At 33.5% G+C, this 121657-nt stretch overlaps 4 protein-coding genes and 1 long non-coding RNA gene across 8 annotated transcripts; 1 reads left to right on the forward strand and 4 right to left on the reverse strand.

Moving 5' to 3' along the window:
* Positions 1-6242: 6242 nt before the first annotated feature.
* Adi1 (acireductone dioxygenase 1) lies at positions 6243-9209 on the reverse strand. The gene is made up of 4 exons (XM_090103462.1): positions 8938-9209; positions 8096-8262; positions 7167-7299; positions 6243-6708 (listed from the first exon to the last, which is right to left on the reverse strand). Exons 1-4 carry the CDS (start codon positions 9061-9063, stop codon positions 6577-6579), a joined length of 558 nt encoding a protein of 185 aa, XP_089959588.1. The 5' UTR covers positions 9064-9209; the 3' UTR covers positions 6243-6576.
* A 1033-nt stretch (positions 9210-10242) lies between these two features.
* On the reverse strand, positions 10243-12592 carry LOC149908060 (uncharacterized). The gene is made up of 3 exons (XR_016456824.1): positions 12365-12592; positions 11614-11803; positions 10243-11207 (listed from the first exon to the last, which is right to left on the reverse strand). It is a non-coding gene; the product is annotated as an uncharacterized LOC149908060 (long non-coding RNA).
* Positions 12593-15537: 2945 nt separating this feature from the next.
* LOC149908061 (uncharacterized) lies at positions 15538-81565 on the reverse strand. Of its 2 annotated transcripts, none has more exons than XM_090103188.1 (5): positions 81367-81565; positions 42036-42095; positions 33425-33515; positions 18444-19132; positions 15538-17864 (listed from the first exon to the last, which is right to left on the reverse strand). In XM_090103188.1, the coding sequence occupies exons 3-5, from the start codon at positions 33480-33482 to the stop codon at positions 17754-17756; spliced, it is 858 nt and encodes a 285-aa protein (XP_089959314.1). In that variant the 5' UTR covers positions 33483-33515; positions 42036-42095; positions 81367-81565; the 3' UTR covers positions 15538-17753. The 2 variants fall into 2 exon arrangements, with proteins under 2 accessions (XP_089959314.1, XP_089959312.1); XM_090103186.1 differs by lacking the exon at positions 81367-81565 and adding an exon at positions 57749-57944.
* A 3470-nt stretch (positions 81566-85035) lies between these two features.
* LOC149908062 (calaxin-like) lies at positions 85036-90129 on the forward strand. Of its 2 annotated transcripts, none has more exons than XM_090103189.1 (5): positions 85036-85238; positions 86994-87096; positions 88102-88364; positions 88812-88934; positions 89345-90129. In XM_090103189.1, exons 1-5 carry the CDS (start codon positions 85036-85038, stop codon positions 89448-89450), a joined length of 798 nt encoding a protein of 265 aa, XP_089959315.1. In that variant the 3' UTR covers positions 89451-90129. The 2 variants fall into 2 exon arrangements, with proteins under 2 accessions (XP_089959315.1, XP_089959316.1); XM_090103190.1 differs by lacking the exon at positions 85036-85238 and adding an exon at positions 85809-85920.
* Positions 90130-91779: 1650 nt separating this feature from the next.
* LOC149908063 (epidermal retinol dehydrogenase 2-like) lies at positions 91780-108930 on the reverse strand. Of its 2 annotated transcripts, none has more exons than XM_090103192.1 (7): positions 108851-108930; positions 97290-97425; positions 96650-96801; positions 93732-93909; positions 93130-93315; positions 92534-92716; positions 91780-91965 (listed from the first exon to the last, which is right to left on the reverse strand). In XM_090103192.1, coding segments are annotated over exons 1-7 (918 nt in total). In that variant the 5' UTR covers positions 108853-108930; the 3' UTR covers positions 91780-91884. The 2 variants fall into 2 exon arrangements, with proteins under 2 accessions (XP_089959318.1, XP_089959317.1); XM_090103191.1 differs by lacking the exon at positions 108851-108930 and adding an exon at positions 98080-98153.
* Positions 108931-121657: the final 12727 nt, after the last annotated feature.

The following is a 121657-nucleotide window of genomic DNA, read 5'->3' on the forward strand; positions in this document are numbered from 1 at the left end:
AGTAGTGACGGAGAGTGAATAGATGAGTGAACGATTTTATGGAGTGTTATGAGTTCTAGCCTCTGTCGACGCTTTTCCAACGAGACAAGATTAAATTTCTCACGAAGACTTTCGTAGCTAGATCCACTTCGACCGATGTGGTAACGAAGAGAAACCAGCCTTAAGCAACGCTTCTGAAGTCGTTCAATGCGTTTGATGTGAATTGTATAGTGCGGTGACCATATGACACAGTTAAATTCTAGGATTGAACGAATCAGGGTTTCAAATAAATGTAAAAGACTAGATGGTGTTTTAAAACCCTTCGTGATCCTTGAGATAAACCCAAGGAGACGAGAGCTTCTATTGATAATATCATCGAAATGACTTCTAAAAGACAATTTATCGTCAAAGTAAACACCGAGATCTTTAATGACGGAAACACGAGGAAGAACCTGACTGTTGAAACTGTAATTAAAATTTAATTTGTTAAACTTTCGCGTAAAGCTTATAACAGCACATTTATTAACGTTCAGGGTCATTTGGTTAAGTTCACACCATTTCGCTATAGAATCTAGGTCATTTTGTAGTATATAAGCATCTTGAATATTGGCCACAGTGGAGAATACCTTTAAGTCGTCAGCATACATAAGAGATGGGCATTTTAAGTTGTCGATGAGGTCATTGATAAATACGATAAAGAGTAAGGGTCCGAGATGGGACCCTTGCGGGACGCCAGAAGGTATTAGAACAGGTGAGGATAATGAGCCATTAAGAGCAACAAGCTGACTACGGTTGGACAGGTAGGAAGTAATCCATCGGAGTAAATTACCATGTATTCCCCAAGCACTTAGTTTATTACAAAGTATAATGTGGTTTACTCTATCGAAAGCCTTGGAAAAATCGGTATAGATGGCGTCCACTTGTTGTCTTTTTTCAAAAGCAGAGCATAAATATGAGTGGTAAGTCAGGAGATTTGTAGTTGTCGAGCGTTGTCTTATAAATCCGTGTTGATTCGGAGAAATCAAGGGAAGGAGATGAAAATACAGTGTATCGTAGACTACTGCTTCAAATAATTTAGCCAGGCAAGATAGTATGCTAATCGGTCGGTAATTCTCACAGCTCGATTTGTCACCAGACTTCAAAATGGGTATTATGTGAGCCGTTTTCCATACCCTAGGAAATGTACCAGTCTTCAGGGATTGATTAAACATGATCGTTAATGGAATCGCCAATTCCTTGCAACAATTTTTTATAAAGAGGGGTGGTATTCCATCTGGTCCTGCTCCCTTACGCACATCAAGATTTCGAATTGTTGTAATAATCTTCTGCTTACTGACTGCGATGTTGTTGAGTACAGAGTTGCTTAAAGATGCAGAGAATGTATTATCGGTAAATGATGAAGTGGAGGATTGCGCGCCTTGATAAACAGAATTAAAATAATTAGAAAACAACTCACATATCCCCCTACCATCAGAACATGCTAGATCACCATACTTCATCGTCTTAGGAATTGAGGACTTGGAAGATTTCTTATCATTAACGTACCGCCAAAAACATTTAATATTATCCTGCAAGGCACTTTCAGTTGAGGAGATAAAGTTATTATAAGATTTAGAAATAAGCAATTTACTGCGACGACGTAATAGAGAGTATGTATCGTAATCACGTGGATTTTTAAACTTTTTAAATTTTTTGTGAAACTTTAATTTTTCACGAACACATCGTTTCAATGCAGGCGTAAACCATAAGGGAAATTCATCGGTTCTTTTGGATGTTAAAGGGCATGTATCGTGAATGATTTTATTAATTATGCCGTAAAATATATCGACGTTGACGTCAATATCGTTGGAACAAAGCACGTTGTTCCATTCAATTTGAGAAACTTCATACCGAGCACGCGAGAAATTACACTTATTAAAATTGGGACGCTTAGGTTGTTTGAAGCGGGGTGATGGGCAGTGATTAACTGTATAATTTACAGTAACTGACAATGCGGGATGGTGGCGGTCAACTCGGCTTATGGGGTCTGCATCATTTACTGAAACACTAGTTATTGTTGATAAGACTAAGTCAAGATAACGATTATTAATGTTCTTAATATGATTAAATTGGTAAAAATTGCAAAGATTAATAGATTCTAAGAGAAGGTTAGCTTTTTGATCCCGTGGATTAGAAGGTAATAGTGAGAAATTATCGGAGCTTTTCAGCCAATCAATATTAGTAGTATTAAAGTCACCAAGGCATATAAATTCGTCAGTATTATCAGATTGAAGAACTATATTATGAATAGATTGATAAAAACTTTTGATATAGGGTAAAGTTAAATCTGGTGGTAAGTAACATAAACATAAATGTATACGCCTATTATTTGATTGGGATGGGATAATCGTCACCCAAAGATCTTCAATCACACTTTCCCATTGATACTTACGAACTACATTAAGCCTTTTATTTATAGCAATTAAAATTCCTCCACCCTCTTTCTTTGTAATATTCGTTGTGTATCTATCTCTTCGATAAATGATATAGCGATCATCGAACAATTCGTTGTCATTTATAGAGTCGTTTAAATTTGTTTCGGTTAAACAGATGATGTCGTAGTCGTTACTTAGGATATTAAGATAAATGTCCTTAGTTTTAGATCTTATCCTATTTACATTTTGATAAAATACGTCCATAAAATAGAAAAAATAAAATGACAACATGTACATAAGTCCGTGTGAGTTAGATTAAAACTAAAGTGCACTGAGAGTGTCAATGTTTTTTATTAAAATAGCGTTAGATGACTCATTTCGACGTACGTAAATCTTTCCAAAGCGAACCCAAACAAATTTAAAAGATTTTATTTTCGCTGTCCGTCTAGTTTCGTAGTAAAGGTATTTCATTTCAGGTGATAAATGCTCTGCAACATAAATTTTGGCAGGTGAACCTTCTATACCCAGGTGGGATGAGTTTATGTGGTCATTAGGGTGATTTTTGTTGTGACGGTGAATAGCAGAAATGATTTCATCTCGCTGACGCGAAGATCCAAGCGTAACTAGAATATTACGAGGTCGTGGAGAAGATTGCGTCCTAGTAACACGACGGCAGGCGCGAATTGATGGGTCATCGCATTGTATTTTACACACCTCACAGAGTTTTTTGAATAGGGCAACAGTGTTCTCGTCTTTTCGCTCGGGTACAGAGTGAATCTCAAGATTACAAGATCTGGAAATGTTATCTATGGTCTCTATTTTCGAGTTTAATTTTATGACGGATTCCCGTAAACGCGCGTTCTCAGTCTGGACCTCTTTTAAAGTTTTAGAGACAGACGTCAGTTTAGACTTTAATTCTCTTTGCTCGTCAGCCAGGAAATCGGTTGTTTGTGTGAATTCTGATCGAAGTTTATCTAAGGCTGTGTTTATTTCTGACTTTATGGCGATTAATACTTTTTCAGAAATTGTCTCGACTATATTCTGCAGTTTTATATCGAGCAGTTGACCGAATTCACTGTATGGAATAGAATGCGGGTCAAGATGTTGAGGTTTGGCTAATGTTTCATCGTCGCAGGACATTACTGAAATGTCATGGGTTGAATCCCGGACGCGGCGTACTGGTGTATTATCGTTTCGGCGAGGGCGCGCTGCGATATTCTCGCAACCAGGGCATTTCCAATACTTTTTAAGTTCCGAAACCTTTTCACGATAATACACAGAAGAAATATTCACGCATTGATAATGATATGTACCCTTACAAGCCACGCATATAATAAGTTCATGGCGGTCAATTAGTTGTGGACATGCTAAACACTGCATTATAAATTGTATTTAGTAATCAGCATAGACTCATTAAAACAAAATAGTATTGAAATGAGTCACTTGATTATTTCCAAAGAAGCCCGATTTATAATACCTAGTGTTAGGTAACTGTTAAGAATGGATGATCCGCGACCACATATTCAGTTACAATTTTAATATCTAGAAGGTAATTAAATGAAAATATAAAAAAAATCGGTAGGTACGTAGATATACCTATGTCCAGAGGTTTATTTTTTTCTAAAAAACAATAATCATGTAAAACGATTTCACATTAATCGATTCTAAAATCATTACAATCCAAAATGTACTTTTTACATTGACGGACTGAAACCAATTTAACATTGTCCGCGTCAAGGTGACTTCCACCAAGCGTTACATCAGGTACAATAAATTGAGTTAACAATAATGGATGCACAGGAATTTTGTAAAGGCTATAGGTACCTACTTAAAGTTGTATTCACAGACATGTATTGAAAAATGAAAACTAGCTGCGCTCCGCGGTTTCACCCGCGTGGCTCCTCTCCTGTTGGTCTTAGCGTGATGATCTAAAGCATATAAGTAGCCTTCCTCGTTAAATGGGCTATCTAACACCGAAAGAATTTTTCAAATCAAAACAGTAGTTCCTGAGATTAGCGCGTTCAAACAAACAAACAAACTCTTCAGCTTTATAATATTAGTTTAGATACGAAACATTTCGGATAAGAACGATGATTGGAAGTTGTGCATGCAATAATTGTAAAATATTTAGTGTATCGATAATCGAACCGTTATATAGGTATTTTATGAAGAAAATCTAGAGCCTACATTCGCTGAAAAAGTATAAGAATAAGTATATTATTAATTCTTGGTTTCATGGGTTCAAAAACAGTAAAAAAATATGCAAATTTTATTATTTCTTTCTTTCAAATTAAGGGGTCCTATAAAGGTATTTTTTTAAATAGGATTAAAAAAAACAGAGGCATCTTTCTTTATTTCATAATAATATCTGCTAAAACTTCGGCCCCTCTCATTGGAGTTCTTTACCATGTTCAATTTTAAAAATTAACGATGTTCCGGATAGATTTAAATGAATCATAACAGAAATCGATTTACTTACCTGTAATAATTGTAAGCTATGGCCACGTACCACAATAAGAAAATAATCATCTTTTCTCTTCTTTATGAGGTCAAACGTAAAAGCTGAGTTTCTGAAACACCATGTAGGTAATCTTATTACTCCTGTAGAAAATCCATGAGCAAAAATGGGTTTGCAAATTTAAATGTTTAGTTTTGCATTATACTCTGTCTCGTCTTATTCTTTGTGTATTTTATATGACTGGATTGGATTGGATGGAAAATATGATAGAAAATTATTCAGTTCAAATAAAAAGTACCTTTTTAAATATTTAATGAGGCCATATCGTGAATGTGGATAAAGGTGCATTTTCTCATTTTTGAAGCTAATTTATAAGAATTGAATCGGTTTATTAATAGAATAATTAATTATTTTGTGTCACACAGTCATGTTTGAAGTTGTATGAAGTGACATGATTGATTATCAAAATCAATAATTATGTCATCGAAAAATAAAAAAAAAAATTAGCAGGCATGTATAAATAGGTATGCTAGAAGATTTGCTCTAACTGCAATCAGGTACTTTTTTTCTTCTTTGTGTATAATTATGTTTTATATCAAAAGGAATTTAAGTTAGATTTATTATTTTAAAATCTGTAATGTTCCTTGATGAATTTTTTATACTATCAAAGTTAAAACAGAATTTAAACGTGTTTAAAACTAGACTGTAGGTGTTAAGTTGCAATATTGTAGATAAGATTATATTTACGAAAAATACACTTACCCCTGTAAAATGTATAGTTATAAATTAATATACTTAATGTTGTGTATTTCTAACATTGATCAGTTTCTAGAAGGCCATGAGACCATGGATAACAAATAATATTTATAAAAAGATGTAAAACATAAATTAGTGCATATATTTATATATTTTTACTAATTACTTTATCATACGAATGTTGTTTTTTAAGCGAATTTAAAATTATTTTCTTTTGTGACCCTTTTGGGATATCTTGTAACACTTATAGTTTGATTAGTTTGGCTGCTCAACTAGGTATATTCTACTGATATAGTTACACTCAAACAACTCAAACTATTGAATGAATGTTTTCCTAAACCAAATTGTTAATTCAATGTTCTAAGTATAAAATACTAGCTTTCCGCCCGCTTTGACTAAAAAATAATAAATTATATAAGTACTAAAACCTCCCTCTTGAATCACTCTATCTATTAAAAAAAACCGCATAAAATCCGTTGCGTAGTTTTAAAGATTTAAGCTTACATAGGGACAGAGAAAGCGACTTTGTTTTATACTATGTAGTGATAAATACTTACGTGTGTACTTGAAATATAAGTAAGGTAAACAGATGAAATAAAAATATAATTATAACTAAACATGTATATTGAATAACATAATCTCAAAAATTTACATGTTTCTCTATAATATGTAAAATGTAAATGGCTAGTAACATTTGTATATATTAATTAATATTATCACATTACTTATAATTACTATAGCAACTGTAGCTACAAAAATAAGCAATACTCTATTGATTAATTAATTCTTTTCACAATTTTATGTGTTTAATCTTTGCCTGATAGTAAAAGAATAGAATTATACTACTTAACAATAATTAAAAATCTATTTGGTCCTTAATATTTAGTTTACATTTTTTCAGTAAGAATTCATTATGATAGCCTTAAACCAACATATAACTAACATTGATATATAAAAATTCATAACATTTTAGTATGCAGCAACAAATCCTTTTTGTAACTTCTCAACATATTCCTTACGGCACTCCATGTCGTCAGCTGGTCGGTTATACGGCAGCCATATTGGTTCGCCGACGAAGAAGCGTTTGGCGCGAATAAAATTCTGAAAAAAATATTCGATTTTATTGTGAGTGAAAATAAAGAAATGCAAGTAATTCCTAATTCTTTAAACCATGTAGGGTTTTCTTCTCTAGGTAATTTATATCAAATACTAGTAGCTCTTCGCGGTTTCTACCGCGTGGCTCCGCTCCTGTTGGTCTTAGCGTAATTGCGTAATAAGCCTTCCTCAATAAATGGGCTATCTAACACCAAAAGATTTTTTCAAATCGGACCAGTTGTTCCTGAGATTAGGGCGTTGAAACAAACTCTTCAGCTTTATAATATTAGTATAGATTATGCCAAATTCTTCTTGTACAAAAATAAAAAAGAAGATTTAAGTATTTGGAATGGAAATGAACAATTTTATCGCAAGTATAAAGAGCAATGCATGCAAGCTACAATATGGATAAAAAAAAATGTTGTTATAACAACTTTCCCAAAAATTATCTTCTCATTACTTACATTAGAATCAAGAGTGAATCTATGATAGATGCCGCTGGGTATGATGATCAGGTCTCCGGGGAACACGGCAATGCGAATCCACTGGTCTTCTTTGTCTCGAACATCAAAGTATCCGGAACCTTCCACTACCAGCCTGAAACGTGTTTAGTAGAAATTTAAGTTTTAAAAAGATCATAAAAAAAATTTTGAATCGTAAACAAATTCATTGAAGCATAAGGCAAATAGTTAACTTTTTATTATTTTGTTTTCTTATTTTTTTTGTGCATTATGGAACAAATTTTTGATGTTTCAAAAATTTGTGCAACTTTAAAAATAGTTTGGAAGTGCACGCCTCATAATTTTTTTTTAATAATTATTTTTGTTTATTTAATAACAATTAAACCACATCGAATCAGACCCTGAAAAATGAAAGGGTTCTATTCCTGAGCATACTCAAGCGTAAGAGAAAAAAAAAAGACTCGATTAGTAAAGTATTTCGGTCGCTATCGTGTTAACAAGAAAATCCTCCGCACATACAGACACACGGACGTCCAAGACAGAACTTTTTTAAACTGTTTTTTAACTAGTTTAAATAACAAAAATGACATCAAAAATATCATGAATGTTAAAAATAGTGTTTTTTCTTAATATGTGTGTGTATGTATTATCTTACAAGTGCAATGTATGATACATAAAGACATTTTAAGTTTGAAAAATCAGATGTTTTGCGCGAAGTGACAGTAGTACCCACCTCAACGCTTCGCTTATGAGGCGTGCAATAGTACAGTTAAAATACAGTAGGCAATATAGCCAATTTATTAATAGTTTGGGTCTTTAATCACAGTTCCAATAGGTGAAAACCGCATAATCATCAAACAACCACATGCTGATTCCTTTAAGCTTGGGCGAGTGCTTATTATTTACAAAATGTAATAAATTATTATAGTTACCGTATTTCCTCATCAGTATGCAAGTGTTCTGTGTAGAATGATTTCAGTTTTTCCTCGTAGTTGGCCAAGCATTTCTCTGAACAAGTAATTTCATCTTCATATGTGTATCCTCTCTCCTTTTTCAACTTATCCAAAACTCCATCTGTTGCAAATGTCTCTACATTGAGCTGAAATGTTATTATATGACATTAGACTTTACACTACATAAAAAAGTTGTAAACCCTATAAATTGTTTATTGAATAAATAAATAAAATATGTGTATGGGACTGCGGCGGTAAAACTATTGCATGCTATGCCTTCAAGCCACACCTCCGCGCCCGTCGGAGTGGGGAGCGTGAGGTTTTTCGTTACTAAATTTCTGGATTCGGTCCCCGCGCTCAAGGCCCGCGATAGAAGCTTTGCAATAGCTTAAAATGCAAGTGTGTTAATTTTTGTATCTAAAGATAGTTTAAAGACGTGAGAGTGTCGCGGTCGGATCTGGCCGTTCAGTGCTCAATGGGTTAATGGGAATTTTCATAGATTTACCAGAAATTTGCAAATATAATTTTCTTTTTCTAATACTAACTACTGTAGGTATAAACTATGCTATAATATAAAGAATTATAATCATATTACAAATAAAACCTATACCTATCAAGTTATACTAGATGATATTTAATTAGCAAGGTCCTTCCTAATAGTCAATACCCATACTAATAAATATATACATTCACATTTAGATTTCTGATAATAATTATTATTGTCTTTATGAATTCTTAGATATTCTTGACCCTTGAAGTCAATTGTACTGATAGATAAAGACTGGGATTAACAAAACGTGTGATAAGAGCAATTAACTTACTTTAAAGTATTCGACACCGGTTTTCTTAAATAAATCATCCAATTCGATGTACTCTGGAGGATTTCTATGGTGTTCCAGACGCTGGTCACTTTCGCAGTCATCGTCCATATACCATACCTTCACCATTTTCAAAAGCGTACAATTATTAACGAAGATTGAAAGATAGTTGGAGTTGTTTAATTATTATATTATTTCGTACTTCGCATTTCGCAACAAATCAAAGTGAGTTTTATTTACAAAAATACTTGACAGCTTGACACTTGACAGCTATAAATTAATGACTTTATCCCCGAGCTTTATCCTGTGACTTTAACGAATTATTGACACTTGTGGCTTCTCGAGAGCAAACCACAGAGTACGTTTTGTAGCAACTTGGTAGCAACCTTAGGTATAGATAGTATACACTCAACACAGACATTACGCTTTTGTATGTATTTACTTCGTTTGGAGGCCCGGATTCAGAAAACGGATCAGGAGGGAAAACGTATCAGGGAAACTGATGTATGTGGCCGGCCGTAAGATAATATTGTGATATTACCTATGTCGGTGAATACGATTATAGGATTTTTATTCTGTGGCACAAGCGTGGGTAAATAATATTTTGTTCTGTTGAAATAAGTTCCTACAGACCGTTCACAGTTATTTTACCTCTGACAGATGACGTTTTATCATTTCTATGTTGGTTCATATGTTGGTTTTTTTATATATTAACTAGTAATATACTTCTTCCACTACTCTGAATCATTTTCGGCATGATTGCAGAGGAGATAATCACACACAATATAAAAAAACCAACAGAGAAATGATAAAACGACATCTGTCAGAGGTAAAATAACTGTGAACGGTCTGTAGTTACAGACAAGGTTACAGACTACAGAATTATATAAAACTAAAGGTTCATACAACTCATGGAGTGTATACAACATTGAGGATGAAACTTGTACATGTCCAGTAAATGTAATTGCAAGAATAGGTACTCCAGGCATTGTTAAATAAAGCAATATGCCTATCACAGTGGGAATTACTTAGTCATTAGTGACATGTAATTAAAATACCTATAATCCCTTCATTCTATGGCTTCCAGCACCTGTGACTTCAAAAATCAGTCTCATGCACGTCTCATGCATTTCTATGCCTATAGGTTTCTACCTAAATAACAAGGCACTGTTATAATGTCATAACTCATAATTATTAGTATGAAAACCTATACAATATATAACTTTACTATGCATTAACGTCATTCAATGTCACACAACGCTTAAGTGATGCAAGACATCATCAGCTTTGTTATCGATAGTTAACAAATAAGAAATATATATTTGTTGATTTTAATACAGTGGTAGGCTCATCTCTCTATAAGAAATAAAAATATATTACGTACTTCAATATTTATTTTATTTATCTATTTAGGGCCGATTTTTCAATGCTTGGATAAAATTTATTCGTCGAATAATATATAAAACTACCATTTTAAAAACGTATTCTAATTGCCCGTATTTGACAGTTTACGTGACATTTTAATATTATCGTGTAATACTTTATTGGACGGATAAGTTTTATCCAAGCATTGAAAAATCGGCCCTTATACAAATAATAAAACAGTGTCTGTATATTGTAGCATTTCCTGCTGAAAGTATAAATTTAAAGATCTGGAATGTTCTGCGAGCCCCGTTTACACTATAACATAGGAAAGACAACAGAGCCTCACAAACTTTCGCATTTATAATAATATTAAATGTTTGGACTTTTGCTTTAATTGCGGCCAGAGATTCGATTGTGTATCCGGGTTCTGCATTAATAGACTGATACCATTCCTTGATAGTACGTACGTGAGCCAAACATGTATCGAACTTTTGCCTTACAAATTGATGCCTTTGGCGAATAGAAATGGAATGTTACAACAAAACTTCTTCAGTCTGCAGAATATTTAACACTCGTAGTTTCTTTACCAGATTTCAATTTTAGTTTGAATCTGCCTATCTAATCTTGAGTTCAGATTTTAATATTTTCTAGATATTCAGATTTTCTAGTACACATGCTTGATCCCCACTGATAAATCTCTTATCCTCTAAATTTTTAACCAGATCTATTAGTTTTTTAATCTTATTACGGTACCGTATAGTTTTACATAGTAATTGTTTTATTTTTAACCGTTGTTCTCTTATCACGCGATTCTTTTGCAGAATTACATCACGAAGTTTTCTTTTTCTTGGAGAGTCTGTTAATGCAGGTTCAAGTTCAGATGCTCTCGACTGCTGGTCGTCTGCGGACTAAATATTTAATTATTTCCCATTAATTATATTAAATTTTTATATCTTAGCATAACATATACATTAATTTAAAACTAACAAATGCTTAAGAAATATAACAGGCCGTTGATTGCAATGTTTTTTTTTACGCTGCAATAGGGAAGCGCTTGGCCACGATCTCGCCTGATGGTAAGTTGAGATGTGGATAAGATGATAATGTATCTTTGATTCTTTGACTTTAGATTCCGATGTCTGTGGCTGATTATTGTGGACTAAAATAGTTGATATTGTATTTATTTGTTACAAATGTTCATTCACAAACTAATTTAATTCTAAAAGTCAGCAAAGAATAAACAATGTTGATGCATGATGATTAGCAAACCACAGATATCATTATAATATAAAATTAATATGACTTATAGCTTACGGCATTGAACAATTTCCATACGTCAACTGTAGGTATAGCTGTTTTTATTAATGTACGTCTTTTTGTTGTGACATTGAAATCATCTTCTTTGAAATGTTTTGAACATATCCTACTATAGCCTGTAGGGAACCAATTTCTTTTCCCAGTCGCGGATATCCATTTGTCCTTAATGTCAGGACATTGTGGAAATCTACAAAGAATATAGTTCATAATATAAATACATTAAATAGTTTTGTCAACCTAAACGAAGAATGTCCTTTACATTATGGCATTATTGTATATTTAATTATTGTGATTCTGTATCGACAGTAGAATTCTCCAAAAATGTCAGTTATATAACTTTTTTAACTAAGTACATCGAAGATTTCAAATTAATATATATTTCAATTTTTCCATCAGTCGTCATAGGACTTATATTGAAATAAATAAATATCAAGTTAACTATGTACTAATTAATTATAAATTATATTTTAACATCGTATTACGCAAAAAAAAATTAACACATCACATCACTAGCTTACGACTACTTATTATTTACTCTTTATCGCAGTACATTGCTTCTTGTAATTGTCATTTGATAACATCTGGCAGGTACTCAGGGCAGGTATAACAACCGACCTATCAGATGTTGTCTGTTGACAATTGACATTTGACAATAGTAAACGGTCGACTGTGTTATTCGTATTACTTATATTTAAATATTGTTTAATTTTAAGGAAAAACGGCAATATTTATAAACAAAAATACTTACCGGTGAAATGTTATTCCTTTATTAGTATAATTACAATTTATGGAATCATTTCCGCACTGCGAAATGCTGCAACACACCATGTTTACAGTTTACTCACGCACGTGTCAGGAACAACTGAACAGCGACGAACGCACTGGTGGCAAGTGGGTGGCATGGAAGTCACCTGAGGGGCGACAATGTCACGCGCACTTACGACTTCTATACTAGCTCTCGTTAGAGAGTAGTATATTCTTTGTATACTAGCTAAGCCCCTGCGATGAAATTATGACGTAAGCACTGTTGAAGCGATAGCGATAAGCGATATTTGATATTTAACCGACTTCAAAAATAAAGGAGGAGGTTGTCAATTCAGCCGGTATATTTTGTTTGTTTTTTAATTTAATAATTAGTAATTTCGAGATTGAAACTCGTATAGCTAAGTACATTAATGGTGTCCTTTTTTGTACCTAAGATATTAATTTACAAGAAGAAATAATCCGAATGTATACACACACCACAAGGTTTAAATACGATTTTATCAGTATATTTGTAGGTATTTGTTTTTCTAAATAACTGCTAGTAATGGACGTAGAACGCTATATTTTAATGTACTTACCAATTGTTTAAGCTCGATATTTGTAGGTACTTATATTCAATAATTATTTTTATCCATTACTTATTTACAATAAAATTTATATTATGTAAACTGAATTATTTTTAAAACGAAAAATTAAACCAAATTCGTAAAAAAAAAGCAAAGATAAATTAAAATAATTATTTTTAATTCCTTTTTGTTAATTGAGGATGATAAAAGAAAACAATTATCTGGCTAGTGCTTGACAAAGCGATGAAGTCACGATTATCGATAAAAATATACCTTTTATGTATTTACTATTTATACATATACAAATCATTATGAAGAGAAAACATCATCATACAATTATTTAACCAAGAAACTGTTTTATATTACCGTATACACCTAAATTAAAACAAGAATTTTAGGTTTGAATTTTTTTAGAATGAAAAAATGAACATAGTTGAGTTGACTATCTGTAGCTAACATTTTGATTAAAAATATTTCAGTATCGGTAATTTGAACTCGTGCTTTCATATGATCTACAGAAAATAAAAATTAGCCTTGTTTTAATTTGTCATCACGTCAGGGATTTATATGTACATATATTTATTGAAAGGCTCGCTCACACATCGAAAATATTACCTACACATACAAACTTTTTTCTATAAACGCATTACCTGCTGAATTAAATGTATCTTTGTTTTTAAAAATATGTGGATGTGTCACCCGCTACTATTGATCCCCCTCAATACCCTTAAGATTCTCGTAAACACGCTTGCTTGTGTGCGTGAGCCATTTCGAATGTTTTGTATGAAGTTTCCTTACTGTATATATCTGTATATTGTGCTTCTAGTGCCTTGTTATATATAGATTTCTATGGTCTCATGATACTGATAACTACTTTGAATAGTATCAGACTTCTGAATATTTCTTTTATTTTATAGTATCTGACTGTATCTTATATTTCTCTACAATTAACTTCTTATTAATAATTTCAAGAAAATAGTAAAGCTTTACTTACCAAAAGAAAATAAAACACACAACTGAATGCCAGTAAAAATAAATTTAATTTATTAATATCTATTAGAATACACATTTAATCTAAATTACATACAATAGAATGGGTTTTTTCTACAACAAATAAAACATATTTAAGCTCATGGTATTGAAATAAAATTATTATTTGCTTTTCTAGATTACAATTAGGTACTAATAATTATAGCCTTATTTGAAGAAATTACAGAAATTTAAGTTCTTACATTGAATCTTAGTAATTATCAAGATAAAGTCAAGTTTACGGTTTAATTAATAAGGTAAGTAATCATGTACCATTGAAGATATCAATTATCACTAATCATATGAACTACTAGCTTCCGCCCACTTCTTCGCCCGTGTGGTGTTTTGATAAAAGGTAGCCTATGTTCTTTCTCAGGGTCTAAAGATTGTCTGTGCCAAATTTCATCAAAATCGGCTGAGAGGTTAAGGCGGGAAAGCGTAACAGACAGAGTTACTTTCGCATTTATAATATTAGTAGGGATGATGTAGTTTTATGGAATTCTTATAAATAGTTTCTTTTGATATGATTAGAATACAAACAGAAAACCTAAGTAGTTCTCTTTCTACAACCAAAAAGTACTACTCACAACCCGAATTTTCTTAAAGAATCTCATCAATGTTGCAAGTAAAATACCAACTAGGTACAAATAAAAATCATGTTCTTAAAAAAGCAAATTGAACACTTTAATGTTTTAGACATTATCGAATAATAGTGAGATATCTTTTTATTTCTACATTTTAGTAGATTATTACAAATTGTAGTTTAACAAAGACAATAGAACACTCGTCTATATTTTTTATCTATGAATGTAATAAAGTTGCAAGAGTGTAGTGTTTTACAATAAAGCCAGTGTGCAATAAACATTAATTTTAAGTGCACTAAAAATGAGAACAAATTTCCACACAAAACAATTATAGTGAAGTAAACAATAAAATTCATATAAATATAAAATGAACAATATAAATGCAACAAAGAAAGTCGTGGACGGAAAGCAAAATCACAATAAACTCATAAAATACCAATTATAAATATTTTTAAACAATTTCTTATTTTGTTAATAGACTTTACGCAGTGCATTCAAAGTTAAGTTTAAATTTGTAAATATAAATTTTGAATAGTCATAAAATGAAGAATATTATAGTATATACTAGCGACCCGCCCCGGCTTCGCACGGGTGCAATGCTGATACTAAATACACTACAGAAAAACTGTGAACGTAGTATATAAAAACATAGCGGCCCGCTCCGGCTTCGCACGGGTATACAATAGATAATACTTAGTACATTATTTTGATAAAACTCGTAGGGTTCAGCCTGCGTTTGCAATGTAAGCGAAAAAAATGTAATTTTTTACGACCTCACATTAGAAACCTCAAAAATAACAGTACTTCTCCACTATTTAATGGATTATACATATAAACCTTCCTCTTGAATCACTCTATCTATTAAAAAAAACCGCATCAAAATCCGTTGCGTAGTTTCAAATATTTAAGCGTACAAAGGGACATAGGGACATAGGGACAGGGAAAGCGACTTTGCTTTATACTATGTAGTGATGTGGCAGCCTGCTAGCTTAGTCAGACGTTCAATTTATAGCCTAGCCTCTTTATTAAACGGTGCCGTTCAAGTAACGACCGAGAAATTACACTGTCATATTCGACACGAAAATTCCTAGTATTTATACAATTAAACATGTAATATTAAAAATATAAGAAAATATCTGGATTGAAGTACAACATATAAAGAGCATTGGGGTATTTGCAAATATATTGTTATTTCGAAAATTGTGAATACCGAAATAACTTCAGAGGAACGTTTGATTGTATGTATTGTATTGGTACAGCATGAAAATATAGTTGTTTGATATGTTACAACAATCATAAACTATGTGTTAATTTTACAATATTAGAGTTACCCCAAAGCACCTTAAAATGAACAGAAATAAAATTATAGCGTTTTTTTTATTTTTCTTATGGAAATGGATTTTTTTCTATTGTAAGTACTATTGCAAAATAGTATAATTTAGTATATTGTTTCAGTGTGAGCCTTCTTTTTGCGCTTAAAAAGAACACACTATAACAAAAAATTGCCGAAGCAGGTTTCAAATTTTTGAGATGTAGTTACTATACAAAAAAATTGGTTGTTTGTAAAGAAGGTTTACGATCGAGATGTTTACGTGATAACGTCTTATTGGTGGCAGCGCTCGAGATGAGACGGGAGATCGGTCCGTCTCTCTCTCGTTATACCTGCGATCGCGCTCGTGAGGTTTTGGTGTGACACAAGTTTCTGAACATGTCACCCGACTAAAACGATTTTAAAAACGTTATCACGTTAAAAATAAATGGCAAGTGAAAAAATAAGGATATGGACATACATATTTTTGTAAATAAACTAATAAGTCATATACATACTCTTATAAAATCGCAAGAATTATCAAATATATTAATAAACAAATTAAAAGTTATATATTTTGGTAAGTTATACAAATTTAAGTAAGTTGAATTAAATTATAATATATTACAGCTAATAGTATTATGAAGCTAAAATATAATTTTACGAACAAAAACTAATTTGAATACTGAGATCATTAGCGTCTATTTCTACATTATGCAAATTAATACATACCGATATTTATTTGGCGTTTAGGAGCCTTTAGAATATAATATATATAGGTCTTACATTTATGTATTTTGTTTTTAAATCATGCATGACCTTGTGTATGACAATTTTAATTTTTTACAGGCGTTTATCTTCTTTTTGGCGGGAATTGAAGTGTGATTTTTGTTTATGTTGCCAGCTATCTACGATTAACAGTTGCAATGAAAAAGTATTTTGTTTAATAAAATAATGCTGTAGGTTTAACATTTATCACAAAATTAAGTACTAAATAATTACTAATTATTTACAATCGCCGTAAAATTAAATAAATAAACTGTTAAGTCAGATTAACAATAATTAAAATTATAGTTATTTCTTAAACCTCATACACCCATTGGCAAATAGGGCCATCGAATATTATATTAAAAAATTCCGACTTATTAGAAACCCACAATTTTTATTTTTTTTACATACAATTTATGTATTTATACCACACTGCTAAAATATATAAAAGCAAAGAAAGCAAAAATTTTTATAAGTTACCATTTTATCTATTCTGTGAAAGTCAACGAAAGAATTCATTTCAATGGATTTTGATGAATCGCCAATAAATTTATTTTAGTAATGAGAATATTATTTAAGCGACATTAAATGCTATTTAAGAATTTTGCTTAATTCCAGTATACCTTACCATCTTTATTCAATAAAGATCGATAAAGGTTACTTTTTAAATATTCACTTAATTGTTATATCAATTACGTTATTGAAAAATTTACCATCACACTATCTTTTTCTAATAAGTGCGTTGTACATAGGTCAGGAAGAGATAAATATAGATTCAAATAAAAATTAGCAGTTGGGGCTTATTCAGGTACTTTACTATGAACGATTTTGGCAATTTCCCATTAAAATTCACTTTGGATTACAGACGACATACATGCGCTTCTTTTACAACGCAATACGCCGCCATTGCAGAAAAAATGTAGGAAAAAGAGCGCGAACTTTCTAGTCCTAAATACAGTCACAATAAGACAACAATTGTAAAAGCTACAATAATTAATGTACTAAATTATTTACACAACACAAAATAACTGAATAACTTTGAAGATAAGTTTTATCTTAATCTTAAGGCTAAATTGTCACAAATGTCACATTACACATAGTGTCTGAGTTTGTTTCTTATAACTTGGTGTGTTTCACTGTGTCAGTCCAATAGTTCTGTATGGTCATGGCTTCTAGAGAATTCAGGAACGAGTCGTTGTCCAGGCTGTACATTTCCTCTGAATTGTCCTGGAAAAAAAAATTAAGTGGTAAATGTTCTGGTTATTAAAGCTTAAAGATATTTAAAAAAAAAGGGGCATTTGGTATTTATTTAACATTAATAAAATTCCCAGATGAATGGGAATTAGCTAACAGTTTAAAATTGATATTGTTTTCATTTAAGTTAAAAGATTCAAATTAGATTTCTTTAAAAATGATTCTTCAAATATAGATATTAATAAACAAATATAGTGCTGCATAGTATATTATCTAAAGGACTATCTTCTTCTGCCTTCAAACTATTTATTGAGTACACAACTCAAGTGCAGTGCATTCAACCAATAAATCACCAATCCATCTATCACGCTATCAATATATTAATCCATACTAATATTATAAATGCGAAAGTAACTCTGTCTGTCTGTTACTCAATCACGCCTTAACTACTGAACCAATTTGCATGAAATTTGGTATAGAGATATTTTGATACCCGAGAAAGGACATAGGATAGGTTTTATCCTGGAAATCCTACGGGAACGGGTTTTTCCTTGAAAACGCGGGCGAAGCCGCGGGCGGAAAGCTAGTTGGTTTATAAACAAAGTTACTTACTCTTATAGTGCTATCATCTAGATATCCACTCGAGTCAGGGTTAGAACATTTATCGTTCAACGTCTGAGGTTTGTTCAGATACCGTCTCCTGTATAGAATGAACGCAGTGCTCCCAGCCAATGCCGCTAAGACCAGAGCGGCAAACGATATGCCAGCTATCACTCCCGTATCCATCCCACCTTCACCGGGATCTATAACCCTTCTAGAAGATTCTATATTCGGCGGTATCCTCGTCTGTAAGAACGCCGTTTCCAAGGACAACGGCTTTTCAGTCACTATCCGACTATCCAACAATCCCTCTAAAGCAATACCATCTTTTATGTAGTCTGGTCTCGTCAAATTCCGCTTTTTGGAAGGAAATGTCGCGTTCTGCGCTTCTGTCACGTTCGTGAATGTTCCTGCAGTTGCGTTTACACTGGGATTGATTTCAAACGTTGTGTTGTCTGTGATGTTCACTGGAGTCCACTGTATTTGGACGGCGTCTGTTGTCGAAGACACATTTGGCGCGACAGAACTCTTCGGTATCTCCTTTTGAGTGACGTTCTCTGGCGGTTTTGTAGTAGTTACTAGTGGTGTTTTCGTGAAATACATAGCTCTAGGCTGTCTTTCAGCATAACGTTCAGTTTCGAGGCTCGATACTTGCTCTATTTCTTCTGACTGAGGCGCAGCAAGGGTTCTTCCGGTGCCCGCTGAAATGATAAGATAGACATAATTAGTCATTAAGCATCAACCTCTTTAAAGTCCCAAGGTAAGATAACATAACTAGCAGTAGATGAGTTGTATTTACTGAACATTTTAACGACATTAATGATCAATTCCATTTATAACGTTAAATTTACCTACAAGAATGTAATTTAAGCTGAGTACCGCCCTTAAAGTGCCTTTGAAAACCCTCCCACACATTTTATAGGGTCAGGGATTACAGTATTTGAATATTCAGAACGTCATAACGACAATATATTAGAAATACAAGTCAAAATGTCACGGTTAAAGTTGAAAAGGGTATCATATATTTTATGAAAATGTCCTTGCAAGCCTTTCGAGACAACGGTTCATTGAACAAGTTTTTGCAGTTTCTCTATAGCTGAATAGACTTTTTATACTATTAAGTCATTGAGTAAGCAAAAATATTACAAAGACGTGGCGAGGTTTTTTTAACAACGTAGGTAACGTTGAAAAAAAACAAACAACTAAAAAACTGCGCATTCCAAATATCCATGTTTCCAATAGATATAATATGTACCCAGCGACATCATAAGTACGGCGTGCAAAACAAAACTAGCTTAAATTATTTGCATACCACGGTCAATGTACTTTGTATAGGAATTTCATATTCATACCAATATAACATTCAGCTGATGATTCAGCAATTACTTACATTAGTTTCGCAGGAGGCTAGCGAATAAAAATTCACGAAGCGTGCCAAATTGGCGCTCATGCGGGTAGTTCAATGTTTATCGTGTATATCGTTTAATTGTATCTAATCCATACTAATATTATAAATGCGAAAGTAACTCTGTCTGTCTGTCTGTTACTTAATCACGCCTTAACTACTGAACCAATTTGCATGAAATTCGGTATACAGATATTTTGATACCCGAGAAAGGACATAGGATAGGTTTTATCCCGGAAATCCTACAGGAACGGGTTTTTCTTTGAAAACGCGGGCGAAGATCGGGCGGAAAGCTAATATGAAAATAAATTATTATGCGAAAATCGTATGCAGTTATATGAAAACTACAAACGAATACAAATAGACAAATAAATATACTTCATATTATAATATTAAGTAAATATTACATACAATGTACTTATAGAAACGTGTAGGTAGATAAATAAATGAAATCTGACTAAAATACTAAATGTCAGATTTTTCAAAAATTTCCAAAAAAATGGAAAATTGGTTTCACCAGTTCTTCATCGTGCCCGACCATTCGAAAATTATATCATTATACAACAAAAAACTTTGCTAGCGCGATTCAATTCTTCTCAATAGCGTGTAGTAGCGACATCTATTTTCACTGACCGAAGCTACTTGATACTCGACATAGCATTTTTCTCTGAGATGATTTTTATTTTTCTTTAAATAAAAGTGTTCTTAAATGTATATCCAGGTGCGCGTTCGCGAGTTGTATATCGCGATGCAGCGTTGCCCTTACATCCACGAGATGAAGGAGCGGCTGCTTGGCGCGCCAACAGACGGGGTTGAACGCGAACGCGACCAGAGAGAGCAGAGCGAGTCGCCGCCGCCGCCCATAGACCCGCAGGTCGGCACCATCGTCAAAGTGAAGATCATCCATCGTCATTCACTGTTTATTCTATTTTTTAATTTCAAAGTTCTGTGCTATCTGTGTCATGAATTTAATCACAGAATTTAATACATGGTTCAAAGCGAAAAGGAATAATTTAAAAATAAAATTTTATGCATTAATCAATCGATAATAAAAAAAAAACAAAGTGTGATTTTATTTAAAAAAAAATGTTGTGTGGTTTTATGAAACCACGGTAAAAGTGAAACTGTTCGAACGGTTCCGAACACTGCTTTGTGTAGCGCATGTCGCGTGGCGGTCGGCTGCCGAGTAGGTATACCTACTCGGCAGCCGCGATACACGCGACATGCGCTACACAGACCAAAAAGTTTGAGACGATGTAATAAAAGTTTCACTTTAAAAATATTTTGGTAGGTGTATTGCTTAATTTTTGCCTGCTATAATTGTCCAACATCTATACTTCTATAATCTATACTAATATTATAAAGAGGAAAGGTTTGTAAGTATGTATGTATGTATGTATGTATGGTTTTCACGCATAAACTACTGGACCGATTTCAAAAATTCTTTCACCATTAGAAAGCTGCATCTTTACTGAGCAACATAGGCTATATTGCATTTACAAAAAAATTAGAGATCCTTACCAAAAATGCAATAATGTAACCCAAGGTGTAAAAAATTCCTTAATAAAAATTCTGTCATCGCGTGCGCTGCGGAATCTATTGAAGATAGAACAAAAAAATGTTCTACGCACAGACATAGATAGACTACGCAAGTACCGCGATCTGTATGAAAACCAAGCGTGTCATATTTTTTGTACTGACCTTGACGCGTTATGACGTCACGAGCGCTTTTTAGTGATGGTAATTTCATTTTACGCTAAATCGATTAGGACGCCACTCGCGCGGTGATTCTAGTATCGTCCTATCCCATCGAAGTAAATCGAAAGAAATCAGATCAAACTAGATCTATGTCTAAGAGGTAATTAAATAAATGAATGGTAATCGATTACTAAATCGATTCAAGACAGAAAAATGATAATTACCATAGACAGAGGAATGATAAAATAAATTTATAAACCTTTTAATATTCTAACAAGTAAACTAATGTGTTTTAGCTTTTTCTTACATATGCCCATTGAGTTACCGTGTACTACGTACTAGAGAGGCCATCGAAAGAAAGTAATGAAACTGTCAATCAATCAATCTTTATGTCCCGTTGCATCAATCCATTTTTCTTTTATGTTCGGGTTACTTGGAAAACTGAAAAAACAAACATAGTCTAAGCAATAAGGAGTTTTCTTAAAAAACTCCCAAGATGACACTTTAACTAATGGCGTCCATGTCATAATATTTATTTTTAGTACCTTTGTATTAAAATACAGGGTGTCTCATAAGTACCCAACGATTTCAAAAGCGTGTCTAGACTAGCCGGCGCAACTGATGGGAGCGGTGAGTGCGGCATTAGCTAGCGCGTTCCAAGGATTTTTAGTTGCCGCCATGTCGTTCACGGGAGAGCAACGCGGTTTTTGCGTTCGCGCCTATTTTCAAAACAATAAATCGACGGCGCCTGTATCGTCTCAATTATCGATTGAGGCATATTGATGAAACGCCCAGCAACTCTACCATACTCTCATGGATCCGGAGTTTCAACACTACCGGAAACACAACAGGAAGCAAGAAATCTGGGCGCCCAAGAAGTGTAAGAACGGATGAAAACATTGAGTTGGTGGCAAGTTCGGTGCGACGTCAACCTCAAATAAGCATTAGGTGGCCATGCTACGCAACTTTTTCGAGCCAGAGCTTCAAGAATGTGAGCATTATAATGTCAGGACATGGTTCCAACAGGATGGAGCCAAATCCTATACAACTAACCACTCAACTGAAGCCCTACACCAATTGTTTCCCGAAAAAGTCATTTCAAGAAGGGGTGACATTGAATGGCTCCCCAGAAGCCCGGATTTGACGCCACCCGATTTTTTTATGGGGGTATCTTAAGTCAAATGTGTATGAAAATTCTTCGCAAACTTTGAACGACTTGAAGACCAACATCGGAGAAAAAATTGCGTCCGTAGATAGACCTCTTCTTCAGAAAGTTTTCAGAAACTTTCACCAAAGACTCGAAGAATGTCGGCATCGTAATGGACGCCATCTCAACGATGTAATCTTCAAAAAATAAAAATTCCTTTTGTTTTCTATTAAATTTGTCAGTATTATATTTTAAAACCAATAATTAGTTAAATTTTTTGCATCATGAAATCGTTGGGTACTTATGAGACACCCTGTACTTAAAAGTTCTAGGTCAAGTCGTATTAAATGACAAAAAAAATCTATGCCTTTTTTTCTGAAAAATTGCTCCTTCAAATTATCATTTTTCTGTTCGATTATAAAATCGATTAGAATCGAGAACTGTTGCATCAAATGAACATCACTAACCACAAAATTGGACAGAAAAATGAGAACAGAAAAATGAGAAGACGCTATTCATTGCTTGTTATCATACGACTCGATCTTTACCGTGCCAAGTAAAAGCCGCAATGTATTCCGAATCATTTCGTATGATTTGGTATCCGTGTTTGTCACGATCGTTTTCCACAGATATTCTTTATTTGATTTTAAAATAAATAGTGCATATTCTGATTAGAAAATTACTTACCGGTGGAAGGAAACATCTCTGCTAACTCGGCCACTCACAGCTGTGGAGTTTCTACAGTTTATAACGGCGTAATTCGGCATTTTACTTTATTCAGCTTCACGTCTTTCCTTGGCGAACTGCAAGCGCGGACTGAGTGTAGGCCAGCGTCAAGTAAGTTTCATAATCTTAGTTTGGACACGGGAAGTACATACACTCGCTTAGTCTATCTTGATACATGTCTGTGGTTCTACGATATTATAGAAGGGATCAATATCTATAAGAAAGTCCGCGATACCATATTATGTCCATCTTCAGTAGTTATGTTACTACAACAACTTTTTTACGTTTTCAAAGTAAATAGAAGTGCCGACAGTAATCAAACCATGTTATCCGGATACACATATATTAATCCTTATCCCATTAAATGATGTTTTATTATAGACTGTTTCAATACCAGCAAAATACTTTTTAAATGAAAAAAATTGGATATTCCATTCAAAAGATATAACGAATTTTTAAAGTGTCAATCTACAGAAAATAGTAGGTATACTGTTCAATACAATGAGCAGGCGTAGTGCGGGACGGGGTAAAGGTGATTTTCATGTGATTAGAAATTAAACCTATAGTCCGACCTATAGTAGACTTTTCACTGTCACGATATCATTACCTATGCGGGTGAAACCGCAGGGTATTGCTAGTCTTCTTATATATAAAAATGAATCGCAAAATGTGTTGGTAAGCGCATAACTCGAGAACGGCTGAACCGATTTCGATAATTCTTTTTTTATTATATTCCTTGAAGTACGAGGATGGTTCTTATGTTGAAAAAACGTAAATATGTACCACGGGCGAAGCCGGGGCGGACCGCTAGTTCATAATAACTATACCCGCGTGAGAAATATTTATATTTGGTCAAATGTTACGCATTAATGGCTATACAACTTCCTGTATTCGTCTAAAGTTGCTTCTTAGAATTACTTTTATCTTCGAATATAATAGAGTTAAATATAATAGATAGCTAGACTCAGTATTTTTTTGCTATCAACGTTTGCATGGCATAAACTTTTGGTACGCACGAAATGATGAATTATTGAAATTGACAGATTGGCACAGGGATCAGTGACCCCGTCTATTGTGTCGTAGGCACGAATTATTATCGGAAATATATTGTGATTTAATAAAGCCTTCCTGTATTTTGTTTATTTATGAAGAGTCGATGGATTATGAAATTTCTGGTAATATAATTTATAGTAAACTAGGTCCCACCAGATGGTATCAAGTATATATACAGTATCTAAATTTTATCACTTATTCTTCTAGTCCCAGCGGAAACGAATACAATCAAAAATCATTAAAAGCGGTTCATCCGTTCTTGAATGAATAATGTAACTAACACCACTTTCTCATATATTATGTAGACTAGATTTCCGCCCGCGGCTTCGCCCGCGTTTGCAAAGGAAAACCCGCATAGTTCCCGTTCCCGTGGGATTTCCGGGATAAAACCTATCCTATGTGTTAATCCAAGTTACCCTCTATAAGTGTGCTAAATTTCATTGTAATCGGTTCAGTAGTTTTTACGTGAAAGAGTAACAAACATCCATACATCCATACATCCTTACAAACTTTCGCCTTTATAATAGTATTAAGATTGTAGAAGATAATATGGTTACCAACATTTACTTAGATTGTTATATCATAAAATACAATAGCTATTCGGTTACGTATATCCTTCAATTACGTTGACATAGTAGTTCATTTTTTAGGCTTTCAACGAAGGATGATATTGAGACAACCTTGTTGACTTCCCGTACCACAATGCTGATACGAATTGTCAATGCGATGCGTTCACTTTAATGCTATTGTTTTAAAACTAGGTCTTTGATAATGTTTTCTTTAGGAATGCGGGAAAATGGGACAATACTCTATAGCCATTCAATCTGTTTGTTTGTTTTATAATAGCGCTAACAATGACATGAAAAATACCCTTGAAAGTTGTATAACCGATGTTGTGTTGGGTCGATTATACCTAATACCTAGCTGTGCCTCGCTGTTTTACCCGCATTGCTCCGCTCCTGTTGGTCTTAGCGTGATGATATACCTATAGCAGTATAGCCTTCCTCGATAAATGGGCTATCAAACACTGAAATAATTTTTCAAATCGGACCAGAAGTTCTTTAGATTAGCGCGTTCAAACAAACAAACAAACTCTTCAGCTTTATAATATTAGTATAGATATTATATTATAAGGATAGATATATGTATAGGTAAGTATATAGATTTGGAATGCATCTTAAAAATAATGTCTGCAGCCTCTATTTACATACTGAATGCTGAATATGTAAAATATATATTGAATACAAATGGTTGTGAACCCGTTATAATTACGTGACTTCGTCGCCTGCTTTTGGTTATTTTACTAAATTCTTGCTAATACAAACGCTTTCCAAAAATTAAATTTTGTAGGAAATTTATGATAAATGAATTAATGATGTTATAGTTATGTTATTATGTTATGTTATAGATGTAGAATATTCTTAATACGCTGAAAAGATGAGGATTTAATGCAATTTCACTTATAACATTGAACTATACATACAAATTGATGTTAAAAAAAGAAAATAAATTCAACAGACTTTTATATAAAATCTTGAAATATCAACTTTAAAATCATTTCGAGACTAATATCAGTAAATTTTTAATGTCTCAAAAGCTAAAATCTAGAAATCCCCTTTCATCATCAATCGAAGTTCGAACTTCATTACCGTAACCCCACAAAGACAGAAAATCCCTTGAGCATCACGAAAGATTCTTTGACCGAACGTTCCCGAGCTAGCAATTTATCTCTTTCCCTGGCTTCCTTTGATCACTGCCTATCAAATTGTATCGGGAGATATGATCCTTCTTCACAATGGGCAGCGTTGGCCCAACAAATGAACGTCGATGTTTGCCGCCATTACGGCGATTATGAATAAACATCTACAATGACCTTAAAATGACGTTCATAGACATTTAGGCCCTCTACAGTCTACACTATCGTAACTGCCTCTACTCGCCCAACGCTACCCATTGTTTAGAAGGCCCATTATAGGCAATCCATTTGACATTACATTTACGATGGCTTACATGATCACAGAAGCTGCCATCAATATAATACATAAACCAACGGCTAATCGAGTATGTTATTGATAATTTATATTATTGCCTACGAAGAATAATGGCCAGTATAAGCAAACAAAATGAATCCTTATCCATGAAAACATGCTTGGTTCCCAGTTGAATAGTTTGCCTCAGGTTACTACACATTCTATATAAAGAGCTAGTACAAATAGCCATTATACCCATAACCTCGTTATACAAGTTCCATGAAAGGCACAACATAATGAGATCAGTTTTGCCGCTCAAATAGCCCAGAGGTTATCGAGTGTACAACAATGGCCAATTTATGGTGCCCATTCATTGTTCTATCCGCCAGAGGAACCATTATGTTGACGAGGGATATATAAGTATTCTGCCCAATATCTATAGCATTGTTGTTATTTAAGGACAATCTAAGACCTTGGTTGAGAGGTATTGTGCTGAGTCATTGAAATCAAGTAGGTTTTTGTGGATAAGTGGCAAATGAATGAGTATGTATATTTGTGATGCTATTATTATTTTGTTAATGCGATATAGTCAATTTTGCGAAAACCACAAGGTTATACATTATACAAGCATCAGATTTTATGGAGACCAATCTTCATTTGACAAAATCGTTTCACATTTTGTCAAAACAAAAAACCAATAAAAATCTAACCTTAACCTTAACTTAAGACTCATTAATATTTATTACAATGTTTGCCACGATGAGAAAAAGACAAACATCTTGACTTTCAAAGGTTCCTTTTAGTATTTGCTTTAGTAAAGTCAACCGAAGAATATCAGAGAACACTGGCATATTTGACATTCATGATCCACTTTCATACTGTTTATTTAAGTCTGACCCCGAAGACAGGACGAAATATAACTCACATACATCAGACAAACTTTGCTGTCAGCACATACCCTTAAAGTCTCTTCCGAATACAGTTTTAAAGTCTTCGGAAATCGGCAGAAAATTATAAAACCGAACCACTTTCGAACTCTGTTAACTTAAGTCTTCACCACGATACATTAAATTGCTCAAAACTGCACTTCAATCAATTCCAACTTGTTCACTTTAGACTTATCTTTAGTTGTAACATTGTGGTATATAAAACGTCTTACAAGACACTGTACTTAAGCTGGTGAGAGTTCTCGACTGAAGCCAGTTACTGAGAAACCTTTGGACTTTCCAGTGAAGGTGACATCGAATAAGGGTTTATACTTTATACAGTTCATACTGTGATTTATATAACTGACAGTCTGTAGTCCTATCACCTTGGCTATGTTATTTCGTAGCAAATTAGGAATATTAGCTGCTTATGGGCTTTAAATATTACGATGTAAATTATGAATTTAATTTGCAAGCTTCTGCGTTAACTCCACTATCTTAATCAACTGACGTCATCTTATTTATTAGGGACAAGAGTTTTAGTCATAAAACATTGTGTATCCATACTAATATTATAAATGCGAAAGTAACTCTGTCTGTCTGTCTGTTACTCAATCTGTAAATCAATAGTTACTGAACCAATTTTCATGAAATTTGGTATGGAGATATTTTGATACCCGAGAAAGGACATAGGCTACTTTTTATCCCGGGAAAATGACGCAATCCCGGAAAACCCACGGGAACGGGAACTATGCGGGTTTTTCTATGACTGCGCGGGCGAAGACGCGGGCGGAAACCTAGTTTCCTATATTTTCACAAATTTTTGGAAAGCGATATGTCATAATATTTGGCAATTTTCCAGGTTTAACTTCAAACTCAAGTTTTTTTATGCTTAATTTACAATGTTAGATGCCAAATTACTACTTAAATTATTAATTTTAATATAACAAGAAAAAAGAATATAAATGCAGATAAAATTACAGGTCAGCGATCTCCAATTTAGGTACTTTTACACAGATAAACTGAACTTTAACAAAACCCCACGAAAATTATGTTTCGTATACAAAAGGCAGGCTCGTTAAGTCAAGGCTAAGATTGTTTGATGTAAAAATAGACGTTGATGGAAAATGTAGTTTATGACGTGTAATTAAGAAAATTGTGCAAACTTTATACGCTTATAAAATAAATATAATGAAAAGTAATATTCTACACAGTAAGAAAATTTAAACGCTTTCAAGTAATATAAAACGAAATAGAAAACAGAATTTTAATATTTCGCATAACAGTATTATGGCGTATTTATGGAATTTTATTTAAAAAGTCTCGAATAAATTGAGCTTCTGTTTATTCATTAATGCCTAAGAAATGTAATGAGAAGTGACCTATTCCGTTAGACGGAGCATATTGTTTTTGTCTAGTGGTATTTCGTTTCGTTTTTTCTAGAAAAAAGTGTCCTAATATTGTTGGGGAATTGGGCTTTATACTGTGACGCTACACACAAATTAACACTGACCAAATTTATTTTTACAATAAACCCTCCAGTCATAAACACACATCCTTGACCCATTTACTTCAGAAAAGTTAATACAAGAACGACGCGTTTCAACAAAGGCTTTATATTCTCGTGGTTTACGAAACCGTGTAGTATCATGACATACGGTATGAGTCAAGCGCGAGGTGCACATCACGATGTTTAGTTTGCGTCATTAGATGATCTCTAAAGGTGAGGCAAAAGGTGACGCTGAACTTTTGGAAAAATAATGGTTTACTAGATTTCAGAATGTGTTGTATTGTGGTGTGGCTATAAATTAGTGATACTTTAGTTTCGTTAAATTAACCAAGGGACCACCGCGGCCGCTGCAGTCGTCTTAGATAATAATATTAGATCGCGTGCAGATTGCAATAGTTAATTGAGTGGGTACTACATTATATTCATATGATTCATTATAAGATATTGGAATATATTGTTTAAAAATCAATAATAATCGTGTCTTCGAGAAATCTTAAGGTTATAAAATAATTACTTGTTAGATTAGATTTTTTTAGTTGCGGTTGATGATAAATATAATTGCGGATACACGATTGTGTTCCGTGCATTTTTCTATTTATAGACTTTGTTTTATAATTAAGATGAATGAATACTCCGATAAATTTATTTCCTACATTACAATTAGTTTTCCTTTACCTCGGAGAAGAAGAGATATCTTCTAGGCTGTCTTTAGGTTGCTGTTATTACATTGTCCCTCTTATTTTTTATGCATTTAGGTGTTAAATAGTGTGATTCAATAAATAAATAGACGATTAACAAATAAACAATTTCAACGCACAAATCCAGCCATTCCATGCTATTTAAAATTGAAAAGGACCCTTAAAACTTTTTCCGCTCCCATTTACCGATAACGCACAGCGGGTTAAACCTACCGTGACTGAGTAAAAAGTTAAAAACTTAAAACGGGAAATACTGCACTTCAAAATATAAAATGTTCACGATTTCATTTCAATTTATTCAATCGAAAAGCAAAATTAGACCTTTTTATTATATTGTTAAGTAAGTACTGTTGCACTAACAAAACACTATGAGTCTTTTCTTAGAAATTGTTTTCTTTTTAATCAATTCAAGGAAGATGTCTTTAATAATAAAACGTTGATACTACTATAACTAGGTACATTTTTATATTTGAATTGAAATTAAGAAAGTGGCATTGAAACGTAAAGGATTTAATTTCTACGAGTTGAAGGTTTCTAATATCTATATCAAGAAGATAGACTATAAGATAGTTAGAAGCTAAGTGCAGCTTTGTGAATGCTTGTATGCTATGGAAATTTGAGAAAGTGAACAGAGTTTGATAAAATATAATTATGATAAACAAAATGCAAAACGTAAGCATATGGGAAAGTATTCAAATTTAATTAAAACAAATGAATATATGCGGAGTCGAATTCTATCTCATTCCACAAAGTAAACAAAATTACATTTCAGAACCTATAGGAAAAGGCTGGTACCACACCACTAAACCAACACTAACGGAAATACATTGAAATATTTGAAAATAGACATCTTACCTCCTTCTTTCTTAAAATTCTCTGATACTAAATTAACTTCACATCAACTATTCGTTAAAGAATACCGCCTTCTCAACCACGATATCCTAACATTACTCTTTTCTTTCACATATCACTGATACTGAATCTCCAATAAAAACGCACTAATTACTGAAATACTACAATACTTCCGTGCGTAAACTTGGAATGTATAGCACATATTATACAAGGCAAGGAACTAGCATGCTCCAATTTTAACGCATATAAAATGCATTGCGGAATCAAGATATGAACATAATAAAGTTGTATAACCTATTTCTTGTTATCAATGCATAGGCTTGGACACACTTCAGGGTTTCAGCGCTATAGAAGTAAGTAAGTAAGTAAGCAAGCAAATAAGTAATGTATATGGATCAAGTATCAGAGTATTTCGTGGGTGTGTATTTGCATATGCTTTAGGGCTTCCCTCCGTGTGTGGGTAGATGTAATAATATTTGAGACTATTCATGACATAATACTTTGATATTCTTTTATACTTTGCTGGAGCTAATGTGCCGCAATTGTTTTGATACCGAACAAACATCACATAGGAACTGTATGTTTATGTCCATGCGAATCAATAAAATACTATTGAATTAAACTAATAAAAAAAAAAAAGACGTGTGGCACTCGGGGACTGCCGCGGTAAAGCTATTGCATAGCATGCCTTCAAGCCACACCTCCGAGCCCGTCGGAGTGGGGAGCGTGAGGTTTTTTCGTTACGGAATTTCTCGATTCGTTCCCCGCGCTCAAGGCCCGCGATAGAAGCTATGCAATAGCTTAAAATATCCCGCTAATATAATACTAGCTTATGCTTTAAAATGTCTAGGTACATATGAATCTAAATGTTTTAAAATACATACAGTTCCAATCAGCTGATTAGCATAAAACTAACATACGTTAATTTTCACAAACTTTCACGCTTATAATATTAGCGGAATTAAACATAATATTAATTTGCATAATAGATAATAACGGTAATAATATTCGACAACAATATTAAGTAATCCTAAAATCATAATATGCTAATTATTTAAATTCATACAAATTAAAACATTAGACCAAATATTATATTATATCGAAGGAAACGAAGCGTATAATATGAAATTATAACACCATTTGTTATTGTTATGGAAAGATTACGCTGATTACGCATTTTACGAAATAAATGAAAATACAATTTGAATAAAAAAAAGTTTCTATACATATTTCACCACACTTTAGTAAGTTTTAAGTGTCGTTCTATGTATTTTTTACTTTTATTAAGTACTAGCTTTCCGCCCGCGGCTTCGCCCGCTTTATCTAAAGCCTAATAAGTTATATACTAAAACCTTCCTCTTGAATCACTCTATCTATTAAAAAAAACCGCATCAAAATCCGTTGCGTAGTTTTAAAGATTTAAGCATACATAGGGACATAGGGACAGAAAAAGCGACTTTGTTTTATACTATGTAGTGATATTAATAAATAACTTTCGTGTTATGCCAATTTCGCCCCTAGGAGTCATTAGGAACTTAAAGACTTGAGAACAAATCAGATGTTTACTTTTTGTCCTACATTCGTAATCTATTTGTAATATATTACATTATTAAACTACACAATATTCATCGCCGCATGATACATCATTCTTACGCACCTTATAAAAAAGGGGGTTTCTCTGAAGGGTTCCCATTCTAATTTTGTAGTACATACTTCAAGGCTATAAACGAAGGGGGTTTTAGTCTAATATAACAGGATACAAAGACAATGAAGGTTGACCATTATTAGGGATGTCCTCAAGATCTACCTGTCACGAAGGTCATACATAACGACGTTACAAGGAAAACGTCGTGACACACGCAATTTATACACAAGAGTAAATTTAAACAATGTGCTATGCAAAGTACATGAATGAGCAATGATAAGTACCTTAAACATGCACTCGACCAAGTAGACCTTAATTTACAAATTACTAGCTTTCCGCCCGCGGCTTCGCCCACGTTGTATGTAAAACCGACATGTATGAAACCGACCCTTTTACACTCGATTTTGACCCACTTTAAATGGACAAATTTAATTATATATCGCTCTATTTTTATTTTTTTTACTACAAAATTGATTATTTTATTATGATCAAGTTTCAAGTTTTAACATACTGTAAACTGTTAAAGGTCGACTTGCCATAACAACGTGCATCGTTAGCAAGCCCTCGTAAATATGAAACCCACGAAACGTCTCAGTTTGTGCTTCAAACTGAATTCCACACAAATATCTTGTTAGCTACTTGCATATTGGTTATATTGTATGTGTGTAACGCGATCCAGATTAAATCTTAATATCTTAATACCTACTACATATTATAAAGGCGAAAGTTTGTATGGATGTATGGATGTATGGATGTTTGTTACTCTTTCACGTAAAAACTACTGAACCGATTACAATGAAATTTAGCACACATATAGAGGGTAACTTGGATTAACACATAAGATAGGTTTTATCCCGGAAATCCCACGGGAACGGGAACTATGCGGGTTTTCCTTTGAAAATGCGGGCGAAGCCGCGGGCGGAAATCTAGTATTTATATAATCTGGTGTAGTAAAATCATTATGAGTTTGTTATTTTTCTAAAACTGTAATGTAGAAATTCTCCTGATAAAATACATACGTTCTAATTCACACTTGCTCCTAAAATCCCGTCCGGAATTCAGAATGCACGTCACATACATTTTGTCAGATGGATCTAAAATTAGTATCTGAAAATTTTTGACGTGTATAGGGAACACTGAAATTATATATGCATTTATGTGCTTTCTGAATTCAGAGAGGCGATCCGAATGTTTGCTGCCGGCCTATAACTTTAAGCCTTTTTTGTAAGTACATCATGATTCACGAAATGGTCGAACTTTCTCGTACCTGTCGGTATTATTTTCCATACCGACTTTATACTATTTAATTATTTATCATACCATTAACAGCACCCAAACCATGATTGCTTCAACAGATACCTACCAACAATGACCAGCAGCGTCGTCACCCAGAACCAGTGCATCCACCAGTGCAACGTCATGACGGTAGCGTGGTTGGCTCGGATTTTACCAACCTGAAACAAACATTTAAATACTTTAAACAATTGTATTTTAATGCTTTAAAACCAAATATGAACATGACCTGAAACATTTACTCCAAAATCGAAAATAATAACACCAGATATCAATTTCGTAGCTAATGTCTTAGCATTTTCTTCTTAATTCTTAATTAACTAAACTAAATGTTGAGATTGACTTGACTTGTATCCTGTACCTAAAATCCATACTAATATAAATGCGAAAGTAACTCTGTCTGTCTGTCTGTTACTCAATCACGCCTTAACTACTGAACCAATTTGTATGAAATTTGGTATAGAGATATTTTGATACACGAGAAAGGACATAGGATAGGTTTTATCCCGGAAATCCTACGGGAACGGGTTTTTCTTGGAAAACGCGGGCGAAGCCGCGGGCGGAAAGCTAGTTGAAAATAAAAGTATCATCTTTATTTGTTTGTTTTTGTAGAGATTTTAAGATTTAATTCTAATCGAATAGTTATCATTGAAAACATACATAGTATTATCTAACCTTTCTAACTCTATAATTGTATTATTTACAAACAAACGCTTATTGCTAGTGATATAGTCTAAAACATTACTACGCATTACCTCAAAGACAAAACAAAAAGTGCTCACCAACTAATTGCGTTAACAATACAAATGTGATTATATGAAATTATCATCAGTTCCCAGACAGCACAGATCAATGATAATTCGCTAATTACATTACGGAGTAATTAATGTAATGCATTTAGCCTTGTGCGGAAGAAAACTTAGCAATGACCTTTCATACGATTACTAATTATATTATTATTTTGCATGAGAATGTTGGAAAAACAAGCAAATTGAGGGAAAATCGTATGAGTAATGACATCTTGGGATAATGATAATTGATAACAAATGTAATTTGTCTGGGAGAGATGGAATATATGTATTTCGCTTCAATCTATATCGAGAAATATCCTTGAAGGTCGATTTGATATACGTAATTGGTTTTTTTGGCATTAAAATTCTTTATAAAATATCCTTAAAGTTCGTTTAAAACACTAAGTTTTAAAACAATATATTTTACACACAAAACCCAAAAATTGAATAGTTTCAGAAACAAGAACGCCTCTATTCATTTGGATACAATGCTTCTACACAAAAATTCGTAGCATTGTAACTGCAAACGTGGATTGAAAATAATCCTGTCTATGTGAGGAACGGGGATTAAAAGATAACACAGAAATCTCTGGAAATATTTCAACAGAACAATAATAGAATTTTCATAACCTTTTTATTGTGGGGTAGAATAGATTCTGTTCTACAGTTTTAGTGAAAAGTTTAGAAAATTGCGTCTATATAATAACACTAGCTTTCCGCCCGCGGCTTCGCCCGCGTTTTCAAAGAAAAACCCGTTCTCGTAGGATTTCCGGGATAAAACCTATCATATGTCCTTTCTCGGGTATCAAAATATCTCTATACCAAATTGCATGCAAATTGGTTCAGTAGTTAAGGCGTGATTGAGTAACAGACAGATAGACAGAGTTACTTTCGCATTTATAATATTAAGTATTGATTTATCGTAATTATTATGATAATGAATTGTATCTTGCTAGTAATACCATGTTAAAACACATCTTTAAACCCACTTTTCCCCCAACTGAATGTGCCCTTTGAGCTTCTTTATGATCTTCAACGTATACGCGATCACAATAATTAAAGTCTAATATGTTTCCATACGTACCTCCACCGGGATCTTCATGAGATAATTATAGTACACTAGGTTTCCGCCCGCGGCTTCGCCCGCGCAGTCAAAGAAAAACCTGCATAGTTCCCGTTCCCGTGGGATTTCCGGGATTACGTCATTTTCCCGAGATGAAAAGTAGCCTATGTCCTTTCTCGGGTATCAAAATATCTCCATACCAAATTTCATACAAATTGGTTCAGTAGTTTAGGCGTGATTGAGTAACAGACAGACAGACAGAGTTACTTTCGCATTTATAATATTAGTATGGATTAATCCTGTATAAAGAGCAGGTTCGCAAATAAATTTGTCTCCAATAAACGCTCAGGTAACATTTCAGAGTTGAATTATATTGACTTACCCGAGTTCACATAGTTTGTAAGTTAGTTACAGACATAACGAAGTCTGGAATTAGTATCAAATTGAGTTAGTCTGAACTTTGTTTTACAATTCTAAGTTCCTTTTAAAATATAAATACCTAGAGGTGTTTTGTTCAGTATCATGTTATTTAGATTAGATTTTAGTATGTTTTATAGATCTTCTAACTCTTCCTTGATGCTACGTTTGCAATAAAATTTTCGATGCATCACTGCGTAAATAAAAACTGACTCTGGAATACATGAAACGTATTTCAATATTCATGTTTGTCATATTTCAACATGAGTACGAAGACAAAGTGGAAATATTAGCTTTACATGTTTACACTATTGTATAGAGAATTCATAAAATGGAGACAATCTAAATAAATATGTTCATAAATTATTCTGATATCTGCTACCTAAAGAAATAATGCTGAAAGCTTCTTATTGAAAAATATATTATTATGCCTTTGACAAACTGATTTTCCGTTTGTATATTGGAAAAGGGCTTTACCGTAGTTGGGTTAATCTTGTTATTTATGAGCTTCTATAAGGTTGAGAATTATATATAAAACTTTACAATATGTATACAATTACTCAAATGTGAATACATAGTTTTCATTTATGATTCTGAAACTGATGCGATTGGCGATTATACCACAATAATTTATGTAACAGAGCCTAAAACTAAACTAATACAATGTTGTGACGCTATTATTTATGTTCGATGTTCTGATAAATGCTATTATAATATTGATTCAATTAATTTATTATTGACAAAGCTACTACCTACTAATAGATGTAACAATTAATTCTATTACAATTATTGGTACATTGTTTGCATGTTGCACTTATTTTATAACTGAATTTTACATGTAAATGTACCTACAGCCTACAGGCTACGAGGGAATCGATATTATGGGATCAAACTATTTATAGAATAAACTGACTATCTATTACCAAAAATCCAAAGATAAATACGAGAGAAATACATTTCATAGGTGTACAGCTAATCGATTATTATAGAAGCAAACTATCAATTACCGAACAGCTAGATTTAAACATTATAGATGTACAGATAATAATAAATCGGTTAACAAACTATCGAATAAACTGACTAATCATTACCAAACAACTTGCTGGGATGGACATATAGATAGATGTGCAAATAATCGATTTTAGAAGAAAACTATCGAATAAACCGTCTATTACCAAACAAGCAGAGCTCACTGACAGTGCACATCGAATCGTTTGCCATTCTCGCGTAACGCCACGGGACATTATACGCTCGTTTGTTACAACCAATTGCTTGTGTTCCAGACTGGCTTCAAGTTGGGCTCAAATGGCGGAAAATTACTCGACAAATACGATTTGTAGGATGCTATGGATACGTATGGTAGATTTTAAGTTCATTCACATATGCCTGATCTGTATTGGCTAGGCTGCTAGGATATTAATACCTACGTGAATCAAACGTTACACGCACCCAAGCATGTGACTCATACTTGCATAGATGGTATACTCTTTTCTTTCTGGTTATGGTCGAATATCGACCAATAGTAGGTATAGTGTTAATCAGGCACACACATTGGGTTTTTACCCTAATATCACATTCTTATATTCATGCAACATTAGCTGCTTTTCTACGGGTTTTTACTAATGTACCCAAATTACAGTAAATTACCTTCCCTAAAGTTCAAATATTTTGGGCAAACAGCTATACCTAAGGGTCAATTCATTGTGCCTATTGATCAATTCACAAACCACATCAAAGGATGATAGACTGCAATTACTTATCCTAGGAAATACTGTTTCATCTTCCAGCTATTCTGAAGCATAAATTAGCCAAGCCTTAGTAGTCTTAGCGTTTCTTAGTATGAGGACATTACACGCTTATGGCTGCGTTGATTTCGGTGTAAATAGCGGAAAATTACCCCAGACGCTACTAATGCGTTCCCCACTTATTTCTTTACAGGATATGAACGAGAATTTACTAGTTGAGACTCGCGTCTTCGCTCCTACAAAATGTGGACTTATTTGACGTAAATTATCTGAAGAAGAGATGAAGATCCATCATATAAAATACTCAATTATAAAAGCATTTAAAAAATAAATGTATACTTATTAAAATATTACGTTTTGGATTAATTATTTTTCTTTTGATTACAAAGCATTTTGTACTATATTAATTTTACGTGTTGCTGTTACATTATACAGAGTAATGATTGCTCAGTATGTACATTTTCTACAAATTTTCATGTGAAGGACACTCAGCATTGCCTTTTTGCGACATATTTGTTAAAGTACGGTTTTATTTGGTTTCCACAATTGCTTTTTGCGTAATTTTAATAGCTTCTTATAAAAAATACACTCAAAATATAATTTAATAGCTTCTGATTTAAATAAAAACAATACTTATACAATTTTAATAACCAACCCTGAACTAATTATTACGAAATCGTCCCAATAATAAACATTTAATTTAAACCAAAACAACATTCAATGATCCGATAAAATCGAGATACTCACGTATATGTATCGAGATAAACTCTTATGCAAACAAGAAAGCAGTACAATTAATGAATATCGATACACAGCGCATGTGCATCATAATTACATAAACTAAACGGTATCAATCAGTGAAAGTAATATGGAAATCGCGCCACTTTTGTACTTTCCCTCTTATGTTTTAGAAAACAGTAAGACACTGGACGTGGAAACATCACAGCCGTGTCCGATTAAACCGACCAAAACTGCACTTAAATGTACAAGAGATGATGAACAAAATGTTGTACGTAATTGTTAAGCCCATGTTGCTTTAAACGCGCCTCTAAAAGAAACTGAATGTCCAAAAGCGCTTCTAAAAAGAGACGCAGCACAGGTTACTAAGTAGTAACAACGTTAGTTGATGGTTGAAACGAGTACCTAAGTACGAACGAGTAAGTAGTAAGACAGATATGATGATCAAAAATTTGTACGCAATTGTTAAAACAATGTTACTTTAAAAGCGCTTCTGAAAGGAGTTAAAGGATAGATTACTAAATAGTTAATACCTAAGTTGAACGTTCGAAAATGCTTCTTAAAGTTTCTAAGTACACATACTGCCCTGTAAGACGGTAAAACTTTTAAAACGAACAACTTCTGGACAACAATTACGTTTAAGAGCATTTAGAGCATTTACTACTAACCTAACAAATGTCTTTAAGTATTTATTCTTAGCTACATAATACGCAAATAAAAACATCAAATTTGATAATTAATAGTAACTCCGCAGTTAAAAATTTAGATATAATTAGTATAATATGTAAATTTATACACGAACATAAGTCAATTTCAAACATGTTTACTAACGATCATCATCACGCATTCATATAACTTTTTTAATTTCACACTCCTTTGGCATAAAAATATTAATCATTTTTATAAAAATTTACATCTTTAAAATCTCCATCATCTCTTACGCTACAATTGTTACGGTTAGACGCTCACGGTCGCCAAAATGCTCGTTACCAAATGAGAATACACGTTTATTATCATTAAATGCGCGCAAAAACAGCGAACAATATTGCCGGTGCAACCATTCACTTTTTGCCGGCCATTTATTTTCTTTGATTTGCTTTTAGGATATTTATTTATTTATACGTAATGCTCGCAAACCTAATAATGAAACTCCGTCGTCTTATCCGTATATAGCGATTTCTTCCAGACAACCAGACGTTCAGATAGAAATTAGTTAAAGGAGAGTTTAGTACCCTCAAATTAAAGCCAAAGTATTCAAATTCGTTTTATTCATAAAATACGTTGGATAGGAAAAGGGCTGGATAAGGGTAAATGGGAATAAAAAAGAATATGGGAGAATTACAAGTTTCTTTATGTTCTTAACTGTTCTGGATCTTGTTAATTAGTTTGTTGTAAAATTATTAAGCCCTTTGGGTAAAGTCAATTAATTTGGGTCTCTGTATAATTATAATATTGGAAACGACTAATAACTAAGGGGCTGTCCTATACCTAACAATTCTATTTCCTTTCCGAAGCTTACTTATTTAGGCAAAATATTACTTTTACAGAAGATATAGCAGTGATATCTTAGCTCCTTCATTTCTACATCATAAAAAGCGTAACATATCAAGTGCGACGTTAATAAATTCAAAGATAAACAATGTTTATCCGGCAAAGCGACAAATCTCGATCCGTATAATGGAAAGTTCACCGACCCCACACAAAGAAGACGTCGAAATAGGCGCGTCTTTTGCAGCACTCCCCTATATTGCAAACACATTTCCATTTTCCGTATATTCTGACAGCGGAACCTTCATCCCGCACTCCGTAGCTGATATTCGAGGATTGCCATGAGCATAATATAGTACGTACATAGACATTTTTGGGTAAATATTTGGTTCTATACGACTGCGTATATAGGTAGCCATTTTAACACCCTTATATTAGCTGCCAGAATTATTCTAAGGCTGCCAATATTTTTGTATGTAACCGACTTCTTTAGGCTCGATTTTGACTCACTTAAAATGGCCAGATTTAATTCAAACTTTGTAAACTTATCAAGGATCGATGACAACAACAATTTCATCAGTGTATGGTAGTAAAGTGTGTTTTTTAGTTTTTGAAACTATATTTATTTAGGTAATTGTTTTTATAGTACTTCAGAAAACTACTAATGGCTTCATATAATTAACTCTTAGTTTTACTTCATTCCAAATTATACTTTGTGCTCGTTAATTAAAATTTAATTTGGCCCGTCGACAAACGGTTCAGCGTTAACACGGTTTTACAATTTACACTTTATCTCAGTTCCTTCTCAATTAATCCTGTTTCCACATAAATAGTTGTCTTTTGTTTCCATTTCCTTCTCTCGGTAAGGTTTAGTAAATATGTAACTGTGGTATCGTTTTATCTATAAATATCCGTAATACTTAAATAATAATACGTAATACGTAAACTCTAGAACAATTCTTGAGTATAACATTATAATAAAATTAATAAACACTAAAAAACTTGTAAAGGAAATCAGTCATACAATGGAAAGCGCTACTAGGGCATCATTTATCGTATGGCCGTTAGCAAAAAATCTACAGTCCGATTTTCATCTAATGAATCCAACTCCATCACCATATTTAATCAAAATCGTCTATACGAACTAAGCCATGAAGCAAGGTAAAAAGGTATTCCTACTAAATGAGTTTTCAATCCTCTACAAGTGCTGTAATACATAATTGATGTTCGCCCGTCTAACAAATTGAAATAACTTTTGCACGCCTCATAAGCGAAGCGTTGAGGTGGGTACTACTGTCACTTCGCGCAAAACATCTGATTTTTCAAACTTAAAATGTCTTTATGTATCATACATTGCACTTGTAAGATAATACATACACACACATATTAAGAAAAAACACTATTTTTAACGTTCATGATATTTTTGATGTCATTTTTGTTATTTAAACTAGTTAAAAAACAGTTTAAAAAAGTTCTGTCTTGGACGTCCGTGTGTCTGTATGTGCGGATCCTTTTTCTTGTTAACACGATAGCGACCGAAATACTTTACTAATCGAGTCTTTTTTTTTCTCTTACGCTTGAGTATGCTCAGGAATAGAACCCTTTCATTTTTCAGGGTCTGATTCGATGTGGTTTAATTGTTATTAAATAAACAAAAATAATAATTAATAAATATTTATTAAAAAAAAATTATGAGGCGTGCACTTTTGGATTTTCCAAATTATTGCACGCCTCATAAGCGAAGCGTTGAGGTGGGTACTACTGTCACTTCGCGCAAAACATCTGATTTTTCAAACTTAAAATGTCTTTATGTATCATACATTGCACTTGTAAGATAATACATACACACACATATTAAGAAAAAACACTATTTTTAACGTTCATGATATTTTTGATGTCATTTTTGTTATTTAAACTAGTTAGAAAACAGTTTAAAAAAGTTCTGTCTTGGACGTCCGTGTGTCTGTATGTGCGGATCCTTTTTCTTGTTAACACGATAGCGACCGAAATACTTTACTAATCGAGTCTTTTTTTTTCTCTTACGCTTGAGTATGCTCAGGAATAGAACCCTTTCATTTTTCAGGGTCTGATTCGATGTGGTTTAATTGTTATTAAATAAACAAAAATAATAATTAATAAATATTTATTAAAAAAAATTATGAGGCGTGCACTTTTGGATTTTCCAAACTATTTAATTTTATGGGCTTAAAGTAGAATGAAGAAAATTCATTGTCTCTCGTACAATGTGAGTATAATTGAAAAACGGCCACTCTCATAAATGGAAAATTTTAATTCCATACTACTTTAGTTGTAACGCAAGATTTATATGAGAAAAGATGAAATTATTAGAGATGAAATAGTAGATATTGTCTTTTAGAACAACCTATGAGTATTTAAACAAGTTCATCACGATTATTAAAATGTATTAATAACACTTACCTAATATAGGCCGATTGATATCACTCGTGGTTCATAAGGTGACTGAATACATCTGTCTACCTGTAACAAAAATAAAACATTATTAATATATTGTAACTCGTCCAGGATTAAAAGCAATATAAATAAGTTAATAATATATTACAGTAAGAGTTTGGGCTTTTTCTTTATCCATTTCCTAATAAACTGCTTGAATCACCTATTGGTTGAAATTCAACAACGATAGAAGTATTGTACATCACGATTCGTACACGTACGGCACGACACATAAGACTGAAGTATATAGTGATCTCCCCATACAGAGACTACATTACATTTTTGCCGTTAACATCCCCTATTTCTAAAATAGGTAAGTACTTTAAATCAAAACACATCTGTCTAAACCGAACATTAATAACTCTAGCAATTACAGGCTAGAAAGAAACTTCGTAACATCAATTAGTGCTGGCACCAAATCGATTTTGCCCCAATATTTGATTGAATACTTCATTAGTTATCCAGGTCCTGACCTTCGGGCTAGAAAGGCTTTACAAAAACATAACAATTTACGTCAACCTTACCTAATCCAATGCGACTTATAGATTGCTAACGAAATTGCAAAATTGAGTTAAATTATGATTATAAGGTAACCCGAGAGCTTAAGAAATTTGGGTCAGTTATAATGTGAATAATGCTGCTAACGTTGAGGATAAAATCAAAGTTAAACTTAAGTACCTACAGTCTCACAATAAAGATCAAACGGATTGAAATACAAAGGCTCATAATAGTGCTATAGCTTATGATGCTTTACCTAAACCACGAAGTCGTGATTTATTAGAGGAAATAACGATTTCCACAAGCCTTGAAGAACTTCAAAGAACTGCCTTTCTTTTTTACATGGATTGCGCTGAAAAGATACTTAAACATAAATCGGGGGTAATAAAAAATAGTATTTATAAAAAAGATTGTGCTAAAATGTTTAAAGTTACAGTTAAATATAGCAGAGATACTGCAAACCCGATGCTAACAAAAATAAAATACACCGTAACAACTGGAATAGAATTAGTAACCATTTGACTCTGTATTATAAACAAATAAAATATTATCTCATACATTACACTCCAAGATCAAAGAGAAATGTTTCATGTTCGGAAGTCTTACCATGTTAATACGAGCAAAGAAATTGTTTATCTTACGATGCATATTATTTATCTCTCGTTGACTTGTTGAGTCATCTAAAATATACACAACTCCACAAAGATTATGCCATGCGTGATTAATACCTGTACATCTGACTCATAAGTTACCAAGTACCTATATGTCAAGTTAAAGTATTTGTACCTATGCGGATCACGTCAATATAAAGGTCGTAGTCTTTATAAGATAATTGGTTTAATTGCTAATAATTCATGCCTCATTAGAAATGAATAATATTAATTGGCCTGTTGCGAAGTTTTGAACTACTCGTGTTGAGAGTAGCACTGCAGTTAACGAAGTTATAAATTATATCTACACTTATATCAGTTGATGGAGGAAATGTTTAAGATGATGTATTGCACATTTGTTTCATTGACAAATTAATAAATACTGATCTTTATAGGACATCAGCTTGCAATGCTCTTTTTTATTTGTCTCCATCGAAGATCAAACCCAGAACCCTTGAATTTTACGTAAAACCAAGTTAGTAAACGGTCTCACGCCCAAAACTCAATAGATACTACAAAACAATATTTAACTTCCATTAAAAATTACACGGGTAATTTATTTATAGGCATGATCAAACAAAAAGGTGAACGAAATACACTTTGGAATACGAATTCAGCAAATTTTCCATTCGAGGGCAGATAAATTCGTAAAGGGCCACAGCTCCCGACTTAGCGAACTTATTCAAGTTTAAAAATACTTTTATGGGCGCTTCTTCTTACTTATCGGAGCAACGAACGATTGAATTAAAAGTACGAAGATAGATATTTGCGGAGTTTATTTATTTCTTGTGTTTGGAGAACAATTATTGAATTACGTGTTTGTTTTTAAGGCGCTTTTTGGGATTGTAGGAATTATTTTAATTGCTTTATATCTATCTTTTCATCAATTGATTGCAGACTATTTTTAAATCTTATTAACTAGAAAAAGTAGTCCAGCACTATCCAGCTTCTTTTCAGCTAAGAAATTGTAGCATAGTGGTTAAAAATATCGATTAAAACGACATATAATATGGTCTGGAAATTGCTAAAATTTTCAAGATATTTATTTAATTAAATGTTAGAGGTGTTGTTATTATTTCAGTAATATTATTGGCTACATAATCCCTTCGGGCAGAACACGTGTAATATTGTAATTAGTTAGCTCACGAGTAATTTAACCTTCGAATGGGATTATTCCTATAAATGTATTAAAACTATTAAAATGATGAATACTGTTCAGAAAATTTAGTCCAATAGTGAAAACAATTCTAATGATTAACGACACCTTATAAGTCATTATCCGTCCAGCGGTTTGGGCTGCAGGGCGTACAAAAAATATATATTCACTCGAAAAACATAACCCTCCTTCTTTCGCAGTCAGGTAAAAAGACAACTGTATTTGTGATATTTAATAAAGTGAAGTAGGTATGTGCGATAGTCTGGTATGTTCAAAACGTGATATCAATACTATAAATCACCACGCAGTTGTTTGAAACTACGATCGTGGTCACATGCAGATAGTAAATAATGTCTACTTAACTACATATTATATAACATCACATTGATAAGTATACTAAACTTGCTGTTCGCAGCAGCTTCACCAAAGTAGATGATGGGGACGGGATGAATAAATATAGCCGTTGTTCAATATGGATTGAGCATTTTAAGTAAGATAATAATAATTAAAATCGACCGAGCAGTTTTTGCTTTCAACCGCAACAAACAAACAAAAAATCAATCCTTCATTTCATATGATGAGCTTAAATAAAAAATATTAAGGCAAGAACATAATATCGTTCTAACTACCGATCTGAAGACGTATCTGTAATTCGATAAGTCGATTATAATTGTATTAAATAAATTGTCTGTATTGTACAATTTGCAGTGGCTTAGCACACAGCTCTTGCGACATTAGTATCGTATTGAATTCCACTGTGTGTTTGTTCAGCAAATAATGGTCTAGAATATGTGTTTTGTGCCTTCAAAGAGCCTTGAGAATTGAACGTACTTGGTATTAAACCGCTACTAATGTAAATAATATCACTGCTAACGTTGTATTTATTTTAACTACATGGTTTTCGACATAACTGGTTCAATTTACCTTGCTGAAAACACCTGCTTTAGATAAATTCTTAGTATCAGGTCATTTAAGTATATGCTTTATTGAGCTAAGTTTGCGCATAACGTATTCAAAATGTTCAACTAGTTCAAATCCCTATACCATCTCTGAAAGTACTAGGATGTCATATAATCCAGGAGTGTACCATCCACATAAGCTGTATAATCATCTGTAACCGATACCTCTCGTTGTCGTGTGGTCTGAATACTATTACTGGATTCGCTCGACAGCGTTACTACAATACTGGCAACAGTACCTCCAAATAATTCAAAATTGAACTCTATTCCAACTGCATACGGTACTTTGGGCGTGTCACGTTTGTGGCCGTCATTAAGGTGCGGTGTGCATGACATATTAAGGCCGCGTATTGTATGTCGTATAATGACGAGATTAGAAAATTGGATGAAGTTTTGAAACAAGACGAAACAGAATACAAATGCTTAGGCTGGTTGAAGGTTCTTTGTTCCATTATAACAATTATATGACATACTAGAGGTCCACCCCGGCTTCGCCCGTGGTACATATTATTATTTCGCAATAAAAGGTAGCCTATGTCCTTTCTCGGGTATCAAAATATCTCCATACCAAATTTCATGCAAATTGGTTCAGTAATTTAGGCGTGATTGAGTAACAGACAGACAGACAGTTACTTTCGCATTTATAATATTAGTATGGATATACAGAAAATAGATAGTTATTTTATGTTTATGCACCGAATCCATGTTTAATTGAATTGTTTACAAATAATATACCGTAGATTTGAAAATAGACAAATAGACTAGTCATTCCACTAAAGGGATAGTCATGTATTTTTCCTACCCAAAGAATATGACTCAAAACAAATTTTCCGTCAATGTCAACTTTCCTGTTGGAAATAACAACACAATGATAAGTAACACGGACAAACTGAACCAAATAAATACACAACCAGTTAAGTTCGCACTGTACGAATCGATGGCAATTAAAAACCAACACCCACACAACAATTATTATAGCAAACATGCTTATGGCAATAACTATAATTAGACGCTAAACATACCTTACAATAGCGATGATAGCGTAAACAAAGATCAGAATAGCAATGCTGACTAACCAGTTAAACAGTGGTTACAATAAAATCCACAAAAGGAAGCGGGCGATGACTCTGCTGAAACGGTGTTAGCTTCACTAATATGGACACAGATGTTTAAGCAAGTAGCTAGCATGCATAGCGCTTAGAATTATGAATAGCAACCTTTCTTTTTACCGCATTTACATTTGTACAGTTTTAGATTGTGTTTATGATAAGATGACGTAACACGCTTTTATGAGTTTATAAAATCAACTATGCAAATTCTTTCTGTTCAAAATGTATCCGATTTTAGTTCGGGTTTTTTAAACAAAGTATTTTTTTAAGTTACTATGAAACTAAACTATTATTTTCACATAAGTATTTGATATGTCTAGTTGATAATATCATAGGAAGACATGGACGAAGGGAAGAGAGGCCTTTGCCCAGCAGTGGGACAGCCATGGCTGAATAATAAAGTTGATAATAACCAAAGTATTATGCCCTATATTATGACCTGAAGATATTTCTAGTGTTTTGCCTACTGGTGATGGGACGAAACACTACATAACCAATTTATTTATAAATATTTAGGTTTTTTAATTGAGGACAAAACGACCTCAAGCGCTATCTATGCAAATTAAATAAGCTTCAAGCCATAAACAACAATATAAAATCTAATTACAAACGTACAGCTAGAAACAATTTACAGAACCAACTGTAACCTATGTATATCTAACCTGGCGAGGAAAAACACGGCTCACCAGTAAAACAGTTTCAGAGATATTATTAATGTTCACCTTGCAGTTATTATCATTAACACCATCCGTAGTTAGGATTCATAGATTATGTTAGTTTTTATTCAAACGGAATTTCTAGTAGTGATGAGTTAATGCACAAGTTTCTAGTTATAATTTATTGGAAACAGTTAATATGTATTTTCATTTGAATATGGGAAGGGATATAAGCGATCATTGAAGAAATGGATTTCATAATAAATTCCTTCATGCGCATTCATTGGGGCTAGTAGGTGCGTTGACTGGTCCGTGACTTAAAATGCCTTTAAAATTATCCATTTTAAAGAAGTAATTAACATTTTAAATTCAGTCAAACAAAATAAATAATAATAATGTTACATAGTCAATAAAATATTGGGCGAAGTCTACGAGACACGCTCATTTAAACTTAATAGATTCAACGGAGGTAAAGTGAATTTGCATTGTTGTCTAGCTCTTAAGGAACGCTTATAAATAGAATAAAAACGATAGCGACATAGAAATAGACGAAATAAGAGGGCAGAATACTATGATCGATAAAATAATCACATTGGCTCCTAAATTGTCTGCTAGACTTCCATTAATAGTCTCGAAACGTATTGTGTTATTGCTATGAATTTCTAGACCAAATAACGCTCATGCGTTATTATGATAAGATTATATAAATCTTTATAGATTTGAAGCTATGCAAAACACTATTCAGAACATCTCACGTTATAAGGAAATGTGGATGGCATAAATCTACGGCCAGAAGTATTAACAAAAGTTTGGCACTGATACAGGATGTTACATTTCCAATGTTTGCAGATGATACGATATTGATGGCATTCGTATTGCACGACCACAAATGTTGTCACAACTTAGACTACAAATCGGCTAGATTTCACTCAAGTTATTCTTCTTTTAATTTGCCAGTCTTATCATTATTTCGATCACATTGCGCATGATAAGATATCAAATTTCAAACAACTAAAATTGTTGTTACAACTTCTATAGTTACAGCCATATTCCTCTTTCAAAAGTAATTCCTCCTTTCCTTTTCCAGTCTTTACAGTATTTCGTCCAAATTGCGTATCATCAGAGTATCAAATTCACAGCGTTGTATAAATTGGTTGGTCCGATTTCAATATTGAAACAAGCCAAGGCCGTGACTTTTACTTGTGGTACAATAGCCGACATTGATCCAAGGAAGTGCTGGCAGACAACTGGCTCAGATATTAGCCTTGAAAAGACGCAATGTTGGGTAAATCAATATTTCAACTGTAACACATTACCTCGTGTTTATTTAGGAATTATTTTAAGACCATATTTGCGGATATAATCTGATAATTGCTGTTATATTTGGCGAATTATGAGCGTTGTGGGTATTGGTCAAAAACGTGTTTGCGATTAAATGCTACAGAATACATTGATATTTAAAATTATCGAATGTGTGTTGTGATATTACTATATTTGGATTATTTTTATGATCTTTCGTTTATCACGATGTCTATTATTATAATTAATTATTAACATACGCAAGTTAACTGTCTAGTGCAAACATGTTTCTTAAATATATTTCGATCATGTTTTTTAGGTCATAAATCATAATCTATATTTGATTTCCATCAAAGATATTTACAAAAACAAAATTGAATTTGATAATATCCAAATATAACCTATCATCGATCATGGTTTTGTACCGTATAAAAAAAGTCAAACCCACCATTTCCCAAGATAACTTTATACCTCATATTAAATTTCTCCCAGTGTAAAGTTCACAGTGTCGTCATGAACAGCAGAGCGTGATCTAACGGGTTCTCAGTCAGTGACTTTTGGGAGCGAAGCAGTGACATTGTCAGCCATTACGTTTGGCGTGTCGCTATTCTTTTGTTTACGCACTTCTGACACGGACACGGATAGACTGTTATTTACGGGAAATTTAGAAAATAAAGCGCTTTGGGATTTCAAGGTAGGTCAAAATTCATATTCATATCGCATTATTTCCCCTATAAACGGTGTGAATATTTGTTTTTTTGTCTACACAAAATAGTATTCCGGAGCAATCTGGCTGGTCAACTATATAACTAACTTTGAACGTAAATTGAAATCGAACTGTTCAATTTATTAGAATGGCCCTTTGAGTATGGCACGAATACATATTTTTTACGAATGTAAATGTTTCAGTGATAAAATAAAATCGCATGTTAATGGCGGGATGTTCCAGAGAAGGTATTTCTCTTTTATGTTTGTCAAAAACAGAGAAGGTAATGTGTGTAGGTAAAAATATTACGTGATATAAAAGGCTATTAAACAAAATTGAATACCCTAATGTTTTGCACGCAATCTCATAACAAAATTATGATATTACAATGGCGGCGAATATTCGCGATTATTTCCAAACTTGAAAACTATCACCGAGATTTCAAGTTGATTTAAATATATAAATGATATAGCTTAATACAACTATAACTTGATTTCTGAAAATTATCTACCGAAATTGGAAGAATATCGCCTGAATGCCAGAAAATAAGGTCTATAACCTCCCAAAAAGGGATCTATAACGAACCATTGATAAAAAATGTGTGGAAAGTGATTAATGCTTTCAGAACATCACGCTAATGGCTCGTCTCATATTCAGCGGTTCAACGCACCCGACACTGTACTATGAGATACAATTAGCAAGATATACTGCAAAAGTTTGTCTTTCACCATGGCCGCCTTGTCGAATTTACGGGTTCAACGACGCTCTGTTATGGCCTTGTTCCTGTCATCAGTGACATTCTAGAATTATTTGAAAATGGAAGGTAAAATTTATATTTTCATGGTATGACGTCATTACTATGAGATACAATTAGCAAGATATACTGCGAAAGTTTGTCTTTCACAATGGCCGCCTTGTCAAATTTACAGGTTCAACGACGCTGTGTTATGGCCTTGTTCCTGTCATCAGTGACATTCTAGAATAATTCGAAAATGGAAGCACAAAATGTTTATTTTCATGACGTCACTTTTCAATAGATAAAGACAGAGGAGCTACATAAATTCCTAAGGGATTTGAAGAATTATTGGATCACTAAGGTCTACTTTCAAACGATTCAATTTGCAGAAAATTATCTCATAATTGCCTGTTTGTTTTTGATCGGTAAATCCAATTTTAATACAAAAGAAAATATTTTTTACAATTTCTTTTAATTCGTTAAATTTTCTTATTCCCTTGGCCCTGGTTAACCTAAAATTCCCATTCTATTTTTCTTTCTACCAAATTTCATTTACCCAATACCGCTATAAAACTAGAGTTAAGTAGGCAAACAGACACCTAATTACAAACTGTTGCCCCAGGTGGGTTGAAAGGCTCGTGGACGTTATAAAATGCTAATTAAGCTTTTCGATCGACCTACTTTTCAACAATACCGCATTATCCCAAAGTATTTAATATTAATAGATTAAAAGTTGAAGTTTATTATGAACAAAATATTCACGGACGGTCTTGAAATTAATTTAGGTATTGCCTTTTTAATTTCAGAATTTTGTGCGAAATTAAATAGACTATAGAATTCAAATCATGTATTCATTTTCGAATACATCTTCGTTACCTAGCATCATTTTATCACTATTGAAAAGTTTACTGTTTTATTTAAAAAAAAATGTTGTGTGGTTTTATGAAACCACGGTAAAAGTGAAACTTAGGCACAAAATTATCGTATTTGTACGATAATTATTATCGTACGGTTCGACCGTCACGCGACATGCGCTACACAGACCAAAAAGTTTGAGACGATGTAATAAAAGTTTCACTTTAAAAATTTGCATTGCACTAAATACGATTATTACAGTGTAAAATAAAGTTTTATACACAATCATAAACAATAAAACCCATTTTGCTAAACCGATAAAGCGATAAACTATTTATCGAATAAACACCAACCGTTCTAATACCACTTTGGAAACATTAAAGAAACACCACAATATTTTTCTACTCCTCCCTAGAGATTACCACGCACGTGTGAAAGTCAAAACGTTTTACACGTTGAATAGAATGTTCCAGAAAGAGGAAAAAGCATATAAAAAATTCCTTTGAGTTAAAACTCGGTAACGATGTTAGGACGGTAGGTGGGTTCTTTGACACTCGAGTAATGAGTACTTTTTTGTTCCACTCCAACTTTTCAATTTTTACAGGAGGCCGGCAAATGTGTCAACAAGCAATGATGGAAAGCTGAGACTAATTTCGGAAGAAACGTTGTGTATTTTATGGACGCGTGTAGAAGTAGGTCAGGTAGTCTAAAAAAAGTAAGGTAAAGTAGGTGAACCAATTTAGCGTTGGCTAAATTACTAAACTATAGGTACATGACGATGATATGAGAAAAGTCAATTTACCTACCATTCCAAAATTACATAATTGTGTGATACTATTTGACTCGGAAACAAATATTTATCTTTTTACCAACAATTAAAAAAAAGCTTTTTACAAAAATCTAATAAGAAGTTATTCAAGTAGCAGACGGTCCGTTAGTTACACTCATATCTAGACACGCGGCAGCGTGTCAAGCCGAGTTCAAGCGAAGAGAACTGGCGAGCAGCAGCCGTGTGTATATTTACACGAACCATTTCGAGCCACTTTTCACCCCCTTATAACTCGAAAACTATTTAAGTTAAATAAACCAAATTTGGTACATATCAAGAGGACCTCAAGATAAACAAGAAACTTAAATTTCATAAATACAGATTAAACAGTTGCGTAGATATTAATATCCAAAAATCGCAATTTTTAAGACTGACTGACTTATAGATATATACAAAACCTAACCCACTTCCAGATGACCTAGAAAGTTCAAATTTTGTAATCAACTAGGTTATAGTGAGTGTACAAAGGAAAAAATCAGAAAATACTGAATTTATCTGTATTTAATTTTTTTTTCAATGACATTAATTTTGTTTGTATGGAAAAATGGAAAAGTTTATAAAAATAGAAAATATTATATTCACCTTACTAGTCTTAAAAAATAGATCAAAACTAATCAGTGGCCGAAAAAAATTTTGAAATCCATCAATAAATGACTGAGATATAGATTATTGAACTTTGAAGTTTACATATTTTAGCACGAAACATCTGTAGATTCGATGCGCCTCTGACATCACACTCACTCGCGCTAGTATCGCTAGGGCGGATTACCTACTTCGATTGCATGATTTCTTTATTCAAAACTGTTATTAAACGTAAAATAAAAGAAAATTGTAATAAAAATATTGCTCATACAGTTTAAAATAATATATAATTTTACATATTCACATTTATTTATTCTTTATTTATGAGTGTTTAGTTTAGTTTTAATTTCAGTGTAATGGAAGAAGGCTTCGTCGAAGGTCGAAATGATTTAATTTGCGTAATATTCATCTTTAGGCGCGTTTAGAGTAAAATTTCAAGATCGCGTCATGACAATACCGTAACGTCATGGAGTAAGGCGACGATTCTTCTACAACGACCTTTGCATCTTGGTAATAGTGTGTGTACAAATTCACGCTGGATGTTTAGAAAATCATGTAATCTTTTAAACAGAAAACGAGTTTAAAAAATTGCAGATAATGACGGGGCAATGTGCGCTGACATTCATAACATACAAGAAAATATAGAAAATAATACTAAACAAACCATACAGAGAAACCGCAAGAAAAAAAAAATCGTATATAAAAAGTATTATATTCATAAAGTAAATCAAATTTGCAGAGTAATTTTCTGTACAAAAAGTAATGATATCCCACCAAAAACATAAATGTAAAAATTGGAGCCGAGTTCAATCGTTGACTTAATTTGCCAAAAAAAGAAATGAGATCTAAATGTGTGCCAAGTTCTGCAGACAGTCCAGAAATTTATTTACAAAGATGTATTAAGTTCTTAGGTTGACTGAAAACTCAATTGTTTTATTTTCCCTTAGAGAACAATGTTTATTCCAAAATATAACTTTTTTAATTTGAATAATATAATTATTTTCACAAAGCAAACAACTAATGACCTATTGAACCCCATAATTTGATGAGGCTAGTTTTACATACCTACTGTTTATATTTTGTGAGGTTCTAAAAACTAGCCTCATCAAATTATGGGGTTCAATAGGTCATTAGTTGTTTGCTTTGTGAAAATAATTATATTATTCAAATTAAAAAAGTTATATTTTGGAATAAACATTGTTCTCTAAGGGAAAATAAAACAATTGAGTTTTCAGTCAACCTAAGAACTTAATACATCTTTGTAAATAAGTTTCTGGACTGTCTGCAGAACTTGGCACACATTTAGATCTCATTTCTTTTTTTGGCAAATTAAGTCAACGATTGAACTCGGCTCCAATTTTTACATTTATGTTTTTGGTGGGATTAATATTAAGTTCAATTAGTTTTATTTTATTCGCAATATTTCCATAAGCACCAATTGGCCCAAATCAGGAAGGATGTTTGATTTACATTTAATAAGGATGAAGTCAAGTGTAAAGGGGAATAATACACATATGTAGATCACTAGGCAAGTGACGAGTCATATCTACTGATGAGATCAGAGCAAAATCTATCTAGAAACATGGTAAGACCGGGAATGTTACTGAACCCGTTATTTATAGCAATTTTATGCCTGTGCTGATTGGTAGCTATAACTTTGTGAAGGAATCTTGAAGCGTGTCTTACAATACATAATACTTCTGCAATCAATTAGTTGATGCTTCGAGTGTTTGTGTCTAAAAATAGCCGACCATAACGGCGAGCCATGAACTACTTTATTATATTTTTAAATGCACCGATCGCTATCTCCTTGCTTTATTTACTTGGAATCAGATGAATTTTGATGTCCGTAGTGCGAAGAATATATCCTCTCGATAGAGCTTACATGTAACTTATCCACATCTTTTCCAACATCAGCATTCAAGATTAAATCGATCTCATACAAACCCAACTCAAACCAGGTTACGAGATCCAGCATAACAAAGCCGCACTAATTGGAGTCGCGTTCAAAGTTCCAGGCTTCAATATTCAATAACGACCGGAACGTGAGAAGACTTACGTTTTCAGTCCCCTGATTATGGGGTTTTTTACTTTGGGTAGTTTCTTAATTACTGACACGATTAACAAGTCAAAGTATATTAGAATACTAGCTGTGTTCCGCAGTTTCACTCGCATTGCTCCGCTCATGTTGGTCTTAGCGTGATGATATATAGCCTATAACCTTCCTCGATAAATGGGCTATCTAACACTGAAAGAATTTTTCAAATCGGACCAGTAGTTCCTTAGATTAGCGCGTACAAACAAACAAACAAATAAACTCTTCAGCTTCATAATATTTGTATCGATTAGTACCTACTCTGACCACTACCCAACTTGGTATCTTAATAAAATTTTGACAGAAATGTTCTGAAATTACTTCATCATCTGTTTCATTATTCATTGACACACTTAGTTTAATCTCCTAAACAACACTCATTATGCTATTATTTTTCATTTAAATGAACACTTACGTAAACTGTAACACAATTATACGATATGGAGTTACATCAGTGGTATGAATGAATGCAAATTTCAGCTTAACAAGGTTTTCCATTGAATGGTTAAGAAAATTAGTAGACACATCATATGATAACTATTTATACAGCATCTCTATATTTTACGTGTTTTCAGTTTTTCTTTCACAAAATCAAATGAAGGACGGGAAGGTTAAGGCTCAGGATAATGGTTAAGGATAAGGATTATGGTCGTAGATTGTCTAGGTTTAACACAATAGCCATAACAATACATGATTCCGTAAGGTCTCTAATAATTTCTTCCTGAGTTTGATCCTTTAAAAAATCGACTTGTGCAGCCGTGTATAGTTCAAATTACGAGTATAATTGAGCTGTACGCTTTGCATTCAAATAAATATAAATGACAGACGAATTAAGAGTATGTACATGTTTTAAGGAAACCATACCTTTAAAAGACAAGTACATGACAAAGCCAAGTTCATGACAATGACTTTTAAAATACATATCTCATTATGCTCCTGTGATAAAAAATATATTCAAGGCGGTTTGATTGCTTATTGATTAGTTGTTTTTGTTATGGTTCTGTTGTCATTCTTGAATTAATGAGCTTCAATATTAATTAAGTGCGATGATACGAATAGTGGTCGATTTTTTGTATACTTCTAGTTTTTACTACCTATCATTTTACACCTACAGGAAATCCAGTACCTACAATAAACTATTGAATAATAAAGCATGTAATTTCAAGCATTTTCAAGCAAGAAATTAAGGAGTATCTCAGCAAATACATTAGGCAAGAAGATTTAGATGATGCATGGTGATCACAAGATCGTATTAAAAAGTACAAAATTCTCGGTACTACACATCTTCATCTCCGCAGAGCATTCCGAGAGGTTAATTGCCTATTGTTTGACTTTTTACTCCTCCCGCGGAATACCTACGTATTGGAAGAATCTTGTTCTAGTCAATCAAGTAGTAAGCCTGTTTTATGCCTTGGAATCCGGAGCTTTGATGTTGAATCAATAGTCCTGGGCTTACTTTACCTCAGTAGAAGGTCGAACACATCAGATTGCTATCAATTTTTAGATGAGAATGGTAATTTGGAACTTAATTTCTATAAAGACAATTATTTCTACAAGTTTAAGCATTTCAATGAGGTTATCAGTTAAAATATAAATGTTTTATCATGAAATAAAACATTCCGACTTTTTAATACCCAAAATCCTTTGAATTTTACGAAATTCGGTGGGGAAAGGTTTCCACTGTTAGGTTTGTGAATATAGTCCCAGATTATTACAAAACCGTCGGTATTATGTAAATGTAACCTATCGAGATTAGTCTCCTTCAAAGGCATTCGTTATTTTTCACTAACAAAAACTACACACGTGCTAATGATCTTCAGTGTCATGAATCATCGAAGAAAGTCGCTTCTTGTACCAAACATATTACTTACTATGATATTGCGAGTTTACTTTGATGCCGTAATAAGCGTAATTAGAAATTGCCATTACCATCATATTAAATATTAATGAGTATTACATATAGTAATAAAGACGACGTGGTTACAATTATAGCTCTTTAAATTTATGTTTTTGAGCTTGTAGTTGTTGCTAAATGGCATAAAACTATTGCACCAATTCTTTTGAAACTACATAGTAGTCATAACAATTATTATGTTGTGGTTTACTATGACATGTTATTACAATTCGACCGCCAACTATTCAATATGAAATCAGATCCTGATAATGTTTTCAAATAAGCATTCTAAGAACCTTGCCTCTTATATCTATGCCTTATATCTTGCCTAAAACTTATGAATAATCAGTAGATACATTCTAATGTATTGCTGTTGATACTATGTTTTATTAATACAAAAAATTCAATAAAAGCAGTTGCAAGTGTATGCAGAAACGGTAATATTTATTCGTTACTTATGTTCTAATAGGATGGTTTCTTTAAGCTACTGAGATTAAGGCTATCAATATTAACTAAACTGAGAATTTTAATGTGTTCTTAACTCATTATAAAAATTAAAGGGTGAAATAGGATATGATAAGTCGATACGGGCGCGGCGCAGCCGTAAGTGAACAATTAGTTTTGAAATAAAAGGAAAAATAAATCATCCATTTAATTAAATAGCAATATACTATATAATAATGGTTAGTTACAAAGATGATATAGCTATACCACAGCTATACAAAGGTTATTCCACGAAATAATCCCGGGAACACAATTCGCAGAATTTCATGAGATAGAGGAAAAATGAATCATTCATGTACCTTTGAAAAAGATATTAATTTTCTCGACACAAGAAATTGAATTTAATTCTAGCGAATAATTGGATAATCATGGGATTTCTTGTTTTTGACAATTTATTAAATATACGTTGTATAAAATGTTACCTTCATTTTTAATTATTAAATTAATGTTAATTTTAATACAGATACTAACTTACAACAAAATTATCATAATTTATCGTCCACGTAAAATTACACATTTTAGAAGGGTGAGGGTTGAACGTATATTTGAACCTTGGACAACATTCAAAATAACCGATACATCAGCTGTTCCAAACTTGACAATTTATTTATTTTAATATCAATATACAGGGTGTCCCACTTTTGGTATACTAAGCTCAAATGAGGTTATAGTTTTGCATACGCTGAATACGTAAAAAATACTTATAAAATTCCAGACGCATTTTTTTTTCGGGTAGATGAATTCTTAAAACTCTATGTGTACACCCCTAACAAGCAACACGCCCAAATTTGCCACCCGCATGTGAGATATCGTTTAAGATTATGTTTTCATAGACAAAATGCTCACATTAGAGAAGCGGTATATGCCGGCTGCGCAAAGCTAGAGAAGAAAACATGGATTTTCATGAAAAATTTAGCAAAAAAATTTTGACGTAATTTTGTTGTTTAAGTATTTTTTACGTGATCAGTGTATGCAAAACTACAAGTCCCTTCGCGCTTAGTATACCAATAGTGGGACACCCTGTATATAATTTTCATTACAATAGCGCATCCAACAAAACGTTACGTTAAAAAACATCAAAACAACAATGACCTAACATCCGCAGTTTAACATATACTGAAACTAAACTATAAAATTAAATCAACCAATTACCTGCAGACGTAGATTTCACATTTAATTTTAATTTCACTTATCCTTGATCCAGAATGTTCCATAAATAAACAAACACACAAATTCACAAGTTCTTCAAGTTATCCTTTGAAATGTACCAGGATGACATAAACACAAGAATGTATCGACGGCACACTACCAATCGGTTTGCGCGCCAACGCGCTACTACCCGGCTTGTTGATCGAGACCGGCGAAACCAGTTTGCTTTAACATTATAGCTTAGCATTCATTTCACTGCTGATTTTCCCAGCAAAGCCTTCACTCTTCTCTTTACTTACACAGAAATGAAATAACCACATTCAATGATCATCGAATTCAGATTCAATGTAACCAATTCGGTGCAAGATTCTAATTGCTGATTGGCAAATATTTTACTTATAATAGGAAGTAATTTATCATGATACGTTTGTACTTTGTAGTGTAATTCAACTATCGTTTACAAAATATATTACGTTCAGCCTACTTTTTAATATTCATGAATATTATTTAAGACGTGTTATATTTCACCTATTGCATTATGATTTATGAAATTGGTAAAGTTATGGGGACAATTTAAAGAGCAAGAACGAAATCGAAATAACCAGAAACTAAGAATTTCTATGAACGCGTATCTTCACGATGGATCCTAAGCATTCTTTCAAACCTGTTCTAGGATTTAAAACAAAAATTGAAATGAGCAATAACACAAGGGTTCCCAAGGATGAACTTTAAATATTTACATCCTGCATTTTTTATTTTTCTACAAAATAAAATATAACGGCCTTAGTTTAACAGATGACTGCAATATAATTAATATGATTGACCTACAAATAACTTACACTTGAACTTGAAAGTTTACCGTAAATTAATTTTCTGTTTTATTTTTTCGAATTTGAGGTATCATTGGCAGAAATAACAGAATAATTATTATTGCTTCGGTTCACTAGCTTCAACCTGCAGCTTTGTTGGCAGGGTAGACAGACAAAAAATATTTAAGCATATGATATATTTTTTATGTATAATTATTTAAATATCAATTAGAATAATTATGATGGAAGGGTAATCGGAGAAGTTGATTCGCCCATCATTTCATTGCTTATTGTCATAGATGCCTATTGCCTATATGAAATCTACGCATCATTAGACACTATCAATCCTATACCATCACATCTATATTCCTTTGCTTACCCATCACATAATCTAAACGACCTTATTACCCAGTGCACACAGATGCACGCGGAAGCGTCAACGGAAGTGCCCAATACCTTATAACGCACGGTGGGAAACCTTAGGCGATTTGTAGTTGCACCATATTCGGTACTTGTAAGTTACTGTTATTATAGGGCTGTAGCCGCTGTACAATAAGATAAATAAATGTAGATAAAGTAACCTGATCCATATTCCATAGTTACAGACAGAAAGGTTAGGACACAAAAAGGAAGTGAAATAATTAGTAAGGGAGATGATAAGAACATAGGAGGCTTGTCCATTCCGTCGCTGATGAGATCAGCATGAGTCACTTGGATTGCTATTGGACGCTTTTTTGGGTGCGGATGTGAAACGAAAAAAATATGATTCATTTTTGTAATTTCGTGTGGACTGACCAAACCAATCCACTTACAGCCCTCAAAAATGGAGAGTACTCTATACGGAATGATTTTTGTAGTGGAATGTGGATAAATAAATCAAGTTACATGTTATGCAGTACGAATAAACTAGGCGTTATTTTATTAGGACATAATCTTTGAAAATTTGGACATAACAGAGACAAAAAGATCAAGTAGAACATTGAGAAATGCAATTCAAGACACAATAAATACTTTTAGTTTAAGAAGAGCTTTATCCAAGGATAAAGATCAGTAGAAGCTTAATATCGATTCATTATTAATACTTGCACTTGCAACCGTTATATTTCTGGCAGCCCTAGCAATCACGGTTGGCCCATGTCCGCTATAACCGGTCGCCCTAGGTTAATTCAGGCTACAATTATCTATAACAGTTACACAATTTTATAATGTACATAGATAACAAACGCATTAAGATTTGTGGAACAGCAACGGCCTTGTATTTAAGATAATTTATAGTCAATAATTCAATTGCAGTGCGGGAATGGTTTACGACTTATTTGGATTTACATTTGCAAATTTAATTAAACTACTGTAGAATGATCACGATACAGCGTAATTTCGGCTAATTGCACGCCTCATAAGCGAAGCGTTGAGGTGGGTACTACTGTCACTTCGCGCAAAACATCTGATTTTTCAAACTTAAAATGTCTTTATGTATCATACATTGCACTTGTAAGATAATACATACACACACATATTAAGAAAAAACACTATTTTTAACGTTCATGATATTTTTGATGTCATTTTTGTTATTTAAACTAGTTAAAAAACAGTTTAAAAAAGTTCTGTCTTGGACGTCCGTGTGTCTGTATGTGCGGATCCTTTTTCTTGTTAACACGATAGCGACCGAAATACTTTACTAATCGAGTCTTTTTTTTTCTCTTACGCTTGAGTATGCTCAGGAATAGAACCCTTTCATTTTTCAGGGTCTGATTCGATGTGGTTTAATTGTTATTAAATAAACAAAAGTAATAATTAATAAATATTTATTAAAAAAAAATTATGAGGCGTGCACTTTTGGATTTTCCAAATTATTTATTAATTCGTTTGAGAGATACTATTCATCCGACATTAAAAATATTAATTGGAAAATCGTGATCAGATACAGATTTCTTTCGCAGTTAAAGAACTATAAATGCGATTCAGTGCTGTATTGCTAGTTATTTCTCGAAATGCGGATTTAGAGCAAAATAAAAAAAAATAGTTACATACAGATTCAGAATTGAATTCAAGTTTGACAATATTATATCACTTACTGGTTAGTTATGTACGATTATGTGAAGCAATCTCTCTGTGTGATTAATTTAATGTATTATGTAGGTCTGTAACAAGGTAAATATATTAGATAAGAGAACGCCCGCGTCACTTAATATGTAACGACCCTAATCCTACATCGAGCAATTGATGTTTATTTCACACGCATATTGAATACAACTTCAATTAATTATTAACATCTTGGGCCATAATATCTGGATAATGCAATATAATAATAGCAGTCAACTTATCAATTTGTCTAGTATTCTTCACCGTCACCATGCTGCATTATTATGCCCAAAAATCCAGTAGGAACATGACCTTCTTTTACATAAAACCTATCGATACGCGGAAGAGTAAAAGCTATACCGTATAGATGTTGAAAAACACACTTCTCCGATAATAAGATTCAGTTAACGACTAAAGTTAATCAGGTTTAAAGTCCCCTGCCGCGGTGTCCCTGACCCGACCTAGTATTCAACGCATTATGCTAGCCCGGCGAAATATCCTAATTTTTCAACTTATTAGTTTAATTGAAGTCCAAGGTTAGTTCTGATGGTCGGAAGGCACGGCATTATCAACACAGATTGAATTATGAATATATTATTGCACAGCACGTTGTATCGCAGGTTTAAAATAAATCTCGTAAAATTAGATAACAATTCGAGGAAATGAGAAAATGAATAAACTCGTTACTATGTTCAGTTAAATGATTTGGCCAATTTAATTTTAATTTAATTTATTAGAGCTTTCTCGAGATACCTCGTAGTGTTTCAATAGAAGATTTCAATTATTATTACTCGTAATTGAAATGTTCGTCACCTTAATATAATGGTTCCATGTTATATAAATAAATCTCAAAAAATTCCTTCAATTTAATTAAATACTACGCGTGTGATCGCTACTGTAATTTCCGAACGACGAAGATACACCCCATATTATAAAAGCAAAAAGTTTCACCAATAAAAACACATGAACAACATTCAACATCTATCGGGTTTCAAACGATTCTTTTCGCACAATTTATTACGTACGCGGATTTAAGTTATTTTCCTCGCTTTCATTATTTCGCTATACCCATATCGTATTTTGCAAAGAGGAAATTTCAAAACTCTATAATCGTTGTGTTATACAATCGTACTGTAAACAGTATCGAATATGTCGAATCGATTATTGAGCTGTATATCGAGTTGAATATCGATTCCATAATCCAATTAGGGAATCTGTGGTCACGTGTTATAATCTGTGCTTGGTAATGCGTGGAAATTTTATATTTGCATACTATGTTTTATTTTTAAATTCATGTGTGGGTGGTAAGCATGGTTAGATGAGATATGGAACACGCACATCAGTTTATTTAGTAACTAGCTGTGCTCTCCGGTTCCACCCGCATTAGGATTATTTTTCTAGTTTTTCAAACGTTTTTCGTTGCTGCTCTTACCTATTTGTCGTAGCATTTATACATAACCTTCTTTGATAAACGGACTATCTTCCACAAAAGTTTAACAATAACCATGTTACCGCATTTTATATTCGTACAATTTATTAAAAACTCACTCTCATTGAAGTTTTGCAACCTTGATACATGCAACTAATTTTTATCGATGCATGTGGGTGATGTTATTTATCTGATTACCTATGTTGATTATCTGAACATATGACGGGTATTATTTTAAAAATAACTAGACCGACGTTACAGGTTACTTGAGCTTAAACCGCAACCGCAATCAAGATAAGGGCTTTAAACTAGTTTTGGGTATCTTAGAGCAGGAAGCTTGTTAGGCTTTTTTATAGAACAAAAAACAAACCGTTTTAGTAAGACGCTCGATCTTATTGCAACAAACACATAAACGGAAACCCTTTTTAATTTAATTATGTCAGTTGTCCCTTTTGATTGCTATCCCTTTTCGAAGACTATTTGTTTCAATATTGCCTTGCGGTTCGCTACTGAGACAATTGGTTTTTTGTAACTCCCAAAAAAAAAAACTTCATAGGTACATCTACTGACCTAGTTTTGATCATAAAATAAATTCCTCGCAAAACTCAACTCACCTAGATCGAAAAACTTTTACCTACTACCTACATCCATACTGCATCCAATTAAAAATCGAACAAAACGAATATCCGAAGCTAACTCGTTAAAATTTTGCACACATGCAAGAGTAAAAGTTGTATTCCGTTCAATATTGAATCGTTATCAATACGGGCAGAAATTCCGATACCAATTATAGAGATCTCATAGCATTGTTGATGAACAATCGCCCGATTGACCGTTACAAATTAACTTTCTACGTAAGGAAATAACGTAAAAGTGAACACGTGGCACGTATAACAATCAGAGCGAGCTGAAATTGGTCTGTTTACTTCCTAATTACTTATTTGCATTTATAATGTCGAAGGAGCCATAACAATTCTGTTTTGTGAATGTGAGCACATGCCTAATGTGAGAGTTACATCAAGTCTCTTGAGTACCCAAATTGAAAGGAAATTCTGTTCAACTAAATATGTCTCTGACAAAGTAATTACATATCGGCACAATATGTAAAAAGTAGTACGATCTAGATAATACAATGTGTTAAATTAAATAGTTTAGTACCAAAACATAGCAGACTATGTAAACAAAGGTTTTATGATTCTGCACAGAACATTTTTACGCGAGCATAAAATTGATTTGGACCCTTTCAAAAACAGGTAACTACAAAAGAATGCTGTATTAAAATTCCGTCCCAGAGCATAATGGAAGCGCGGGGTTCGCAGTTTAATCACAACAGCCTGCAAATAGTTTCAAAGGCTTGCAAGTTGCAATTAAGAGCGAAGTTTCATTTTAGGTTACCAAACTCACGTTTTGGGTATTTCGTTAACAGCGTACACAATTTTGACAACAAATATGTAAAATGCCGTAAGAGTCAAAATTGCGCTTTATTTTGAACCCAGTAACTAGATTGAGACTTTTTTTTTCTTAAACTGAAAGTAAATGAATTTAAATTACAACGCAATTACAATGTCTTATTATCTGACGCTAAGAATAGATGACTTTTATGAAAAAGGCCTTTAATTTGGAAGAAAATTGTACATCATTAGTGGAATAGAAAAGAATACAATTCAATTTTTTGAGCAGATCATTATCTTGAAAAATAAACTCGTAGGCGCGCTCGGAGCAAAATACCCAAAATATTTTATATCTCAAGTATACAATTACTTTAAATTTTCATATACTTTCAGGAATGCAGCGTTCAATAAATAATATTAAACAGAAATGTACGTGGGATGGACCTTTAACCAACCCGAGTACCTTTGACGGTAGTCGTATCATGTTGATCTCAGGTTTTTGAGATAAGCTTCTTTTCTAGTGCCCTTGTTTCGCCCACAGGCATTTTGACATACTTTAGCCAAAGATACGAAGAATGAGATAGTTCTTATGAGCAGAAGCGAAATTTAATCTAGATCAGCAGAAGTGAACGACTAATATTTATAACTAGCTGTGCCCGCGACTTCGTCCGCGTGGAATAGTGACTGTATAGTAGTTACTACTTAATTTTTGAAGTGAAAACTTCTTTAGCGGCGTTGAGCACTTTTTCTGTAATGGGTATAAAATCTTAAACTCGCGTCAGGACACGTGACCTGATCGAAAAAGCGTAAGACGAATACCATTCCAAAATATCAAACATGCTCAACGTTAATAATCAAGTATTCACTTCTGCCGGCACTCCCGGAGTGCAACCCTTCTTTTTTATTGAATTTAAAGGAAAAACACGTACTACCATAAATAATACAAAGAACTATTAGTAAAATTTATTACTAAACTGAGCTAAAAAATAAAAAAATAAATACCTAATTAATTTTCTACGTAAAATTTATTTTTAGGCACCAGAGGGGAAGGGAGTAAATTTATTTTTCTACCTTCCTTGTATGGATGTTTTTGTTAATAAATCGTGAAGCAACTGAGCGCCGAGACAAACGTCAAAACGCAAAGGAATAGAATCCGCTATCGATACTAATAATTGACATAAGCGTATGATGTTTTGCTAAGGATTTGTTCACCCTACCAACGACGACGACGACCACAAACAAAATTTTCATCCAGTCGCAATTTAACAAAATAGTGCTAAACACAATTAGAATAAAATATTAAAATTTCCTGTCGTTCTGGTGCTTGGAATTTTTTTTTTTGAATGAATGAATAAATAGATTTTTCGTAGAAACGGTAGCTCCTAGAAAATCGAAAAAAATCTATTTTTTTATTAATTGACCTCGAAATTTTTTTCTTCCGAGTACCAGTATGACGGGAAATTTTAATATTTTATTTTGAACAAATTTGGTCTGGATGAGAATTTTGGTCGTTGTCGTCGTCGTAATTTTGGTAGTGTGACCGAACCATTACTAAAATGTGATGAGCTTATGTCAATAATAATTAGCGATAGCAGTTTCTATTCCATAGCGTTTATTCTAATCTCTGCCGTCTCGGCCTGCAGATCTTTCCTGTCTCACGCCTGTAGTAACTAAACCGTTTAGACCGTGCAATAAAAATTAATAAATACCATTTTAAATATTTATAAAAATAAAAAAACAAAGTCGTCGGAGCTGCCATACCATTATTATCATATCATATATTATATTTTTTTTATAATGGTACTTAATTTTAAAGATCCTCGGGAAGTTTGTAAAATTATTGTTTATTCCTTTACATTCGTTGCGTTGGTTTTTTTTTTAATTTTTAAATTTTAAACTTCGGTTTCTTATTTTCAAGTAAGCGAGACCTTCCTCCATTTTACATTGCTATATCATATTGATATCTATAAGTTTGTTGCTCCTTGACATCATCATCAACCGTGCACAAATTGTAATGGACCACAGTGACAAAAGAAGTGGTATCTTTAGGAAAAAAAATTGCCAAGGGCCAGGCCTATGTGGCTTTGAGTAGAGTTCAAAATTTCCAGTGTGTGGCTATCCTCTCGCTCCCATATCCCCCTCTTCTTTAATAGACTTTCAACCCATTCCCTTTCCACCCCTAGTAAATGGGATAACCGATTTTGATGTAAACCATATTATCTAATTGTACCTATATGTACACGTCATATCCTGTCGTTTGATGCTCCATTTGGTTTATTTATCTAACCACTGTCACCCCTAAAGTGCCCTATATGTAATAAACAGATGAACCGATTTCGATAAAACATTATTAATTGTAATTCACACGTTGCTCTTTCATATTTTGATATATCTACCGCTTGAGTATATTATTTGACAACATCCCATTATTGTTCATTCCCACTTTTACCGCTGTAATCTAATAGAAGCTGTAATGGATAAACCGAATTGGATAAAAATATAACTAATATTTTTTCCCACATTCCCACTTTTACCCCTATAAAGGTATAATAAGGCCCTGCGCAGACGGCACACTTTTTGTGCGATCGAGTCTGCGGCGCACAAAAAGTCTGCATGGCGCGCAAAAAGTCGGTCGCGGATTTTTCACAGACTCAACGCACACGACGCACATCTTCGATCATTTTGTCGGCAGAGCTGTAGGGACGTAGACGCTATGGAAATCGTGTAAAGTGTGCGCCGTCTGCGTTAGCGCGCGTTGAAGCAAACGTTCAATTCTTTTCACACACTTTTGTGCGGAGCGGCGCGGTGCGGTCTGCCCGAATTACACGGATTTTTTGTGCGCCGGACTTTTTGCGCGTCGTGTGCGTTACTGCATATAATTTCATAGGTTCTATTTTCACAGACTAAAAAGTGCGTCACGGATAGTCTGTCGTCTGCGCATGGCCTAAATGGATGAACCGATTTTGATACACTTTATCTAAGAACCAGCGTCGGAAAATATGCTTTAACTACAGTTTTGGGTTTGGGATCGTTTTAATAATTTAACCCCTGCTAATTTTTTTTACATATTTTCATTGTACAGACATCACTTTTCTAGAATTTTATTATATGTATTGATGATTGATGATTGATGATTGACCACGCGCAAGGTTACTAATTTCCACTACATCCTCACGCAAATCGCCAATTTTTATTAACATTGAATCTGTTAATAAAAAAAATCAAAAGATAACCGTACCTTATTTTATTAAAAAGCTACTAACAAATAAAGTTTTATCAAGAACTAAAGTGACCTTCTTTATAGTCTTGTAAAAGTTATACCTACATAAAAATAAAATTTCATCATTTTCTTATTTTGTCATACTTAACTTTAACTAATAAAACATGAGTCTAACTATATAATTATAATTATAAAGAATAAATACAAAAGTTACAACTTATCTTTTGTGGGAACGCAAGAAGGCGAAAATTAAAAAAAAAAGCTGAAGATTTATAACAATGTAACGAATGAACACAATCACTGTTATCTACTATTACCTATATTAACTGTAATGGTGTCTTGTTTGACATCAAATAATAAACATCTACCCTCACTTATAAAAATTTAGTACATATATTCACATGAAATATAAGCGCACCTGAAATGGACTCTGGGAAGATATGAATTATTTATTTAACTTTAAAAAAAAACAACCTCACCAACATCATAATATTTAAATTATGAATTTCCAAGAAGCGTTAATATTATGTAAATTGATTTGATTTTAATGAAATCTCATAGATGGCGCTGTTTTAAATTTGTCTTTATACTACTAAGATTCATTATACTGTTTCTCTGCCAAAATTACTTAAATGACGTAGTTTTTATAGTGTAAAGGTAGACAATAGCATGGCTTACTCAAAAACAACATTTAAACATGAGTCTTTAGATTGTACGCTATCGTAGTACAGAGAATACGTAAGAAGAATAAAGGTTCACAGCTCCTCCACCGCAGGTGATAGCTTGATAATATGTAGCCTATAGCCTGACCCGACCTGTTAGTAATATTCATGCAAAATTTGAAGTCAATCTATGCAGTACTTTTCGAGATTAGCCCGGTCAAACATACAGACAAACAGACAAACAGACAAACCGACAAACAGACAAACAGACAAAAATTCTAAAAACTATGTTTTTGGCTTCTATATCGATTATAGATCATGGATTATGTATTCTTTTAAAAAAATATTCAATGTACAGTTTTGACTTTCCTACGATTTTATTATATGTATAGATAATAGTTATTTAGGAAATATATTTCATGTGCAGAATTGACCTCTACAGATTTAATATAAGTAGGTATACATATATTTAGATTCCAATTTCCATGTAACGTTAAATTCGACTATACAATAACTAACAGACAACGCAGGTTACTCTCGTTTCCGTAAGTTGAGGCGGCTACATATTCGGTCCTAATAACATGACTTTTTGTGAACGAAACGACAGCGCGGTTTAATTCGATGGCAACACCATCAGAAAAAAGGAAATATTTTTAACTTTGAAAAAATATTATGATTTACACTATTATTAATACTATTTTAACATTAACACAAAATATAAGACTGTGAGTGTGTAAAAATAAATCCAGCTAGTTTCACATCACACTTATGTTTATAATTAGGTATACGACATGAAAATATATTAATTACCAAGCAATAATCATATAGATAAATACTGAACAAAAGTATTAACAGTCAAAGTATATTATTTTTTACTAACAACATGTAAATGATGAAGGAATAATAATTATCAACGCACTAACCTTTTTGTATTAGAGTCCCGCCTCGTGATCGAATTATTAAAACACGAAGATTTTTAAAAATGTAACCAATGAACACAATCAATATTAGATTAACTGTAATGGTGTCTAGTTTGACTTAAAATAATATACATCTACCCTCACTTTTAAAAATGTAGTATATTCACACCTAAGATTCACACGAATTATAAGCGCACCTTATAGGGAAGGGAAGATTTATTATGGGTTAAAGAGTTAAATAAATAACTAACATAATTATATTTAAATTATTAATTTTTAACATTGTGTTCAGTAGTGTTAACATGTAAATTGATTTGATTTTTACGAAATCTCATAGATGGCGCTGAATCAAATTTGTCTTTATAGTACTAAGATTCATTAAACAGTTTCTCTGCCCAAATTACGTAAATGACGTAGTTTTTATAGTGTAAAGCTAGATAATAGCATGGCTTACTCAAAAACAACATTTAAACATGAGTCTTTAGATTGTACGCTGTCGTAGTACACGGAATACGTAAGAAAAGTAAAGGTTCACAGCTCCTCCCCCGGAGGTGATAGCATGATAATATGTTTAAAAAAACCTCACTCGACCTGTTAGTAATATTCATGCAAAATTTGAAGTCAATCTATGCAGTACTTTTCGAGATTAGCTCGGACAAACATACAGACAAACAGACAAACAGACAAACAGACAAACAGACAAACAGACAAAAATTCTAAAAACTATATTTTTGGCTTCTATATCGATTATAGATCATGGAATATGTATTCTTTTAAAAAAATATTCAATGTACAGTTTTGACTTTCCTACGATTTTATTATATGTATAGATTCCTTGGGTTTCGTTGGATCGATTACACCTTTATGTAGTAAATAAAATAAACTTCGAATATCTTATTGGTGTTTTGATAATATCCACTGTATGTGTGTATAATCCATGGAGAATTTCGATTATTCTTGTTCAAATTCAACTTGATGAAATAGTAAATGTAAACAAACCGATATATTCAAAACAAACACATCCACGCAATCTATGCATCGAATACTCGTTAGCATATTGTTACTGCTTACTGTACCTACTGGTGCTGTTCTTTTTCTTCCTTGAACCATCGATGTTTTGCAAAGCTGCAGGAGTTATGCCGTCACCACATCGCCTCTGCAGAATTCTTACCACTTTTGAAATCCGCAAATTGTCGCAACATGAGAACAATAATTCCCACGCCGCACTTTCCATTTCATTGCGGCCAGCGGCGGAGACAATCAAGAATACATTAAAGAAAGAAATGTATGCCGAATAAGTGTGCCAATGTGTCGGTACTGAACAGCCCGTATCCTAGTATTGCTTAAGAATATTAATAAGGAAAATCGGAGCTAAGCGCATAACCTTATTTTTGAGTAAACTAGATCCAATTGTTACGCAAACAACCAACAATTATAATTAACATGAAGTACCTGCAATTACGCTGACGTAAAATTTTCATGCGTGGATGTTATGTTCGATTTAAATGTGTATTTTGAACAATATGCTTTTTGTAATTGCCTTCACTCAATTTAAAACGAGCGTTTCAACCATTGAAGGCAAACGACCCGGCACATCATAATAACGTATGATGGAACTGGAAGATCATCCACAAATACGAGAATATATTCACAGTGCAATTCAATTGTCATACGAGAATATGGAAACGTGAAAGCATAATCGACATTGAAGCCAATATTCTGTAGACAGTTTTCACCGTTTCATAAAGCATGGACCACTTAAAAACAAAACATTTTGACACCTTGATCAACCAGCGAATTAGAGCAGCAGAGATGCATACTATTTTGAAACTATAAAATATTTCATAAGCATAATCGCTTACGTAAAACAAAACCGTGGTTTTCATAAATAAAGAAGTTATAGCTCGATAGGAAAACAATAGATTTTTCTACCATTCACTAGATTGATAAAAATATATCACTCAATTGCATTACTGAAAACGATTTAGAACCATCGAACCGTTACAAACGTGGGTAGTAATAATTGAACGCTTTAATAGTTTTCACTCAGTATGGACACGAACTGAAATAGTTAGCTAGTTGAATAAAATATTATTATTTTAATGCAAATCATAGTGAATATCCAGATTTGGCCTGGCCATAAGTGAACACTTAAGTGTCAGAACACGTGGTAATAAAGCCTCAGAGTGAAACTAATTAATGTAAATTGATTCCGATGAAATTGACGAGGAAATAAAACAGAAGCATTTCGTGGACATTCTCAAAAAATTAACGATTTTAATCTTGCTTCTAGGATAGCTTGTTCTGCGAAAAAGTAATATCAAATTTTAAATATAGTACATGGTCATATGTGATAAGAGCGGTAGTGCAAGGACATTAATATCTTAGAGAAGGACTAATTAAACAAAATCCGTAATAAAGCTTTTCCTCGTTCTTGTACCACTAAGAGGTTTGGCCTCTTTTCCTTAAAGATGGAGGTTGTTACGGAAAAATATTGACGCTGGAGAGCTATTCATAGGAAAAGGGTTCGTACTTCGTAGCCCTTAATTAAGCCTGTACTATATTCCCCGAAAACATTTACGTTTTGTGTGCGGAACCCAGCAAATGGCAGAAACGCCTAAGCACCTTTCACACCCTATTCAAGGTGACCTTTTCGTCATGTAGATGCCGCAAGCTATAGGCACTTAATTATCAGCACTGTTTCTAGCCTTGTTCGCTTCATCGGGCCTGTCATGGACGTACAATGAACGCGGAGATTTATCTAACGTAATATTTTCGTTTGCTTTACTTAGTACTGACCCATTTGTTTCTGGTAATGCTCGAACATTATTGTGAATTCATTTTCACATAAGCCTAAGTCACCAGAGCGTGTATCGGTTCCTATATAAATACCTTTTCCGTATTTCATACCTTTTTTACCCATATCCGTGTTCATTGAATTTGACCCAATTCATGCTGAACACTTCCAGTAGAATTAAATATGAAGTCTATGTGGATAAAGAATTGGGTCATCTTCATAATTACAAGCATTTTCTGAAGCATGTTCGATTTACTTTAAAATAATGAACAGGGACGACTACGTAAATTTTACTGAAGATAACGAATAGTGAAAGATTGGAAGAATACCTAACAAAATTAATAGCCACTTATTCAAAACGCCTTAAAATTTCAGTAAGGATGCAGTCACGAACCATTAACCATCATCAATCATCATAAATACAATACGTATTTTGCAATAAAACTGCTTCTCATTTGAATGAGCTCTCAAAATGGCTTTTTAACTACAAACAATACGGTTGATTACTCCCTCGAGATGAATTACCATTGTGGCGGTAGAGACGTTATGTAATAGATAGGTTCAGACCAACCACAGCACTAATGACAGGGTAATCCAGTGGCGACGCTGAAGTATACCTTTAATGACACTAATCCAAGCCGATTGGAGGTCAGTGTACGACGGAGTAACAATCGATTTTAAACCTTATCCAGGGACATAATATAAGGAAAGTACAAAATGAGCCAAGTTCGAAAGAATCTGGGGTTATCGTTGCAATTTAAATAAATTCCTGTAATGCTATACAGATGTGTGTAATCACACAACGCTTAAGTAAAAAAACAATAGCTTAAATTCAAATTATAAATAACCTCAGAGGTTTCTACGATGTGTTAATCTGTTAACCTGTTAAGTTTCCCAATTGTTTTATGTTTATAATCTAGTCCGTTTCTTACTTATTCTATCTACCTTCTTAATCTAAAGATCTGTTAGAATGAGTAAAATTAATTTAATAAATAAACTGAATACTATCGCACGTGGCGTTCACACTAACATAATGATTGCTATTAATTGATTACGTAAAGACTAAAGTTATGTACATCGCGTGTGACGAGTCCGTTAGCTGCATCGGCTATCGGTGTGAAATCTTTCTACAAATCATATCAGGTAATTACGATACATTCATTATGCGCCGATTATGATGGTACATTGTTTTTGTCCCTATTTGTTTATTTTTGTGCTCGTTATTATACTTCCTTAATGCTCGAACTGTATAAAAACGTATAGAAGTTATTGCACGCCTCATAAGCGAAGCGTTGAGGTGGGTACTACTGTCACTTCGCGCAAAACATCTGATTTTTCAAACTTAAAATGTCTTTATGTATCATACATTGCACTTGTAAGATAATACATACACACACATATTAAGAAAAAACACTATTTTTAACGTTCATGATATTTTTGATGTCATTTTTGTTATTTAAACTAGTTAAAAAACAGTTTAAAAAAGTTCTATCTTGGACGTCCGTGTGTCTGTATGTGCGGATCCTTTTTCTTGTTAACACGATAGCGACCGAAATACTTTACTAATCGAGTCTTTTTTTTTCTCTTACGCTTGAGTATGCTCAGGAATAGAACCCTTTCATTTTTCAGGGTCTGATTCGATGTGGTTTAATTGTTATTAAATAAACAAAAATAATAATTAATAGATATTTATTAAAAAAAAATTATGAGGCGTGCACTTTTGGATTTTCCAAATTATTTCTGTCTATTTAACCCAAATGTGCGTTTATTGGTGTTTTTATTGAATAACTACTACATATATACATTTTTCCTGTTGTTCATTTATTCCAGTTTCTATAGTGAGAAAAAACAGCGTAAAACTAAACGGTACCGTAGCTAAGTTTATTGGGTAACTATAGCACTTAGCATGGTAATTAACTTTGGGGACGCTGCTACATGCGAAATTTAATCAAACATATAAGGAACATTTGCAGATATGACACCAGCGAACGACAGTAATTCTGAAGAAACTTCTACGATGAAGAATTAATCTCGAAAACGCAAGAAATATGACATCCGCGCTCGGGAAACATTTGATTAAAGTCATTTATGGCAGATTATCCTTCATATATTTCCTCACTTTCTCCATATAGGGTAAAAGGCAGTCTGGTACAAGTGTGACATGAGTTTTATTTTCCGTATTTCATTTCAACACAAAAATATTATTAAATTGAGACTAAGGTTAAAAAATTGGAAAATCCAAAAGTGCACGCTTCATAATTTTTTTTTAATAAATATTTATTAATTATTATTTTTGTTTATTTAATAACAATTAAACCACATCGAATCAGACCCTGAAAAATGAAAGGGTTCTATTCCTGAGCATACTCAAGCGTAAGAGAAAAAAAAAGACTCGATTAGTAAAGTATTTCGGTCGCTATCGTGTTAAAAAGAAAAAGGATCCGCACATACAGACACACGGACGTCCAAGACAGAACTTTTTTAAACTGTTTTTTAACTAATTTAAATAACAAAAATGACATCAAAAATATCATGAACGTTAAAAATAGTGTTTTTTCTTAATATGTGTGTGTATGTATTATCTTACAAGTGCAATGTATGATACATAAAGACATTTTAAGTTTGAAAAATCAGATGTTTTGCGCGAAGTGACAGTAGTACCCACCTCAACGCTTCGCTTATGAGGCGTGCAATAATATTGCTACAAGAATACGCAATAGATGTGCATTTTCATGTTCTCGTATAAGTATATTGTAATCAATGTTAATTCGTAATTTTTATACATTACCTAATATTATAGTGATGCGAAAGGAACTATGTGTGTGTCTATTGCGTTTTCACACCTGACTGCGGAATGGATTTAAAATAATTGTAATATATATAATATAGAAAGAGCATAGGCTTCTGAAGAGTATGGTCTCGACTAAAAGATAATCAAACTTGAAAGCCGTCAAAGAGGCGCTGGAATGAGGAATAAATTCAATCACACCTTAAGTGCAAAGTTAACGTAGAAGAGATAAAGGTAGTTTTGTACAAGTCTTATTACTGAATAGTGTGAAAAACTTTATCCGAACATAAGAAGTCGTGACTCGTGAGTGATTCCTACGTATTTGCAAGGCAAGGGTATAAAATTTAGAGGTATTGTTAATTTGAAAAACGCAGTACTAGTTGATTTCTTATCAGGATTAACACTGGTTATCGTTGTCCATTGTACAAAACAAAGACTTAATTAAACGCTATCGAGTCATTAGCAGATAAGTGATAATTTCAATGGAGGCAGATAAAACTGTTCACACGTTATCATGCTTGTGCGAATACTGTAATGCCTGAATTGTGTGGGTTGCAATACTAAATTTTCCTGTACGATGTTGGTAAAATTGTAGTAAATTTTAACAAAATATGTACAGTATATTGATTATTATTTAAAATTTAGGGATATGGACCATGTTATCGGAACTGTGTACCATTCTTTTGAAAAATAAATACATTACCTACGGCTACTTTTCATAATTTAAAATAATATTTCAATATAAGAGAGATTAATATGAGCTGAAGGAAATCTAGGCTATAAAAAACTCAATGCTAACCTTTTTAAGTGACATCGTGCAAATACGTCGTCTTTGTGCAAGGGTGTGAAGGTAATCCAATTACTGTTGAAACAGATCTATCCTAATATTACAAAGCTGAAGCGTTTGTTTGTTTGTCTGAACGCGCTAATCTCGGAAACTACTGGTCAGATTTGAAACATTTTTCCCTATAGGCTATATATATAAAATAGCCTTATAGGCTATATATATATCATTTTGCTCAAGACCAACAGGAGCGGAGAACTGCGGTCAAACCGCGGAGTGCAACTAGTATAAAATATAACAAGGTAAAGTCTCTAATAGTGATCGGTTAAATATTAACAAGCTTTCAACACTTTGGTCGCTATATTGAATGAGAAAAAAGCGAAACGGGGCTAAAAGTTTTCGTGCCGTTTAATAAATTATATCTGTAAAAGACTTTAATTCTTCAGCTCTTAATTTATGAACAATTTTCTGAAGAAGGTGCATAAAATGTTATGGTTGGCGTTTGAATTTATAAGTCTTTTGAAAGATACTGAAGTGTCTGAAGGAATATTCAAATTCTTTATTTTGTTCTTCTCGTGAAATTTTATGTAAGTATTTATTTTTAATGCGGATAAAACTAATATCATGGTAATAGTTGTTAATGGTTGTCTTTACTTCAGAATAAATAAATGTTTACTTTATAATATTCAGCACTGATATTAAATTAAAGACGAAGTCATAGATAACGGCTATAGATAATACAGTACAGTAAACGTTTATAATATAGTAAAACTGTACTGTAAAACGCTTAATATGCAAAAATATAACTAATGTAAGTACTTAATTATTTTTTATTTTTAACTAATGTCTCCTTCCTTAATAATTATTAATTGCACTTGATGGCCTCATAAATGTCGTTATACTTTCTATAAGCCCCAGTAAAAACTGATTTACTAGTTCAATACCAATTTACAGTTGACCTTTAAAAATATATTCTTTACCAATAAAAAGTCTTATAACAATCTTCTTTTCCATAAAAAAGATGGTATTAATTGAAGCCGGAAAGTCAGTGTCACGCTCAACACGTGCGCGGACAGCGGATAGTAAGGAATTACGCCCATTAACAGCTAATAGGCTGGTGACTGGTCCACACAGAGCGTGTAGCCTCGCGAACACAGAATTTTGGAAACCGAGCGCCTGCGCATTTCTGTAAGCATTTGGGATGTTGGCATTTATACCCGGCGCGGCCTAAGATGATCCCTATGACACTGACAGTTAATCTCAAGAGACAAACTTGTAATGGCGTCACCATTAAATTAGAAACGTATTGGAGGCGTCTAAAAATGGCATTTATTAATTTTTACGTAGCTTTATGCCATTACAATGATATTCCGTTGGAATTATAACAATTCTTAACATTTACGAGAAATTATATCAATCTGACTTTACGTTTACGTCCTTCAAAACTTACATCGTTGGCATTTATCGACTAGTGCGGAAGTATCGATAAACAAATTTCGATAATGGAAACGAGTTCACATTTTTTCCATGCTTAAGCTATAGTTCATTCTCTATTGAATGGAACAGAAGATCGCAGCATAATTAATTAATTAATTACCGTTCGCGTTAATTTACTTACCTATGATAATATAAGTTTTTTAGAAAAATTAAATGGGGGACTCCATTTTCATGATAAAATAATATACACTGTGTTAAACGGGTTAAAGATTACGAGAAAATGATAAGGTGCATTTTTATGTTTTGGAAAACTTTCGTTTTACTTACCGTTTCGTTTACATAATAGACGTTAAAAATTCATTTTATAATATTTGTAAAAACATGTTTACCGACGTGGCTGAATGCAAACCACGCCTTTGCCTATAAAATAGTAAAGTATCGACACGATCCATCATACGAGCAATCACTAAGACGAACTGTCATAGGGATCATCTTAGGCCGCGCCAGGTATAGGATGTAAAGTATACGTTGCAACTTGCAACATTGCGTAATAAGTTAAGTGACACAGTCAGTCGTTTGTTCTAATATGTCGTATCTCTTTGCGAAGATCAGAGCTGCGCTGTGCGAAGCAGTTCGGCCAGTGGCCAGTGTGGCTAGACTAAGAAAACCGGCGGCACACGCGCTTTCCGAGGTTGCTCGCTCTGTGTGGATCAGCCTATTTACAATTAATAAAATCGATACATTTGCAATTGAAATTTTTCTTTGTTCAAATTATCTTGCGTGTGCGCATTACTTCCGTTATACGAACGAATTAGGGCTGCGGTTTATGCAGATCCTGGAGATGGTATTTAACTATTTAATAAAAAAAAAAAAAAATTTGGTGTTTTACATAAAAATTGGAATTGTCAATATTTTGGAAAAAAAATATAGCGTCTCGTCGATAATTAATGTATGTAGTTCATTATCATCATTTTGTAAACATGGAAGCGTATATGTACGAAAAGGTAAAAACGTGTTTGTTAAATTAAGGAACACGCTAATAAACATAACAGACAAAATAAACTATCCAAAACTGGAAATAAAATGTCATATTGTTTACTTTCATTGAACTTGAAGGTCTTATAGTATTAACAAAATAATACAAACAGGATTACGCTAACGAGCAATTGTAATCTCTACGCTCACGGTCAATCACTTATTTAATTTAAAAGTTACTTTTAATAGGACTACGCAATAAACTTATTACTTACAGTGAACATCCAATTAATACTGAATCGAGGTAAGGTGAAGAAGATAGACTTGTATTGTATAATACCTATATTATAGGTAGGTACATAAGTACGTTTTCTACGTACTGTAGAAGGCTTGACCACGATCTTGCTTGGTGGCAAGGTCAGGTGGCAGGTCTCTTCTCTTGAAGACCCCCAGATTTTACTCGTCGGAGATCACAGATTCAGGAAGCATGTTCCAGTCCCTCTCGTTTCGAAAAAGAATAAAGCGTTAGTTCTATTAAATATTCTGCGACAGTAGTGGATAGATATACAGGTGTGATTACTTGTTCATCGAGTAACGCGTTCATACGGACAGGCAGACAGCCTTAATTTTATATTATGTAGGTACGTGATCGTCAATTAAATTCAAATACCTACATCATTTCAATGCCCCCTATACAGCATTCAAAATATTGATAATACGGCATTAATAATATTTTCTAATCATATATATTTTTATTCCAGAAAACAAGGGTCAATAAGAAGATTCATTCATAACAAGCACCCTATTTAGTCGTGAATAGGGCATGAATATCGGAATCTCGGAATCTCGCAATATCGGAATCTCGGAATGAAAATTTCGATATTACAATTCCGATACTGAGTGATCCAATATCGTTATATCGGAATTAAGATTTTTTTATTCAGTGCTAAATTATTAAATTGTGACGTCGTTGTGGACTAGTTAAAACGTCTCAAATATAAAAATAACCAAACCAGCACTATCGCTGTCCCGCAAACTGAGAGTGAGTGTCGTACGGCTGTTTTATGATCCGATGAAGATAATCGTCCCCTATCAAGTCTCGCTACAACACGTGAGCTAACCCTGCAACAAGAATGGGAAAAGGAGATGGAAAAGTGCAAAGAGAAGAAAAAGGCAATGCCTCTGAACGACGAATTTGATCTTTTAGGATTTGTAATGATTGAAAAAGCTATATATACCAACGACAACAGAGGTGAAAGAGGTGTTTATTTGACACAGGCGTACACGTACCTTTCATCAGTCTTGCCTACGAGTGTCGAAAGTAGGCGTGTTTTTTCATCTGCTGGATATTTTTGTAGTAAAATCCGAAGTTCGTTATCCGACAAAATGCTTGATGCTTTAGTATTTTTGAGAACTTATTATAACCAAGAGAAACGTGCGTTAAAAAATAATCTTATATCTACTCATTGTTTGTAATTGTTGATTTTGAATGCAAATTTAAAATTATAAGTTTTGTTACGTTACCTAATGTTAATTCTAAGTTTAATAAATAGCAACTAGCATTCCTGCTGGACTCCACGTCCATATAATTGTTGATTTTGCATGTTATATTTTGTGTTTGTAAAATTTTATTACGTTCATCCGTTAGTGACTAGTGTCAGTTAAATTTGTATCTAAGATTATGATTATAATACGTTTTTAATTAATAAAATCCACCTTTTTAATATATATGTCCAATTCCGATATCAATATCGGAATTCCGATATTGAGCTCCAATATCGGAAATCAATATCGGAATTCAAAACTATTCCGATATTACATGCCTTAGTCGTGAATCGTGATTAAATACGTTATTGAAATTTGAAATGTGAATGAAAACGTTTTAATATGCAACTCCAATCTTAGAATTTTATATATTCAGTGTTTTCTTGTTTGATTTTAGGCGAGTGGTATTCAGCAATTAAAGACTTTTAACGGATTTTAAACGCGATCTATTCTTACATTATATTGTATGGGACATTTAGAGCATTTAACATCAAACGTGGTCACAGGGGAGTCTAGAGTGTCTGATTCAATGTTTGTGTTAATAAATCAAACTAATTAAACCTCTATTAAACTAAAATATTCCGTAAATAGGGACACCTGTACAGGCATTTGTACTGCGTAATAGAACCTAGGGAACCGGTACGTCGGAGGCTGGGATCAAGGACCCTAAATGCACTCAACGCGGAGACCTGAATCTAGAGAGGAATGCATTCCTACTTTTCAACCGACTTCAAAAAAGGAGGTGGTTCTCAATTCGACTGTTTTGAAGGTTTGTGCTCTCTTTTGTTTTGTTTAATTCAGATAATTTGAAAGTGGTTAAGTTTTTGTTTAAAAAGAGTGTGTGTGCCGAGCACACGTGTTCGAAGTGAAATTTCTTTGGCAAGATACAAAATCGTCGTCTTAATCCATGGCGTGACGGTATTGACACGACGCGACATTGAAAATTTACTATCATCGCGCCTAAAGACGTTTCACTTTAAAAAAAACTTATTTTCCTAATCTTTATAACCAAGAATGTATGAAAAAATATTAATTTTACCACACTATTTTCATTACATATTTGTTAAAACTTACTTAAATTGAAAATTAAATCTCTTCACAACACAATCAACTTTTATATCAATGTACCAGCAAGAGCAAATTCCGATTCAACACGAACAAACAAATTAGGCAAGTTAAATAACATCAGCTGATAAATACGAAAGTTGAATGAGGGTACATTTGTAACAGAAACAAGCAAAAACTTTCAAGTTCCGTGTGTTAATTTATCAATTTGTATTTTGTTGCCTTGTCATTTGGTTTCAGATTTTATTTATTGTGTAATAATTTGTTAGTTTAAGCAACAGTAGGCTCGGTCATAAAATGGATGGGTGATCTATTTTTTTCCAGTTGGTCTTTAGTTTATTTGTGCAGAACTCTTGATATCGATTCCAACCTACACTTGACCAATATTTGAGTTAAATTGTTACCAAAAATTGCAAAACGAACAAAAAGTTTAAATGTACACTTAAGATATAATAATGGTCAGTTGAATTTTTATCTATTCATGTAGAATTAAGAGGATGCTATTCTGGAATGATAGATATTCAATAAACACATAAATATTTCAGCACGGCACTAAACAAAACTATATTCATTCACAAGGTTAGTTTGAGTATTTGCAAATGTATGCATACAAACTACTTCAAACTAATTTTTATAAACTTTACTATAGTAAATTAAACCTTTATATGTCAGACAGAGAGTTTGAATGTGCTTACCTCAGGAACTACTGGTCCGTTTTGAAAAATTCTTTTGGTGTTAGATAGTCCATTCATTTGAGGAAGGCTATAGCCTAAATATCATCACGCTAAGACCAACAGGAGAGGAGCCACGCGGGTGAAACCCCGGAGCGCAGCTAGTACTATTTTACCGGGAGCCTTTGGGCAAAAGGGACCTGGGCTATGTTGCACTTCCACTGCATATTGGACTAGACATAACTTCATTGTTATAAATACACCTTATTCGCCTTTACTAACAAAAATAACACTGTTAATTTTGTTTTGCCTTTACACTTTTCCTTAAGAATGCAATAGAATACAAGAATGCAAGAAGAATCCTTAAGAAGGCAATGCTTAGCTTATAATAGTTTGGTTACAATAAAATACAAACACTATGTACAATATAACTATTAACTTTATATAATAATTAAGGTACTTATATTAAAAATACAGCCAAGGGCCAACAACACTATTTCTTAGTTCTTACTCATATTACTTGTATGTATAGAAGCAGGATAGATATCTGTCATTCAATCTATGATGGATCAAAGTGTAGGAATTTGGATGCTATGGCAACAGAACTTAGCATCAGAGTGCATTTAAAATTTTTCATACTGCAATAATTCATATCTAATGCCATTTATTGCTTTCTGTGAATGAATTTATTTCTGCTGCTTTATTTGTTTTATTTACAGGTTAATAATAAGTAGAATATTTATTTTCTAAAAGTAAAAAATGGAGTAAAACCTACTGAAAGTTATTGTTGGAAATAATAAAGGATCTTTAATTAAAATTAAATGTATAGATTTGTCCATAATTCATATTGGACCTTGATTAATTTTAAGGCGAAATCATAAAGTATGTTCTTTGTTTTTTACCTCATAGTTCGTCTACGATTACGAGAATTAGTTGATCAAATTGGATCTAAGTTTTGAATAATATTTTTAAAATTTAAATAATAGGAGTATTGATAAGATAAGATTACAATTCAGTATAAAATAAATAAATTTATAAGTACATACCAAAATTACAACTCCCACGCCAGTTTTGACCATTCAACTTTTCACTATTTTTATTATAGAATTCACTTTTTATTTGCGATTAAAACAAGGTGGTTTAACACGTTTATATTAGCTTTTTTTATTCATTGTTCACCGAATAATAAAGAAAATGATACACAAACAGTCTTATTCACTGTTGTTTGATTTTTTGACACAAAAGCATTCATATTTCATTCATTGTTGACAGTGACATACTACAAGAAAATATAGTGTGAAGTTGATAACCAAGATCTGTCAATGTCTATAATATAACCACAGAACCTTAGATTATACACCTAGGTGTATAATCTAAGCACACGTTCAATAACATACACTTTTCATGTTTTAATTGAAAGTAAATAATAACTATTTTGTAGTAAACAAATTTAAAATCATTTTTATGTTTTATATAAGCATATTAATTTTTTTTTCAGTAATATTATTTTCTATCCGTAGCGACATCTACTGAAAATGTTGTAAACTATCAAAGTTACATTATTTAGCATTGTGAATAAAGATGGCGCTATTACTAATAGATTACCTAATAATTTAATTTATACTTTAAAAATACTATTATAATGACGTGAAATGCAATAATATATTGTGTAATAACATAATATAATGTTACCGCGTTGTTAACAGAGTCTTCATTGTGTCCGCAGATGGATACAATCATAATAATCTCAAGATCATGAGCTGTGATTAATAAAATAATATTGGTAGCTTAGATTGGCAGTTAATATATTAATGAGGTGTTATGATCTCGATTTATACCTAAGTAAGTAGTTAGGTCTGTATGCTAAATAATTTTAAATGAGCATTTAACATTAGATCGATGCATAACGCTATTGATTATTATTCTACTCTGATTTCGGCTTCAAGAATGTTACATTAACAAATAGTTACTAAGCAACGAAAAACTTACGCAAATAGAAATTGTGAATACGCGCCCTTACGCGTCATAAATTACCTCTATTCATATACCTATATGTGTTTGAGAAGGAACACTAGCACAATATTGTAAGTAGTTTACATGTGTATTGTGATTTTGCTTTGAATTTGGTTTTATCGATAAAACTTCACACTGCGCGAGTTTGCAGTAATACCATGTTCTACCTCTCCTACTTACAATCTACCTAGGAGTTATGCCTGTGTCTATAATAATAACACATCGATATTATGTACTTGAGATATTATTCCCTTTATCAACCATAGATATGAGATTATATTTAAAAAATATAAAAAAAGTACCTAACTAGGAATTTAGTTAGGTAAAATCTTTAAAACAATGTCATAAAAAATAAAATGTGAATGGTAAATACCTACTAAATAAATGATATTGTTATTAAATTGTAAACTAAATTGGCATCTTACAAATGTTTTTAAGAGGGGTTTTTATGAAAGCCTGTAAAATGCTTCGAGCAATTACGGAGTATATGATTTGAATGTTCTTTATTTGACCCTAGGAGCGTTTATGAACGACTACGAATGATACAAATAGCTCCCATTTTATAAGGTGTTTTTTAAATGATTTACGTTTTAATTATTTTATACATTGCCAAATTTTAAATAATATTTAAATTTTGTTTTTGTGTTCATTGTTTTTTAGAAGGCTATAAAACATCACGCTAAAACTTCTCTTGGTCTTGCAAATGAGAAAATATTGCTTTTGAGAGAAGACTGCTCAGTGCAGACAAAGTTGCGTGCAGTGTTCACAGAACTACCTATAGTTATCGGTTGCGTGGGTCAGCTAGTTTCAAACAATTCTGTAATACCTACCTAGATAAAGGTTTTGGTTTTGTTTATAAGTGGTATTAAATTATATTTTAATTGTTATATTATTGTTTCACTGTCTTTTATTATTATAGTCTAAAATACATATGAACATACTAATATTCGCGTGACTGTCTCTACCGTGTGATGGCGAATATAGCTTTTTATGCATGAGCTTCAGAACTCATAACATGGAAATCATATACTTAAGTAAATAGAGGGAAAATATGTATAATCCACAAGAGTCAACGAACTTTTCAATTTCACGTAGGTATCTAGTTATATGTGTTAAAACCATGTTAAAACAATTAGGTACATGTGAATTAAAATCGTAATTATTCTGACATTCTCTATCTTTACTGTAAATGTTACAACTTACATTTACCTATAATAAGTTATTTGTAGGATAGGATAGGACAATACCTATATAATATAGATAAATAATACGGTTTGATATTATTTAATAGTTGTCCTAGCAGTTGCGAAATTAGTTTTTAATGATCGTCTAAAAACATTGTTAAATCGCAATGTTTCTATTGCGTGTAACGTTTGACAAATAGCATAAATAAATTGTTTTGTTAAACTTTACTAAACGTCTCCAAAATAGTTTCTACAAGGTTTCTACATAAACAATGTTTTAACAGCTAATACTTCTTTGTAGTTTATAAAATGCTTTAAATTCATGAAATAAAGTTATACTTTGTAAATAAGTAAAGTTTAAATCAGAATCTGCGGACTGGAAACGTGTTTTTCGGTGCAGTACCTAACGATGTTATTAACCAATCCAATCATACTCCTGAATTTCTATAATCTTTTTATTAATTAAAAATTAAACATCCATCAATTTTGTTTGTTACGATTTAACTCAAAAGCTACTATTATTTTTAAAATTATTTTACTATGAGAAATATCTGCTTTGCCGGGTAAAATAAGCTAAAGCTACCTATACCTATTTTGTGTTTTGCTCTCGGGTTAATCTGGAAAAACCCAATATGAGGTAATCATTTATACATTAACTAGCTTTCCGCCCGCGGCTTCGCCCGCGTTTTCAAAGAAAAACCCGTTCCCGTAGGATTTCCGGGATAAAACCTATCCTATGTCCTTTCTCGGGTATCAAAATATCTCTATACCAAATTTCATGCCAATTGGTTCAATAGTTAAGGCGTGATTGAGTAACAGACAGACAGACAGAGTTACTTTCGCATTTATAATATTAGTATGGATTATCTATGAGTTCTTACTATGGCACATCTATAGTTTATCATTAAGTCAATACCCGTCTTACCCCGGTTCACTGATGGTACCTCGCACCACCATCACAGGCGATAACTACCCAGCTTAATTGAACAACGAAATTGTTCTAACTTGCTAGATTGCCTAGGTAATTGCCTGATTAAAGGCCTTGGAAATCTAGAATACAATGTGCACTAAGAATAAACCACATAGGGGATCTTTTTGGTTTCACGCTAAAAAAATACTTGTCTGCAAAATAATTAATAGTTAACTGTTTCTATTATGTTTTGTTTTGTTTGATTTTAATTGTAATTGAATATTTTTCTTAAAATGTTCAGTTTTAAAAACCTTGAATAGGCAAAAGAATTTACTTTTAACGAAGGTTTAAGACGGATTGGGGCATACGGGCACTCCAAAATGATGACGTTTAGGTAGGCATATTTTGTACGAAAAACTCTAGTTTCAGCGATTCTCTTTTATTTATATTTGAGGTATATATCGTATTATCTATCTAACTCTCTGCATTTATTTCAGTACAAATAATTAATTATAAGTTCACAGGTGCCTAAACTAGGTAAACACTCGCACACAAATAGAAATTGTGTGTTATTTGTGTGTTATTTATTAGATAGATATCCACAGATAATGACAGACAAAAAACAAAAACAAATCAGCATGGCGGCCAGCGCTATCGCCCTCAAGGGAGTTCGCATGTTCCTCAAAGCTGGGCGCGCTGCAGTGGACCGGAGCGCGTCTCCAATAAAGAGGAAGACCAAACCAGTGATACCTGTGAACAAGATACCTAAAGCGAGCCTAGATATACTGTTGCGGACCACGAGATTTAATAGGTAAGATTCTACGTTACCCCCCCTTTTTTTGAACCGACGCACTAGACGCAAATTCTACAACAATGACCTTGTTGTAGAATTTGCGTCTATTAGGCATTGGTATTATTTTAAGCGTAGAAATATTACGGATACCTGGTTGCACTTGCATAGCCTGTCTAAATATGGTTGCAAAAGACACTATTACTTCTGTTAAGAAAAGTGAATTAAGTAGTGATTTAAAGTTTGACTGCAGTAAAGCTGTAATTCAGTCAATTTTAAACTAAGATTTTTGACTGTAGATTAAATGAGTTCCCGTTATAAGAAGACGAAATACCGAACCTGATTAAAAAATAACCTTATTTTAATTCTCTAGAAATAAACCTTCACATCCAGTACCAGCACAAAATAATATAACCATCCTTGTTCATAGTTTCCGCTATCCTATTTACCATATAAATCAGGTCAACTATTGTACCACTATATACGCACGACTAGGTACCAGATCGAAATTTCCTATCGTTATGAATGAACCAGCCTATTCGTAGATTTTCGTTCACTGTTAACCCCATAACAGTTGAATATAGACCCTCCTTAAGAGCGGACGTGTTTCTGTAATAATTTATAATACCTGTAATATAATGCCTCATCGTAAATTGAAAGAAAAAACTCTTGATATGTTGTTTCGAAGCACACATTTTAGCAAGTGAGTTATTTTATTGGAAAATAAAAAATATAGGTTTTGCGTCAATTTTGCGTAGACTTAGCGGCAACTTAAATTAAGTAGTTTCAATATGGCAGAAGATAAACTTAATTAAGTAAAGTTTATTTAGGATATTTTAAAATCTCCTATTGCACGCCTCATAAGCGAAGCGTTGAGGTGGGTACTATAACTGTCACTTCGCGCAAAACATCTGATTTTTCAAACTTAAAATGTCTTTATGTATCATACATTGCACTTGTAAGATAATACATACACACACATATTAAGAAAAAACACTATTTTTAACGTTCATGATATTTTTGATGTCATTTTTGTTATTTAAACTAGTTAAAAAACAGTTTAAAAAAGTTCTGTCTTGGACGTCCGTGTGTCTGTATGTGCGGATCCTTTTTCTTGTTAACACGATAGCGACCGAAATACTTTACTAATCGAGTCTTTTTTTTTTCTCTTACGCTTGAGTATGCTCAGGAATAGAACCCTTTCATTTTTCAGGGTCTGATTCGATGTGGTTTAATTGTTAATTGTTATTAAATAAACAAAAATAATAATTGATAAATATTTATTAAAAAAAAATTGAGGCGTGCACTTTTGGATTTTCCAAATTATTTTATTTTTATATCCTGACAAATTCCACATAGAATTGTTTAAAATAATACTTTTAATTAGTCGACTTATATTGGAATAATTTCTGATTTTTTTTTATTTTACCAGACATTCTTATTGATTTATAATAATAAATCTTTAATTCAATTGCGGTTTTATCCCTGAATCCTCCATAGATCAACGAGGTCTGTTTTAAGCAGGTATTACTGCTTTAATAGACTCGTGTCTCTTTTTAAGTATTTTGAATTTTCGAGTGTTACTAGATATTATAAAGTAAAGGTAAGATAAATAATTATGGGGACCAACACTCGAGGTTGCATGAACAAGAGACTTGTGAATGTCTCTGTACCTATCTACAACTGTTTTATTTTAATTAAATAAAGAGGACAGAAAGTAGAACAAGTTATTTCCATGTAGTCTAATATTTATTATAAACAATTAAAAATGTATAGAAATGAATTGGAAGCCCTCTTCACGATGTACCGCCGGTTGGTAACAGCTGCGCAGGCGGCAGCACCTCCGAGTATCATTGGTCAACCCGTCGCTAAGATTGATGTAAGTGATTTTATTAAACACTAGCTTTCCGCCCGCGGCTTCGCCCGCGTTTTCAAAGAAAAACCCGTTCCCGTAGGATTTCCGGGATAAAACCTATCCTATGTCCTTTCTCGGGTATAAAAATATCTCTATACCAAATTTCATGCAAATTGGTTCAGTAGTTAAGGCGTGATTGAGTAACAGACAGACAGACAGAGTTACTTTCGCATTACTTATAATATTAGTATGGATTTTTCTAACTATGAATAGGTTTCAGTGATTATTCAATTCAATAGAATTTAAAATGTTAATTTTGGTTATTATCATCAGTATCACTAATCAGTCTTTACAGAAAAGTTTCATACTACATACATATTAAGCATTCCTGAAAATTTTGATTTTTCGATCTATACAAAAATTACAATACAATTTTAGTTCAACTAGTTCAACTATCAAGGCCTTCACAAGTTTTATTTGCCATAACAAAAACCTTTATTAGCAATACAAAACGTCGTACATGTCATATTGTATCACGCGACTGGAATATATCGCCATCGGAACGTTATTTTGGTTATACTATATTCGTGACCAATTACCGGGAAATGGGACGCATTTCAGACCACAATGTTGGTAAATGTCACAGCGTATTGGTAGAAAACTGTGGTTATTATAGATAGGCTCTAGTTTTTAGTTTAGTGGTTGCTACTTCGAATGTTGATGCGTCTTTTTCAGGCAAAATTTCCCCCTCTATCATCGCGATAATAACTAGGTATTTCCCTCTCGAACATTAACTCTATCTTTAACTGAAATTAAGCATTATTTTCATAGAGCTTTTTAATTATTTTAGCTTAGTTTTGATTGTAATATTTTACAAATTCCATATTTTGTACATCACAGCCAAATTTTTTTCTTTTAACATATTATATTTTCTTTTATTATCCAACTTTACCTTAATTATTATTAATATAAAATAGGTGTTATATCCTCTTATTACACAGGAGTACCTATCTACTCGATAATTTTCAGGGCATCGACCAAAGCACGTTCCGAGACGTTATGCATAACACTTTTGATCTAGTCACAGAAGAAATAGTTCTAGATAGAATCTGGAGTTCCTGGGACCGTGGGGTGAACGGGGGCGAAGGGGCATTGAAGTTTGAAGCGTGGGCCAAGGGGCTAAGCGTGTTGTTACGAGGCAATACTGAGGAGAAGAAAGTCTATTGTTTTAACGTGTATGACTTGAACGCTGATGGTTATATCACTAGGGACGAGATGTTTGTACTTTTAAAGTAAGTGTTTGGTGAATTATTAATTAACACTTAGAGTTATGCTTGGATAAAATGTAGCCATTAAGAATCGAATGGGTTATTTTTAATAATATCAAGTCCAATTCAGGAAAATAAAGAAGGAGAGAAGGAAATCGTCGTTATGTTATAATATCTATTAATATGTGATTGACATTACTATGTGATGTGATTAAAATAAACGAAAACTACATGTAAAAGAATAACTTAATTCTTAAACAAGTAGCTAATACCAAATAATGTACAAAGCACGGTGGTAGCTGAATACAGTTTGTTTTCAAATAATAAACAAATTGTAAGTAGGTATGATGCGAAAAATCTCTAAGGAGACATGTACGCACGGCTATATTTTCGTAAAAGTGCAAGAGTAGGTACTGGTAATAACATCCATTCTGTTATTACCAGTACTATTTCAATTATTGGCACTTGCAGAAATTCATTATTGAAGCAACCAGGGGATGAAGATCCGGATGAAGGAGTAAGAGATTTAGTTGAGCTGGTTCTTCGTAAACTGGATATTGACAAAGATGGAAAAGTGTCTTTGGATGATTATAAGTAAGGTTTTCAACGTATTTTTTCATAAAAACGTGAATAAAATAATCTGTAGAGTTTACAAAAAGACTCTACATTGTAGAGAATATAGAGCGCATGCTGGCAAAAATGATTTAACTAAACCTTAGTTACTCCTAATCATCAATATATTATAGAGAAACACATAGAGAAACGAAAAAAAATATACCTACATAATGTAAATATGTTTAGGAATTAAAATAAATTGTTGATCTTCCTGTATCCTTTTGAATTTCTATTAAAATCAAACTTCAAAATATTGAGATCTAAAAAGTAATTTCTCTTAAATATACACGTTATTTTTTATAACAGTAGTAAACGCATAATACTATGAATAAAAATATAGCGAAGCAGGCTTTTTCTAGATATTATTTTTAAAATCTTATAATTTACAGGCAAGCAGTTCAACAGGAGCCATTACTTCTAGAAGCGTTTGGTCAGTGCGTCCCTTCGCGGCGACACACAGCTACATTTCTCAAAACTTTAAGCACTAAGCAATGAGATAATAACTTTAATAATAGTACTTAGTACTATTAGCATCTCTACTCATATTACTTTGGTGTTATTAAGCTGAAGAGTGTGCTTGTTTGTCTGAAAGCGCTAATCTCAGGACCTACGGTCCGATTTTAAAAATTATTTCACTGTCAAATAGTCAATTCATCGAGGACTAGTTATATCACAGTTCACACTAAGGGCTGATTTTTCATCGTTGGTTAAAACTTATTCATCGAATAACGTATTACCATTTCAAAAATGTATTCTAATCAATTCTAATTGTCCGTATTTGACAGTTTAGAGGTAACATTTTAAAATGTTCGTGTAATACTTTATTGGACGGATAAATTTTAACTAAGGATTGAAAAATCGGCCCTAAGACTATTATGAGCAATGTGGGTAAATTAGAGGTGTCACAGTTAGTATATTATATTAGCCGAGTGTATTTGTTAATTGTATCATTTGTATCAATAAGCATTACCTATATTTATTGTAAATTATATCAATAACAATAAGCATTACCAATGTAAATGCGTAGATAATTATAATTTAAGTGCAATGTTGAATAGCTCTAAGAAATGAAATGAAATAAAAACATTTGTTATAAAAACACATTTATTTGTACAAAACATATAACCTCTATCATACAATATCACAATAATTGACTTAAATTAAACCAAGTAACGACATAATATACCTACCCAAGAGCCTAAAGTAAAACTTAGAACAAAAGAAATTTTATTTCTATATTGATGTTCGTAATTGCTTTAACTGAATAAATCTTATTTTTTTTTGTTTAATGTAATGAAATTTTGTGAATTTTAACAAAACAGAGATTCAAATGGATACCAAAATTTCACGAAATGTTCCTATTTTTTATTGTATCTTTGGCTTTTATAGAAACAGGACTGTTAAGAAAAATAACGGGTACATAGTGGTTATCATTAAATTATTATTATCGATTATTTACTATAACACTTATTTCTTAGGAGCTATATAGGGCAAGGTGACTAATACATTCATAATATATATTTCTGATCTTCAAAAATTTACTGTGATTTGTCACATAATAAATAAATTTCTCAATATAGTTGCCCGATGTTTCATTTTAAATTGACGGTGCATTTACATCAAACGAGCGAATGCTCATTAGGGCAAATTATTTTAGCGTAAACAGACGTAGAGCATTCTTCGTTGTTCTTAGAGCGTTCGAAAAGATTCTATGCAATGTTCTAATACCGAATAACACAGAATACGTGTTTTCTTTTACTAGATCACGAAAGAATGCTCTTGCTAGAGCAACAGCATGTGGAGCTAGAGCTAGAGCTCTAGCTCCACATGCTGTGCTTTCCTTATTGTAATAACTTGTAAACCACATTTGAGCAAAATAATATATTTATTTATTTATTTAGCTCTATGATCGTTTGATATAAATGCACCGTTACACAAATTCTTAAAATTAGCACTTATATAATTACAACTTCTTCAAATTAATAATAATATAACTGGAATAAAAACATCTTTATAATACAGACTGTATCATTACGCATTACGAAAAAGGTGTAATATAAACATAGAGAGGACACCACAAACAAAATCTGTGCGACAAGCGCGGCGGCGCGGGGCGGCTAGTGAGTCATACACTTTATTTATTTATTTATTTAATCATTTATTGTACCACACCATTTAATATTACAATGTACAGTATAATATATAGGGTGTCTCACTATTGGTATACTAAGCGCGAAGGGACTTGTAGTATTGCATACCCTGATCACGTAAAAAATACTTAAACAACAAAATTACGTAAAAAAATGTTTGCTAAATTTTTACTGAAAATCCATGTTTTCTTCTCTAGCTTCGTGCAGCCGGCATATATCGCTTCTCTAATGTGAGCATTCTGTATATGAAAACAATCTTAAACGATAGCTCACGTGCTTGTGGTAAAGTTGGGCAAGTTGCTTGTTATGGGTGTACACATTGAGTTTTAAGAAATCATCTATTTGAAAAAAAAATGCGACTGGAATTTTATAAGTATTTTTTACGTACTCAGCGTATGCAAAACTATAACCTCCTTTGAGCTTAGTATACCAACAGTGGGACACCCTGTATTGTATATCTGTTTGGATGCGAAGTACAAAAGGTGACCTTATCGCTTAAAAGCGATTTCTTGTAGATATTCTGCCTCTTATTACTTATAAATTAAAACCAATCAATGTAACAAAAAAAATGGTTTGAGACGATTGACTCTAACTCGTGTTACAAATAAAGTAGTAGCGATGTCTTCTCTAGTACGTAGAACATAGTTACTCAATGAATATAAATAAACTTATCATCGTAATAATTGAAAAGAATTTAGCAAACTATGAACATAATATAGTGTAGAATCTGGTATAGCTTTAAAATATTAATAAATTACAATACACTTTTGCTATTAAAATTAATCGTGTGGGTCCACGCCAGTGTCCAAGAAATCGGTGCACACGCACGCAGCTTGGAATGGCAGGAGACGGTATACGAACTGAAAAAGAAAGTAAGTATATATTATAAAATTTTAGGTAAATTTATGAGAACACTTCTTCAGCAGTGAATAGGGTGGTGCGAAAACACTATTATCATTCACATTAAATATGTTTATCTATAGTGCCGTAGCAGGTATCTTGCTCGTAGCAGTGTTCTAAAGATCATTGTAAAAAGAGGGATGAAAAAATTCTATATTAAATGTGTTAAACGTTTTAAACATGTAATTCTATTGTGGTTATGTATAGGTATAGTATAGATATAATTTTTATATTAAATATGAGGGTTTGATCAAACTTGATCACGACTGTCAAAATAAAAAAAAACTCAAAACTTAAACATTAATGTATTCAATTAGACTTCTTCAAGAAGCACTTTTGAATCGTCATAACATATTTTTAAAATTATTTACCATCTTAATCATAACCAAATACCAATTCCCTTCAGATTACAAAAGCTATAAGCTCAAATTGACTTAGAACAGTAAAAATAAACAACCTTTAACTTGATTAGATTATTATTATTAGTTTGTATAGTCTTGCGTGCTAAAATAAATACTCCACACGTACCCGATTGACATAATGTAAGTCTTGAGGTATGGTCACTTCGTTGTATTCTCTCCTGACTGCGTTGAGGATGGTGTCAGCCGCGTCCCCCGGTTCCACCACCTTCATGAGGCTCTCGAAGCGGATCCGCGGCTTCTGGCAGAGACCCGTGTTCACGATGTACGGGAATACTGTGGTTAGTTTTATCTGAAAGGAAAAAAAGTTATCATATAACCTATATATTGTGTGTATGACGTATGTGTCCATAATAAATGTATTTTCTTTCATTCTAGCTGTGCAACGTGGAACACGCGGTGTGAACATGCGAACAAACCCGCGGGCAACAAATAAATGTTTCCTTTTAGAAAAATTTGCTATCTCTTGTATTTAAAGTACTTTCCCTCCAGGGCCTATAGAACATTTTCACACTGTGTACCTAGCTCATGTGTTATTCAGTTGTTACTGTAAAGGTTTATCATTTTTATTAAGTCATACGTTTCAACACAATTAATTTTGAAGTTTTTGCATAATGTGTTTGTTATTATAAATATCCCGCCTAGTTTTGTATTATTCATAAAAATGCTTCAGGAACATTAAATAATGATTTTTATAATACTCACTCCGCTAAGATCTCTCTTATCATCACGCAGTTCCACCGCCAAGGCATCCATGATTCCTTTAACAGCATACTTAGAGCCGCAGTACGGCACCAGATTCCTGATCCCTTGCAGTCCAGCCATTGACGACATGGAGACGATGTGCCCGTAGTTCCGCTGTATCATCGGGGGGAGGAAAGCTTGAATCATCTGGAATGATATTAATTATTATTTAGAAAATTTGTATTTAATAAGTATATATTTTTAAGACCGGCTACTCACGTACATGTAGAAGGGGCAATATTGGAATTGGACCTTTAATTGGCTCCTAAATTGTGATGTGTAAAGGCAAGCAGGGGAATTTTGGTTTCTCTGTCTACGGAATTTAGAGAGCAACTGAAATTGCTCCGACCGCCGACCAACCGACATACCAATATCGACCCTGCGGCTGCTACGTGAGTAGCCGGCATTAAGAAATAATCCGCTGAGAAATGTACGCCTATAAAACGTAACATACCTAAACGTTATAACTCAATAGTAACTCTGGCTTGTAAGGCAGGGTCCTGAGTCACTACCAACCAAGCCAACCGGTCAGTCAGATGCACCGTTATAATAAAAAAGCTTACCCAAATGTACGCGTTAACATTGAGATCGTTCATCAGCCGAATCTCCTTCTCCGTTTGGTCCAGGAGCGGCTTGCAGGGCATGATCCCCGCATTGTTCACGAGGATCGAAACATCTCCTACTTCCTTACTGACTTTCTCAGCTAATTGCATCACGGCTGATCGATTGGTTACGTCACACCTGAAAAAGGATTTGATAAATCAAGTTTTAACTTCAAAGATAATCGAAGAGATTTTTGTGTTGAAATTAGTATCACTTCAGTGTAACACAAAGTCGTTGTCGCTGTGTATCCGTCCATGTGTATGACCTACGAAACTGATCTTGATGATTTTTTTTGAATAGACAGTGCTTGAGAAAGGTATTTTGTTAAGTTTTCTACGAAGATGGTGAAGCATGCGCGTTTAAAAGCGAAAATATAAATTACAGTTTTTAATTGTCTGAAAAAAAAAATATCTTGAATTACTTTACTCTATACCGTAATCTATACTAATATTATAAAGAGGAAAGGTTTGTATGTATGTATGCATGGTTTTCACGCATAAACTACTGGACCGATTTTGATGAAATTTGGCATAGATAATCTTTAGACCCTGAGAAAGAACCTTTTATTGCGAAATATGTACCACGGGCGAAGTCGGGGCGGACCGCTAGTCATGAGATAAATTCTCATAGTAGGTACTTTGATTTCGAATTAACTATCGTATCGAAACAACGTTTGTTGTCATTATTAAATATTTTTAAAACCTGTTCTCTAACTCGTTTTGAGTTCTGTTAGAATCCTTGACTTAACGTAGAAGGTCTATAACATCGTGTTCGTTAGAATATATTTTATAATGTTTTACATAATATCTTAACTTACCTATATCATTTAACGATTGATCTATACTTAATATTATAAAGCTGAAGAGTTTGTTTGTTTGAACGCGCTAATCTCAGGAACTACAGGCCCGATTTGAAAAATTATTTCGGTGTTAGATAGCCCATTTATCGAGAAAGCTTATAAGCTACATATTATCATCACGCTAAGACCAACAAGATCGGAGCAATGCGGGTGAAACCGCGGGACACAGCTAGTAATTAATAAGAATATTATTGTTTATCATGTGAATATTTCTGAATGATTATGCTACTTTTAAGTCCATGAGAAATTCTGGCTACAAAATTATAATTGTAAATTTAAAAATATGTTTGTCGCAGTTGGCTGAACACGGGCGCAAATTATTTCAATTTTCAATGTTAATTGCGCTTGTCTGATAATAAAATACAAAATTGCCTTGTATTTTAAAATGCTGCCTATTTGTGTTTGCACCAAAGAGGAAATAATGTAAAATAATTTGGAAAATCCAAAAGTGCACGCCTCATAATTTTTTTTAATAAATATTTATTAATTATTATTTTTGTTTATTTAATAACATTTAAACCACATCGAATCAGACCCTGAAAAATGAAAGGGTTCTATTCCTGAGCATACTCAAGCGTAAGAGAAAAATAAAACCGGCCAAGTGCGAGTCGGGCTCGCGCACAAAGGGTTCCGTAGCAGCAAATATAATAAATTACAGTTAAATCAACCTATCTCAAAAACTATAAGAGATACTTTGATCAAACCAAAAATCGTTGAAAGAGTTAATTAGCATGCATCACCTCTATTTTTTTTAGAATTTTATACCCCGTAGTTATAAAAATAGAGGGGGGGGGACATACTTTTTACGACTTTGAGAGCTGATATCTCAAAAACCGTTCACTTTAAGAAAAATGTTTTTTAGAAAACTTTATATCATTTTAAAAGACCTTTCCATTGATACCCCACACGGGTATGTACATCGAAAAAAAAAATTTCATCCCTCAGTTACATGTATGGGGGGCCCCACCCCCAATTCTTTTTTTTACTATTTAGTGTCATATTTTTGTAGCGGTTCATACAACACATATTCCCATCAAATTTCATCACTGTAGTACTTATAGTTTCCGAGTAAATCGGCTGTGACAGACGGACAGACGGACAGACGGACAGACGGACATGACGAAACTATAAGGGTTCCGTTTTTGCCATTTTGGCTACGGAACCCTAAAAAAGACTCGATTAGTAAAGTATTTCGGTCGCTATCGTGTTAACAAGAAAAAGGATCCGCACATACAGACACACGGACGTCCAAGACAGAACTTTTTTAAACTGTTTTTTAACTAGTTTAAATAACAAAAATGACATCAAAAATATCATGAACGTTAAAAATAGTGTTTTTTCTTAATATGTGTGTGTATGTATTATCTTACAAGTGCAATGTATGATACATAAAGACATTTTAAGTTTGAAAAATCAGATGTTTTGCGCGAAGTGACAGTAGTACCCACCTCAACGCTTCGCTTATGAGGCGTGCAATAGATATACTTTTATGAACCACATTATATTATATGTATATTTTAATAAGTCGTATGGATAACAGCTAATGTAGGATTACTATTATTTGGTGCAGTATTTGCTCTTTTACTGGAGATAGATGCTAAAGCGGCAGAAAGAATTAGTACAGGTAATACCTATGTTAATATAGTATTATAATATCATCTAGGTATGTCTATGAGAGCCTATTACAGATGGAAGATGAAAATCCATGGAGGGTTGTCGCGTAAGAACCACAGGACAGTTCTTTGGCGTATCATGTAGTTAGATATAAGTAAAATTAAATTGTAATATTGACATGATTTTAAAAGAGCAACTATGGAGTTTCTTGTCGTTTCTTCTCCATAGATACTGCTTTCCGAATCGGTGGTAAATGTTAAAAATATGTAGTGACGATTCGGAAGTGCTTCTAAAAGAAGTCTGTAAGGTAATTGAGAATAAAGAAATTTTTGAGTTTGAGTTATGTCAAAAAAAACAAATTGTCACTTATACCAGTACCTACTACTTATAATATTGTAAACTTACTCATATCTATACGCGATGCCTTTCTCATGTTTGATCATGGATACTGTCTCTTCGTTGTTAGGCTGGTTGATGTCAACACAGACAACTTTGGCGCCAAGACGCGCGAAGCGAAGCGCCATCTCCCGGCCCATTCCATGGCCTGTGCCGGTTATCTGAAAATTAAAAAAAAAATATCTTTATTTATGCTCCATATAAATGCAAAAGTTTGTATGTTTGTTACTCCTTCACGCAAAAGTTGCTGAACCGATTTTCATGAAATTTATCACACACATAAAGTGTAACTTGGATTAACAATTATCCCGCGGGAATGGGAACCATGCGCTGTGCATGCGGGTTTTCCTTTGACTACGCGGCAGAGGCTGCGTTCTAAAAGCTAGTTTGTAATAATTTAAAGGAGCTTTTGTGTAGTAAGGATTAATGATTTATTAGTTTATTTTATTCTGTAAGTACATTCCTGAATATTCTCTAAGGATCTTCAGCAGTTTTTTGTCGTTTTAATTTCTTCGTAAAAAGTATTTTATAACTCTTTATCAGATTTAATTGAAGAAATATTTAGTTACTACTTTTGAAAGCGCTTTTTGTATTCATGTTTTATTAGACAAAATTAAGAAAACAATAGAAAATTCAAACAAAAACTTACAAGCACGATGTCTCCCTTCACAGACTTTGGTTCCTGAGGGATCACCGTTCTCACCATGGCTCTAATTATTTCATACACCACTTTGATGAAGGTCCAGAGGATCTCCAAGAAGAGGTTCAGGAACGTTTGAATATCCCTGTAATAAAAAAAATATATAAATAATAATATCGTAATAATTATTATATTCAACAGCTTCTTTTTAGACTCATAAGAGTTACGGCAAGAGATCTCTACATAGCGATAAGAAAGCCTTATTTTGTATGTTTTCCTCTTCCTATTATTTTATGTTCGTTCTGTATTTTTCTGCGTATGTAATAAAGTATTAAAAAGAATTATGTTTCATTGAGATATTTTTTCTCCTATCAGTATTCTATTGCAAAATAGATTTGAAAAAAATAACACATTTTCATTAAAATAGATGCCACAGAAATATTATGTCCATTGAAAAAGTGAATTAATAATCTCATCACCGAAACAGCCTTTATTATCCATATTCTATGATTTAAAACAATAATGTACTAATTAGGTACCTAGATCATACCTTTAACCTTCTTTAATTAATAAAAAATATGATCCTAAACAATTAACACACTACGGACAGATTACAATCATTATTTATTTTAACTGCCATTACCAAATACATGTGTAGGTATATTTTTTATTTGATTATAACAAGTTTGATACAACATTTTTAACATCACACACAAACGGAGCATATAGATATTAGATATTATTAAGAAACACACTGTCAGTTAACAAATATTATTCATCATAAAAAATATAATATTACCTAAATTTAACCATTTTTTAAAACCATTTTTATCTACAGTAAAACTCAATGATCCTATTAACTGTGAAACTGAATGAAGACTGATAAAAATAACTATTTCTTCTACACGTCAGATAATATATTTATAAATGTGGAGCAAGGTTAGATCTAGCCTAGAGATGTTATGCTGTAATATCAATTGTTTAAACTGCTTTGATTAAACTGTTATTCGCAGATTAACTCGTCTGCGAACTAGTAATACTTGTACATCAGCTTATACTGCGCAATTTTTTTCCATCAGCCGAGATTGTGCTTCCCTGTAAACAATAAAAATAACGCACGCAACGCACGCCGCATAAGGGAAAAATGTCGTCAATAATTTTTCAATAAAAATTATAATTCCGTCTGCCTAATTTTTTATTAAAAATTATAATTTCGCAACATGGGATAAGGAACTTCGTTCAAAAAATCATTCATCTATGACATTTATTATATAGTACCTAATTTGGCTTATGAAAACATGAGTTTAATCTACAATTAAATTTAAGATTAACCTTAAACTGCAGTGGGAATAAATTATGGAAATGTTGCCCTGTTTCCTGAATTCCTAAAACAGGTGGATCATCCTTTAATTTTATCTTGAACTGAATTCATTGACTCTAAATATAAGATGTTAAAATAAGTTAAATTAAAATACAATTAAAAACAGTTGTTATCTTTGACATATTTCTATTACTCAGCTAACTGTGATTTTTTTTTCTATCAGAGCGGTAGAGTTCTAACTATTCTACTAACTATACTAATATAGACACAAGTGGTAGAGTAGAGTGACTAGCACCGTGGCAGTATGACAGTTACTCTACTAAAACTGGTAGAGTACTGAGAAATGGTAGAGTATGATAGTTAACTCTACCGTTTACTCTACCCGTGTACAGCAGCCATTACACATAATTGTTTTGATTGCATTATAATGAGATATATTATTTTTTACCATAACGATAGTTTAACAGTTTATAGTTTAACGGTATGGTTAAAACTTGTTAAAGTCTAGTGGAATCCAGTAGGTATGTAAATGACAGGAAAATAGCTATATAAGTCGTTTGACACTATTATTATTTGACACTAGTTTTTGACCTCGACTTGCCTTGACTCTATGGTAGTAAAGTTGTTAAGAAATTAATAATTATCATTAAGAAGTAAACGTTTTTAGCATAAGAAGTCCTTAGTTCATCTAGATTTTGGAACAATGTTAAAAAAAAGAATTGGACATATTAACCTTTTTTATTTTTCAATAGATTTATCATTTTATTCATTATATTATTTAAAAATTACCGGTAAGGATTATTAAAAAATCCATACTTAATAATATAAATGCGAAAGTAACTCTGTCTGTCTGTCTGTTACTCAATCACGCCTAAACTGCTGAACCAATTTTCATGAAATTTGGTATGGAGATATTTTGATACCCGAGAAAGGACATAGGCTACTTTTTATCCCGGGAAAATAACGCAATCCCGGAAATCCCACGGGAACGGGAACTATGCGGGTTTTTCTTTGACTGCGCGGGCGAAGCCACGGGCGGAAACCTAGTAAATATATATTTTTACACATTAAATATTTAACTATAATAAACATAGATATATTTGTAGATAGTTGATCTTCAGTTTTTTTTCCTAAATCCTCCAGTTCTAGTTTATGATTTTAAAGGTCTTATAAAAATGCACGATATTAAAAAAAATCTGAAGATTATTCTTATAATAGTGATTATAAATAATCTAATTAGTGCATATTATTATCATATTTATCAACCGAGAATAATCACAAGATAACATAATTTAATATTATGTAAATTTTAAATGTTCATGTAGAAAAGATTAAACAATTTTAAATAATTGTATTAGGTACGTAACTTTTTGGTAATATTACTATGTATAACAATAACCCGTGTTTCAATATAAGATTATTTATATAAAAATTCTAATATCTTCTATTATTATAAAAACAATACATATTTTATAGGTACATGCAAAACCGTAAAATATTAGTATAAATATAATATACTATATTTTACTTGGTTTAACGTTCGTTCGTTTTATCAGATTGTATTATATCTTCGATTAATTTTCACAGTCTTGAAAAGCAGAAAAACATGTCTAAAAAACAATTGCCTAAAGCAAACTATCATAAAATTTCATATACGTGTAGTATAATGCAAGTTTTAATAATTTTTGAGAAACTAAATATACAGTAAAATCAATCGCCTTGTCCTTGCCGAATCTCTAGGAAATATAACACTGGCCTTAGTTGTCCTACAAAGATAGTGCCGACCTTAACCTATGATATCTTGTTTAGTAACCGGTAAAATTATTATTTATTATGTTTTGAATATTATTTCTGATATTCAATATGGTATGATTTACTTGACAGCGTTTATATACGTTGTGTTTTATGACGTTAATAATATTTTAGACGCGTTCATAATATTTTACTATAGGATTTTAATTTAGAAACAACAAAAAATGTGTATTAAGTAAAAAATAAAAACAGTTTGAATGTTCTATGTAGAGGTATACAAACTTTAAGTACTTAAATCGCAAGCTCCCAAGTAATCTATAGGTACCTAATAACCTAGCTGAAGAGTTTGTTTGTTTGTTTGAACGCGCTAATCTCAGGAACTACTAGTCCGATTTGAAAAATGATTTCGGTGTTAGATAGCCCATTTATCAAGGAAGGCTATATAGGCTATATCACAGAATAATAACTACTAGCAATCTATATTATATCCGCGGAGCACAACTAGTTAAATAATAAAATAAGTTTAAGAGTTTTTACTCAAATCTTATATATAAAATTCTCGTGTCACAATGTTAGTCTGCATACTCCTCCGAAACGGGTGGACCGATTCTCATGAAATTTTCTGTGCATATCGGGTAAGTCTGAGAATCGGCCAACATCTATTTTTCATATGTACCACGGGCGAAGCCGGGGCGGACCGCTAGTATACCTATATATTTACAATAAGACCAGAAATTCACAAGTCGTATTGCATTTTTTCTTTACTACTGTTCTGTGCATTTTTTGTGTTTTATTATAGAGCTGGCAGATTATGTTATGGATTACTATTTTATGATACAGGTAATATATTATTCATCATCGAGCTAGATTGCTGTCAGAGGTCACTGACAATATTATCACATATGATGGTGTTTCTATAGTTATTGTCTCCTATTACATACTTATAATATCATATAATTTACATAGAACATAGTTATAATTGAGCACAGATTGATGCGGATTGAGTTTATTTTCCATGGTTTTTTCAGAAAAACGTTTCGATTTGTTTGCAAATTGAAGAATTTATTTTCTGTAGGTACCTTACTATATTTTGACAGTCTTTGTTATGGTTATGGCAATCGCGAAAGCATTTACAGAAAAATTGAGTTGGTTGCAATCATTTTAATTTTTTTTATGAGATTACTGCGCACTTCCCTTATTATTTTATGTGATATTGTAAAATTTTATAGTCTGATGATACTTACTAAAGACATAGTATATTATTATTATTAGTCTGTGCTAAAGATTAGATTTTATAAAATAATATTTTTTGCACCATATCAAAAAACATCAAAGACAATTTAATAAGTAAGTAGTTACTTAACAAAAAGCTGTAATATTTTTACTTGTAGAAAGCAGAAAGGATACTATTATATTAATAACTAGCTGTGCCCCCCGGGTCAACCCGCATTGCTCCGCTTTTATTGGTATTAGCCAGACAGCCTTCCTCGATAAATGGACTATCTAACAGTGAAATAATTTTTCAAATGGGTGCCGTGGTTCCTGAGATTAGCGCGTCCAAACAAACCAACATAGCCAGAGTTCAGCTTTATAAGGTTAGTATGAATTTATAAACTAATAATTTAATCCAATTATATAACATAATATATATATAATTATATATATTATAACTAGATTTCCGCCCGCGGCTTCGCCCGCATTTTCAAAGGAAAACCCGCATAGTTCCCGTTCCCGTGGGATTTCCGGGATAAAACCTATCCTATGTGTTAATCCAAGTTACCCTCTATATGTGTGCTAAATTTCATTGTAATCGGTTCAGTAGTTTTTACGTGAAAGAGTAACAAACATCCATACATCCATACATCTATACATCCACACATCCACACATCCATACAAACTTTCGCCTTTATAATAGTATTAAGATTAAGATTAAGATTAAGATATTATGTAATATTATGTATCAATGTTGGCAATTGTTAACCGGTTCTCTATCTTATTTGAATATGTAATTAGTTAATGTTTTGTTTACGTTTAGATAATTTGTAAATAGAGTTTAAATTAATTCAGTATAATCTATGAATAATAATTTTACAAGTACATTTTTTTACACTCTTATCTTATAAATTTATAAAGAACTAGCATTCCGCCCGCGACTTCGCCCGCGTTTTCAAAGAAAAACCCGTTCCCGTAGGATTTCCGGGATAAAACCTATCCTATGTCCTTTCTCGGATATCAAAATATATCTATACCAAATTTCATGCAAATTGGTTCAGTAGTTCAGGCGTGATTGAGTAACAGACACACAGACAGAGTTACTTTCGCATTTATAATATTAGTATGGATAGAAAAATTCGATCACGAGGCGGGACTCGAACCCGCATCCTTTCGCGCCATTCCGGGGCGGATGCCTGACCAATTCAGCCACTCGTGACCCGCCAGAGCAATTTATATTCTATTCTTTCAGTTTTATGTGTCTAAGGGACACTCTTATTTTATGATGCTTGTATGTAACCATCTCCTTTGGAAACGATAGTGACCCATTTTAAACGGAGAGTTTTAATTCAATCTTTGTACACTTATCGAGAATCGGTTTCAATACAATAATTTCATGAGTTTAAGCTTATTTAAAAAAATAATTTGGAAAATCCAAAAGTGCACGCCTCATAATTTTTTTTTAATAAATATTTATTAATTATTATTTTTGTTTATTTAATAACAATTAAACCACATCGAATCAGACCCTGAAAAATGAAAGGGTTCTATTCCTGAGCATACTCAAGCGTAAGAGAAAAAAAAGACTCGATTAGTAAAGTATTTCGGTCGCTATCGTGTTAACAAGAAAAAGGATCCGCACATACAGACACACGGACGTCCAAGACAGAACTTTTTTAAACTGTTTTTTAACTAGTTTAAATAACAAAAATGACATCAAAAATATCATGAACGTTAAAAATAGTGTTTTTTCTTAATATGTGTGTGTATGTATTATCTTACAAGTGCAATGTATGATACATAAAGACATTTTAAGTTTGAAAAATCAGATGTTTTGCGCGAAGTGACAGTAGTACCCACCTCAACGCTTCGCTTATGAGGCGTGCAATATATTACATACTAGCGACCCGCCCCGGCTTCGCACGGCTGCGATGCTGATACTAAATACACTACAGAAAAATTGTGAACGTTGTATATAAAAACATAGCGGCCCGCTCCGGCTTCGCACGGGTATAAAATACATAGCCGAGCGGCCGGCCGGTACCGCCGCAAACGCTACGTCCCGCAATTTTTAAATCTGTAATATCTTCGAAAATATTCACTTAAATCATACGATGTAAAGGGCCATATAGATGTATATTAAATGAACAATGTATACAAGGTATTTAATTGGTTAAGGATTAATGCTGTATTGGTTAAAATCGCATCGAAAATTAGCCATTGTTTGTCGTAAAAATTAAATGACAAAAAAAAGTTATTGTGGGTTATCCATAAGAGATAGACATATACCATCGCGGACTTTTCTGTAGACCTTTTCAATGTGTATAATACTTAGTACATTATTTTGATAAAACTCGTAGGGTTCAGCCTGCGTTTGCAATGTAAGCGGAAAAAATGTAATTTTTTACGACAACACATTACAAACCTCAAAAATAACAGTACTTCTCCACTATTTAATGGATGTTATTATACATATAAACCTTCCTCTTGAATCACTCTATCTATCAAAAAAAACCGAATCAAAATCCGTTGCGTAGTTTCAAAGATTTAAGCGTACAAAGGGACATAGGGACATAGGGACAGGGAAAGCGACTTTGTTTTATACTATGTAGTGATTTAGTTGTTTCACTTAGCCGTGCATCGTGTAAGGTCATAATGTAAAACAAAAATACAGAAACCAGTGTTGCAAACGTAAAATATATTTATGTGGGAAGTACATATTTTAATTACTTTCAAATTCAAATTTTGTACACAGAATTCTCATTACATTGGTATAACTACATAATTTTTTATGTGTGAGAAATGAGGATATAATATTTTGTAGTTTAGTAATTTGAAAATGCAGCCAATCGTTAAAACTATGATGAACCGTTTATTTTGTTAATGTAAAACGATGACGTGAAATAATAAATCTACTATATAAATCTACTAAATAATAGTTCTACACAATATTATAAATCTGAAGAGTTTGTTTGTTTGTTTGAACGCGCTAATCTCAGGAACTACTGGTCCGATTTGAAAAATTCTTTCGGTGTTACATAACCTATTTATCGGGGAAGGCTATTATAGGCTATATATCATTATGCTAAGACCAACAGGAGCGGAGCAACGCGGGTCAAATCGCGAAGCGCAGCTAGTATCTACAAAAGAGACTAGAGATAAACTACGATAACATGGCGCTCCCCTCCAAAATTCAAAACGTTTGAAAGTATTTGTGAAAGTATTTACAATGCACCACCAAGATTCACAACGCATGTGTGCGTAATGAGACGGCCGCCAAACAAAAACAAATCCACGGATTTGTTGCTCGACTAGTCACGCTCTAATCGCTCATTATTATTAGTAATGGCGCTGCACTGACGTATTCTATGAAAACGACACGTGCGTTGTCTTGGGCGCTCGGCAACTTATGATTAGTTGACCAACAAATCTGGACGTAAAGTACTAAAGACGAATACGTACAACTACATACAAACTCCTTCGTAAGGATGTCACTACACACATTGAAACAGTAATTTGGAGGGGCGCGCCATGTTATCGTAGTTTATCTCTACCGTAGTATGTTGGCCTAAAAATATCTACGTACGAAATAAATATCGATTTACTTTTTGCCCTTTAAAATAATAAATGCGTACACAATGTCTATATTTGAAAAAAGTTCATTAATATTCTAGTAAATTAATATTTTTTGTCTCCAAGTATGACTTTTGAAGCGTCATTTATTTATTTCTCTAAGACTACACGTGTATTTTTTTTACAACTTATTTCAACAAAAAATAAAGACATAAACTGGATTTTGATAAACGACATTCCTGTCGTGTTTTTATTATGCTTTATTATATTATTATTATTATATAGTATATCTAAGTATGCTTAATATAACTAAAGTCAATTTGTGAAAAAAAATATAATTATGACCTTACACGATGCACGGCTAAGTGAAATAACTAATTGATATATTTAAAAATAAGTATATATTATATTTTATAATAATAAAATAATACTCATGAAATAATTGTATTGAAACCGATTCTAAATAAGTGTACAAAGATTGAATTAAATTTGTCCGATTTAAATGTGCCACTATCGAGTCCAAAGGAGATCGTTACATACAAGCATCATAAAATAAGAGTGTCCCTGACACATAAAACTGAAAGAATAGAATATTAGATTGCTCTGGCGGGTCACGAGTGGCTGAATTGGTCAGGCATCCGCCCCGGAATGGCGCGAAAGGATGCGGGTTCGAGTCCCGCCTCGTGATTGAATTTTTCTATTCTTTATACCTTCGTTCAACTATGTTTTTTTTTATATTTCAAATTTTACTGAAGTTGGTGCTGCATTTTAGCCGAGAATTTTTACAGACAAATACATGTTCGCATTTGAAATAGGTTAATTTAGAAAAATTCGTTTACCTATACTTGTCTGTCTGTCAAGACCCTTATTCTCAGGAACGTGTGAGATAGCAAGCTGAAATTTATATTGAACTAGCTGCGCTCCGCGGTATCTCCCGCGTGGCTCCGTTTTTTGTTGGTCTTATCGTGATGATATATTATAGCCTATAGCCTTCCTCGATTAATGGGCAATCCAACACCGAAAGAATTTTTCAAATCGGACCAGTAATTCTTGAGATTAGTGCGTTCAAATAAACAAACTCTTCAGCTTTATAATATCAGTATAGATAATATACTCAAGCCCCTCGAAGTTGTGAAAAAATCAGGATTTCAAATTACAAATTTCGACATTCGCAAGGGAATCAAACCAACAGGGTCCTTTCCGTGAACAAAGAATCTTGAAATTTGGTACAGCAAAAGGAAAAATTGTGAAAAGTTACAACATATGAAAACAGGTTTCTACGGAACCCTCGGTGGACGACCTGCTCGCACTTGGCCGGTTTTATTTAATAATCCACAACTTAAAAATAAATGTTGTCCAAGAAGACGACCTTCAAAATCTTACCTCAGTAATTATTCATAATTTAAATTATTAAACTTGTTAATAACTTTAATCTATTGAGAAAATCAATAAAATAATGCATTTTTAGTGAATGTTCGTTTTTTGCAAATGACGTTCCTGAAAATTTGCATAACTTCGATCGGCAAATTCATATTAAACCATAATAATTCCAGGGCTGGTTATTACGATCATAATATGAATTGACCAGTCAGTTTAATTCCCGGCGGAATCTGCCTGGAAAAAGAGGTCATAATGATGTTGCTTTTAGACGCGGAATAGAGTAAAACCCAGCTTTTGTACTGTTTTCTGGGGCTATTTCCTTCTTATCCAAAAGATATATGAATTAAATAAAAAATACATTAAATTTCGAAATATTCTTGGCTCAAAAATAGTAAAAGTATTTAAGTAGTTATTTTATTGACTTGAAGTATAATTAATCTCCTTCCAAAGGAATCCCAGAAATGAGAAATAAATAAAAATAGTTAAAAAAAACTAAAAAACACGCTTTTAATAGAAAACCGAACTAAAAAATAGAAAATTTTATCAAATTAGTGTATTGTCATCGGTCCTCAATAAATCTACAAAGTTTGAACGAAATCTAGCCGTTTAAAGTGGGTCAAAATCGCGCCCAAAGAAGTCGGTTACAAACATACAGGTGAAGCTAATATAAAGCGTGTAAAAAAGACGGTTTGCACTCCGGGAGTGCCGGCAGAAGTGAAAACTTGATTATTAACGTTCAGCATGTTTGATATTTTGGAATGGTATCCGTCTTACGCATGGAATATAAGGGCTGAAAAAAAAAACATCCGTCTTACGCTTTTTCGATCAGGCCACGTGTCCTGACGCGAGTTTAAGATTTTATACCCAACGCCGCTAAAGAAGTTTTCACTTCAAAAAGACGTGTGGCACTCGGGGACTGCCGCGGTAAAGTATTGCATGCTATGCCTTCAAGCCACACCTCGGCGCCCGTCGGAGTGGGGAGCGTGAGGATTTTCGTTACTAAATTTCTGGAATCGGTCCCCGCGCTCAAGGCCCGCGATAGAAGTTATGCAATAGCTTAATAATTATGTACCTATACCCGGTATACGGTATATACGGTATAGTATACCGTGCGTCTCCTCTTAAACTAATGATTCTTTTGATTTGGTATTTACACTATTGGATAGGCAATACAGTTGTCAAAATATGCATCGAAGCAAAGAAATACTCTATGTATGTACAGACTAAACAAGTGAATATTATGTATTTAATTCAAGTCAAATCATGTTTTTCTGTAATAATCAGTTGGTGTTCGCCATTATCTAGATTTCGCCAAGGTCAAATATATTCCTTGGTTAATAACAGATAAGATACATGTGTATTAAATTTAACGAATCGTATATCCTATTAAAGTATCGAAAAAATCGAACCAATTTTTATCCACTAATTAATTTTGTTTAGATCAGTGTTATCCAGTCCAAAATAATTATTACTTTTTATATTATAATTTCACTGATAGATTTAACCCAATAATAATAAAAAAAGTGTGAAGTCCTGTGTCCCCAAGTGGGGTAAGGCCTAAGGGGCAGATGCATTATGCACACATCTGTTTCACTGATCGATTTTCTTTAGGGACAAAGTAAGTGATCAGCTTTCTGTGTCCTGCCAGACCGAGACATTTTTTTTCCCCAATAATAATACGACATCTTTAAATATGAATAATAGACTTCAAATTACGGATGAATAGTTGAAGCCCGCGACGCGACGTGACACGCATTTGTATTAGACTAGCGGTCCGCCCCGGCTTCGCCCGTGGTACATATTATTTCGCAATAAAAGGTATTTCTATGCCTATGTTCTTTCTCAGGGTCTAAAGATTGTCTGTGCCAAATTTCATCAAAATCGGTAGAGAGGTTTAAGCGGGAAAGCGTAACAGACAGACAGACAGAGTTACTTTCGCATTTATAATATTAGTAGGGATAATATACTGCTTCTATATAAATTTTCACACTTAAAACGTTATCAAAATATAAATAATAAAGGAACACTTCTCATCGATCTCATTATTAGTTGTATTTGATAAAATAAATGAATAAATAATAAAATATTAAAACTTTTACATCCGAAGTAAAACGATGAAAATATAAAAAAAAAAACAAAACACCACACTTGTGTTATTTTATAAACCACTAAAAATAGTAAACAATTAACACATTAGTTATTAAATATGTACATCAATTTAAATTGATAGTTTGCCATCAACACTAAAAAAAACTAATATCCACTTGATTTAAATTATTGAATTTAAATAAAAAATAAACACGTTAAAAAATAAATAAAAATAAAAACTTACATAACGTCGTTCTCCAAGGCGATACTATAAGACACTAAATGTTATTTTAAATGATAAGTGATAACTTGCCTTGGCCGGATCGTATTGAACAATGTCTTAATAAAAATACTCATATTGATATATTTTTTTCCGTAATTATTATTATAATTGCAAAATTATAATGTTTATCTGTATTAAGTAATTGTGTGTGTAACATGACTATGTTGTCACCTTTGTCACTCGATAAAAAAATTGTGGAACAATTTTAAATTATACATACACTTTCCTACTTTCTTCTAATTGATAATTAGATATGCATTTGCATTTTCTATATTTTTGTAAGCAACATTTTCTATACATAACTAATTCTATTATACTAGCTTTCCGCCCATGATTGCATGCATTCTATTGCTATACATATATGCTTTTAAACCATTTTAGGGCGATGCGGAATAATGGATTAAAAGCAGTATAGAAATAATTTGGAAAATCCAAAAGTGCACGCCTCATAATTTTTTTTAATAAATATTTATTAATTATTATTTTTGTTTATTTAATAACAATTAAACCACATCGAATCAGACCCTGAAAAATGAAAGGGTTCTATTCCTGAGCATACTCAAGCGTAAGAGAAAAAAAAAGACTCGATTAGTAAAGTATTTCGGTCGCTATCGTGTTAACAAGAAAAAGGATCCGCACATACAGACACACGGACGTCCAAGACAGAACTTTTTTAAACTGTTTTTTAACTAGTTTAAATAACAAAAATGACATCAAAAATATCATGAATGTTAAAAATAGTGTTTTTTCTTAATATGTGTGTGTATGTATTATCTTACAAGTGCAATGTATGATACATAAAGACATTTTAAGTTTGAAAAATCAGATGTTTTGCGCGAAGCGACAGTAGTACCCACCTCAACGCTTCGCTTATGAGGCGTGCAATAGTATGACACAGATGCCGTACAAAATCAAATGACCAAATTTACCCCGGCAATGGTCGGAAAATAAAAATAAATTCCGACTTTATGGACCACCATTTTTGGATTAAAAATCCATTATTCCACTACGCCGTACAAAAATCATGGAGACAAGGGGAAAAAATCTCTACCTGTACTTTCGAATTCTCATCTGCACTCAGGTGGACAGCTTACAAGTGACGGCATAGTGCTGAATCTTATTAAATTTTATGCTCTTATATCGTTCTAGATAGGTCACCTGGTGGTTCAAATGACCCATATTTTTTTCAACCTGGGCCTGTAGTCTATAATTACGGCTGTAAGTACGATTCTTATCAATACTTTCATTCCTTAAGGTTATCAGTCGGAATAATATAAGTTGTCAAGAAAATACTTTTGGTAATAAAGAAAAAAACACACAAGTTAATTATTTTTAACAAATATATTTATTAAAATGTGTTATTTTGATCGTTCTCCGAACTCACGTTGATTCATAGTACATTTCCTTCGAAGTGTGTGGTAAAATTAATGTTTCTTTTAAATTATTTTCGTGAATAAATAATTAGGAAGATGATAGTCTTTTACCGATTTTAATACAACGTACCAACGACCCAATTCCCTCACTGGGGTAACCTATAATTTTAATTTAGAACTACAATTAAACATAGTACTGGTATTTAGAAGTGCACAATGCACATTTAATCATTTAATCATAATATTTTAATAATAGATGAATCACAAGATAGTAGTTATCATAATTATAAGGAATTTTGATTACTGTGTTATAATAATTTTTCTGCCTCTTCATTCTATCTATTTTTAGATTTACAATAATTATTCGTTTTGTTTGTATTATGTTCGAAAAACTATCTAATTAATGCATGTAGACCGAATAAATTGAATTTGCATATTACTTGGGAGGTTTCTAGAAAGCTTCAGTTCAAATTGTCGACTTCCTAATTCCTATTGCAAATCCTAATGTATTTGTAGCGACACCTCGCTCTCTATCAACGTACAGCCCAAACCGTACCTGGACGTATCGGGCTGAAATTTAGCATGCAGGTAGATGTTAGGACGTAGGCGTCCGCTAAGAAAGGATTTCCCGAAATTCTTGCGGGAACGGGGAAAAATAATAAACGGATTGACATTGAATATTGATAATTGTGTTTGATAAACATCTAGGATAAATCTAGGATTGACGCAACAGCATATAATCACATATTATAATCATTGAAATGGTAAATTATTTAGTCATAACAAAGAAATATTCATTTTATCGGTCAAAAGATAAGATGATATTACGTTTATTTTTATTTTGTTTTCTTTATTCATTTATCAGGTACTTTCAAGGATATAGATATAATTTACTGCATTATTGACATAATAAAATGTTCCAAACCAGACATTTATGCGTTGCATTTATGATATTGACTTCAAATACTTACCCACTATCAATGAAAACGAACTAGGTAGTTGGTAAATAATAAGTAAATTAGGCATAATTAGTAAAAGTAAAGTCCCGTGTTTCTGCACTGATCGATTTTCTAGTAGATGCCTTCTGTGTCCTATAACCTGTTAGACCGAGACTTTTTTTTCTTCGTCTCCACTGGAAATCGACCCCAGGACCTCGGTTCTAAGGTCTCGCATTAATTAACATTTAACCACTGTTTCAAGTAAGTGGTAGGCATAATTTGCTACACATTATGCCTAAAAATTCAGATATTTCTTTTTTTTTTATATTTTACTTTAATTCAAGCCTAGATATTATACTGTGCGCATCTAAGAGTTCGGGAGAAGCCTAAGGAGAGCCGTTGACTGCCTTCTCGCAACTTACGCTTTTCATTCACCCTTCGCTTTTAAAGCTTTTAAAGCTCTCGCAAAAATTCATATAATATTATCGACTCTAATTTTTTAATAGGTGCGACAAAAATAGCTTTTTTATGACGCCTAGCATTAATATTTTGTATAATACGATTATGCGCATATATTTTACTTATTATTATTTGATAAATAAATCCCACCAAAAACATTTTCATGTAAAATGTTTCCAAGACGAGCCCATATGACTCGCACTGTCAAAAAGTAGGGATGTAACGATACCGATACCGATACCGATATATCGGCCGATATATCGGCAAGCCGATATATCGGTATCGCCGATAATAAATCAACCGATACCGATATTTTTTTATTAAATTCTTTCTTTTCTTTTATGTTTTTGCATTGTATTCATTCATATTGTTTTATTTCTGTTTCTGTAATAGTGTTAAGGAAGAGCGGAACCTCCTGACACAAGCATTTTATTTGCTTACTAGGAGTGTTCCAATCACAAATTAATTGTTTATGTAAAGGAAATAAATAAATAATTTTGAATTTTTTTAATTTTTAACGTGATAACGTTTTTAAAATCGTTTTAGTCGGGTGACATGTTCATAAACTTGTGTCACACCAAAACCTCACGAGCGCGATCGCAGGTATAACGAGAGAGAGACGGACCGATCTCCCGTTTCATCTCGAGCGCTGCCACTGCATTATGTTATCACGTAAACATCTCGATCGTAAACCTACTTTACAAACAACCAATTTTTTTGATATGAAATAATTCAAAAACCCGCGCCCAATGAACGATGCGGGAGGCCGCCCGCGCGTGCGCACGTTTCTGAAAAAACTCTACCAATAGTAAACTTTTATTAGGTACTGATTGTACATGTTTGGGGGCCGAGTCACCTCCGTCCGTAGGAGTATACCCAGAACTCAGAAACCCTACACGTGGCCCCTGGGTGGTGCTAAACAGGTGACATGGTGGGAGACAGTTGTCGCGGCTATAATGACCACCCATCAGCTGAAGACGTGTCGCCAAGCGTTCGTGTTCCGGCATGAAGAAGCTGATGTAGCCATGGTGAAGACGGGTCGAATCAGTTGCGCTTTTACAATCGGGACGATCTGATGCACACTATCGTTGCTGCTTCCGGTGGCTAGTCATGGAGGGTAGCGGGATCCGAGGCACGGTGCACCGCTGGCCGACCGCTGGTCAGTAGGGGGCCCAAGTAGCGTGCTAGCCACATGTGAAAGGCTGCCCCGCCAACCAGCGAAAAATCCCAAGTTGCGCCATAGTGCCGGTTGGCGACCGGATGAGAGGGCCCTATGGACAACTTGGGGGGGCTCGGGCGTCCCCGCAGTCTCCAGACTAGTCCCCGTCATTGCGGCTTCTAAGTGTGTGTCTCAGGTCCAGTTGTAAAGCGCCTCGATTCACTGCCGTCTTCACACCTACTTCACTCTCCAAACAAATTATGAAAAAAGCAAGATACAGAAGTAAAGTTGCACAGCGGCAGCACTCCCTCTCGCTGAAAGTGGACCTCACCAATATCAGAGGTCTCCACTCAAATCTCGCTGCAGTCCACTTCCACCTTGAGACTCATAAACCCTGTATCTTGTTCCTCACGGAGACGCAGATAAGATGTCCGTCTGACTTGGCGTACCTATCCTATCCCAGCTACACCCTGGAGCACAATTTTAAAGCTCGGTCAGGTGTGTGCGCGTACGTCCGAGACGACATCTGTTGTCGGCGTCTCCGGTATCTTGAAGACCCCCATTTTTCCGTACTATGGATGCTGGTGGACACAGGCCCAGAGAAACTTCTCTATGCATGTGTCTACCGAGCGCACAGCGGAGACCAGGAGACGATCAGGCTCACAGAGTACCTAAGTGAGGCGGCGGACGCTGCTCAACACAAATACCCTTCCGCTCAGCTTGTGTTACTGGGGGATTTTAATGCCCACCACCAGGAGTGGCTATACCCATACCAGTGCACTGACCTCGCTGGGAGAGAGATGCGTAAACTTGCTATAGCATTGAATCTCACCCAGCTGGTTCAAGGAGCGACGCGGGTTCCTGATGTTGAGAGCCACACAGCCAATTGCTTGGACCTTCTGCTGACAACAGATCCAGACCGTTACTCGGTAGCGATTTCCTCGCCGCTTGGCAGCTCCGATCACTGTCTGGTGAAATCTGTATCTGTCTACTCGCCGCCCGATCCCAGTCCTAAGGGCTCTCGGCGCGTGTGGCAATACAAGTCAGCAGATTGGGATGAGATGCGTTCCTTTTTTGCATCATATCCTTGGCGGCCTGTCTGCTTTTCTTCTGAAGACCCCTCGACCTGCGCGGATGCTGTGACTGATGTGTTGCGACAGGGAATGGAGTACTTTATTCCATTCTCCGACGTAGCCATGTCCGGCAAAGCTCAGCCCTGGTTCAGAGCCGATTGCAGACGCGCTGAAGCGCTAAAGCAAGAGGCGTATCTGGCTTGGGTTGACGCTCGACACCGCAAAGCGAGGGACGTATCTGAAAAGAAGAAAGCCTTTAACCGGGCTGCCAAGTCCTGCAAGAAGGCTCTACGGAAAGCTCGATTCGACCACGTTAGCCGCATAGGGAACAAACTGGCTTCTTACCCCTCCGGTAGTAAAGCGTTTTGGTCCCTGGCAAAGTCGGTTGAATCGAATTTCTGCCGCCCCTCACTTCCTCCACTGCTGAAACCTGACGGGACGCTGGCTCACACCGCCGTAGAGAAAGCGAACCTATTTGCTTCTCTATTTGCGGAAAATTCTCGTCTGGATCCCGTAAGCGCGAAACCTCCCAGTCTACCTGGATGCGAGGCGAAAATGCCGGAAATTCGCATCCGTCAGACGGAGGTTCTTAAAACGCTGCGGAATCTTGATGTGAATAAAGCCAGTGGCCCTGATGGAATTCCAGCCATAGTTCTTAAAACCTGTGCGCCTGAACTTGCTCCTGTTTTGACACGCCTCTTTCGCCTTTCGTTGACGACTGGAATAGTTCCGAAATCATGGAAACTTGCCAACGTGCAGCCTGTGCCCAAAAAAGGCAGTCGTGCCGATCCTTCAAACTACAGGCCAATTTCAGTCACGTCCATACTCTGTAAGACTATGGAACGTGTACTGAACAGCCGGCTCCTGGCACACCTAGAAGCAAACGACCTCCTCAGTGACCGTCAATACGGGTTCCGCCGAAACCGGTCCACTGGGGATCTTCTAGCGTACGCCACCTACATCTGGAGCGAGGCCATCGAGAATCATGGTGAGGCACTTGCTGTCTCCCTTGATATCTCAAAGGCCTTCGATAGGGTCTGGCATGATAGTCTTATTGGCAAGCTTCCATCCTACGGTCTGCCAACTGGTCTCTGCGCCTGGATCTCAGATTTTCTGAGGGACCGGTCGCTCCGGGTAGTCGTTGACGGCTGCTCGTCCGACCAAATGGCTATAAATGCCGGAGTCCCTCAGGGATCAGTTCTCTCCGCAACACTCTTCCTGCTACACATCAACGATCTGCTGAAACCCGGTATCTATGGGTACGCAGATGATAGCACCGTTGTGGAGAGATATGTATCCAGCGCGCGAGCCAGTACGGCACAAATTCAGTCTCTACGGGAGGCGATGGTTGAACGCATGAACTTGTCCTTACAGGCGGTCTCCGACTGGGGCGATGCCAATCTGGTCAAGTTCAATGCGTCTAAGACCCAGGCGTGTCTATTCTCCGCTAAACGGAGTCCATTCCACCTGACTCCGAATTTCCAAGGTGTATCCGTGCCGATAACTAACCACCTCGAGCTTCTTGGTATCACCTTAACGCCTACTCTGAACTTTGGTTCCTTCATTGAATCAAAAGCCCAAGTAGCCTCAAAAAAGCTTGGAATTCTGGCGAAGGTGAGACAGTATTTCAGCCCGGGACAGTTGCTCAACCTTTATCAAGCACAAGTCCGATCGTGCATGGAATACTGCTCTCACCTCTGGGACGGTTCCGCCAAGTACCAGCTGGAGGCGCTTGAGGCGATAGAGAGGCGTGCCAAGAGGCTCATAAACGACGATGACCTAGTAGGCAAAAAGCTCCAGAGCCTCGGTCACCGCCGCAGAGTGGCCAGCTTATCGGTCTTCTATCGGATACACTTTGGAGAGTGCGCTGCGGAACTGCACGATATCGTTCCGCCATCCCCGTTCTTCTATCGATCGTCGAGGCGCACAGACTCTAGGCATCGCCATATGGTGGACGTTCCATGTACCCGGACTAAGCGGTTTGGTTCCACATTCTTTATCCGAACCGCGAGGGACTGGAACATGCTTCCTGAGTCTGTGTTCCCCGACGAGTACAATATGGGGGTCTTCAAGCGTAGAGTGAACAGGTACCTTCTAGGGAAGCGCGTTCCATCTTAGGCCACATCTCAGCTTAACATCAGGCGAGATTGTGGTCAAGCGCTTCCCTATTACCAATATAAAAAAAAAAAAAAAACATGTGTATAACTTAAAGTTTAACTGACTTCGTAAAATAATAATACTAAAATAAATGGTTTTGTTGTTTTTTGATTTGGCATTTTTATTTAAAAGAATACGATTAACAGTTGTCTCTGTTAAATGTTGGTAACTTTTTATGCATAATTCACTATTTATTTTTCTACCAAGCCATCGATATCGGTATCGGTATCGGTATCGCCGATACATTACTACAAATATCGGTATCGGTATCGTATCGGCAAAATCATGTATCGTTACATCCCTATCAAAAAGTTATCAGATCTCATGTAGAGCCAAGCTTCTAACACTACACGCCCTAACTCTACAAGGCCTAACTTCACAAACTCTACACCTTAGTCAAAATATGTGGTTTGGCCATTTCGCTACATTCACATCCGCGTAAGGTGAAAAATTTATTCAATGTTCATTACTTTTGTGTTATACAATAGTTCTTGTAGTAACGAACGGCGAGTCTACCTGTACTTTTCAATTCTCATCTGCACTCAGTTGGACAGCTTACAAGTGACGGCATAGTGATGAATCTTATTATTGCACGCCTCATAAGCGAAGCGTTGAGGTGGGTACTACTGTCACTTCGCGCAAAACATCTGATTTTTCAAACTTAAAATGTCTTTATGTATCATACATTGCACTTGTAAGATAATACATACACACACATATTAAGAAAAAACACTATTTTTAACGTTCATGATATTTTTGATGTCATTTTTGTTATTTAAACTAGTTAAAAAACAGTTTAAAAAAGTTCTGTCTTGGACGTCCGTGTGTCTGTATGTGCGGATCCTTTTTCTTGTTAACACGATAGCGACCGAAATACTTTACTAATCGAGTCTTTTTTTTTCTCTTACGCTTGAGTATGCTCAGGAATAGAACCCTTTCATTTTTCAGGGTCTGATTCGATGTGGTTTAATTGTTATTAAATAAACAAAAATAATAATTAATAAATATTTATTAAAAAAAAATTATGAGGCGTGCACTTTTGGATTTTCCGAATTATTTTTTGCTCTTCTATCGTTCTAGATATGTCCCCTGGTGGTTCATTTGACCCATATTTTTTTCCTATGCGGGCTTGTAGTCTCTAAATATATATTTTATAATTTATTTTTTAATAAATAATAAGATTATTTTTTTAGAATGGGAGATTATTTCTTTTAATTCAGTAAATATTGTATTTTCGATATTAATTGATTGAATATCTTTAGTATTTATAATACATATTTGTTTCTTTAATTTCTTCTTCTGTTATTTATTATAGAAAAAGATATATAAGATCAGAATTAAATTTAAATCGTTTTATTTATTTAGTATTAATATTTGTTTTTTCAATAATATTATTAATTATTAGCCCTAATATTATTAGAATTTTTTTAGGTTGAGATGGTTTAGGATTAATTTCATATTGTTTAGTAATTTATTATCAAAATTTAAAATCATTTAATGCTGGAATATTAACAGTTTTATCAAATCGAATTGGGGATGTAATACTACTAATAGTAATTGCTTGAATAATAAATTATGGAAGTTGAAATTATATTTTTTATTTAGAATTTATAAAAAAAGATTTATCTATACAAATTATTAGTAGTTTAATTATTTTAGGTGCTATAACTAAAAGAGCACAAATTCCTTGTAGATCATGATTGCCTGTTGCTATAGCAGCTCCTACTCCTGTTTCTGCTTTAGTACATTCTTCTACTTTAGTTAGAGCTGAGGTTTATTTATTAATTGGTTTTAGAAACTTATTAGAAGGTACTATTTTTTCTAAAATATTAATATTAGTTTCTGGTTTAACCATATTTATAGCAGGAGTTTCAGCTAATTATGAATTTGATTCAAAAAAAATTATTGCATTATCAACATTAAGACAATTGGGTTTAATAATAAGAATTTTAAGAATAGGATATTATGATTTAGCATTTTTTCATTTATTAACTCATGCTATATTTAAAGCTTTATTATTTATATGTGCAGGAATAATTCATATATTAAATTCATATATTCATATATTAAATGATAATCAAGATATTCGTTATATGGGTGGTTTAAGAATTTATATTCCTATGACTTCTATATGTATAAATACAGTGCAACCTCGATATAACAAATCTGAAGGGAACAAATAAATATTCGTTATATCAAGTAATTCGTTGAACTGAGGTTCGTTAAGTTGAGGTTAGGTTGGTCTAAAATTCGTTATAAAGAGGTCTTTTCCGTTTCTGATCCATTTCAACTTGAATCTTTAACAATAGTGACGAGCAGCAGTGTTCACATTACTTTCCAATTTAAATTAAACAAAAATGATCGTTTTACGAACAAAAGCACGTCGAAACCTGTCGCGACATGAATCACATACTATGAGATTTAAGAATCATTACATTGGTTGGAACTTTATATAAAGGTTTTGGGTTGACAAAATTCGTTAATTAGAGGTATTTATACTTTTCTTGATAGTTAAAAATTCGTTATAATGAGGTTGTTCGCAAAAAATGTTCGTAATGTAAAGGGATATTTTGTATTGAATCTTATGGACAATTCAAGGGGATTACGAAAAATTCGTTAAATCGAGGAAATCGTTATATTGAGGTACGTTATATTAAGGTTGCACTGTATTTCTAATTTAGCTTTATGTGGAATTCCTTTTTTAGCTTCACATTCACATTCACATTCACATTCACATAAACATTCACATTCACATTCACATTCACATTCACATTCACATTCACATTCACATTCACATTCACATTCACATTCACATTCACATTCACATTCACATTCACATTCACATTCACATTCACATTCACATTCACATTCACATTCGTTGTTCGTTGTTCGTTGTTCGTTGTTCGTTGTTCGTTAATCGTTGTTCGTTGTTCGTTGTTCGTTGTTCGTTGTTCGTTGTTCGTTGTTCGTTGTTCGTTGTTCGTTGTTCGTTGTTCGTTGTTCGTTGTTCGTTGTTCGTTGTTCGTTGTTCGTTGTTCGTTGTTCGTTGTTCGTTGTTCGTTGTTCGTTGTTCGTTGTTCGTTGTTCGTTGTTTGTTTTTCGTTGTTCGTTGTTCGTTGTTCGTTGTTCGTTGTTCGTTGTTCGTTGTTCGTTGTTCGTTGTTCGTTGTTCGTTGTTCGTTGTTCGATGTTCGATGTTCGTTTTTCGTTGTTCGTTGTTCGTTGTTCGTTGTTCGTTGTTCGTTGTTCGTTGTTCGTTGTTCGTTGTTCGTTGTTCGTTGTTCGTTGTTCGTTGTTCGTTGTTCGTTGTTCGTTTTTCGTTGTTCGTTGTTCGTTGTTCGTTGTTCGATGTTCGATGTTCGATGTTCGATGTTCGTTGTTCGTTGTTCGTTGATCGTTGTTCGTTGTTCGTTGTTCGTTGTTCGTTGTTCGATGTTCGATGTTCGTTGTTCGTTGTTCGTTGTTCGTTGTTCGTTGTTCGTTGTTCGTTGTTCGTTGTTCGTTGTTCGTTGTTCGTTGTTCGTTGTTCGTTGTTCGTTGTTCGTTGTTCGTTGTTCGTTGTTCGTTGTTCGTTGTTCGTTGTTCGTTGTTCGTTGTTCGTTGTTCGTTGTTCGTTGTTCGTTGTTCGTTGTTCGTTGTTCGTTGTTCGTTGTTCGTTGTTCGTTGTTCGTTGTTCGTTGTTCGTTGTTCGTTGTTCGTTGTTCGTTGTTCGTTGTTCGTTGTTCGTTGTTCGTTGTTCGTTGTTCGTTGTTCGTTGTTCGTTGTTCGTTGTTCGTTTTTCGTTGTTCGTTGTTCGTTGATCGTTGTTCGTTGTTCGTTGTTCGATGTTCGTTGTTCGATGTTCGATGTTCGTTGTTCGTTGTTCGTTGTTCGTTGTTCGTTGTTCGTTGTTCGTTGTTCGTTGTTCGTTGTTCGTTGTTCGTGTTCGTGTTCGTGTTCGTTGTTCGTTGTTCGTTGTTCGTTGTTCGTTGTTCGTTGTTCGTTGTTCGTTGTTCGTTGTTCGTTGTTCGTTGTTCGTTGTTCGTTGTTCGTTGTTCATTGTTCGTTGTTCGTTGTTCGTTGTTCGTTGTTCGTTGTTCGTTGTTCGTTGTTCGTTGTTCGTTGTTCGTGTTCGTGTTCGTGTTCGTTGTTCGTTGTTCGTTGTTCGTTGTTCGTTGTTCGTTGTTCGTTGTTCGTTGTTCGTTGTTCGATGTTCGATGTTCGATGTTCGATGTTCGATGTTCGTTGTTCGTTGTTCGTTGTTCGTTGTTCGTTGTTCGTTGTTCGTTGTTCGTTGTTCGTTGTTCGTTGTTTGCTGTTCGCTGTTCGCCGTTCGCTGTTCGCTTTTAAATCAGTAGCAAGACAATGGACAATCGACGCGCTCGCTGTCAAGGACAATTTTTGCACGCCTCATAAGCGAAGCGTTGAGGTGGGTACTACTGTCACTTCGCGCAAAACATCTGATTTTTCAAACTTAAAATGTCTTTATGTATCATACATTGCACTTGTAAGATAATACATACACACACATATTAAGAAAAAACACTATTTTTAACGTTCATGATATTTTTGATGTCATTTTTGTTATTTAAACTAGTTAAAAAACAGTTTAAAAAAGTTCTGTCTTGGACGTCCGTGTGTCTGTATGTGCGGATCCTTTTTCTTGTTAACACGATAGCGACCGAAATACTTTACTAATCGAGTCTTTTTTTTTCTCTTACGCTTGAGTATGCTCAGGAATAGAACCCTTTCATTTTTCAGGGTCTGATTCGATGTGGTTTAATTGTTATTAAATAAACAAAAATAATAATTAATAAATATTTATTAAAAAAAAAATTATGAGGCGTACACTTTTGGATTTTCCAAATTTTTTTTTATTTTTAGCTACTGAGTGGACGTAAGTGGCAGGAGACGTTCGCAACACTAGACAGATAAAACTACCATTTTAAAAACGTATTCTAATTGCCTGTATTTGACAGTTTATGTGACATTCTAATATTATCTTGTAATATTAAAATGTCACATAAACTGTAACATTTTATGTGACATTGGATAAAACTTATCTGTCTTATTAGACAGATAAGTTTTATCCAAGCATTGAAAAATGGGCCCTAAAATGGGTTTATAATTTAAATGAGGATTTCTTTTGGATTCTCAATTTATTTTTGCCAACTATTCCTACGGCTTCGCACGAGTTCACCCGTGATATACCTGGGTAAAACGGTAATACGAAGCTTACTAATGGCAAAAAGAAATTAAATATTATAGAGCAGTTTTTAAGTTAAAATTGTAAATAAACAAACGTTGTATAAGCAATATAAATAGATACCAAAACACATACAACCTTGGACTAGAAAGCAACATTGCGAGTGAAGGTCAACGACATGGTATTTTGGTACATTATTTTTATTGTAATGACTAATTTTTAAAACAAGTTCTGATTTTTGTAATATGCACTTTTAAATCTATACTAATATTATAAAACTGAAGTGTTTGTTTGTTTGTTTGAACGCGCTAATCTAGGGAACTAGTCAGATTTGTCTAACTAGTCCAAAAATTCTTTCGGTGTTAGATAGCTCATTTATCGAGGAAGGCTATAGGCTATATATCATCACGCTACGGCCAACAGGA

The sequence above is a fragment of the Colias eurytheme genome, chromosome 6 (genome assembly GCF_061535395.1).
Source record: "Colias eurytheme isolate Ceu_HAF_F1 chromosome 6, ilColEury1 Martin Lab GWU primary, whole genome shotgun sequence".
In the NCBI taxonomy this organism is placed as follows: domain Eukaryota; kingdom Metazoa; phylum Arthropoda; class Insecta; order Lepidoptera; family Pieridae; genus Colias; species Colias eurytheme.

Bases quoted from the DNA above. Each gene is read 5' to 3' on its own strand.
- Adi1 (XM_090103462.1), bottom strand. From the start codon at position 9,063: ATGGTGAAGGTATGGTATATGGACGATGACTGCGAAAGTGACCAGCGT. The intron at 8,263-8,937 runs GTAAGTTAATTG...ATAACATTTCAG, and splicing joins CCGGTGTCGAATACTTTAAA to CTCAATGTAGAGACATTTGC. The intron at 6,709-7,166 runs GTAAGTAATGAG...TATTTTTTTCAG, and splicing joins GATTCACTCTTGATTCTAAT to AATTTTATTCGCGCCAAACG.
- LOC149908061 (XM_090103188.1), bottom strand. From the start codon at position 33,482: ATGACGTTGCACTGGTGGATGCACTGGTTCTGGGTGACGACGCTGCTG. The intron at 19,133-33,424 runs GTAGGTATCTGT...TTATCATTTCAG, and splicing joins GACGCTGCTGGTCATTGTTG to CGGGCACCGGAAGAACCCTT. The intron at 17,865-18,443 runs GTAAGTAACTTT...TTTTTTTTCCAG, and splicing joins TAGATGATAGCACTATAAGA to GACAATTCAGAGGAAATGTA.
- LOC149908062 (XM_090103189.1), top strand. From the start codon at position 85,036: ATGACAGACAAAAAACAAAAACAAATCAGCATGGCGGCCAGCGCTATC. The intron at 87,097-88,101 runs GTAAGTGATTTT...GATAATTTTCAG, and splicing joins AACCCGTCGCTAAGATTGAT to GGCATCGACCAAAGCACGTT. The intron at 88,365-88,811 runs GTAAGTGTTTGG...TGGCACTTGCAG, and splicing joins GAGATGTTTGTACTTTTAAA to AAATTCATTATTGAAGCAAC.
- LOC149908063 (XM_090103191.1), bottom strand. The intron at 93,910-96,649 runs GTAAGTTTACAA...ATCCTTTTTCAG, and splicing joins GGCATCGCGTATAGATATGA to GTGTGACGTAACCAATCGAT. The intron at 93,316-93,731 runs GTAAGCTTTTTT...ATATCATTCCAG, and splicing joins ATGTTAACGCGTACATTTGG to ATGATTCAAGCTTTCCTCCC.